The 144,179-nt window shown below is 35.8% G+C and overlaps 4 protein-coding genes across 4 annotated transcripts; 1 reads left to right on the forward strand and 3 right to left on the reverse strand.

Annotated features, from left to right (window-relative positions):
- Positions 1-6,612: 6,612 nt before the first annotated feature.
- LOC109018398 (ABC transporter G family member 28-like) lies at positions 6,613-24,852 on the reverse strand. Its single transcript, XM_019000551.2, has 14 exons — positions 24,455-24,852; positions 24,253-24,329; positions 22,148-22,423; positions 20,513-20,576; positions 20,284-20,430; positions 20,057-20,091; positions 19,040-19,113; positions 12,814-13,739; positions 11,689-11,985; positions 10,504-10,995; positions 10,052-10,200; positions 7,667-7,956; positions 7,369-7,502; positions 6,613-7,261 (listed from the first exon to the last, which is right to left on the reverse strand). Exons 1-14 carry the CDS (start codon positions 24,706-24,708, stop codon positions 7,105-7,107), a joined length of 3,372 nt encoding a protein of 1,123 aa, XP_018856096.1. The 5' UTR covers positions 24,709-24,852; the 3' UTR covers positions 6,613-7,104.
- Positions 24,853-47,148: 22,296 nt separating this feature from the next.
- LOC108987029 (transcription factor PCF1-like) lies at positions 47,149-47,915 on the reverse strand. Its single transcript, XM_018959869.2, has one exon. The coding sequence runs from the start codon at positions 47,900-47,902 to the stop codon at positions 47,306-47,308; it is 597 nt and encodes a 198-aa protein (XP_018815414.1). The 5' UTR covers positions 47,903-47,915; the 3' UTR covers positions 47,149-47,305.
- An 8,296-nt stretch (positions 47,916-56,211) lies between these two features.
- LOC108987030 (ruBisCO large subunit-binding protein subunit alpha) lies at positions 56,212-60,675 on the forward strand. The gene is made up of 8 exons (XM_018959870.2): positions 56,212-56,474; positions 56,847-57,027; positions 57,437-57,558; positions 57,695-57,902; positions 58,017-58,162; positions 58,281-58,587; positions 59,016-59,467; positions 60,059-60,675. The coding sequence occupies exons 1-8, from the start codon at positions 56,421-56,423 to the stop codon at positions 60,344-60,346; spliced, it is 1,758 nt and encodes a 585-aa protein (XP_018815415.1). The 5' UTR covers positions 56,212-56,420; the 3' UTR covers positions 60,347-60,675.
- Positions 60,676-81,606: 20,931 nt separating this feature from the next.
- LOC108987027 lies at positions 81,607-82,209 on the reverse strand. The gene has a single exon (XM_018959868.2). It carries the CDS (start codon positions 82,207-82,209, stop codon positions 81,607-81,609), a length of 603 nt encoding a protein of 200 aa, XP_018815413.2.
- Between the last annotated feature and the right edge of the window lie 61,970 nt (positions 82,210-144,179).

Below are 144,179 nucleotides of genomic sequence, written 5' to 3' on the forward strand. Positions count from 1 at the left end.
GTTACAGCTCGAGCGCCACGTCGAGCGCACTTTGAGCGAACCTCTCTGTATGGGTTCTGCTTGAACGCACATCGAGCGAACCTCGATGTAATAATACATCGATACAATAATGCATTATGATACAATAATACATGTCCCTATATCTTTGCGTTGATTTAAATTTTTAATATAGCCTAGTTTATTTTTAAACTAATTTTTTGGTTCTAATTTATTTTTTCAGCTTCATTGATTGTGATATGGATCCTAGACATAGTGGAGATGATCGTCCACAAGGGGATGTGGTGGATCCCAATGCTACAACTCCTACACCGGTGGATACTTTCACCCCTAGAGCCACATCTAGGGCAGCTTCTAGAGTAGCTACATTTAGAGCGGCTACATCTTGTGCGAGTAGTCGACTCCCACTCCCAGTTGATGTAGAGGATGAGGATATGTTCAACGAAGAGGAGGTGCCCATTGAGCAAGATCAACCACCACGGCCTTCTAAAAAGAGGTCGTGGATATGGAAGCATTTCACCAAAATTCTTGGCGATATTGCGAACCCTGTAGCAAGATGCCATTACTGTGGATCACTTTGTGGATGCCATTTGAAGAAGCAAGGTACCAGTGTGTTAATAGCACATCTAAATGGTTGCCAATGATATAAGATAGCGAAGGGATTGCAAGCCAATGATCAAACCAACCTCAGTTACCAAACTTCTATAGCCACTGATGGTACACAGACTAAGAAATTGGTCATCCCTTAATACAATGAGAAGATGTTGAGGGACATGTTTGCAGAGATGATAATTACTGATGAGATGCTCTTTACCACAGTCGAGAAAAGAGGCTTTCGAAAGTTTCTAAATTTTGTTGAGCCACGATTTTCCATTCCATCACGGTATACGGTGATGCGAGATTGTATGAAGAGGCATGCGAAAGACAAGGCGGAGATGAGGAAGATGTTTATTACCACTGACCAGAAAGTGTCATTTACGACTGACACATGGACTTCAATATAGAACGTCTGTTACATGTGTATCACAGCACACTACATTGACAGTGAGTGGATTTTGCATAAAAAATTATTGGTTTTAAAGATATTGTGGATCATAAAGGTGCATCCATTGGGGCGAAGATGAATGATTGTTTAAAGGAGTGGGAAATTCGAAAAGTGTTGTGTATTACAGTTGACAATGCCAGTGCCAATGAAATAACAATTGATTGGTTTAAGCGGAACACTACGGTGAGAGATGATGTCATTTGGGCCCACGAGTTTATTCACGTTCGATGTTGTGCTCATATCATCAATATCATAATTGTTGAGGGGTTAAAAGAGGTTGATAATTCCATAACCCGAGTCCGCAACATTGTACGATATGTGAGGGGTTCCCCTCAAAGGCTTGCCAAGTTTAAGGCAATAGCAGAAGATCTTAAGATTGAATGTTCTAGTATATTGTGCTTGGACATTCCGACTCGATAGAACTCTACATACATGATATTGGATGTGGCACAGAAGTACCAAAAATCATTCGAGTGGATGAAGGTCGAGGATAGGGGCTTGAGGTATGCTTTGTTGGAGCCAGCAGGACATGGGCTCGGAGCGCCGGACGCTCATGATTGGACCAGTGTGAGCTACTTTGTTGAATTTTTAAGAATTTTTTATGACATAACCATGCGGCTATCTGGATCTAAATATACGACTGCGAACTCATTCTTCAGCGAGCTCTCGAAACTTTACTTTCAGTTGGAAAATAGTTGTACTGATTCTGGTGGATTGTTATCTGCTAAAGCTACGAGGGTGAAGATCAAATATGATAAATATTGGGAGAATATTGAGAAGATAAATAGATTGCTATTTGTGGCTGTGATCCTTGACCCCCCGAGTTAAGTTGGTCGTTCTAGAATTTTGGGTAAATTTCGTCCTCGGGCAGTGAAGGCTGCAGAGTTTATTAGATTGCTAAAAAGTAATGTTGATGACTTGTATAATCACTAAGTAATAGTTGTCAGCCTTCATTCGCAGCTGGTAGCTCCTCACATTCGAGGCCGACGGGATTGACAGTTTCTTCAGGTGATACTAACCCATCTGTAGGGGTTAGAGGCAATCGTATTATACAACAGTATCATCAACTCATGTCAACAATGAATATTATGCATTGTACATATGAGGTTGAACGATATTTTATGGAAGCTGTCGAGACACCTAGTGATGTATTTCAGTTATTAACTTGGTGGAAAGTTAATTCCACCAAATATCCAGTCCTTTCTCGTGTAGCCCAAGATGTGCTAGCCATTCCTGTCACTACAATTGCCTCAGAGTCGGCATTTAGCAATGGAGGTTGCGTGTTGGATGCTTATCGGAGTTCATTGTCACTGTCAACCGTGGAGGCCCTCGTTTGCACACAGAATTGGATAAGTGAAACGCTCATTAGACTAGATACCGTTGGCGTTGATGCCGAGAGTTATAAGCTTGAATAGGATAAGTTTATATGCTTTTAAATGACGATTTAATTATTTTTAATGTTTCTAACTTCTACTTTTTATAATTTTATAGATCTAATTATGAACCCTAACATAATTGCCGATGATTGAGAGTCTGGAACGGATGCCTCTTGAGAGTCTTGGTAAGAATCAAATTATACTTTTACTGTGTTCAATTTCTTATTATCAATTTTTTTTCATTTATTGATTGCAACTTTCTATCTTCATTTCAGGCATGACCAATGGAACAAAAATCATTTGAGTGAAATCCATATTTAATTTTTATGTAGTTATATTTCAAGGCTAAGTCAATGTTGTTATTACGTTATAAATGTGACTGTTATAACTTATGGCTACATCATACATGTTATTTACTTTTTAAACTATTGTATTTAAGGTTTTTTTTTTCAGTATTTTTTTTTTACAGATTTGGACTTGGGCTTTGGTGATCATATTTATGTAGTTATATTTATATTGTTATATCCAGATCAAAGACGTTGGATAAGTACTCTTTAATTAGCTCTAAGTACTACCTTTGACATTAACAAGTAATTTATTATATATTCCCCACTATATAATTTTGTTGTCCAAATACATTTCGATCTATTAGAAATGTAGAGAAATAAACGGTCCGACTCCAAACGGAGATCGGAGCTTCTATTCGGAGGTCGGAGTTTCAACTTCCGTTCAGTGTTCCGCTTGGAAGTCGGAGTTCTGAAGCTCCGACCTCCGATCGGAGTCGGAGCGACAATTTGGCTCTGACTCTTGTCAGAGTCGGAGGTCGGAAATGACAACTTCGACTCTGTCGAATTTGGAGCTCACCCCTACCTATGGTTATGGTCAGACTTTACCTCCGTCGATCTCTTGATGGGAAATGCTGATGTGGAAGTAAATTACCTTGTCAACACCAATAAGAAGGCGACACGTCAGCATGAACAATAAAAAATTGAAAACCAATTTTAACAATTAAGAAAAAAAGTCAAAAAGTCAAAAAAAAAAAACACTTAGTAAACAAATTTAAAAAACCAGAACCACATAAAAACTAATATATATATATATAATAAACTTATAAACTTAAAAAAATAAGAAAATAAAAAATAAAAACACATAAAAATTTAGAAAACACCAAAAAAATTTTTTTTTTATTTTTATTTTTTATAAACAAACGGATTTATAAGCTAAACTTCAAACACGTAAAATTATAAATAAAGATTATGAAAATTGTTAAAAATATTTAACATACGTGAAAAAGATAATGAAAGTGTAATAAAAAAGATTAAAAAATAAATTTTATAACTGAAAAATATAATAACATAATTGATAAATAAAACAGGAAATCTTAAAAACAAAATATAAACTTAAATAACACTTCAAAAAAGTAGATGGGTCGGCGCACGGCCTCCCACAAATTCGTCTGGGTTGGTTGGCCGGCAAATACCCCTAGTCAAGACGTGGTTGCAGATTCGCTTGGAGTACTGGCTACTGCCATCCCATATAAATATATTTATTTTATTTTATCTTAATTTAGTTTTTTTATTTATTCAGTATTTTTAATTTTCTTTGATTCGTTAAATTTTGTACTATTTCTTATCATTTTTAAAAATATATTAATTTAGTTTTTTTAATATTTTAATTTTAATCATTTTATTGTTGCTGACGTATTATTTTCTAATTACTAATTAGTGCTGACGTTGCAGTCAAGGCTCCATCAGCATTTCTCATTGAGTAACACTATACTAACTGAAAATTTATTTCGAATGTGTCCAAAAAGCATTTTTTTTTAATTTTTTTTATATATTTTTTTAATCATCATAAAAAAAATTTTAAAAGATAAAAGTTTATAATATTATTAAAAAATTAAAAAATACTTCTTTAATCATTAAATAAAAATAAAAAATAAAAGATTTCGAAACACACTTTAAGACCCAAATTTGGTAGGTTTAACATTTCTATTTCTCATTAGAAGGGACCAATTTGAAACTTTACCATAACCATAGGTACAATTTAGAAACTTTTTAAATCACAAGTGCTTGAATAGTAATTTTCCTTCATAAATAATTAACATTACTATGTTTAGGAATTTAGGGTTTATATTTTATAGTTCTTCAACAAAATTCGGTGTAATTGAGGTTAATGTAGAACTTTTATGATGCCGAGGTGACGCGTAAGCATTGAAGGATATATAATTATACAAATAAATATCGATAGACTTACTACCTCCTATCACTCTTTTATTATTTTATAATGTATTTAAATTTTTTTTTTATTATTTTCTTTCAAGTATTTGTTTAATATCCTTAATAATTAAGAAAAAATTAAAAAATATATACAACTTCACAAATAGTTACTTCATTAACCATTAAGTAAAAAAAAATTAAAAAAATAAAAGTAGTAGTAAATGAGTGCTAAGAAGTAGTAAGACTTCATTGAGTAACGTCACTGCAGAAATATAATGATAGGCTTACTACTCTCCTACCATTCTTTTACTACTCTATAGTGTATTTGAGATTTTTATTTTTTTATTATTTTCTTTTAATTATTTTTTTAACATCCTTAATCATTAAAAAAATTAAAAAATATAAAACTTCACTAATAATCACTTCCTTAACCATTAAGTAAAATAAATAAAATAAAATAAAATGAGTAGTAGGAAGTAGCAAGCCTATCATTATCCTTAATTGTTTTATAACATCCTTGATTTTTCTTTAATTTATTGCATAATACATGGTTCTTTCTTCCATTTTTCAGGATGTGCTAAAGTTGTCATTGATCTTGCTTGCATTCATTCTCTTCAGTATTTGCTTAGAATTATGATAAGAGTTCTTATTTACTTTGGTATGGTTTATCTGTCTCCACTTCAATTGGCGATATTTAGTCAAATAATTCTTATGCAAGTCTTGTATCATTTACGTTAATGTTAAAGATTTGTGGTTGACTTTAGTACTTACCCAACTTCTTTGAATTTAAGGGTATCATTAACATTAACATTGAGTGGTTAGTTGCTTAAAAGTTGTGTTCAAACCTCTTAAGTAACTTCGAGTTTCCATTCAAAGGTTCATGCATTTGGGCATGCTTGGGTAATGATATGAGATAAAAATTCTGTGAATGGTAATGAACTTATTTGTGAATAATAATAAAATAGTTTGAATTAAGATGTTTTATTAGATTTTAGAAAATGACAGAGAAAAAGTTGAAAAAAATATTATAAAGTTAAAAAATTATTTGAATCTAAACTTTTAATATTATTTTTGTTTTGCAATTTGAAATATTTGTATTATTTTTTGTGTTTTATTTGGAAGTTTGGAAAAATTATAATGATTGATGAAAAAGTTGAAGACTTAAAATTGAAAAATGTTTTGTATTTGAGTTATGTTTGTGAAAGAAATTATAAGAGATTTTGAGATAAGATGAGATGAAATGGGTATGGATTGAAACTTTTATGTCACTATCCATGAAGGTGCTAGTAATAAAACCAGGACATCCCTTCTTAAGCAAGTGATTAGTCTGATCTATGCCCATTTTTAAGGCACCTTATAATTGAAGACTACTCTCAAGATACACTCAATTTAGAAAATTTGACCAAAAACAGAACAATAAAGAATAAATTGCTACCTTCAAGCAACAATAAACCTACATGGGTGGGCATATTTCAACCATCGAGGAATTGAAAGTAATATAGAGAGCAAGTTGGGTAGGGAAAACATGCTTGTTTGGAAGGTCCCTTTCATGGTTGGGAGAGGTTTTTCATCTGGACAAGACAAGAATTATGATTACAAGGAATAATCTTCCATCAAGAATTTACGTTTTGTGCAATTTATTTTACGCAAAAAGGACATGTGTGTATATATATATATATACACATACATACTCATTTGTTTTTACTGGATGTCAATCTGCCATACAAACTATGTTAGAAAAGAAAGAAGGGTGGGGGGGAGAAGAAGATAGTAGGAGTATTGAGTAATTTTCCTTGGAGCATATTGTTTAGGAGCATAGATCCATCAAAACTGGATTGGGCAACTAATAATAATTATTCTCATCAGCTACTATTTACTGCACACACCCCACACCTTACGACAAAATATAGAAAAAGTTGTCAGGTATGGATTGTGTGCAGTGAATAATGATTGATGCATAACAAAACCCTTATACTAATAAACAAAAGAGAAATACTGTTCCTCATTCTTGGATCGTCATATCAAATCAAATCGGATGATACGATACATTTTGAGTGGCTTTAAATGTCAATACTAGTTAGATGGACAACCAACCACTTAAATTTGCAACATCACCAGACACAATATGGGATGAAAAAATTTAGGATGAATAATAGTATTGCTATAGACAAAATAGATCTGCACTTCTGGAGCATATAAAATATCCAGCAAGTCTCGGTGTGAAATTTGAGTGCTTGGCACTAACATTTGCTCCCTTCTTTCCTCTGCAGTCTGCACCACTGCAGCAATCCCAAATCCTAACTCTCAACAATGATTGAGAGTGTTTCATGATAAAGATACTGTTCTCTGAGAACAAAAGTTTTAAGGAAAGTCTCTTCTGTCTTCTTCTAAGAATCCTCGAGATCTATATGGGACTAACTTCCAAGGAAAGACTAGTCTTGGTACAGTAATCTAAGACTGGCCGAATTTACTTCTTTTGGAAGGTTACCATACAAAAGAATGCAACAGCCCGACTTAGTGCTCCGGTAAGGACAAGGAAGACCAAACATCGATACCAATGATTAAGATCATAGCCACTACTCATGAGTGAACCGCAGCGTGTTATTAGCCACACTCCAGAATATCTGAAAGCATTAAGGAAAATTGGAAGGACAAGTAGCACAAAAATATGAGATGTATGCAATATTATTAATATTACAACATATCGGAGAGAGGGATTGTCAGGCCCAACCTTTTAGCATTTGCAATTACAAAAGCTTCCAGAGCCCACTTAGTGTAGCACAAGTTAGCTAGAAAGTCCACAATTTTGTTAGTGCTAGTGTAGGTTGCTATGAGTGTTAAAACAACAGGAAGAAGCACTGACCACTGCATATAAGATCAAAAAGTGGCTTGTTATATACTTAAAAAGAGAACAATAAGTGCATGTATTTATATATACTGATCCCAATGCCTGTCTCTAAACAGTCATGCCGTTTGTTAAACTTAGGAAGCTAATCAAACATGTAATAAAAGAAATAGTAAACGCTCACCAGTTGTGCTGGACTAGGTTCCAGAAATATTGCGAAAGCATAAGCTATACCGTTTACGCAGTAAACCAGACATACTAAAACAATGTAATTGTCCGTGACAGATGATCGAGGATTGTTGAAGAAATAGAACATAGAGAGATAAACCAGAGGCTTGATGATGGTATTCAAATGGTCAATTGTATCCTTTGCAAGAAAGTAAGCTAGGCTACTTATGCCAGAAGAACTCTCTCTCCGGTAATGCAACTTATCCAATGCAAACGTTCTCAAAGCGGCAATCTTGCAAAGAAGAGCTGCAAAAAAAAAAAAAAAAGATCAGGTATGGATGCCTTACAAGAAATAAGACATGTTTAATAGAAAACATAATCAAGATAAAAAAGAAAATACCAGGAGTACTAGGATGATGTTATCAGGGAAATCCACCTAACAATTTGGGTTGGGGGTGGGGGAGTTGTCTCAGAAGTATCCCAAAAGATGCTGAAATTTTGTCCCTTTTTCCATTTTTTATTGTATCTTTGACCATCAATGACATTCTTCCTGGGTATCCAAATCTATTAACACACTTGGAGAATCACCTAGATTCATTGGACTTTGACTATGAAGGCCCTGATCAACTAACATGTGAAACCTATGGATGAAACCAAAATAAGGCCAAATGGACTGAAAGTTTAATACAGTATAGGAATATAAAAGTAGCAGAAATTCTTTCCCATATCACTCTTCCTTATTAGTTGGAGAAAACTCGTCCACGGTTAAATTTTTATATTTGAACTCTCCAATTTCTTGGATTACATGTTGCAATTGTTAGTGATGATAAAATCAATCTTGCAATTTTTCCTTTGGAATATGGCGTCTTGAAGTATGTATAATTTAATGTTAATGGCATTCCTATTCCAGCCAGTTCAGATGAACCATCTCTCATAAGGCCCTCTTTGGATACTTAGAACATCTCAGTATATTTGTGAATAGTAGTGAAATGGTTTCAGTTAAGATGTTTTATTGAGTTTTGAGAAAGGAAAAAACAATTGAATAAAAATATTATAAATTTAAAAATAGTTGAATATAATTTTTTAATATTATTTTTGTTTTGAAATTTGAAAAAGTTGTATTGCTTTTTGTGTTTTGTTTGGGAGTTTAGGAAAGTTGTAATGATTAGGTAATGATTAGATGAAAAAGTTGAAGATTTGAAATTGAAAATTGTTTTGTGTTTGAGTGATGTTTGAGAAGGAAATATTTCAGAATATCTTAGAATACTTGAGAATAGTTGTCTTGCCAAACAGACGCTCCTTTGTAAGATCTCCCATTAGTGACATAGTGCGTAACCATCTCCGATACAAAAGCTGATGTAGGCAGAAGCTCTGATACCAAAATTATTGTAGGACAAAGGGCTTTGATAAACTAACTAATGTATGGATGTCTGAACAGCAACTTGTTTTAGGGTTTAGGACAATCTGGGGTTAGGATTTTGGTGGGAAAAAATTGACAAGGGTTTCAATCAGGGTAGGGAAGAGTAATGATTTGCACAAGCCTCAAATATGCAAACCCTATGCAGGCCTTTTGTAAAAAAGTGGACCCCAACATGAAAAAGTGTAAAAAAAATACTATTTTCTGGTGGGCCTAGCTTGTTACACAAGGCCTACGAGAGGCTTACATACCTAGCGCTTGTACCTAGATTACTCGAGGAGGGAAAAAGATTTTGTTTGAAGACAAGCAAATGGAAAACTCGAGTTATAGGTTATGTGTTTTGCACTATGAATATGAACCCCACGAATGACATTTCAATATTTAGTGATTATTTGTGATGTATTTGATGGAGTTTTAGTTTGGGCTTCTTTAGGGTTAGATTTTAGTGGGATGATGATATATGCAAAATAGGTTTGATACACTGGAATACAATAGATAATTGCTCAAAATTAAGAAGAAGAAAAAGGAAGCAAACAAAGGGACCATACCTAGGGAGTTTTTGACATCACACCTCATGGAAGGATTGCGTTTCACAAGCCTCAAAAACATGATTTCTATTAATTGAAACCGTTAAGTCAATAACTTTAAAAAACCTAACCCTAAAAAGTGTTGGACTCGAAATACTGCATGTAACAACACATGCTCTAAAAGACTTGGACTCCTTGAACTTCAATTCCTAAGGCCCAAACTATATAACTGGTGAAATCCACAGATGGAATCCCAAACTAAGACCTATTGATCAAAAGTTCAACCCATGGGTGAAAGAAACTAAATTACAGAAACTCCCTGGACTCCAAAATTAGGTTATACTAAATTAAAATAATGTCTGTTTTTTGCTTCCAGCATCAGAGTGAATCCACAACTTGAAGAAAGCAACTTGAAAGGAACATTGCATAGTTGAGAATTGGAAAGATTTTAACTTACAAACTGCTATGACGGTGTATGTATAGCCGAGTGTTCCAAATGTTTTGTCACTCACTTTGGCAAGTGTGCCTAAGCAGATTCCTGCCAGCAATAAAATTAAAAAGTCTACAGCTTGTGTCCTTGCATCTCGTAGCCGTTGCTTACCAAGCCTGCAAAAGAGCCAGTCATCTGAAGATCAACTTTGAATTATTAGACAGATAGAACAGTCTTCACAAAATTGAGCAGCCCAACAAACCTCTTTTTTTCTCCACGAAACATAGACTAATTGATATCCCACATCAAAAAATCTCAACCACACAAACATATTAAGTCCTAAAGTTCTTAACATCTATGCAGAGAAAAGAAGTACTGTACAGTAGATAAAAAATTTATAGGGTTGCTAACTCAAGAAAAATAGGATGTTTATGTGTAGCTAAGAGCCTAAACCACAAAAGAATAGAGTTGGGATTTACCTTCCAAGGAAGTATCTGTATTGCTGGAATACACCAGGGGCATTCCTGTCCGATAAGTCATACGATTTTAAGAAATTATGTTGTATTTTGTCCTTTCGCAGCTCAACGTTACACTTCACATCCTGCCAAAATTCTCCAGCAAAAGACTGTGCATCTGATCCAGTATCTAATGCGTTTGCTCCATGATTAGAATTTTCACCACTTGCGGCTGCCATTCCATCAACACTCTGTAGCATATCCATGGGAACTGGGTACCCATTATTGAGCATCCATCTAACAGGAAGTTGCTTGTAATTTACACCTGTGCTTGTACTCGGTTTTACAATTCCCTCCAGAATGTCAATGTAGTAGTCTGGAGGATTAACACGCTCAGGGACAGTAATCCCAAGACTGGAAAAGTATTCTTCAACTTTCTTAACTGATCCATGATACACTGTAAGACCACCTTTAGCTAGAAGTATCAAATCATCAAACATCCTGAACAAGGTGTAGCTGAAGCACACAAAAGAGAAAGCATTACTTTCAGATACAAGCTAATGTGCTTAATTTCCCTGATAAATTGCTGGAAGGATCCACTAATAAAGTATTAATTAGTATTCAGGTCATTTAAAGCCACAACTTCTGATATACAAAAAGGCCTTCAACATCATTATAGTCCATGTTTAGGTGATGCTCTATCAAAACAATTAATTTGAAACAAATAGAAACATATATTTAGACTGGTTGAAATAACACTGAACAAGAAACAGAAAGCAGTAGATAGATAAAGGATATTCCAATGAACACACACGTACATGCATATATATATATGCATGTAGAGATACACACACATATAATGTGCAAAGAAACTGTAGTATCTATTATCTCATGTCCTCTAACCTAACCACTGATTAGCTAATTTGCTGAGAGAAGTTAAGTCACATTTTAAGTTGTTATAGAAGTTTTTAGTATACACATAAATAGGCCCACCTTTCTTTTTTGAATAAAAGAATGACTGGTCTATAATAAAATATTAGGTTGTCGATAGCTCGACTTTCTCAGAAAAAACAAAAGAAGAAGCAATCTAAACTCAAGTCATTCTAATAGGAAATATTCCCAACGGAGGAAAACACACTCGAGAAAGAACGTCAGAAGTACAGACCATAAAATTTTACATCATACCCTTGTACTCAGGAGTAAAGTTACCTTGGTTGGTGGACAACCATGCAAATATTTACTCCTTCAAGAGCCTCACGTCTAAGTGCTCTAAGTAGTAATTGAGAAGAAGAACTGTCTAAACCAGATGTGGGTTCATCTAAAATTAAAAGCGAAGGTTCCATGACCATTTCCAGCCCAACATTTACTCTTTTCCTTTGGCCACCAGAGATTCCTCGCTTCTCCACTGTCCCAACAAGAGAATCCCTCACAGTCTGCAACCCCAAGGCCTCAATGACTCTTTCAACAACCAGAACCTTTTCTACTTTGGGGAGATTGGCGGAGAGTCTACAATGATGAAAAATAAATAAAAAGGATTATAAAAGCAGAGAGCAACCACAGCCTGAACTACAAGAATGCTTCTTATGTATCTGTCTACATTGGAATAAGCCATGCTAGATTTTGCTAAAACAACACCTCATGGTTGATTTTCATATGCGCAGGATGTTGAGCCCATCAATTATGAAGTAGGTTAAGCAGATATGAAAAGATTATGCAGACAAAAATTTGTCACAGTTACACAGGTACAATTTAAGAGGGCATCAAGGAAAGAACAGAAAAGTAACAGATGCAGGGAAAATATATCTTATCCTACCAAGGAAAAATTGATCCATATATAAAAAATAAAATTCAAAACAGCTCTCAGAATTTCTAAAAGCTTGCTAATGAACTCATATATTTTACAATTGTATTGACTAATCCAAAATCCATGTTGAGAAAAACAATATAATTGTCTTTAGAAGTGGAATTACTAATCAGAAATCCACGTTGTGGGTTAACTTGTTACTCTTCCAGTCCTCTAAACCATATTTGGACTTTAAACATTTAACAAGTTTTAAGTTTACAGATTTGAACTAAAACTAGGATAAGGTTTCAGGAAATAGATTTGATTGGTGGATGTGAGACAAAACGCATGCTATCGAAGTTCCGACTCTGAGGCATTGCATCGAATGAGATAATAAAAAACACAGTATCCAATATCTGCTTAAACCTAATAAAAGCATGGTGGTCAAAAAGCTTATACAATATCATATTTGTAGCAGCACCTGCTCTTCAAGAAATGCAAAAACTAAAACTACACAGGTTGCCAGCACCATGGAACTAAATGTGGTGTACCTGCAGCTTGCACTAAACCAAAGATTTTCCTCTACCGTTAAGTTCCCATGCACAATATCATCTTGTGGCACAAAACCAATGATTTTCTTGTATGAGTGTATTGATTCCATCTTTCCATTTATGAGAATCATACCACTCATGGTGCAACCAGTTGCCTTCCCAGCCAAAGCAGAAAGAAATGTTGTTTTTCCAGCCCCGGAAGGACCCATGACGGCTGAAACTCGGCCAGGTAATATTTTCCCAGTCACACACCTCAATAGATGTTTGTTTTTACCTTTCAAAGTGAGGGTCAGCTCCTTAAAAGCAACCTCGATTGTAGGTCTCTTCCTAATTTCAACATCAGTAGCCATCGAAATAATCCCAGAGAAGGTCAAGTTCTTATTCTGCTCTTGTAAAGCCTTTTCCTTCTCAATCTGACCATATGCATATCTGAACATTTGGCTCTGAGTATGTAACTGCTTACCCTTTGGTGCATGCTTTTTGATATTTTTATCTCCTATCTCCAGATTGAAGCCTTCATGGCTATCAGGATCTTGTTCAATTGAATTTAGCATCTTTGTGAGGTTGCTGTTTTCCTTTTTCTTTCCCTTCGATCCTCCATGTGATTCCTGAGCTGCACCTGGACCACTCATCGTCATAGGCGACAAGGCAGCATCCATTCCAGGTTTAGCATGTCCCAGACCTTTTACCATCTCTGACTGCATGAGAGATTTTCTGCGAGAAAATGTTCGGGATAGTTGTGTTTGGAATCCAATTGCATGCTTCTTAGCAATATCTTTTGCAGACTTCCATTTTTCACGTGCTTGTGCTGTTTCTCTTACGCTTTGAACTGCTTTTTCCCGAGATTTTGCTTGTCTTTTCTCTCGAGTTGCAAGAACTTGGTCGGAGCAGTTATATATAATGATAAGCAGGAAACTTAACCCAGCCTGCAGTGACAAGTGAAGTGTCAGTTCAGATGGTAAGAGTGTGAACTAATGCACTATGGCACACCGAGCAGAGATTAACCAACATCATTACTTCAATCATGAAATATATTTGATGGTTTCAAAAAGATATATACTATATAAATCACCAACAGAGTTTCTCTAATTAAACTGTCAAAATAAATGGTTATAGACAGCGTGCTACTGAACCAAATGCATCAGAGGACTGCTAGGGCACAAGCACTCAATTCCAGTAGAACTCAAATTGGTTTCATCAACAACCCTTAAGTGAACATGATAACAACTAGATACTTCTATTTTTTTCTCTACACGTGTTTTATTCCTTTGTTAAGACCAGGGGATCTGATATCTCCTTTATTATTATTATTATTTGTTGTGGCTATGGAGGCTTTGAGAGGCACACGAGTGGATGGGGGGCATTTATCCAACCTTTTAGCGGGGTTAAGGACTAATGAAGATCTAGTAGTATCGCATCTTTTGTTCGCAAATGACACCTTGGTAGTTTGTGAGGCTAATGCATGTCAAACATATCCGCAATCTTCATTGTCTCTTCTTATGTTTTGAAGTGGTGTTAGATTAAGGATCAATTTAGAGAAATCAGAGATTATTTCCAGTTCAAAAGCTTGGCTAGCATAAAGGATCGTGTAGGGTGGCATCATTACCATTAAAAATTTGGGTCTCCTTTTGGCTGTGTTAGAGGACATGGTTGTAATTAGTGTACTTGTGAGGGTATAATTGTCAATTGTATGTAGTATATATCATGTTGAACATCAATGAATAATAGCAAGTATTCTCTCTATGTTCGACTAAATGGTATCAGTGCGTTAATTAGTGTTTGTTTCGATCGATACAAGCTGATTCCGACCGATATAGAGCCGAAATTTGGGTACTTACACCTGGTTTCTATTTTTCCAAATTGTGTTTCTTAGTTTTTCATCCATATTTCATATTATGTATGGATTTTCTGTCTCCAAGTTGAAGTGTGATATTTTTCTATGTCCATGGCAACTAAATTTGAGTCACTGTCTCTTGTGCCAAACTTTAATATACCTATGACTTTGGTGAAGTTGAATGGAAAGAACTATATGTTGTGGTCAAAATCTGTTGAAATGTTTCTTAAAGGCAAGGGTCTTCGTATCCACTTGGTTAATCCAATGCTTGACTCAACTAGTTCTACATTTGCTCAATGGAAACAAGAAGATGCTCAAATCTTTTCCTTGATGTTGACCAGTATTGAGCCTAATATTTGCACTAGTTTGATGCATTTTGACACCACTCAAGAGGTGTGGACGCATCTCAAACAGATGTATTTGGGTGCTAGGAACATAACCCGTACTTATGAGTTGTGTAAGCAATTCTTTGGATTGGAACAGAGTACTTTGGGCCTGGAAGAGTATTATTCTCAAGTGATGAACATATGTGAAGAACTCAAAATGTATCAACCTATCACTTCTGATGTTTCAAATATGCAACAACAACGTGAAGAGTTCAATGTTGTTCGGTTTTTTGTTGGCTTAAAACTTGGGTATGAGTTGGTGCGTTCTCAAATTTTGGCAAGTCCACAACTTCCCTCATCTTCTGATCAGATTATGAGTCGGTGTGACCTTTTATCCCACTGTATGTATCTTTCAAGATCTCAGGACGGGGAAGAAGATTGGTACAGGGCATGAAGATGGTAGTTTGTATTACCTTGATGTCAAACAGTCACCCACTCGAGCCCTCACATCCTCATCATCATCTGCTTTTGAATGGCATTGCCTCCTTGGACACCCCTCTCTCTTTTGAAATGTCAAGTTAGGAATCTTGGAAATGTGTCTTCCTTTCCTTGTGAAGCATATCAACTTAGCAAACACCATCGTGTCTTTTGTACCTCAAGTTGATAATCGAGCGTCTAGTCTTTTTGAATCGGTTCACTCTTATATGGGGACCAATCAACATTGTATCAAACAAGTTTCAGTATTTTGTTACATTTGTTGATGACTACTCTTGTATGAAATGGATGTTTCTGATGAAGGCACGATTTGAACTTTTTTCTATATTCAAAGTCTTTCAGAAGGAAATTAAAACTCAATTTAGACAAAAAGTTCAAATTTTGCGTTCTGAAAATGCTAAAGAATATCAATCTAGTGCCTTTGCTACTTAAGTAATAAAGGCATTGTTCATCAAACTTCATGTTCTTATACACCCCAACAGAATGGGGTGGCTGAAATAAAAAATGTCATCTGTTAGATGTAACCCGAGCACTTTTACTGCACATGCATGTTCTTAAATGTTTTTGGATTGATGGTGTTCTTACTGTGTGTCACCTTATTAATCGCATGTCTTCATCAGTCATTGATGGTTCCTGTCCTTTCTCCATCTTGTTCCCTTCCTCTCCATCATTTTCTCTCCCTCTAAAAATCTTTGGGTGTGTTGGCTATGTTCATAACCTTGGCCCAGGCTTTGATAAGCTTGATCCACATGCTACCAAGTGTTTCTTTGTTGGTTATTCCTGGACTCAAAAAGGATATCACTACTATAGTCCTATTCTTAGACGTTACTTCACGAGTGCTGATGTCACCTTCTTTGAGTTCATATCCTATTTCTCAGACACATCTTCTATTGTTGAGTGTAATCATCTACCATAACCTACTCTTACCCTTTCTCCTACACATTCACCCACTTTTACCCAACCCTCCTCAGTGCCTTCCCTTGTTCCTTTACAAGTATACTCGCGTCGCTTGCGGCCCCTAGCTCCTATGCCTCCACCAACCTTGTCTCCATCTTCAAATCCTAAGTAACTCTCCACCTATTGCTCTCCGAAAAGGTGCTCGTTCTTATGTTACTTAACATCCCATTAGCCAATATGTCTCTTGTCATGCCTTATCTCCATCATTTTCATGTTTTTCTTCTCAATGTTCAAAACTTTCTATTCCTAAGACAGTTCAGGATGTTTTATCTGATCCGGGATGGAGGATAGCTATGAAAAATGAAATAAATGCTTTTCACCATGATGGGACATGGGATCTTGTTCCCCTACCACCTGGTAAACAATTTGTTGGTTGTAGATGGGTATATACATTAAATTCCATCCTGATGGTTTTGTGGAATGTTTGAAAGCCCGCTTGGTTGCTAGGGGTTACATTCAAACTTATGGCATTGATTACGATGAGACTATCTCGTTGGTTGCCAAAATTTCTTCTGTTTGGGTATTGATCTCTCTTGCTGCTAATTTGGATTGACCCTCATTTCAGTTGGATGTTAAAAATCCATTCCTAAATGGTGACTAAATGAGGACGTTTATATGGAAAAACCACCTGGGTTTGTTGCTCAGGGGGAGTGTCGAGGTACTGTGTGCAAGTTAAAAAAAACAATTATATGGTTTGAAACAATCTCCTCAAGCATGGTTTGGGAGGTTCTCTAATACTGTATTAGCATTTGGTCTTCATAGATACAAACAGACCATTCGGTATTTCACCTACATAGTGATGCAGGTCATATCTTGTTGGTTGTATATGTGGATGACATTGTAATTACTAGGAGTTACTAGCTGGAATTGCTAGGCTGAAACAATTTTTACATGATCAATTTTAGACAAAAGACTTGTGCAAGCTTAGATACTTTATTGGAATTGAAGTCGGTAGATCTAAAAAGTGTATTAACCTAACTTAGAGAAAATATGTACTTGACATTCTGCGAGAAACTGGTATGTTGGGTGTACGACCTATTGACACTACTATGAACCCAAATCAGAAACTTTTGAAAGAGGAAGGGGAGTTGTTTGGAGATCCAGATAGGTATCAAAGACTTGTTAGGGAATTGAATTATCTTGTTGTCACTAGACCTGATATCTCTTATGCAGTGAGTGTAGTGAGTCAATTTCTACAACTGCACAGGGTCTCACATTGGGATGTTGTAATCTATATTTTTTGTTATCTTAAGCAAGCTCCTGACCTTGGATTGTTGTATAGACCAAATGGACATCTTATAGTTGCTAATTGGGCAGGATCTCCTTCAAATAGAAAATCTACCATTGGATATTGTACCTTTGTGGGAGGTAACTTGGTTACATGGAAGAGTAAGAAGCAAACAATAGTAGCTCGATCTAGTGCAAAAGTTGAATACAGAGCAATGGCTCACACTACTAGTGAGCTGACATGGTTGCAACACTTTCTTCAAGAGATTGGGTTTCTAGCTCTTGTCCCTCTTCAGTTATTTTGTGATAATCAAGTTGCAGTGCATATTGCTTCTAATCTTGTGTTCCATGAGAGGACTAAACACATTGAAATTGATTGTTACTTCGTTCGAGCTAAGATACTAAGTGGTGACAGTTCTACACCCTTTATGAAGTTTGTTGATCAACTTGCAGATATGTTTACTAAGTCATTGTGTTATAGTCGGTTAAAACTTATTTGTTCCAAGCTAGGTTTATATTATATATATGCCCTAACTTGAGGGGGAGTGTTAGAGGACATGGTCGTAATTAGTGTAACTTGTAAGGGTATAATTGTCAATTGCATGTAGTATATATATCGTTGAACATCAATGAATAATAGCAAGTATTCTCTCTATGTTCGACTACAAGTTGCACACTATAAATCCAATTTTATATGGAGCACTAGCATTGTAGCAAAAATGAAAAAATGCTAGATGGTTGGACGAGGCTTTATCTGTCAAATGAAGGAAGATTGGCATTAATTAAAAGTACTACTTTACCCAACTGGAGCACTTAAAATTTTATCATAGCTTCCTATTCCTATTCATGTGGTTAAGAGGATAGAGAAACTACAAGATTTGTTTTGGGGAGAGATAAATGATGAATTTTTAAGTTTCACTTTGTTAATTGGTTGAAAACTTGTTCTCTGCAGCAGTCACGGGGTTTGGGGGTAAGAAGTTTGATTCAGTTTAATGGATCAGGATGTTGTTCTATAGAGGTAGTGGGTTGGGGAGTTGGCATTTCGAAACACAATAGAAGGTGTGGGACTTTTTTCGGTTCTTTCAGAGATCAAGACCATGCTGGTACGTCCATCTGCTTTGTACATGGACATGAGTGATATTTAATATTTATCAATATATATACTAATATTTCTAAATTTATAGATTTTTGTTCTTTTATCCATTAAAGGGAGCACCTCTCCAGTACTTTTGATGAAATGAATTTACTTATATAAAAAAAATTGGAGCACACATGCAGGTAACCCATGTTAGGAACGTACCATTCGAAGATCAGAAACTGTAAATTCAACAAACCACAGAAAAAGCATGAAGAAACTAACAGAAACAATAAAGTAAAGACCACTCACAAAAAGCATGACACCATATGCAGTAATATTCTGATTTTCTGATTTTGGCTCACAAGTTGCCATCCTGAAACATTCTGCATATTAAAGATTATATTTATATGCTTTCTCAACGTCCAGGGTGGAAAAGGTCAATTATACTTCAAACCCAGAAAAAAAAGATGCATTATCAACAGATGTTGATGATAACATGCATATTTTCTGACATCTTATTAGCACACAAAATAGATACAAACTATTCTATGAAAACATATATTTTATCTCACTCATGCATTCTATTGTCAATACCAAGAACCTTGGCATGCCCACGTCATATTCATCAGCATTTTTTATTCTTTGCAATATAAAGATTAAATTGGCCTGGTTTGCTTTCACAAATCATGTCATGTCATCTTATCTCATCTTATCTCATCTTATCTAATCATTATAACTTTCTCAAACTCCCACACAAAATACAATAAACAATTCAACTTTTTCAAATACCAAAACAAAAATAATACTAAAAGATTATATTCTAACAATATTTTATTCAACTTTCAACTTTCAACTTTCATCTCATTTTATCTCATCTCATCTGTGTAACCAAACGAGTAAATAAGGGAGCCCCGTCACGATTAACCTGAAGATTCACTACCTACTAGTCAGAAGACTGTCATGTTTACAAACATCCTAGTCAATATTTCCCCGGTAGCTTTCCACTCTTCCCTCATTAGCAATCACTAGAGCTACTGGAACAAAAAAATAAAAGAATAATTCCGAAAAATCTGTAATCAGAAGAGTGTCAATACACCAAGAAAAGGATCCCACGTTGCCACTACTTTAAGGTTATATGTCGTACCATTTTTTTTTTTTTTTTGAGCCAAAACACCCATCTATGACCTTTTCACTTTGCTTTTCTCTGGTTTATTTGCCCATCTATTAACCAAAAAAAACAAACAATAGGACTTACAGCTGTGGAATATATTCATTAGGTGTATCCAGTGACTCTATTTGGGATATATTTGATTAAAAGGCACTTACGTTGTTGAGATGTTGAGCCGGTCCTGCAGTAATGTCTGCAAAAAATGCAGTTAAAGAGGTGAGCAACAGGTGACAGTTAAATATTATCAAGAGGAGGGACAAAAAAAGAAAAGAAAAACAAAACACCAAGTTATTGACTGCAAAAGTGAGACTGCAGCCACTGTAAATAAATAAATTTTAAACTTGCAGATCTGAGGATGAAAAAGTTCTGGGATAGTTATGAATACCCTTTACTGCAAGGAATTTTCTGCACAGTGGATGGACAATACGATCCTTCTGAACAGAATAGCTCACTACTACTCAAGATATCAGCCCAAACATCAGCTCCCCCACAAGTATGGTTTTGCTTCCCAGGAGGCAGCTGATATCGGTATCTGCAGAATATTTCTTCCACTAAATATTAATTTAAGCTAACACAGTACTAGAAATGAACAAAGTGAAAGAGTACAAACTTACGGCTCACAAACACCAGTAGTTTTGTTGAGTTTTGCAAGTGGGCAGTAAGCACCCAATGGGCAAGCTTCAACAATGAAGAAAAGAAATACAGAAATAAAAGTCAGTACATTCATCTAGGTACGTACAGCATATACAAGAAGATTTGGAATCATAAAACTAGCATTATGCATATTACAAATGTTCTAGTTGTTAAAACACCGTTAACAATTCCAACTTTAAATTTGCAGATCAGAACACTCTTTTAGTTCAGTGATACATCTCATTATGAGCTCCCGATGCAATTATATTCTTAAATTTTTCATGGCCCCTGATCTTTTGATTAAGCCTAATGAAGAGGATGATCACTGGGACCAAAAGATGGATGATCTAGCTGCCGAGATCATTGAGACATGAGTTGAAATTTTAGAAAAGTTACTGGAATCTAGGTTCTTGACGATTAGCTTGAGAAAGAAAAAAAATATCACTTATCTAGCAGCTTGACAATAAACTTGCAACAATCTATCTCTCATTCCCTACAAATGTTTCCTATATCCTTGCCAACTAATTAAGTGAAAAAGAATCAACCCCTCTATCTTTAAAGGTCCCAGGCAGAGAAGCTCTCCCCTTACTCCTCCATCTCCCTCTCAAAATCAACAGTACCCCTCACCTACCTCCAGCCTAAAACGAGCTTCAAGGAACAACCACCTCCGCTCTTCTCCAGGAGTCTGTCCCCCTTATTGCTTGCAATTAGTAAATAAAATCAAGCTCATACATAATTTTGGTTTCAAACATACCGTAGAGATCATAGATTTATCACTTTCAAAGTTGTCAGAATAAAAAAGGGATAGTATTCTCCACTTTGAAGGCACTTGCAAAGAAATGCTATCAATAACCATAATTTCTTATGTCATGGAGGATGAAACTTGAGATATATTGATGTTAATGAATGATAAACCAGTTGTGTCCAACTTTTGGAAGTCAAGTTTACTCTAATCCTTGCAGTGAATTTGAAAATTAAGTAGAGCCCTTGTGGAGGATGGAAATGAAGGGAGGAAAAGTTGAAAACCTGGAAAGTTTAGGACTTCATGTGGAATTTGACCAGTGTGGTATATGTACAGGCTTAAGAACCAAATTCTCCAAATTAGCAACAATCATTATAAACATCAAGAACTAAGTAATTAAACTCGAGACAAGAATTTCTTCTCTTACCAAAACTGTTCTATATGATCTTAAAGTGTTCTTTGTGAGCAATAATACAATAAAGAGGAAAGATGAAAATCAAATTTCTATTCACAAACTCTAGTGAATATATAATTTTTGAATTTTCGTTTCATGATTTGAATGAAATGGTGATGTGTAATTGAAATTGCAAAAGTTAACATTCTGAATATGAGTTTGACAGTAAAGCACTAAGGAAAGGGCATGATATCAAAACCATTTGAAATGAATGGGATTCTACAAATATTTAAGAAACTAGAATAGGTTGCAACACTGACTGAAAGATGTGGAAAGAAAAACAAAGAAAGATATCAAAGGAGATTTAACACATAACTTAAAATTGTTTTTTAGATACGATAACATCATTATGGCAAATACTGCATAAGCTAGTTTTTTCAGTGACACATGCAATCATTTGATGAGTTTGCATAAACTTACGTATCATGCAAGTAATACCATTGGGGCAGAAGAAACCCTCACAGCAAGCTGCACAATCAGTAGTTCTAGCAGGAATGTTCTTTGTATTCTTCAGGTCAACTTTCTGTGAACCAGCACTACAAGCCCACCCAGGCTCACATCCAGAAACCCACGAGGACAAATTACAGTTCTTGTTAGGTTTCAAGTAATTGGTTTTCTTCGATGATATGCTCGTGAAGAAACTACTGAAGTAGAACCTTACTTCTGCTGCTGTGCACAATCGCTGTGCGAGATCTCCTATTGATCCCTCAAAATAACATCATAAAAACATGTCAGACTTGAGATATCAAAACTGAGAGAAGCACCATATTTGAAATGTAAATGTAAAACAAAAACAAGCAAACAAAGCTTTGCTGGCTAACTGAATGAGAATTATCATGTTCTTTAGACCATATTGGTGCTATACCAAGCTTATCATTTTTTTATATATTTAAAAATATAAAGGAAGCAGTTAGTAGTACATTACTAAGCTTATACATGACATATTTTCAATCAAAATGCTTGGGGTAAAGCACTATTGTTACCTCACCAACAATCATTGCATTTGAAATAACCTATTGAACTATCAATTGACTTGATCGGCACCAAATGGAAAGAATTGTTGGAGTTTTCTATAACAGCGAGAGAATATGCTAGATATACAGACCATGCATGTATACTAAACTATGAGCTATGTACCATGATTTTGTATTAATGCTGTGAGCTACAGTGGCTTTATGTATTGCCATAAGTGTCTTGACATTATTTACATAATGAATAAGTATATGCTCTAGTTCCTTTCTTGTAATATAATATAATGTCAGTCAGCTGAATAATAAAGATATATCCCTTTTGGGTTTGAAGGTTGTGAACGTATGCTTTAGTTCAAGCAATATTATATCTTATGTGGTATTAACGTGGTATTGTTCAATATCTTTACTGGACTCAGTTTCCTCATGTAGGTGAGTTCTATCATCACCTTGTTAATCAATTATTATCATCTATATGTCTCCTTTTCTCTATCTATATTCAATAGGAAATTTTTTGTTTATTTATTCATATTGATAATTTTTAAAATATTAGTTATGCTCCTAACACCTTCCCACATAGTACTGCATTTTATTCAGTGATACTATATATAGTGATGCAATTCAGTGAGCATGTTTTGATCAGGATTAATCAGCAAGAGAGAGCTTTCATTTCAAAGGAATTTAACTTTTGTGGGTCCCATTGAGATGGGTTTAACTTTTTTAGGTTGAGATGTGTTTAACTTTTTAGGTTGAAATGTATGAAGTGGGTTGAGATAGGTTTAACTTTTTTATAGGAAATTGAAAAAGTAGTGAGTCTCATCAATGATAGGTTTGAGATGAGTTGAATTGGGTTCATCTTCCAAACACAGCCTTAAGTATTATGTACCTTTGAAACACATTCAGATTGGTTAATAGACTAGGGTGGGTTTGGATACACAAAACATCTAATCTCATCTCATTCCATTTCATCATTACAACTTTCCCAAATTCTCTTACAAAAATATAATAAACAATTCAACTTTTTCAAATTCCAAAATAAAAATAATACTAAAAAATTATATTCTAACAATATTTTATTCAACTTTCAACAAAATATCTCATCTCATTTTATCTCATTTGAATTGTCTATCCAAACCCACCAATCTGACACTCGTAAAGTTTAGTGCAAAGGCAAAGGTTATGAAATGATCAAATTATTTAGTTGGAATCCTGGAATATTTTATATATGTGAGTTTAATTTGCTCTGTGCAACTCTTCATTGGCTTCATTCATAATTTTGCTGCCTCTAAATTGTGTTCACCAACCGCTACCAAATTTGCAATTTACACTTTCGTAAAACTGAATAAAGCCTATTTCACCTAACAACGAATGTGCAAATTTTATAAAATAAATGCCTTCATGAAGTTCCAAAGGGTTCTCTTTCTTTCCAGGTTAAACATGTAAACTGCTGTATGTGTTGACAAAACATTAGAACTAATAGGAAATAAAGAATTCCTACAGAAAAAGCTACAATGGTTTGTTGATAGCACGAGTCGTACGTGTTCAAGGCTATGTTACCTTTAGTCTTTCTAGCACAAGCGGATATGAATCCCGTATTTTTTGAGAAATTGAATGCCCCATTCCAATCAGCATCCCTGTAAAAACAGAAATAAAAGCGACGTAAAATGACAATCTCTGCAAGGAAAAAAAAATGATGATAAAAATAACGAAAGGGTCTAAGTAGACAGATTGAGAAAGGATGACATGGAAAGTAACTAACACGTCCGTTATGCAAAAACCGAAGTTTTTGGTGATGTCTTCCTTGAAGATGGACGTGAAATTGGAGATGCGTTTGAAGAAAAGCTGCGTGAATAGTTGTTGCGCAGCTGGATTGTCGTACCCTCCGTTGTCATCGTCCTCGTCCTCGTCCTGGTCACAAGCAACGCGCCGCGAGAAGCTGATCAAGACGAGCACAACGAGGAACACCGGCAAAGAGAGATTCCGGGGCGCATTAACCTTCTTCCTCCTGCTCATGTCGAAATCGATATTCCCAAATTGATAGAGAATTCCCAAGAAAAAAAAATGTCGGAGTAGGAAAATGGACAACGAAGTGGGACTTGCGGATTGGGCGTAAATGGAGGATTAGTTTACGGCGAAGAAATGGGAAGAAGAGTTGCAGTCAAGGTGACAGAGACAAAAGGACGATTTTAAGTGACGGTCGGACCGTTGGATGTGAGTTAGTTTTGGAAATGTGCGGTAGCGGGAAATGAAATGTAAGATGTTACTCGGTAGTTCTTCTAGGCCATGGGCCTTTGCCACATAGATTCTGTTCAGTTGATGAAGTTGCAGACTGCTTTATTTTCTATTTTTTATTTATTATTTTTAATTTCAGTACACTTGTTATTTGATGAAAAATATTAATTGTATTTAAGAAAAATTTAAAATAAAAAAATTTAATTTCTCCACGTGTCAACTATTAATACACTGAAAATTATAAAATTTAAATTTAAAATAAAAACTGATAAATAAATAAAATTATACGTAATATTCAAATAATGTATTACAAAACAAAGTTTTTAACAAGACCACGCAAGGCCATTTACAAGAGGAAACTGACAATCATAAAAGCTAAAATCCAAACTTAGCTTTGTCCGAAATTTGAAGGTTAAAATCCCAACGTTTTATAATAAAAAAACGAAGCATGTCTTAGAAAGAAAATAAATATATATTACCTAGAGAGGAACAAAATATATAAAAAATAATAATTGATTTTGTTCATTCCATTATAGGAAAGAAAAAACATTTTAGGATTGAGAAAAATACACAAAATCCCAATAACAAATGTGCAGCTACAATACGTATAATTATGAAGTCCAGCTACCAACGTACTGACATTATCGTTTAGGATATCTAAAGACGGCTGAGGAACTTTGTCCTTTAAAGATATTCAGGGAGCCCTAATATGTGCATCAAAGCATACACTAATGTGTGCAATAATCTCCAGCACCATCGCACTAACCCAACCAGGTCGTGCCTCCCCTGTAGTGCCAATTGGGATTGGTTTAGGTCGTTGGTGCAAGATCTGGTGTAGGCACACCCTCTCGACAGGCACCCGCCTTGGCCTTTTCAATGTTGTGTCTATGTAAAGTCATATCAAACGAGCTAATTTGATTGACCAAACATTTCTTGGCTTGGGGTGTCACTCCCAACTACTGTAGCAACTTACTAATGATGACCACATATCAAAGATTATTGGTGGAGATAACATTTGACTTATAACGAATCCTAAAAAAGATTCATAATTGCAAGTCAATCGGGTCCCCCATGTAGAGAGGAGAACGTGAAAGTTATATATTTCAAACCTTTCACCTCACTTTCCTTTTCTGCAAATGTATTTCTTTCTATGTTTTTTTTTTTCTCCGCAAGTAATAAACTTCATTAGCATAGAGACTAGGTTATAAAGACTTAGAGGTAAAAGCAAGAGATAATTATACAAAAGGATCCTTCCCCCACTGTGAAAATCTAGTAGGCATTGTGGAATTTTTATTAACAGGATGCTTCTATATAGATTTTTAGAAGCTTCTCATTGTGCAATGGAATGTGTGCATCGATTATAAGATAGATGTATTTTGATTATTGTCCAGCTTTCAAATTCATTCAGAAGGTATCTTCTGTCCCTTGCTATTCCTTCCACTGTCCATTTAGATGCATTTTAAGGTTGTTCTATAGTTCTAATGGTGAATAGGGAATCCCCTTCAATGATGATGGTCCTAATGTGCTACTCAAGGGCTTCTTGAACTTCTATGAATGTTGTCATGGCTTCTCCTTGGTTTGGATTGACTGCTACTGAATTTTGTTGTAACAAATATTGTGGAACCATCATGTGCTCGACATATTGTAGTTGTACTGCTACCAGTCGTTCCTATAGCCATATCAAAAGATATTGACACATAATTTGGTGGAGGAGGAGACCAAATGGGATTGTTGGTTTATGAATTTTCATTCCCTAGCTGTGCAATTGTCTTTGCAAGTGCTAAGGGTTCTAGAAATGAACTTATCAATGGTCATGTTAAAAACCTCATGAATGATTTGATTTCTCAAGAACCAAAGACTGTCCAAAGCTAGAACTGTAAATATTTGAAATTGATGCACTTTTGTAACTGCTAGCCTGAGTTTATTATTGGGATTGAGGATTACTAAGATCCAATCACTAATATCTTGAACAACTAGTATGGAGATATCAAGAGGTCAAGGAGACTGTTTCCACAAGATCCTAGAGAATGGACATTTAAGGAAAATGTGAGAGGTGGTTTCTTCCTCCATTTGACATATAGGGCATAGGGACTGATCTTCATTGGAGAAATGCAGGGTTTTAACTTAGTTCTGATTGGCAAGATGTTGTTCAGTACTTTCCAAAGGAGAAGTTCGTTAATATTTCATTTTCAAAGACCAAAGTTTTTTTCCAAGTTTGAAAGGAGTTATTGGAATTTGACTAGAGTGAGATTGCAGCATAGGTTGATTTTTTAGAAAAAATTCCAAATGAATGATAAATCCAATTGAACGTGTCTAACATTTTGAAATTGATATTGCGCCAATGAAATTTTCTCAATTTCATACACTACCTTGTAAGAACTGGGTTTGTAGTAGAAGGGAATTCTATCTCCTTGGTTCTTCCAAAGTTAACTCAAAAATACTTAAGTTAGTGTCTTGAAAGGTGGTGGAAGAAAGAGGAGTTGGAGGAAAGGTTACCAAAGTGGGAATCCATGGATCTACTCAAACCTTTGTGTAGGTGCAATTATTGATCTGGATACAAGAAATAGAAGCCAAAAATTCTCTTTGCTTTAGTAGCCCTTTCCAGAATCTGGAGTCTGATTGTTTGGCAGTAACAATCAACCAAGTGGAGTTTTTCAAATATTTTGATGAAAGAACTATTTTCTAGTTACTATTTCCCTCACTAAGCATATGCCAACCTAATTTATTGATTAGAGCTTTATTGAAGTGGGAAGTTAACCTAAGTCCTAAACCTCCAATCAATTTTGGCTTGCATATTGAACTTTAAGATTTGGGGTGAAGTGGGATTTTTTAGGGTAAAAAATCTCACCAGAATTTCATACAGGCTTGGTCAATTCTTCTTGAGATGTTTCTTGGGATCCAAATGCTGGACATGGTGTAAGAGAGTATGGAACATGCTTTGATTAAGGTTGTCTTCCTGCTTCAGATAGGAGTTAAGATTTCCAACCAGCTAACCTACCTTGTATTTTTTCCAACACCTCATTAAAGTGGGACCTATTGGAAGCTTCCAAATTGAGGGAAAGTCCAATATATTTGATCTTGGAAGAGGATATTTTAAAATTTAGCACTTCCCTAACTGAACCAATGGTATAAGGGGTGGAATTTCCACTGAATTGGATGATTTTCTAGGATGAATTTTTTTCGCACTGGTTTTAATTCCCTTTAGATTACTTCTGTGCTCCTCTATACTAATCAATGTAGACACATCTCATTTTCTAAAATGAACAGAAAAGGTGAGATAAGATCTCCTTGCCTAAGGCCCCTAGAGGGGTGGAATAAACCATGTGGCTTCCCATTTATGACCATTAAGTTTGAAATAGAGGATATGCACTTCTTAATCCAATTTATCCAGATTTGTTGGAAGCCTAAACAAGATAGCACAGTAAGTAAGCATTTCCATTCAATAAAGTCAAATGCTTTCTCCATATCTATCTTTATAGTCATAAGCCATTTTCTCCCTCTTTTTTTTTTTTTTTTCAAATGGTGAAGGACTACTTGTGCTAGAATGGTATTTTCTTGGATAGTGTTTTTAAGACGAAATGCAGTCTGATGGGGTAAAATGATTTTTTGACGTACAACTTTAAACCTACTGGCTAGTATCTTGGCAATGATTTTATAGCACACATTTGAAAGACGTATAGGCCTAAACTGATGAATTGTATTGGGGACTCATTTTTCGAAAAAGACTATATGAGTGTGGTTTAATTCTTGAGTAATGTTACATACACTCATGGAATGCGCAAATGCCGTGCAGTCGCTTTGAAAAAGAGTGGGGTCCACTATTAAAAAATTAATTTCTTTTCATGTGGATCCCATATTTATTCATTTTTTTCAAAACGACTGTACGACGCTTGCACACTCACTACTGCAAGTATCATTTCTCTTAATTCTTTCAAAATGTGCCCATTGATGAAAAAGTTCTTTATGGCAGCAATGACATCAATTTTGACAATCTCCCAATAGTGTTGAAATAAGTTTAGGCCTAATAGTTGGATGAGGGGATTTGCTTAATAGTTGAAATAATTTCTTCTTTAGTTGGGATAGTGCATAAAACATCATTGTCAAGGTTAGAGATCTTGTTGGAAAAAATATTTTTCCAACTCTTTAGGGATTGGGGGATTGGAAGTGATTTAGGATCATATTTTGAATGTATTGGGTTATTAACCCACTAATTTTTGTTATTCTTTAGACAGTCTATGTTATTTCTTCTACTCCTTACAATGGAGGACATGAGAAAGAATTTGATGTTCAAGTTTGTGGTGGTTAGCCAATTGATCCTCGATTTTTGGCGCCACAAGATTTCTTATCTTCTAAACTGCTTCTGTCTTTTATGAGAGTTTGAATATGACCAAACCTATTTTGTTCCAACCTACAAAATTTACATCATAAAAACACAAACTTCCTCCATGTTCAAAACTTCAAGTATTTTGTTCTCAAGAACAACCTTTGATGTTCATAATTGAACTCTTTTCAAAACAACTCCAAGAATTCCAAAATTTCTATAACATAATCTTAATATGTTCATAAAATTTTTTTAAGAACTATCATACTTTGAATAATTAATTCAAAACCACAAAAGGTCACAAAATCATACTTAACACAATTGGTTTGTACCCATTCACCAAAACTGAGTGCTACGTGGTTTAGTTTTGATCAAAACAATAGTACCAAAACTTCCTATCAAGTAAATCATCAATGACCAACATCATGTGTATAATAATCAAGTCCTAGAATAGATATAAGCATCAAACTTAAGATCATATGGCAAAAATTGCATAAAAACCATATATATCCATCCGAGAACCTCAAATACAAGACCTATTCGAACTTTTGCATGCATAAAAATTTATATCTTTTAGACCAACATCATAAATCTTCAAAATAATATTCTAAAATATATATCAAATTCCTAAGAGCATCATATGTGAATATCAAAGCCATTGAAGCACGCTTTCACAACAAAAGACATAAGCTTATTCAAAACAAAATTTTTTTTCATACTCCCAGTTTTCAACCTTTTAGATCTATGTAAAACTATCATAAAAAACCTATAACATGAAAAAAAATCTTTATCAAACTTTTATATTAGCATGCTCAATAAATCCTAAAAAGATCAGACCAAGATCTTTTCAAGAACACCATAAAAAAAAAATCAAAAAATCACACAATGTTCTGACTATCGCCCAAAGTGACCCCTTCATGTTTAAACAAATTTTAACCCATCAAAAGATCATTAAAATTACACAAAATATACCAATAGGAATAAGTCTCAAATAGGAAAAAACATATGTGAAGGAAACATCGTGAGAAAACACTTACAACAACTTTGAAAAATTCAAGCAAGGAAAGCCAAAAAAACTGTTCGAGAGTTCCTTTGGTTTTCTCTCTAAGAAAATGCTTCAAAAATTATCAAAGGCTAGTGAAATGGACAAGGAAGAGGCTTATACTTCTAGAGGGGTAAAAGGAAATGTGTGAGTGACACTTTGGGTGATGTGGTATCAACCAAAACCGTGGGTAATACCATGAGCTACAACCCATGGTTTTCAACCAAGGAAGCTTCCATGTAAAGATTGGTGGTGAGGAGGCATTTAGCCTTCTCTTCAACCACTATTTGGGTTGACTTGGGCTGTAAAAGGACACTCATGGTAGGGGAAAACGTCCTCAACAAGCCTTGTATTGGTGGTACAATTTCATGGGCCTTAATGGGCCTTAATTGAATGGGCCTTCATATGGGGTTTCATGAGATTTGATTAGGGTTTGGGTTTCTAATAAGCCAAAATCTAATTTTTATTGGTCCAATAAAATTATCAAGGTATAAAAGAATAAATAAGGGTATAATGACATTCATTATAGTGGTTAATAGCATGTGAAAGTGATTTAATCAAACAATTAAATACTAAGCTACAACCAGTCACAATTAAGATTTTGAAGCAAACATTTAGGGTTTGGGGAAACCATTTTGGGTTTCGATTTTCACCAAGGTTTTGGGGTTTCAATCGAACTCAAAGTATTCGGGGTTTAAGTAGAGTTGAAACCCTCTTTGGTTTAACATAAATTGGATTGTTTGATGGAATAGTGTTTGGCTTAGGTGGCATGATCACAAAACTTGATTTTCCTTCACACTTCTATCTCATGGTTCCTCTTGGTGCTAAGTGTCTAATACTACTCACTAAGTGTGGCTAAGATCTTATCAAGTATCCAAATAAAAATTCTCTAACCTAATTTGGACCTTTGATAGTGTGATCTTGAAAACACTGGACTAAATGCCATATGTGACGCCCCCAAATTCCGCTTGGGATCTGACGGACATTTAAAGCGTCGATACATGCAACACAAGGTTACCAGCCCCCGTTCATGACATATAAGATGCAATATTCCTAACATGCATCTAGCATTATGCAATATTCACAGCGGATAATTTTTTTCTTTAGCAATACTATGCACCAAACCGAAATATCCCAAATACTTACAACATACTTCATACATAATGACGTACTAAACAACTGAGATCACAACACTAGTCCAAAATGGTTGTGATCAAAAGAGTATTGGAGATTGAACACCACAAATACAAGTAGTAACCTGAGGTAACTACTGTACTACTATCTACGTCACACCATCGCTTAGTCGATCATTTCCAGTTGGTCGATTCTCGATTCTCGATTCTCGATTCTCCTTCAAATCCTGTAACAAAATCTACCATTCAGGGGGAATGGTAGTTGGGACTATCACAATGAGATTTGATTACAAATCTCAGCAAGTTAACAGGAAACTTCCACACAGGTTAATGATGCATGCATGGCAGTAAAAACATGAATGCATAATCAAATCATAAGTAATCATAGCATAACTTGACATACAACATAACATAACTGGCATAACTTAAACTGAAACTGAAGCTTAGCATGAACGTGACTTGAAACATAATATGAACTTGAAACATAGCATGAACGTGAACTTGGAACATAACATGGACTTAAAACATAGCATGAACGTGAATATGCATAATTTGAACATGAACTTGAACCTGAGCATAACATAACATAAATGTGAATTTGGAATATAACGTGAACATGAACATAACATAACATGAACTTGAAACATATTCTTGTCTCATGGGATTACCATGATTGTGTGAACGTAAACTTGAACATAACATAACGTGAAACATGACTTGAACTTGGAATCTTATTCAATAGACTTAATCATTAACGTGACCATATGGGTGCTACACAGGTCCCCTTGAGCCATGTGTCCCTGCCGATTACCGCATCACATCATAAGTTTCTATACCAGCTGTGAGTGCATTAATATGTACTCCACAGTTGTTGTAGCTCCACGTATTCTACATGTCACAATTGCTGTGTCTCACGTAGTGTATGCTTCACAGTTGTTGTGGCCCTATAACTTATTTATTTGTGCTACACTTGCTGTAGACACACGTAACATAATGTGTGGCTCCATCGGCGTTAGTGTCTGGCGCGCTCCGGTGACCAGCTAATTAAGCCTCATTCGCAACATGTTGACTGTACTTCGCCAACCCAGGGAATTTCACACCTATTTAGACACTCCAGCGTGAACAAAGGAGTTTCACTAGGATATTACCCCATCCTAGCGCTTAGGGTCGTGATTGACATGAATAACCTAACTGGCATACATGACATTTCATAACGTAACGTAACATGAACGTGACATAAAAGACAGAAGTCCTAACGTAGCATACCGTGACATGAATGTAAGATGACAGACATGACATACTTCAAGACATAAATGTAACAGAGTACATTTCATAACATGACATACATGTAACATGCAACATTTAGTAACATGACATACTATATAATAGACAACATTTCTTAACATGGTGTAACATGTGACAATGAATATTACGTGACATGAAATACATGTAACAGATGTCATACTTAACATGACATACTTGCAATGTATAGCAATACGTGACATAATATCTTGTGTAACAAATGAATAATTCATGATAGAATAAATTCGGTGTAACAGATAAATATGTAATGACTTGGCATGGCACATATGATAACATGTATACATACACTTTAGTTCCCTTACTTATCACTCATACACATTAAACTGATAGTAAGTTAAAAGCTAACTTACCTCGATCTTCGCGCTTCGAGACAAAAATCAAGTGAGATCACGAGAAACTGAAAGTAGTGATTTTTAAAAATTAGAACTTAGGGTACGTTTGGGTGTTGAAAAGTGTTGAGAAGTGTTGAAAATGTTTGTGAATAGTTATGAGTAGAGATTGGAGTGAGTTTGCGGGTCCCATTGAGAGTATTTTGAGTTATTTGGATGTGTGAAGTATGTTGAGTTGTTGACTTTTGAGTAGGTAGTTGAAAAATGTGTGGGTCCCATAAATATTATAGTGATTTTATTTTTAGTAATAAATATTATAATGATTTTATTATAGTGATTTTTTAATATTAATAAATATTGTAGTGATTTTATTTTACTTTTATATATAATAATGATAAATAGTATAATGATTTTATTTTTAATTTATATATAATTGTGATAAATATTATAATGATTTTATTTATATATATATAATAGTTATAAATATTATAGTAATGTTATTTTTTATTTATATATTATAGTGATTTTATTTTTAATTTATATATAATAGTGATAAATATTATAGTAGTTTATTTTTTATTTATATATAATAGTGATTTTATTTTTTATTTATATATTATAGTGATTTTATTTTTTATTTATATATTATAATGATTTTATTTTTTATTTATATATAATAGTGATAAATATTTCTTATTTATATATTATAGTGATTTTTTATTATTTATATATTATAATAATTTTTTTATTTATATTTAATAGTGATAAATATTATAGTGATTTTATTTTTTATTTATATATTATAGAGATTTTATTTTTTATTTATATATTATAGCGATTTTATTTTTTATTTATATATAATAGTGATAAATATTTTTTATTTATATATTATAGTGATTTTTATTTATTTATATATTATAATGATTTTTTTTATATTTAATAGTGATAAATATTATAGTGATTTTATTTTTTATTTATATATTATAGTGATTTTATTTTTTATTTATATATAATAGTGATAAATATTTTTTATTTATATATTATAGTGATTTTTTATTATTTTTATATTATAATGATTTGTTTATTTATATTTAATAGTGATAAATATTATAGTGATTTTATTTTTTATTTATATATTATAGTGATTTTATTTTTTATTTATATATTATAGCGATTTTATTTTTTATTTATATATAATAGTTATAAATATTTTTTATTTATATATTATAGGATTTTATTTTTTATTTATATATAATAGTGATAAATATTTTTTATTTATATATTATTGTGATTTTATTTTTTATTTATATATTATAGTGATTTTATTTTTTATTTATATATATATAGTGATAAATATTTTTTATTTATATATTATAGTGAGTTTTTATTATTTATATATTATAATGATTTTTTTATTTATATTTAATAGTGATAATATTATAGTGATTTTATTTTTTATTTATATATTATAGTGATTTTATTTTTTATTTATATATTATAGTGATTTTATTTTTTATTTATATATTATAGTGATTTTATTTTTTATTTATATATTATAGTGATTTTATTGTTTATTTATATATTATAGTGATTTTTTTTATTTATATATTATAATAATTTTTTTTATATTTAATAGTGATAAATATTATAGTAGTTTTATTTTTTATGTATATGTAATAGTGATAAGTATTATAGAATATTAGTGAATAGTTATGAGTAGAGATTGAAGTGGGTTTGTGGATCCCATTGAGAATATTTTAAGTTGTTTGGCATGTGAAGTATTTTCAAAAGTACGAAAGTGTTGAGGTATCTCTGTTACCCAAACACAGCCTTAATCACTAACAATTAGGAATATAGAGAAATATCAACTTAGAGTAAAATTACCATTTTACCCTCTACATGTGGAAAAATGACCATTTTACCCCTAACTTAAGGATTTTGCATCCTAACTCCAAAAATCACCAAAATTTACATACCTTATGTAAATTTTGTCCTAAACTCAAATATCAATTCAGAAAAAATTTAAAACTAAACACAACCATTAAAACGCTATAGGGCCGAAACTTACAAAGGCTATTTCCTTTGATTTTGTTGTAATTCTTTCAAATTTCAAAACTCATGATTAAACCAAAATTTTTCTTCTACTATACTCATAACATATTCCTAAGAATAATCATGTTTTGAATAATGAACAAAATTCATCAAAATCACTAAAACCATACTTGAACTTTTTGGTTTCTATTCTAAGTTCAAAACAGATTTTTGTTTCTAACTTGTTTTGATCAACCTCTTGATCCATGACTTGTAAAGAAGTGATCTTCAAACCAAAACGTCACATGGTTTACAAAGGTGTCCTAAAAGAGATCCAAGCTTCAAACTCAAGATCACATGGTTAAACATCACCCAAAACATAAATTTAGCCAAGAACATCATCACTTTGGCCTAACCAAATATCTCAATGTATAAAATTTAATGTCTTCGAAACTAACATCAAATATATTCAAAATAACATTCTAACATGTATATAATATGCTTAGGATCTTCCAATAAAAATATCAAAGCCATTGGAATAAGATCAAACCATAAAAGATTTAAACTTTCTCAAAACAGAAATTTCGGACCAAGATCTATTCATTAGCTTGGTCAAAAACTTCAAAATATAGCACTCTCTAGTTTATCGCCCAGAATGACCTTTCTGGGGTCTAAATAACTTTTAACCAATCAAATGATCTCCAAATGGAACGAATAAGATATCCACATAAACTAGACTCCAAAATAAAAAACTTTCATGAATAAAATGTTGCGAGGAAACACTTAAAAATGCTTTGAAACAGGCATTCAAAAGAGGTAAGAAAAACTGTCCGAGAGTGTCTTTTGTGTTGTATGAAGGAAAAGTTTAAAGGAGAGTTGCTTTTCGTGGGAAGTGGACTGAAGAGCGTCTTACACAAGTTATGGGAAGTGATATGACTGAAGGAAAGGTTGAGTGTTGGCCTTTTCTTCTCATAAAAATCAGTCCAAGATCTTTTCTCAAGGTAGAGTGTAAGAGTGAAAGAGTGAGGTGGCCTTTTACCTTTGTATTTCAAGAACCTTCTAGGCCCTTCTTGTACAGATCTGGCCAGCCAAGTGGGGGTACAAAACTTAGCCATGAAGCAATGCTAATGGTGACCAATTTCGTGGGCCTTAATGGGCCTAAACCGAATGGGCCTAAATTTTGGGGTTTAAAGAGGGTTTGGGTTGCTATCAAGCCTAAATCCAATATCACTTGGCCCAATCAATTTTTCATGGTTAACAAGGTTGGATAATGATGTTCTATCACAAATTTGAAGGATTAATAGCATGTGGAAGTGATTTAATCAAGTAATTAAACACAATGCTATAAATCGGATTAGAAAGGGTTTGAAGGCCAACTTTAGGGTTTGGGAAGCCGTTTAGGGTTCCGATTTCAATGATGTTTTTGGGCTTTCCATAGGATTCCCACCGATTAGGGTCTTACTAGGATTGAATCCCTCTTTGATCTGGCACAATTTGGTTGAGCAGATGAAACAAAGTTTTGCTTAAGTGGCATGATCTCACACCTTGATTCCTTCAAATCCAACAAACATTCATCATGGTGCCAAGTGTCTAATATTATTCACTAAGTGTGGCTAAGATCTTGCCAAGGGTCCAAATAAAACTTCTCTAATCTAATTTGGACATTTCACATTGTGATTTTGAAACACTGCAATTGGTGCGCTTACCGAGGTTACTATTCACTCCGAAAAAGTGAATTATAAACTTAGCACTAAAAATTCCTAAATATTCATATTAACCTACAGTGAAATTTTTTTAACGAAATTCAACCTCGAAGTACCCCTAAAAATAATTTCACAATTCCCAACAGACGTTTCGTTCAGAATTATGAAAATAGGCGATTGCGTCATAAAATCCTAAATAATCCACTGAGTCTAATGGCATAGAACATTATGCATTCTGACACTTCTAACCACCTCAAATAAATAAAACTCATATTTTTAGCACCATAGTGAGTGATAACACTGACTATGTTGACAGACTAAAACCTATGCGATTGGTCGATTCGTAAAAACTTATGGGGTTTTCACGAGATTCCTAAAGTCAATAGAAATTCCACCAATGAATTTCTAGCGGGCTGTTACACCATATGGTGCTTACACTGGAATAAGTATTCACTCCAAAAATGGTAAAAATAACTTTGCACCATAAAATCATAAATATTTATATGAAACTAGTAGCGTATTTCGTTTCGCAAAATTCAACTCCGAAGTGTCTTGAACAATTTAAAACGCGTTTTTGAACGGCTATTGTCTAGAAAATGAAAATCATTTTATTGCGCCATAAAATCTTAAATATTCATCTAAGACTAATGGCGTAGACCGTTTATCATTCTGACACTCCTAAGCACCTCAAATAAATAAAATTGTATTTCTAAAACCTAAGTGGGCCAGAAACTAACTATGCTGATAGATTCAATCATATGCGATTGCTTGATTCGTGAGATCTTTCCAAATTTTTCACTGAATTTCTAGAAGGTTGTTACAATTATGCCCAACCATTCACCATTCACCATTCACCTCCCCTATACTACTAATTAGGAAGGCAGATGAGAATTGACGAATGTATATCGACTACTAAGCATTAAACAACTAGATTGTCAAAGACAAGTTCCTTATTCCAGTCATTGACGAGTTGCTTAATAAATTACATGGTGCAACCATTTTTCCTAAGATGGATCTCAGGTTGGGCTACCACTAAATAGGTTAAGAGAAGAGGATATCCCAAAAACAGCTTTTATGATTCATCATGGCCACTATGAGTTTGTAGTGATTCCTTTTTGGTTTAACCAATGCCCCAGCCATATTCCAAGGGTTAATGAATGAAGTGTTCCAGTCATACCTAAGAAGATTTGTCATTGTCTTTTTTTTTTTTTTTTAAATTAAATTTTGGTTTATAGTAAAACCAAAGAAGACCATTTACTGCATTTAGTCATAGTATTTAGGTGTGTAAATTTAAACCGAAAAATGGGACCGGACCGAACCGAACCAAACCCTTTGGTCCGGCTTTGAACCGGTCCGGTTCGTAACCGGTTCCTATTTTATGAAAACCGGTTGGATCCGGTCCGGTTTTGGTTCCGTAGTTTCCGGGACTGGACCGAACCGAACCGGACTGGTTGGAAAAAAAATATAAAATATAATTTTATATATTATACAAAATATTTATATATATAATATATAATTATATATTAAGTTTTTATATATAATATATAATTATATATATCATATATGAAATAATTTCATATTATAATTTATAAATTATAACATAAAATGTTAATCTTAAATATGAACATTTGTAATTTATTTGATCATATGTTATTAATATAATTATATATAAGATAATATTGTTATAATTTATAAAATTAAAGTTTAATCTTAAAGATGAAAATTTAATTGATCATATGCTTTAAACATAATATATATATTAAATTATTAATAACATTTTATTATAAGAAGTAACACTTTATTATATGTTTTTTACATTTAAAAAAATTTGAAAAATCGGAACGGACCGGATCGGAAACCGGTAAAACTGGGAGTACCAGTTTAAGAGGGTAATCAGGGCGTAATTGGTTTTGAAAAATACAAAATCGGTACATACCGGTTCGGTCCTAGATTTTGTCCAAAGCCGGACCGGGCCAGACCGGTTACACCCCTAATGGTATTAGAGGCCTTAGCAGAACATACCTTGTTTTCTAAGAGGAGTAAGTGTCGGTTTGGGTGCAACGAGATAAAATATTTGGGGCACTTGGTCTCAACTGAAGGGGTTAAAGGCTGACCCCTCTAAAATACAATCTATGATGAATTGGCTCTTCCCTAAATCTCTCAAAATTTTTAGAGGATTTTTGAGGTTTATGGGCTACTATAGAAAATTTATTCAACACTATGGATTGATAGTTGCACCACTCATTGCCTTACTAAAGAAAAATTCATTCCAGTGGACTGCAACAGCTTGTAAGGCCTTTGAAGAATAACATATGACCATGACTAGGCCCCTAGTATTGGCCCAACCTAGTTTCTCCAAGCCCTTCCTCATAGAATGTGACACCTTGAGAGTAGGCATATGGGTTGTCTAGATGCAAGAGGGCAGGCCACTGGCCTATCTTAGCCATGTTCTCAAGGGGAAAACCTTATATCTATCTACCTATGAGAATGAACTTGTAGCCCTAGTCTATGTAAAGCCAAACCAACAGAGATTGAAATTCATATCAGAATAGAAAATAGGAACTCCATCTCAGTAAAAGTGGGTCAGCAAGTTGTTAGAATATGATTTTTCTATAGAATACAAGAAGGGAAAGGAGAACAAGTGTAACGCCCGTCCTTGTGGTGAGACTTTTTCTAAAATATTTTTATAAAAAGGACGACGGGAATTACCGTCCTATTTAAAACTTTTCACTTGCATCCCCAGGGTGCGAGACTCTACGTTTATAAATAAAATGTGCTTTGATCATAAAAGAGAGTTACAGCGGAAAACATAAATCTTATAATAAAAATGCCTCGTACGTTTAAAACTCGTGCCTAGACTTCCGTGCTCTTCCCCATGGGCCGTGTCCGTCCTGATCGTGCAGTTCCTGTGAGGGGGAGGGACATGCATAAAAACTAAAATGAGTCGAAGACTCGTAAGCATTACTTCATACGGTTAAAATATAACGACATAGGTTTTCATTCATGCATTCATCATTCGTACATACTATTACGTGCGTGCCTACGTGTCTTGTGTGCGTTCGTTTGAAAACGTCACTGGACGGGGCTTTTCTTTTAAAAGGCTTTCCTCTATTTAAAATGTTTCCCCCGTCAGTGCCTTCATTTCTTCAAGAGCCCGTGCTCTTGTGCATACATGTGCATTCGTGCGTGCGTGCGTACATCCATTCTTTCTTATCGCTTTCATAGGCCAGCACACACAATTACGCCCCGTGTGTTTGGGGTTAGCGGTCTTCCTTTGGACCCGGATTCCGCCCGTGGCTACGGGTTGGGAACCCCTTTTCATAGGGGGCAGCACTGGGTGCACTTCCAACGCTACTTACCCGGCATTGCAATCTGCCCATTCATCGGTACCCTTTCATTCATGTCATGTGGCCGTTACGTGTCTTCATACATTCATGCTTTCATTTCTTTCTTTTCATTCATTCGTTCATGTCAGCTCGAAGGAGCTGACAGCTTTCATTCAGTTCGTTCTTTCATTTAACAGTCCTTTCTTTTAGTGGGAAAACATTTCTTTTCGTGAGAAAATATCGTTTGGGGCGTAAGCCCGAAAATGGTCTTTCCGTTTTCTTTTTCAATTTCATTTCAGTTCTATCCTCTCTTTAACAAAGAACATACATGGGCTTAAGCGTCAGCTTCCGTGGCATCCTATAAGTGTCACCTTGAACGTCGTCAATCATGGCATCCGCGAGTATCACCTCGTGGTGCACATGAGAGCATCGGTTCGTAGGATTCACAAAAGCATCTGCTTTCATGCCTTTCATGCATCTTCATCAGTTTATGGGTTTTTCTTAGAAAATACATACAATAGATACAGCGTATAGTCATCCATTCACATGCGTACAATTAATACTTTGGGGTGCGTAAAAAGGGGCTGCCAATGAGGGGCCGTACATACTTATGCTTTTGAACATTTAGCATTTTCTTTCTTAAAACGTTTTTAGTCTTTTCGTGAGCATTTTAAAGGAAAAGCGTTTCTTGTATCTTTGATAACTCTAGAAGAGTATGAACGTAACACTTACCTGGACTCCATGCTACTTGCATTTCATTCAGTCCATTCACGTGCTTGTCAGATGGCAACCTACATGCATACACATAACCTTAGCATCATTCTCTATCTAATGCATAAGTAACTTAAACTATAAATAGAACTATGCTATACTTAGAACACTCTCCTTCTATCCCGTGCACTTACGTGCCCTTCACTATGTTAAACCCTTCGAGGACCACTTATAGTCACCACAACTTTCAACTCAAAGTCTTGTCTCAAGTGCTCATCCACTAAAGTGAACCCCTTATTCACCTTAGGATTAAGACACTAGGACATTCGTCTTACTCTTCTTACAACCACATTCGACGCATGATTCCGACCGATGAAATCACACATCTCAATCCTAACGATGCATCCGTCACTATCTTCATGCATCTTGGCCCACACTAAATCCTCATTCCCATCCATAAAGACACATGGCTCTAAGCCAACTCTGAGGCTTAAGCACCGTGCAACTATGCTCATGACAGATTATCCATTACATATGGTGAATCCGTTCGGCACGTGTCTCTCACCATGTTACACAGGTACCTTACCCCTTTATCACCTAAGATCAACGTATATAACACGTTGATCACCTGCTCGTAGGGACAAGGGCCATACTCCGATACCAATCTTCTCTTAACCCGGCTAGCATGACTCTTCACGCTACCCGTCCCTTTTGACAGTTCATCCCAACACTTAACCCGACAAGACTCCATTCATAACTACGTTTCATGTCACGTTATATAGCCCGAGATTGCTCCAGTGCTACACCGTGACCTTGTCGTGTTACCTAACATTCTACTACATCACTCCTGACTCATCACGAGTACGGTTCCTCTCGTACTCCCGTCACATCGCGACATCTCGTCACGTTCCCATTACGCCATTTCTACACTTTAACACTTCACCCATCATAAGTATGACTTCCAATAACCACGTCACTTCGTGACGTTGCCCAGTCATGCTCCCGCTGCGTACTCTTACACTTATTCCACTACTTCACCCATCACAAGCACGACTGTCAATAGTCATGTCACTTCGTGACATTCCCCAGTCATGCTTCCGCTGCGCACTCTTATACTTGTTCCGCTACTTTGCGCATACTCCTGGCCATAAGTCCATCACAATGACACCTGTCACTTCAGACTACAGGCTACGCCATAACTACTTCGGGACACTGTTTCACAGTTCCCCAACACTATCCATCACGTTCCACACCCATCAATCACATAGCCATCCTTATCTCTACGACATGTCACACGGAGTGTCGCTGCTACGTGGAGTACACTCCTTCATACACACCACGTTACCATTATGGCATACCTACCACATGGTACATCACTCCATCACAGGGGGTACGTTCCACTCGTACTCCCTTTACATACGCTCTATCACCACTATGGCCTACACGCCATATGGTGCATCCCCAGTCATATGAAGTGCATTCCACATGCACTCCATCTATACACACCATATCACCACTATGGCATGGCCGCTATATGGTACATCATTATATCACATGGAGTACACTCCTCGTATACTCCCTTCATACACAGTACAACACGTCACCATTACGGCGTCCTTGCCATATGGTGAATCACCTATCATATGGAGTACATTTCACATGTACTCCATCCATACACACCATATCACCACTATGGCATACCTGCCATATGGTGCATCCCCCGATCACATGGAGTACACTCCTCGTGTACTCCCTTCATACACACTACGGCACATCACCACTATGGCATACACGCCATATGATGTATCTCACCATCTCATGGAGTACATTCCAGATGTACTCTCCACATACATACCACATCACCAATATGGCATACACGCCATACGGTGCATCGTCCACCACATAGAATACATTCTACATGTACTCCTCTTACGCGCACTACGCCACTGAGTACGCTCCACTTGTACTCATCCCGTTCCACAATACGCCAGGAGGGTATATTTTACATATACTCTCCTTGTCTCGCATTACGCCACACATAAAGTACACACAGCATGTACTATTCCCATCCCATATGCCACATCACCATTATGGCATATCCGCCACATGGTGCATTACTCCACCACATAGAGTACACTCCACGTGTACTCCTCATATATACTATACCCCACACAGAGTACACCCATCGTGTACTCCCTTCATACACATCACGACATGTCACCATTATGGCGTACCCGCCATATGGTGCATCCCACCATCACATGGAGTACATTCCATTTGTACTCCCTACATATACAACACGCCACATGCACACAGAGTACACTCAGTGTGCACTGTATCCATTCCACATACACCATGCCACCATTACAGCACATATTCCCAATCACACTACACAGCACACTTCCCAATTACGCCCAACACATCACAGTACACTACACGGCACAATGCACCTCCATCCAATACAGATATGCCCAACACTTCACTACACAGAATGCCCAACACTTCATCACAATGCCTCAACTCCACAAATACTAACAGCACAGTCCACAACCTAGTCAACTAATCAATATCTAACATAATTATGAGGGATAGAGGGTTATACCATCGACGGGATAACCCGTGCATTGCTTGCTGATCGTCGTAGCCGATGATGTCGGAAGAGTCGTACATGGTAGCTAACTCACGTACGGTGACTGTTTAGGTGTTTAGATAGCTAGGTGTGGTCTTGGAAAGGCTCGTGATAGCCTTGTGATGATGGTAAAGAGCATAACATGGCGGATCTAGCCATGTACAGTGGCGGTCAATCACACGCAGTGACTGTCCATCACGTGCAGTGATTACCCATCACATAAAGTGATGGTTTAGACCTAGGGCTTGGCTAAAGGAGGTGTGGTGAATCTCGTGGTGGCGTCGAGGTGGCGCCACGGTGGCTCACGGTGGCAGATCTGGCCATTCCATGGAGGAGAAACCGTGGGAGAGTGAGAGAGAGTGTGCTCTCGTGGGTGGCAGATCGGGGCCAATGGAGGTCGGGTTGGCTTGGTGGCGGCCTGAGGAGGCTGGACATGGCGGTCATCAGCCATGGGTGGCGGTGCACGGTGGTGCACGGCGTGCAACCCGTGCGTGCGTGAGTGAGGAGTCGTGAGGTGGAGGAGGGGGTTTCTGGCCATGGGTCAAATGGAGGAGCTCGGGGAAAGGGAGAGGAGGTCCATGGTGGCCATGGGTGGTCGTGGGTGGCCGCGTACGGCGGCGCACGGTGGGAAATGGGCTAGAGACCCATTTCGGGTACTTGCCGTGGAAGGAGGGGGAGGACTGCTTCATAGGGGTTGGCTTCGGTGGAGGATGATGGCCGGTGGGAGAGGAGCTCGTCGTGGGAGCGGTGGAGCCATTGGGCGGCGCACGGCGGCGCTACGCGCACTAAGCCCATACGGGCTGTGCAGTCCCGAAATGGAGAAAGGGAGAGCGTGAGGGGGAGAGGTCGGCATGGATGGACTCGCCGGAGGGAGAGCAAGCCGTTGGTGCCGGCGGTGTGGCCTGGCGACGCACGGCGGCGCCGGGCTGAGGCCTTAAGCCGTTCGGCGTGAGGTGGTCTACGCACAGCGTACACCGAAGGAGAGAGGGAGGAGAGAGAGGGTTACGGGGAAATGAGAGGGAAAAGAGAGGGGTCTGGGTATTTAACCCAGTCCTTTCGTCTGGGGGTCTATACGACGATCTAACGACGAATAATTAAAACACTGATTTGAAGATGCGTAAAACATTAACTTAATTAAAAGCACTTAGAGGAATTAGGGTAGATATTATTTTAAACTAACTTTAGTTTATAAAATAGTATTCTTCATCATTAATAAAATGATGAAGTCTCACTTAACATATTTAAAAGGGTTAAACCATTTATTTAATAAAAGTTCTCAACATAATTTAAATCCCATAATATCTTAAATAATTGAAATCATTTTAATAATAATATTAAAATGATTTCCGGCAATTATAATATTTTTGGAGCTCTTCAATAATATTATGATTGTCGTATTTAAGATCAAATCTTAATTCAACAATGATGGAAATACTCCTTATAAATATTTCTAGCATATTTAAAACACCTGGCGTGCCCTAGAAGTCACACGATATCTTTCGAGACACGCTATCATGGTTCGACACGCACAACGTGACTCGCAGTCGGTAGTGAGAAAGGCAGATGATCACATAATCTCTACCGTTAGGGTTTGCTTACGTCATCAAGACGAAACATACGTCAGAAAGAGAAAAGCGTACGTAAGAAGAAGGAGCTGGGTGTTACAACAAGGCAGCTAGTACTCTATCTAGGCAGCCTGATGTAATTGAGGAAGTTTCTTTGACAAGTATTACAATTTTGGACCCCATGTGGCTACAAAACCTTAAGGTTTTCTACAAGACTGATATGGACCTCTCTGAACTTTATCAGAAGTTACAACAAGCTCAATTTCCTAACAAGAGGTTTACCCTAGTGAATGGTATGCTTTTAAAAATGGGAGGAATTTATTTGTAAAAAAATTTCTCATTTAAGACATAAGTTCTACACTATATCCATGACAACCCTTATGGGGGTATGTTAGCTACCAAAAATTACTTCATAGGACCAGGAATGAAAAAGGGCCTAAAGCTCTACATTAGAGAGTGCTCCACTTGCCAAAAATGCAAGTCAAAGAACCTGCACCTTGTTGGCCTACTCCACCCCTACCCATTCCCACTAAAAGTTGGACAGATATCTCAATGGACTTCATTAAGGCCCAACCCTTATCCAATGGATTTTCTGTGATCCTAGTGGTGGAGAACCGCTTTATGAAATATGCCAATTTCCTCCCCCTCTCCCATCCTTACATTACAGCTACAGTGGCTCAACTCTTCATCTCCCAGGTCTATAAACTCTATGAAATGCCCTCAACTATAGTTACAGACCGAGATGCCACCTTCACGAGCTCCTTTTGGAAGACGGTTTTTAGGCTACGTGATGCTAACTATCTTACAACTCTGCTTACCACCCCTAGTTCGATGGACAGACAAAAGTTGTGAACCGTTGTGTTATAATTTCTAAGGTGTTTTGTTCACCACCATCCCAAGGAATGGGTAACTTGGTTAGCATGGGGGGAGTGGTGGTACAACACCAATCTCCACTCTTCCACCCATCTCACTCCCTTTGAGGCCTTATACGGGGTTCCCCACCTACCCTCTTATAGTATGTCTCAAGGACCACACAGAATGTAGAAGTGGATTCCACTTGAAGTCACATGATGAGATTCTAGCCCTACTAAAGAACTTACTAGTAGCACAAGCCTTTATGAAAAGAAAATATTGTAAGCACCGCACCATGCGTGAGTTTGAGGTGGGAGATATGATACACCTTAAGCTATAGAAATACAAGTAGAGAGTGTTGCTTGACGCTAAAGTTCCAAACTTTCTTCTCGCTACTTCAGTCCCTTCATGGTTTTGCAACGGATCGGTGAAGTAGCTTACAACTGGAGCTGTCGTCGGGGTCCATGGTTCATCCGATGTTCCACGTGTCTTGCCTCAAGAAACACTTGGGGCCCTCAATTGTACCTTCACCAAGGTTGCCTCCTCTTGATCCACATGGGGCTTTTCGCATCAAACCAGAATAGATCTTGTAGCGACAAATGACCAAGTGCCAAAACTAGCCCTTGATCGAACTTCTAGTCAAATGGAGGGGTGCCCCAGAAGCAAATTGAAGGGGACACATATGTTAAGCATCTTAGGGTTCAAACAATTCACGACAACACTAGGCTGAAGTCGAAAGGGGGATAAAGCTTAATCTCCTATTTGTTTGTTTGTGGGCTGTGTGTCGGTGGGCTTATTCTTAGTTGCAGGTTTTATTCATATATTGTGGGCTTTATATTTAGTTGTGGGCTTTATCTTTAGTTTAAATAATTGTGGTTATAGTTGTAATGGGTTGGGCCCATTATCGTGTTCAAGGCCACGACAATCATTTGCTTTGTTTTTTCTATTTTTCTTTTAGTTATTTGTTCCGATGGAATGTTTTGAGATTTACATAGATGAGAAATAGAAGGCTTCGTGCCAATAATGGAGGTGCTGATTTCCTTGAAAAATCAAAATAGCAATTTCTTTTTTTCTACATTTACTCAATTTTGTTTATGTGATTGTTTGGATTCCTTTCATTATTGTCCAATTTTGTTTTTTGGATTTTTTCCTTTTCTTTGACGTAATATATCACTCCATTAATTGAATGAAATGACCTATTTTGGAATTGACTAAAACTAATTAGGTCCCAAGTTGCCCAAAAAGAAATCACTTTATAAAGTTTACTTTCACAACCTTTGCATTTGATCTGATTTGACTAATCTCTGAGGAGAAATGAAATTTCTTTTTCTTCCATCCATGCAACATTCCATTAATTTAGTTCCATTTTACAATCACCCTTATAGCTAATTGCTTCTAAAGCATTATACATTTTCAGAACTTTTTCTGTGGATCTTTCTCTTTAGCTCCCTCTTCGATATCTGTCACTGATTGCAGCATGGCGATCTCATTGGCAGAAAATTCCATATCAAAGTTTGAAACCAAACCAAATTCAAATGGCAACAGCACCGGCTTAGGTCTTCGAAATGCACACTTGTTGACCACATGATCTCTATTTTCATGCACAGTTTCGGCCACGCAAGGGAATTTGGAAGAAGTCGAAGATGGGCAAGATGAAATATTGGAAACCGCATCAATAGTAGTGTTGGCACTAGGACCAAAAGTAGCAGCACTGGAAGCCACACCTCCATTAATGGTACTGCCAATGGTAGCGATAATGGATGGTTGGGCCTGGCGCAAGAGCCATTCTATGGTCTCGCCGTCGGTTTTGTAACCAAGCTCGCGAGTAAGTTGAAAGACACGAGCAGCACATATTGGTGGCAGCCGGATGCGGCGGTCCCTACCATTAACCTTGGTGTGACGGTCTTTTGATGGGGCCTTACATGGAAGGAGCTTGGCTTTTGAGGCACTTGTTGCTATTGGTTGGGAATTGGGAGTGGGTTGATTGTTTGATGAGCTAGAGAGTTTCATCTCCAGATCATTTATTTTCTCCAACTCCATATGTTCTCAATAAAATTACATATGCTTTAGGGGTTTATATAATGTTGAGAAAGAGAGAGAGGTTTGAATGTGCTTTCTTTCTGCATAATTAGTCTTGATTGAAACTGATACTTTCTATTGGTGAAATGATCTGTGTAATATTGTTTTCTAGTTCTTCTTGCAATTTTCTATTAAATGTTCTTAAATGTTTGATTTTTAGGAATGCTAGCTAATGGTAATGTGAACCGTTGGATTGGGAGTTAATTAATATAGGCTTGAATCCAATGGCTAGTAAATTCATGATGTGCTAAATAGGAAGGCCAGTGATATCTGCTTTGGTTACTATAAATAGAAATGCATTAGTTGTGTTGATGAGTCTCTTTCTTCTTTGCAATTAAGTCTTCAGATTTACTCATTTATGACCTTACTTCATCAAAGCCTGGGCATGCATCATCCTTTGCTGTAATTATTAAAGTTTGTAATCACCATTAATGTAAAGTTATCCTCTCATGCATAATTAATAGGGATAAATGACCAATAATCTCTGTGCATTACCTCCGTTATAAATTCAGTTCATCATATTTAATGGAAGACACTTTTTACTATCTAAAGTCGTCATATGTTGAAGTTTTCTTCTTACTTAAGAAAATCAAAATACAAATAAAAAATAAATTATAATAATTTTAAATTAAAAAATACAAAAAATAAAACCTTGGATGTGGGTGGCGAATAAGGGCCATCACTCGGTGGCCATTTTTTAGCCACCAATAGTCTTTGGACCAAGCAGGTTTGGTTGTCACGGCCATACGGATTATACATCTTAAGTATACTAGCTTAAAAATGCACACGCTTGATTCCCATGGAGGCAAAGTGCTCGCCTCCAAGGTTAGCAATGCAGTGAGCGAAAGTACCCTCTATCAGGTGAGCAACATGGAGTTCACCAAGGGAAGCAAAGTGCCCTCCAGTTAGGTGTGCACCACAGTTGAAAAATGCTTGTATCCCTAGTGGGAACCACGGGAAACAAAGTACTTGCCATTAAGGAGTGTACCATGGAAACAAAAGTGCTCGAACCCCAGATGAGCACCAAGGGAGTTAAAGTCATCATCCTAGATGAGAACCACAGGTGGCAAAGTGCTCACCACCTCGATGAGCAACATGGAAAGTGAAAGTACTCACTATCAAGTTGAGCACCAAGGGAGGCGAAGTATTCGTACCCTAGACGAACACTACGAGAGGGAAAGTGCTTGCCCCCCAGGCGAGCACCAAGAAAGTTAAAGTGCTCATCGAGGTAAAATGGAAAGTGCTTGTACTCCAAGCAAGCAATGTTGAAATGGAAAGTGCTCAGACACTAGGCAAGCACCACAGGAGTGAAAATGATAGCCACCTTAGTGAGCAACATGGAAATGGAAAGTGTTCGTACCCAAGCAAGCACCATGGGATCAAAGTACTCATGCACCAAGCAAGCAATGAGAAAAGGAAAAGTGCTCGTACGCCAGCTACCATCCTGGGAGGTAAAGTACTTGTAACCCAACCAAACAATATGAGAGGCAAAGTGCTTGTGCCCAGGCAAGTACTCTGAGCGGCAAAGTGCTCACTTTCGAAGGCGAGCAACAAGGAAGTTAAAGTGCTCCCCACCACCTCGACAAGCAACTTGAAAAGTGAAAGTTCTCACCACCTAGGAGAGCACCACAGGAGGCAAAAAGGCTCATCACCTAGGCTGAGCACCTTGAGAGCAAAAGTGCTTGCCACCCAAAGGAGCACCATGAGTCGATCTAGACCCACGCCGATGTTGTGGTCCATCTTTAGGCAGGTGTTGACCCTCAATAGTGTCGTGAGTCTATCCATTAGTCGATATTGACACAAGGCACTGTCGTTGCCATGGGTCTCTGCACCGTTGGTTGCCCCCGTTGCTCCCTGCCCGCCTACTCGTTAATAATAGCCATAACCACCTCTCACCCTCGATGCCTCAACCATTTCCTCATGACGCAATATTACTACTCTCATATATTTTTTTATTGTGCTAGCTGTGGCCCTGTGGGTCACTAGTTCACATGTTTGGGTGATGCTTATAGGGAGTAAAAAGGAAGAGGAAAATAAGCAGTAACATTTTTTATATTGGAGGAAGACAATAAAAAGAACGAATAAGAAAACCTCTTTTGTGGCAAACTCTCGATATGAACAACAACAACGAGAGAAAAAGAAGAAACTTTGCAAGTAAAAAGGCCCCCCTAGAGCTGAAATATAGCATAAGAGATTAAGTATGCTAATAATAGGATCAATTATGTAAAATAAGCATGAAAAGTAGACTTGCATTTGAGTATGCTCGTCGATTTTGCAAGCTTAGTGTTAGTAGCAAGTGCACTTTTCCATGCCTAGTCAGATATTTGAACAAATTTTCAAATTCAAGGTTAGGGAGCGTCATATATAAATTGACGATAATGTCCAATGAATACATTTTTTTCTATATGGTCAAATAACTCTATAAAATTTGAAAAGATTGGCAATTTCATTAGCATGCCTACAAGAAAGATGCAAAACTCGCTCTTTTATCATAAATATGGAAATACGATTAAAGAATCTATTTTTTTCTAGGTCTCATTTATTTGTCACCAATGTGAAATCAGGATTTTACATACTCTAATATTTTTTATGAGCAAAATCATAATATCCTTTTCACTAGGGAATTTGTATCTTTTTATATGTTTAAATTTAAAATATTAATTATGCTTTGCTTTTTAAATAGAAGGTCCTCGTACAATTTTGAACTCCAAGTACTTTTAACTTTGATCATTTTTTAATACACTATTAACGCTCTCGTAAATATGTCACGTCATCACGAACAATAGTGTCACACATGTAAAGAAAGTTTAAAAACACATTTTAAAAAAAATTAAAAAGAATTATAGTCACATGGGGTCTCCACCGAGGCGATGAATGACAATGCTTGAGCCTAGACATACTTGGGTGGCCAGCCATCCAGGCAATGTCCAAGTCTTGCTTTAGGTACCAACCTAGGACCTTGGAGATGGTGTGTCATATATATATATATATATATATATATATATATATATATATATATATAATAACGGGATATAGGGTTTCAAACCCAGATTTTCTATTTGGAGAACCGGACCGTATATTATAAAGCTCTCGGGGCATAGATTTTCCATGTGAAGATGATGTGCCATATTTAACAAACTATTAACAGAAGGATCCTAATGATTAAAATTAAAAATATATGGAGTTTAAAGTTCAAACTTAATATAGGGACTAATTTATCCACAATAGGCTAATTACAGATATTATTTTAAGAGAAAATCTATTTATATATCTTATTTTTTATACACCCAACACACCGTTAATGTGAAAAATTTTCTCATCAACTATGCTATGAAATAATTTGTGTTTTGGTTTTTTTAAAGTTATAATGAGTCTCATTATAAGTGGTGTGTTAACATACCAATTTATGTGTAGCAAAATTCTTATTTTAATATGTAACCATATTTCATATCATAACTTACCTTTTACCTTATACAAGTATCATATCAATTTTTGTGAACAAGATTTATATTAAAAATAAATGATACACTTGATTCATTCTCTTAATATTATTGGAAAAAATATGTGATTTGTTTTAAAAAATCAATTTGCTGAATACATAGCCAAATTAAACCATAGATCTCTTAAAATTGTTGTTCGATATAGTTGAGAGTTAAAGAGGGATAGCCTACAATGATAATATATTATAATATCTATGAATAATAATGAGTTAAGATATTTGAATTTGTTTTGTATTAGAATGTAGGTCTCATTGAGAAATCTTAGGATGAATGAAATAAGTTGATATACTTTTAACTTTTTATAAGGATTTAAAAAAGTGATGGATCTCATCAACTATTGGTATGTTTTATAACGAATGAATAATATTTTATTGTTATGTTTTCTTAATAGAAATCAATTATTTATTAGAAAATCAATTATTTTATTGTTATGTTTTCTTAATAATAATCAAATATTTATCAAGAAATGGAGAAATGGAGAAAGTGAGTTACTAAAGTTCTCTGTTGTGTCTGCAGTGAGTTGAGATAGTGAGAAGTGTTGAAAAAAATTGTGAATAATAATAATAAAGTAATGAAAAAGTAATAATATAATATTAAATAATAGTAAAAAGTAAAGAATAGTAATAATAAGTAGATAAAAAATAATAATAAAATAATAAATAATAGTAGAATATTCTGAGAATACTTGAGATGAGATATTTTGCATGCATTTAGAATGATTTGTGTGAGAATTTAAAAAAAATTGTAATAATGAGATGAAATACTTTCTGAATCCAAACATGCCAGTCATTAACTGTACCAAGTTATATAGTCTCAGACCATTCTAGCATCCAAACGAAACTATTAAGGCTCTGTTTGAATAAATTGTAATTATCAGATAAGATGAAATAAAATTATTTATGTATCCAAATGAAATAAAATTATTTATTGAAACACAACTGGCTAGAAGATCTGGCAACTTTCTCTCTAAACCCAAACCGCAACTTTCTCTCTAAACTCAGCTCATTCAGACCGGCTAGAGGGGGTGGGAGCTTCGGCTCCTTCCCCCCTCACTCTTTCCCTCTACTTCTTTGATTTTCTTTTGTATTTTATTTTTTTCTTTTTCGTTTTTCAGGCCAAATAAAAGGAGAATCGCCGTTGGTGGTCTTTGGGGTCCCTATAGCCAATACGCGCCCCACCAGCAGGTTGCCCAGCCTCCGATCTACACGTCCACCGAACACGGCCCCAACCGAAGTGGAGCGTAGCCTGCAAGCGCGGGACGAAAATTCCGAAGCTCGTCGGCGCGTGGCCCTCACGCGCCACCAAGGAGCTCTCTGCCGTTGCAACGCGCGGCAGCTCCCGAACTGGCGACTCTGGATCTCCCAAAACCGACCGTCGGTTTTCCCTTCCGAGGCATTTTTTGTGCACTATTTTTTCCTTTTTACAGTGTTTTCTCTATGTAATTTATTTATGCATTGTCTTTATTTTTAAGAAAACAAAAAAACCCAAAAATATTTGTCCCTTCGGACTTAGGTCCAAAGGGTGTTGTCCCCCCTCCGCTTAGTCGGTGATGTTGGGGTTTGGTTTCTCCATACTCAATCTAGTTAGGTATGGAGTTTTATGTTTGGTTACTGTGAATTCTGTTGGGAACAGAGTTGTGCTATCTCTTAGATTTTGGTCTTTAGAAATAAGCCGTCTGGACTAGACCATGTCAGTCATATTAGTGTATTGAGATTCTACGAACGTTTGTAATTGACTTGTTATTTGAAGTCAAAAATGTATGTCCTTTTAAATGAATGGAATGAGATCCTTTTTATAAAAAAAAAAAAAAGTTGAGTGCTGTAATATTTATTAAGAATTTATTATTATTTTAAAAACTGAAATGTATTTTGAGATTATTAGACAGTAAAAAGCATTGTAAAACTCCTATTCTAATTTCAAACTCTGGTAAATAGCGAGAGATTTGGAGAGAGATATACATAGCATGTGATGTCACTACATTAAATGTTGTCGCGATGTGAACCTTAACATTAAATAGAGTAACGTTTGCATGGCATGTGATCAGGATATAATCAGGACTGAATGAGATAAGATGAGAATTTTATAAATAATAATAAGATAATTTATTAATAGTAATTAAAATATTTGAATTAAGATATTTTATTAAATTTTAAAAATAAGAAAGAAAATATCGAATATAAATATTATAAAGTTAAAATTATATTATTGTAAAATTAAAATTGTTGAATAATATTATAAAATTATATTATTAGAATATAATTTATTATTATTATTTTTACTTTGAAATTTGAAAAATAGTATTATTTTTTATATTTTGTTTGAGAGTTTATAAAAGTTATAATGATTATATAATGTTTAGATAAAAATGTTAAAAATTTAAAATTATTTATATTTAAATGATGTTTAAAAAAAATTATGAAAACTCTTAAAATAAGATAAATTAGATTCTTTCCCAAACAACCCTATAGTCTCTCAAAATTATGAAAGTGTTGAAAAATGGTCTCTGATCTTTTCAATCACTATCCTCTTACGTTGTATTATATTATTGTAAAAGATAAGTTAGTGATGATAGATATTTTTTCAATAATTTTAGGCCACCGTATTGAAGGACGGAGAGGAGATAATGATTTTAACACTTTTTTCAATTAATAATGATGCACCTATAATTGTTTTCTAACTATTTTATATAAATATAAGTGAAATGCTTTATTAAAAAACCTTTAATTGTATCTAATTATTCTTAATATAAAATAAAGGAGTTAAATAATCTCAAATTTATTATTTTTTCTAAATTATTTTTTCTAAAAAAATGTTGACACTTGATTCATGAAATAACCAGTCCGGTTCGATCCTATTTTACACATTTTTATAACCGAACCGGTATATATCGATTTTGAAAATTTAAGAATTGATACCAGATTGATTCATTTTTTTTTTCTAAGCAAGGAAATTTCATTAGAAAAAAGAAAGATGATACATGAGGAGGATGTGAGGTTCCCCAACAAACATCCAAGAATAATAACCACATCACAAAAAGAGATGAAAAAAACAAAGAAAATATAACGAATTTTGGGACCAATTTCTTGGTCCTCACCCATGCCCTACAAAGAGGGCGCCATCTTAAAAGATGGTTTTTAAATAAGCCATCGTTGGATGCGGTATAAGTTTTAGGTGCACTGCAGTTATTGTCTTAAGATATTTTTTTGAGAGATCCATAGTCCATTTTTAAGATCATTGGTTAGAGAAAGAGATAACATAGTAGAAAGACCGGCATTATATGACCATATCTACGACGAAGCATCTGTCTTCCCTCGCCTCTGTCGTGGCACGTGGATGCTACGCGCTGATGGTTGGGAGATAAGGTGGGGCAAATATGAAAGATCGTGAGGTGAGAAATCTACTAGAACGGTACATGTAGCCATCAGAGTCGTTGGGGCGTGGAGGCGGGTGAAGACTACGCATAGAAGTAAGCCGCTCGTGAGGGTCAAGCATTGAGAGTTTTGGTGTGGTTCCATGTCGTCCAGTAGATCGGTGGTAGTAGGATTGCGTGGTGGGCACATGTTGACTGATGGTGGTAGGAGCGTAGTAGATCTGACGAAAACTGAATCGGTGGAGGGGACGAGAAAAAAAAAACACTACCATAGATGCATATTCACACAGTAACAGTAGAAAGGAAATGGAGATTGAGAGTATGGTGAAAAGCATATTCACACAACTCTCACCTTCCTCTTCTGCGGAAACTCTCGGAATGATTTGGAGTTTCTAGCAAGAAGGAATAGCTTCTCTTTCTAGAGAAAATGATGTTCTAATTCATGATCCCGGATTGATTCATTACCAAAACCAGAACTTTTGATTTTTTCAATTTTGGTCTAGTCCGGTCCGATTTTTCCGTTTTACGGATTATCAATATTAGTAATAATATGATGTTTAAATATATTAAAATATTAGTTTATTTATATTATAATATAATTACATTATTTTATAATAATTAACCCATACTAGTATAATATTGAATTTAACTATAATCTATATAAGTTTTAAACTTTTTATATGAGTATGTATGATCAAATGTATAAAAATGTATTTATAAAAAGAATATATATTATAATTTATTATGCCAAAAATGTATTTATCTTTAATATATATATATATATATCAAAAGTTTATATTAATAACTTAATATTGATGTTTATGTTTAAGATTAAAATTTATGTTATATTAATTTTAAATTAGAAGATTAAAATTTGTATCTTATAACAAATGTTATATTAAAAATTATAAAATTAATTTTATGTTATAATATTAAAAGATTTAAATAATAAAATTAAAATTTTATGTTATATTAATTAACAATTTAATATATAATATAAAAAATTATAAATATATATACCTATTCGGTTTAAAACGATTTTTAAAATATAAAAATCGTTGGCCCAGTCTAAGATCAATTTTGATTCTTAAAAAGGGGTATCGTATTGATTATAAATTAGACTGAACCCACGACTCGATAAAATTTAACCGATTTTTCAGTTTTTTTTTTCACACTTTACAAATCTATTTTAAAATATATTATTTTATTATTTTATTTTATTTTACTTTTAAATATATATAAAATTATTTTTATTATGTAGTTAAAAAAATAAAATGATATATTTTTAAGTGGATATAAAATAATATATTTTTAAGTAGATGTACAAAATATGAGGATTATATCTATAATTTTTCATCTGCAGTGCTCGCACGCGGACTCCATAGTCCATAGCTCGCGTTTTGGGCCTTCGAACCGAACCGAACTCGACGGTTCTGGAATTGGACGAAGCTTCTGGAATATCCTCTCTTCCAATAAAACTAAACCCTAAAGACCCAACACTCTCTCGCTGCCTCCTTATCCACACGACCACTCTCTCACTGACCCACAACCCAAAAACCCTTAGCGTCGCTCTTGAGAAATGGCGTCGACTAACGCTATCTCTACAGCATCCATCTTCTGCTCCCCCAAACAGGTGCTTGTTTATCTTTCTGATTGGGCTCTTTTGGTTATTCCTTTGCCTTCGTAGAAAAATTTCTGGGAAAAATAATATGCTTGCGCGGGGGGTGTGTATTGTGGGTTTGGTTATCTGGGCTTAAGGACCTGAAGAGGTTTAATGTTTATCATTTAGTTTTGAGTTTGCTGGTTAAAAATATAATTGCTTTTCGTTGTTGTTCTTGATGGAAATGAGAGCAATTGAGGATTTTATCTTCTAGGCACTCTGTTTTTGTTGTGTTCTAGGCGTGGTCTTGTATACGTTGCAATCTTTTCTAGTTACAATTTGGGAATTATTATGTTGGTTTTTATATTTAAATATATGCAATAATCTGTGGATGCAATGTGACAGGGGTTGAGAAGAAGGGGTTCTCAGCAGCAGAGTAACAGGCTGAATCTTAGACAATCGAGCGGCAGGCTCCTTGTGAGGGCTGCTGCAAAGGAAATTGCATTCGACCAGCATTCAAGATCTGCACTGCAGTCCGGAATTGATAAGCTTGCGGATGCTGTTGGGCTTACTCTTGGTCCAAGAGGTAACTTCTTGTTCTGGCTGTTTCCATCGTTAAATGGAGTGGTGCTGGTGACTTAACTGATATGGGAGCTCTTGGTAACCGGTTGGTGGAGGCGCTTGGTAACCATTATTCATAGAAAAAACTTTACTGACATGGGAGCTAATCCATCAAGATTTCATAGTTATTGTTTTATTGAGAAAAATACTTCTGTAGTCCCTGCAATTTTGCCCAATTGAAATGCGCCTTATCTATAAATTATTTTTAGATGTAAATTAACTTCAATTTTCTTGGGAGGTTTTGTATATTTGTCCTTTCCATTGTAATATATATATATTTTTTTAAAGAGTTTTGTCGTTTGTAGCAATTGCTCAATGCAGTCTGGGTTAACATCAATTTTGTATTTGATGTGTCTCTTTTTGGTATTTTGAAGGGAGAAATGTTGTGTTGGATGAATTTGGAAGTCCTAAAGTAGTAAACGATGGAGTCACAATTGCTCGAGCTATTGAGCTCCCCGATGCCATGGAAAATGCTGGTGCAGCACTCATTAGGGAGGTTGGATCTTCATCTTTACCGTATTATATGCTATAATGTTTCTTTCTTCAATTTCTGTTTTTACTATAAATGTATTCTACAGTTGACTAAGAGATGTTTTGATAATGTATTTACTTGTTTGTGTTGTGGTACATAGGTTGCAAGTAAAACCAATGATTCGGCTGGTGATGGTACAACCACTGCGTCAGTTCTTGCACGGGAAATCATTAAATTAGGTCTTTTGAGTGTCACTTCTGGTGCAAATCCAGTCTCTATAAAGCGGGGGATCGATAAAACTGTACTGGGCTTGGTAGAAGAGTTGGAGAAGAAGGCTAGGGCTGTCGAAGGTCGTGACGATATCGAAGGTATTGTGTTTGTTTTATTATTATTTGAAATATTTGTTTATTTGGTGACAAAATTTTTACTTCTTTAATTTCTTTTTTTAAATTTTGGATTTTCCTTTTGGGTTTTCTTTCCAGCTGTTGCAACCATATCTGCGGGGAATGATGATCTTATTGGGGCTATGATTGCGGATGCGATTGACAAGGTTGGGCCAGATGGCGTTTTGTCCATCGAGTCGTCATCTTCATTTGAAACAACTGTTGAAGTCGAAGAAGGAATGGAAGTGAGTCTATGTATTTTTTTATTCTAGACCGTGAGTTGATTTATTGTGTGCGTGGCGCATAAGCATGCTTGTAGTTGTTTGAGGCTCATCTGCCGTTTTGGTTCCTTTTGGTGCACAGATTGACAGAGGTTATATCTCCCCACAATTTGTCACAAACCCTGAAAAGTTGATTGCTGAATTTGAGAATGCAAGAGTCTTGGTGACAGATCAGAAGATTTCTGCAATAAAGGACATAATTCCCTTGTTAGAGAAGACCACTCAGTTGAGAGCCCCGTTGCTTATAATTGCAGAGGATGTCACTGGGGAGGCCTTGGCTACACTTGTTGTAAATAAGTTGCGGGGCATTCTCAATGTGGCAGCAATTAAGGCTCCTGGTTTTGGTGAGAGGAGAAAAGCCCTCCTTCAAGATATTGCTATTCTAACAGGTAGTTACATCTCATTAGAATGAAAGAGTTTGGTTCTATATATTTTCCCTGTCATATAATAATGTATAGTGTATAGTGTACTTATAAAAGCTTTAACAATTGTTAGTGGTTGGCAAATGAAATGTGGATATAACACTGTCAGATTCAGGTATTTTTGGTTTGTCTATGCTCTGTTGCTGTCCCTTTGGTTGCGAATATACATTTTGAGTATGAAATTAAGGCCAATTTCTTCTCTTGGAATTTTGTTATCCTAGTAGGTTTTTATTTTTATTTTTTATTTTTATTTTTATAAGTTAGTAGGTTTTGATATTGAAAGGCTTTATTGTGTTTGTAGTCTTTTACAACAACATAACAGGGGTAAGGTGCACCATATTATAGGTACAATGTCACTTCGTGGTGCTAATTTATGTTCTTGATCCATATTTCAGGAGCTGAGTTCCAAGCCAGTGATCTGGGGCTGCTTATTGAGAACACCTCAGTTGAGCAGCTTGGCTTGGCTAGAAAGGTGACCATCACCAAGGACTCCACCACCATTATTGCAGATGCTGCATCAAAGGATGAGTTACAAGCCAGGATAGCACAATTGAAGAAGGAATTATCTGAGACAGATTCAGTGTATGACTCAGAGAAACTAGCTGAGAGAATTGCCAAATTGTCTGGTGGGGTAGCTGTAATAAAGGTGGGTGCTGCAACGGAGACAGAACTTGAGGACCGTAAACTCCGTATTGAAGATGCCAAGAATGCCACTTTCGCTGCCATAGAGGAAGGGATTGTGCCAGGTGGTGGTGCTGCACTGGTTCATCTCTCAACTCATGTTCCAGCAATTAAGGAGAAGCTTGACGATGCAGATGAGCGGCTTGGTGCTGATATTGTGCAGAAGGTAAGAAGTCTATTATATAACATGATAAACTACTGATGGAAGTTTTGGTTGAGTAGCAAACTGGTTGAGGGCTGCTGCTAATTTAAATTTGGTACTAGTTTTGGTGTAGAAAATATGGTTTTTTTTTTTTTTTTCTAAACTGGGTTTGAATGTCCCACTCGCCAGTTTATTATGGCTGCAGCTTTTAAGAATGTGAGAAGCTAAACCAAGTTTTAGAATGGTTGGGTTGCTTCTCAGAAGCCCCAAGCTGCATAAATAAACAGACTGAAAGGTAGCTCATACTTCTTAAAAGCTTGAAGCACCCTCTGGAAAGCCACAGAAACCCTCCACCAGAAAAATCTGGCATGCTTCAAGAAGTGGCTTTGGGTTGGATTTCTGCTACGGTATAGAGAGCTGCAGTTATCCTCGAGGGGTGGGTGTTTGTGCTGTATCAAAAGAATCTGGCGTGCCACTAAATTATAGCAATGTCCTTGGTGCTGTTGGTCTATTAGATGAATAATTTATGTGAAATGGATTTGTTTATTCCTTGCTGTGTAAGATTAAATTTCTTGGCGGGGTTCTTACCTTTTGATTGATGTGTTTAAAATGTAGGCACTGGTAGCACCAGCATCACTGATTGCTGGAAATGCTGGAATGGAAGGTGAGGTAGTTGTGGAGAAGATAAAGGACAGCGAATGGGAAGTTGGTTACAACGCAATGACAGACAAGTATGAGAACTTGGTGGAGTCTGGCGTTATCGACCCAGCAAAGGTGACACGATGTGCATTGCAGAACGCTGCTTCAGTTGCAGGGATGGTCCTGACCACCCAGGCCATTGTGGTTGAAAAGGCTAAACCTAAGGCACCCATGGCTGCTCCCCCACAAGGACTTACAGTGTGATCTTCTCTCAAGAATTCATCAAAATACAAGTGTTTTTAGGATTTTAGGTTTGAAAGAGCAGCTGTCCTATTGCGGTGAATTAAGAGGTATGTCATTTCCAAGTAGTAGTAATTTGCCTTTTTTATTGTACGGATTTGGAATATTGTAATTTTGTAGTCTGGTGTGTAATACCAATGGGTCCGGATGGATGGCAGTATTGACATGAAGGAACGAAATGACTTGAATGACCTTGAAACATCATGTATCAGCTCTCCTATCCGACTTGGGGGAGCTTGAGCTTTGAGAGTAATGTTACTTGAAACATCATGCATGACAATCGCTTAACACAATTTGTAATGTACTTTCTAGCAAGAACGCTACTGAACCTTCAACAATCGTATGCACAGAATTCACTCAAGAAGATTTCACGCTACAAGACAATTATTCTCAAATGCAAGATTATATTTGTGAATCTTGGTAGGGAATTTTCGAGGAATTCCCAACCTTAAAGTTGTATTAAACTTCAATGATCAACCAATGCCTCTTACACAGGAGCTGTGCTGCTACTTTTATAGAAGATGACCCAAAACGACCAAGACTGAAATGTAAAACGCACATACATCTCTTAAAAGCAATACTCATCGTTTCACTTAAAGCCAAAATATAACTCTACAAGCCAAAATATAACTCTACAAATCAAACGACACTATAACTTAATATTCTAATGCGTGCCATATCACTTAAATCCTCTTTTTTATTTTAGAAGTAGTTACAATCGTTATTCTCATTATTCCCCTAATTTTTTTTTCCTTATGCTTCCTTTCAACTCTCCTCACCCCGCATAGCCTTTACCCTTCTTGTGCATCATAATCTTCCCTCCTCTTCAAGGACCAGCACCCAAGCACCTGTGACAATCTCCACCTCTTTAAGACCTTGCTCCTAAGGCACTTGTGACCAGCACAAGATAGTGCCAACCAAATGAGGATAGATAGACCTCAATTTGTATAACAACTCCCAAGAGTTATCATCCATATTAGCACCCACCCATTTAATCAAGACCTCAATAGCAGCATGGTCCCCTACCTTTTTCATCCCCCTCAAGAATTTTTTCAGGCTTGGGTTGAACAACACCTTCATCATCAACTGGAGGCAATGTAAGAAAAGGAGAAATCTGGTCCCCTAGTTTCTTCTTAAGACAAGAAACATAGAAAACTTGATGGATTTTTTATGTAGAAGGCAACCTCAACTTATAAGCAACTGTCCCAATTTTCTGAATCACTTGAAAGAGACCATAATATCGAGGGGCAAGTTTCATGTTATGTCTCATGGCTACTGATTTTTGTCTATAAGGTTGAAGTTTAAGAAAAACCCAATCACCCTCCACAAAAAATCTTTCTGATCTCCTTTTGTTAGCATACATCTTCATTCTACTTTGAGCTTTCCTTAAGTTTTCTTTCAATAATGACAACATTTGTTCACGATTCCTCAAGTACTGATCTATTGCTTCATTAGTAGTGGTGCCTGCTACATAAGACGACAATCTTAGTGGTGGCATTCCATACAAAGCTTGAAATGGAGAGATGCCTGTAGAGGCATGCACAATTGTATTGTAATGCCACTCAGCCATAGGAAGTCAAATACTCCAACTCTTTGGTTTAGAACCACTGTAAGCTCTTAAGTAGGCTTCAATAGCCTTATTCAAAGCCCCAGCTTGACCATCAGATTGAGGATGGTAAGCTGAGCTCATAGTTTAGGTCATGCCCTGCACCTTGAAGAGTTCTTGCCAAAACAAACTGGTGAACACAACATCACGATCTGACACAATTGTTCTAGGTAAACCATGAAGCTTGAAAACCCCCGAGAACAAAAATTCTGTCACCTTAGCTGCAGTATAAGGGTGAGACAAAGGAAAAAAATGACCAAACTTGGTCAATTTGTCCTCCACTGTAAAAATAACAGTCCTTCCATTAGAACTTGGAAGACCCTTAATGAAATCCATGGCAATATCGAGCTAAGGGTTCTGAGGAATGGGCAATGGTTGAAGTAACCCTGTTGGAAGAACATTTTCTGACTTGTTGACTTGATAGACTTGACACTCCTTAACCAATTTCCTGATGTCTTTCCTCATACTAGGCCAAAAAAAAAATCCATTTTAGCTATTTGTAAAGTTTTATGGTAGCCAACATGTCCTGCCTCTGGACTGTAGTGAATATATTGCAATACTTTCTTCTGAAATGATGAATCAGGAACAATCACCATTCTGCCCTTCCTGAGTAGAAGTCCTTGCTACAAGGAAAATTCTCTTGGAACATGTTCCCCCTTCTTCAGAGCATCAATTAATTGAGTAATGTGAGAGGATTCTGAGTAACTTAGTGTCAGTTCAGTAATCCAAATAGGAGTAGGAAATGAAACGAGTGCCAAAACAACAGAATCTTCTTCCATCTTCCTTGAAAGTGCATCAGCCACCTTGTTATCCCTGCCTCTCTTGTACTCAACTTTAAAGTCATATCCCATGAGCTTTGAGATCCACTTGTGCTGTGCTTTTATGGCTATCTTCTGTTCCAACAAATGCTTAAGAGCTTGCTGGTCAATTTTAATCTTAAATGGCTAACTAATCAAGTAAGGCCTCCATTTCCCAACTGCACTCACAAGTGCTAAAATTTATTTTTCATATGTTGACAAAAGTAGAGCCTTACCCTTGAGTGCTTTACTAAAATAGGCTATAGGTTGGCTGTTCTGCATCAACATAGCCCCCAAACCTACTCTAGAAGCATTACATTCGATGGAAAATTCTTGAGAAAACTTTAGCAGCTTCAAAATTGGAGGATGAGCTACAACATGCTTGAGGTGCAAAAAGCCTTCTTAGCTTCTACAATCCATTCAAAGGAATTCGTTTTCAATAACATGGTCAATGGGGCAGCTATTGAATCATAATTTTTGATAAACTTCCTATAATAAGTAGTTAAGCCTAAAAAACCTCCTAAGGCCTTAACTATTTTAGAAAAAGGCCACTCCATCATAGCTGAGATTTTGGAAGGGTCTGCTTTTACACCTTCCCCAGATATAATATGGCCCAAGTAGTCAACTTCCATGACACCAAATTTGCACTTAGACTTTTTAGCAAACAAAGTATGTTGCCATAAAGCAAATAACACTATTTTTAAATGTTCCAGATGTTGAGCTAGATCTTGGCTGTAAACCAAGATATCATCGAAAAAGACTAAGAAAATTTTCGAAGGAAATATTTAAAGACATGATTCATTAAACCTAAAAAAGTGGCTGGTGCATTAGTAAGCCTAAAAGGCATTACTAAGAACTCATAATGGCCTTCATGAGTTCTAAATGCTGTCTTAGGGATATCTTCTTCCCTCACTCTTATTTGATGATAACCTGATCGTAAATCAAGTTTAGAAATATACCTTACTTCATATAATTCATCCAAGAGCTCATATATCATAGGAATTGGAAATTTATCATTGACAGTTTCTTGATTGAGAGCTCTATAGTCCATGCACGTTCTTCATGTGCCATCAGCTTTCTTCACCAAGAGAACAGGTGAAGAAAATGAACTTTGGCTTGGTTTAATCACCCCATTCAGTAATAAGTCTTTAACAATTTTTTTCTATTTCTATTTTTTGGTAATGGGGGTACCTATAAGGCCTCACAAAAACTGGAGCAGTCCCCTCTTTCAACATCATTCGAGGGTCAAAATCTGGAGGTGGAGGCAACCCCATTGGTTCCTCAAATACAGATTTGAACTGGTGCAACATCTTTTCAACTTTTGGTAAAGGCTTTTTTTCTCAACATCATTCTGAACTGCTACAAGCTGTAGAAGCCAACCTTGTTGTCCAATGAAGGAAGACTTCATCATGTGAACTCCAGCTTCTACATGAATCTTTTCAGACAAGCCTTGTAGAAACAATTTCTTACCAGCAACCTCAAACTGCATTGACATATTTGTAAAATCCCACTGAATATGACCCAATGTTTTAAGCCATTGAACCCCCAAGACAATGTCACACACTCCAAGAGTCAGAACATGGAAAGGGACTAAACTCAGTTCCTTGCACCTTAATCACTTCCTCACATCTGCCTTGGCTGATTATGCTAGTACCATCTGCTACTTTCACCTGAAGACCTCCATCTTCAACCACTTTCAACTTTGTTGCTTCTACTACCAAAGGATCCAAGAAATTATGAGTACTTCTTGAATCCACAAGGATTTCAACAGAAAATGAGCCTATTTTACCCAAGAGTTTCAACAGAAAATGCAACCAGAAATGGCATGAATAGAAACTTCAAGTTCCTTAATTTCCTTCTTAACCACTTCATTAGATTCTTGCAGTGACTGAGCCTCAACTTCATCCCCACTGTCAACTACCTCTTGCATGTCACTACTTTCTCCATGTACGAAATAAACCCTCGGATTCTTGCATACATGATTGGGATTCCACTTTTCCTCACAGTGGAAACATAGACTTTTTTTCCTTTTTTCATCCAGCTGAAATGAATTCACCTTTTTAAGAGGAAACACATTCTTTTGACCCTTATTAGCTAGATCAACCAGTCCCATGCTATTAACTGGCCACTTCTCAACAAAATGGTCATTTTGTCTCCAAGATTTTCTTGAGGATAACACATGCTTCTCTTGCAGCTTTGCCAAGCCAAAGGCAACCCCTAAGGTTTAGTGGATTAAACATTTTCACAGATATTTGAATGTCATCTTTTAGTCTACTAATAAAGCAACTCATCTTATGTTTATCAGACAAACCTTTTAGCCTATTGGACAAGGCCTCAAATTGTGATGCATACAAACTAATAGAAGTAGTTTGTTTTAATTTGGTTAAAGCCTCCATTGGATCATCAAATGCTGAAGGTCCAAACCTTCATTGCATTGCTACCACTAAGGTCTCCCATGAGTTAAACTGTCCAGAGTCAAAGGCATTTTGGTACCACACCAATGCCTCACCTTCCATATGGTGCAAGGCTACCATTAGTTTTTGATGGAAAGGTACTTGAAAACAATCAAAGTACTGATTGGCCTTAAAGATCCAATCCGCAGGATCACTACCACTAAAATGTGGAAAATCCAACCTAAAATTCCTCTGAAAAACTCCCCGCTTCATAATTCCTAGGCTAATTACATACTTCTCTATCTCTACGAGATATAACATTGACAAAATCAAACAAAGATCTCAACATATTTGAAATTTGTTCTAACATTTCTGTTATTCCCGAAATGGTTTGTTGATGTTGTTTCAGATGCTTTTGCATCATTTCTTGTTGCCTTTGAGATCCTTCAATCTGACCTTTCAATGCTGCATGCGTGCCATCCGCCATTAGAATTGCCGTTGCAAGGATCGACTACTACTAATACCACTTGTAATGTACTTGCTAGCAAGAACACTACTGAACCTTCAATAATCGAATGCACATAATTCACTCAAGAAGAATTCACGCCACAAGACAGAATTATTCTCAAACGCAAGATTTCATTCGTGAGTGTTGACAAGGAATTTTCGAGGACTTCTCAACCTCCAAGTTGTATTAAACTTCAATGATCAATCAATGCCTTTTACACAGAAGCTGCGCTGCTTTTATACACGTAGAGCATGAAGATGACCCAAAACGACCAAGACTGAAATGTAAAACGCACATTACAGCTCCTAAAAGCAATACTCACCGTTTCACTTAAAGCCAAAACACAACTCTACAAACAAAATTACTCAATAACCTAATATTACAATGCACACCGTATCACTTAAAATGCCAAACCCCCATTTTTATTCTAAAAGTAGTTATAGCCGTTACTCTCATTATTCCCTTCAGTTAAAACCGTTACTTCTTCTTCCTCCTACTTCCCTTCAACCCTTCTCACCTAGTATAGCCTTCACCCTTCTTAAGCATCATAACCTTCCCTCCTCTTCAAGGACCAGCTCCCAACCACCCGTGACACAATTGACATGGAAAACATGAATTAGTCCAAACCATCGACCGAACAATTCTACTTCATATTTTCTGTCTAAATTGAATCACCAAATTTGAAAAAAAGAATTAACAGTATTTGATGTCCATGCATGAATGAATTGCGTGATACTGACAATATTTAGCTCTTTCTAAGCATGCACTATTGGGTCTTCTCTCCTTAAAATAGACTACTCAATTCAAACACAAAATTTGAGATCTCAACCCTATTTCGGGTTACTTTCTTTGTTGTATAACAATAATAGCCCAGCTAACTATCATTCTAATATACGTAAAATTTTATGATAGATTTTGATTTTTTTTTCTTCTTGTTGATCATTCCTTTCCTATTTAAGTGATAAGTGGAGGATATCTTACTCCTCTTATCACATTGAGGACAAAGTACTTGTTTGGATTCAAGAACAAAGTCTTGAGAAGTATAAGATGGAAAAGACAAGAACAGATATGACGGGATTCATGATTTTTTTTTTTGAAAACCAATCTTTTTATATAAGAAAAAACTTCATTTATGGCAAACGAATACCGCGATAAAAAACAAGGACTGAAGGATTACATCTCAACCAAACCCATAAAATCTTATTTCCCACAAACTAATTATTTATGGTTAAGGTATTGTAGGCCTATTTTGTCGAGTTTTATTACCCCTTGCTAAGGGTGGGCGAAAATTCTGGTTCTGATTCCGCCCAACACTTGCTCCGATTTCGACTCTGCCGAAGCTGAAAATTTTTGAGATCAAAATTGAAGTCAGAATTACTCCGAAAAATTGATCGGAGTCGAAGTCGGAGCCAATATTAGCTCTGAATTCCGACTCCAATCGTATTTTTCAAAACAAATATTTTCTCCTCTATTTGTTCACTTCTCCCAATGAAAAGTCTATATTTTTATCTAATTCTTTTTTACGAGGTTACTTATTTTTATCTAAACAATTGGTCTTTCCTTCTGAACCAACTTTATCAACTTTACTTTTGAGTTTTCACGTCCTTCCATTGCTTTGGGTTCAAATCACCATCATTTTTACTTTTTTTTTTCTTTTTTTAGAGATTTTTGTTTCTAAAGGCGAGATTGTGAGTGTACACTATACATGTCTAGTTTTAAGGTACCAATCGCTCGTTATTTTTCATCGACAACTTAACTTTTCCTATGAGACGTTGCCATGAACTTCAAACAAGTAGAGGGATTCCCTATGAATGATTGAGGTAGGGTAGTATCGTGTTGGCCTCACCTGATAGTCGGGATGTAGAATCAACTGGCATATCCGATGGTGATGTCTCCTAGTTAGTTGGTTGGGTAGACATTCCCTAGCGCAAAATGTTATCTTTGTGTGAGAGTTGACCTGTGCTGGAGTATAGGCGAGTTGGCCAGCACCATGTTGGTCAGGTAGAAGGGATTTTCCCGATGTCGAGCGATGAGCAACTCATCTCCTGTTTGTCTATCAGACAACGAAGTGTCTGTGTGACGAATATCTATGTGATGAACATCTATGTGTTGGCAATCGTACCAAGAAAAACCAATATACTTTTATGGATTTGACTTACTAGAGCGACAAGTGATTCCTCACCTAGATAGTATTCATGCTTAAGTACAATGTGTACGAAGGTAACTCCTCAGAAGGCGATTCCTTGCCATGCTTATATAAATATGTGTTTTACTAAGAGAGTGATTATTTGCCATGTTTTAAGGACCCATGTATCTATATCCCAGAGGGTGATTCCACGCCAAAGCATACATATATATGCCCTTTTGCTATTTACATGAACTGTTCATTGCATCTTCACGAGCATTATCTCTCATTATCAATTTTTGTCATGGCTGCCTAATCTACCTATGGTTTCACTCTTGGAACCATAGACTTTGATGTAGAGTTAGAACCAGAAGTGATGCCTAAGGAGGAAGAGCTGGTCCTGCCCAAACCCTGAAGATGGAGGCCTATCTTTGTCATACGAGTCATACATTATTTTGAGTTGTACTTAGCTTTTTGGAAAGGTGTGACCAACTATATTTGGTATGCCACCTATTAGGCGATGAACACGCCATTTTGGATTTTATGTAACTTTATGTTAATGTTTATGTGTAATGACAGTAATGACTTATGGAATGTGTTTTAAACTCTAGTATTGCAAGGTCTAGTTACAAACTAAACCTTTATTTGGATGAGGCAAGCCCAACGCGATCAAATCCTAGGTGTTGACCACTTGGTTGGCATCCTTGGTGCCATAGAACTTCGCCAAGACCTTTACATGAGGGACAGGACACCACATTCATCATCACAAAACAAAGGGAGACGTAATATAATTTTTAATCACCTGCAACCAGTGATCCGAGAAACCAAATGCTCTTAGCACATTCATCAAAAGTTCCAATCCATTCGGTCATAAGCCTTAGCCATGTCCACTTAAAACTATTGCATTGCTACTCTTACCTTCTTATTAATAATATGGACCATTTCCTAAGTCAAATAAATATTTTATGCAATATTTCTACCCTATAGAAAGGCCCCTTGTTCTTCGGAGGTCAAGCGAGGTAGAAGAGAGTCTAGTCTATTCACCATGATTTTTTAGAAGATCTTGTACACAACTGAGTAAATACTTAAACGTATAGACTTTAAGAAATTAGAGGGCTCCTTCTCTTTTAGAATCGTTACTATAAAATATGCTGAGCATAAATTAGACAGAGGGACACCCTTGAAGAATTCAAATGCAACTTCAAGTAGGTATTCTCAAATGATTTCCCAGCATTCTAAAGAGAAACTAAAACTAAAACCATCATGACCTGGCTTTCTATCTCTTGAAATACTGGATAGTGTTTCTTTAACTTTGTCAATCGAAGGAGATTTATATAGAACCTCATTCTCTTGCACAAAAATAGGGAGAAAGAATTGAATTACAATAAAAAATTTATATAAACCCATTTGAAGACAACATATCATTAAAATAGGACACAACAACTTTCTACTAACCCATTTGAGTATTTCTCACCTAAACCAACCTCGAGCTCTAACACCTCGTCCCCCAACTTTTGTACTTTTTGTTCCACCCTTTTGAACACTTCTTTATTCCATATTTTCATAACTCCTTTCAACCTCTTTAGCTTAACTGCTATCTTTGTGAGGACACTGTCATAAGCTTCTTGCTTCCAACTATTGTCTGGTATAGATTTAAATTCACTACTCACCACTAACATTCTTTGAAACTCGAAAGGAAGAGGGTTGCACAAGTTTCTCCTCCAAGTTAGAGAGATTAAAATTGGACAGTGGTTAGAGAAAGTTCTTGCTAAATAAGACATCAAGGGGGCATCATTAAAATTAGGACTTATCAAAACCCTGTCCAATTCATCCATATCCTTCTTCTCCCCTCCTGCCCATCACACCATGTATATTTAGGTATTCATTATTTAGCTCCACCATATTACAATCATTAATAGAATCATTAAAACCATCCATATCAACTCTTGGTTTACGTATTCCACCTAGGTTCTTAGATTTGTCAGAGTATATTAAAATCCCCTTACACTATATAGTTAATATTGGAAGGAAAATGATTTACGCACAACATTTTTCACAACACTTTACACAACAATGTTTTAAATGAGGGATATTTTTGTAAAACACCTTATAAAAATAACATCATTTCACAAAAATACTCTCATCTTAAAATATTGTTGTGAAATGTGTTGTGTGTGTATCATTACTCATTGAAAACCTACACTACCTTCAAATCATGCCACAATTCTCTTCTTTCCAAGTAGGTGCATTTGGCGTAAATGGCTGAAAGCATAAAAATCTCATGTTCATTCTCAAATGCTCTCAAGATCAACTAAAATTGAGGTCGTCATCCCACATCAATCATATCTTGCCATCTTTCCCTTCATTGGTGTTAACCAAATTAAACTTCAATTTCTATTCTATATTTTTGGTCCTTTTGAAAGGACTAAAAGGTTCAAGTAAAGCCACTACTTTAGGGTTATGCTTCCTAACCAACTTTCTTAGTTTACCCACTAATGCCAAATTACCAACACCCCTAATATTCCATATAATGATGTTTAGAATCATTATGATATATGGGGGAGGGGGTTAATAGAGCCAAGCTAGTTTTCTTCTTGTTTTTCTTTTTTAATTCCTTCCTGAACTCACTTAGAGGTATGTCAAAATTAGATTCATATCATCGGAGGAAATATGAGGGATTGAAACAAGCCTTCTTCATCCTTTAAGTCTTGCAAAGAAGAGATGTGTTACAGACATTAAGGCCCTCATCTTTCTCATTCTTGCAACTTCTGGCCTCTCCTATATTTGCAATCTCCCTTTCCTATTTTTGGTTTGATTGGAGCTCTTAGGGGAAATTGGCCCATTCTTTTCTACTACCTCTATTCCTTCAATTGTCTCCCCTTCCTCTGGTTCCAACACCAAACCTTATCTTTTCCACTATCAATTTCAATGCCCCCTCGTCATTCTTGGCCACTTGAAAAATGTCCCCCCTATCTAGCATATCGGGATCCTTCTCAAGTCCCTCATGCTGTGAACCCTCCTCACACTATAGGTTCTCATTAGTTGGCTCTAGTCCCTTCAATACACTCTTGCTGCATTGCATCGATATTACTTGGTTCTTCAACCACATTATCAGTTTGGTTTATTGTAGGCTTGGCCGTTTTTGTATTATCCTTCATATCAATCTTAACATATCTCTTCTTGTATCAAAAGCTCCTATCCAAATTTTATCAATAGGAGGCTTAATAACTTCTACTTCCACACACATCCTAGCACAACTTTTCCTAGAAACATTCATGGTTGCATTGTCTATCTTTCCATTTCTATAGACTCTCTAACCCAAACCTTTGCAAAATCTGACTCAGAATTCAACTTCACCATAATATGTTTTGGATAAAAATTACCCTCAAAAGGTATTGCATGCAAATAAACCCCATCTCTTGCTAATATGCAATTTGACCTGATCTAGTGAAGGTCGTCCCCTTAGAATTTTAAGAACCAGGGTCTAGCGTACCACCTCTTTTTCTGTCTGTGCCATTTCTCGCTTTGAGAAGAAAAAACCAAGAATCCTGTGACGCTCCCAGATTTTGCTTGGGATCATACAGACTTTGAAGTGTCGGGATATGGAACACAAAGTTATCTGCCCTAGTTCATTACAATTAAGGATGCAATGCACTTAATATGCATATAGCAATATGCAATATTCACAACGGATAATTTTTTTTTCTTTGAGCAATACATAAAGTACTAGAATGTGAATCCCAAACTTAACTACTTATTCATAACTATTCACATTTACTGAATTCACATAAACCATTCAGAGACTAGTTTAAACCATGTATAAATAAAAGTATGGTCCTTACAACTTGGGCTCTCTCCAACCTCAAAAGAGAAGTACTTTGAGAAGTACTTTCCAAATTTCTACGATCTCCTCCAAGATTCCCCTGATATCCTTCTCTAGCAATATAGTAATATTCGCTTAGCAGCCTATCGGTCAGAAGCGATCGTCTATTGTAAAATTAGTACTACTTGGTTCTGGACATGTCAACCTTACCCTGGTCTAGTTTGGTTCAATCGATCCTTGTCACAGCGCCTACCATTCTGGGGGGAATGGTAGTTGGAACTACTACATTGACATTTGATTATAAATCTCATCAAGTTAACAAACAATTTAAACTAACAGTTCAATAATGCATTCATGATAGTAAAAGTATGAATGCAAAACATGATCATAAATAAGCATGATATGACTTGACAAATAACAAGACATGTATTGACATGACTTGAATTGACATGAAAATAACTAAACTGACATGAAATGAACATGACATAAAGTTGAACGTGAAATTGGATATGAATTGAACTTGAACTGAATGTGAACTAAACTGAGACTGAACTAAACATTAAGGCTGCATTTGGATGTTGAATTGATTTGAGATTAAAGTTTAAAGTTGAATAAAGTATTGTTAGAATACTATTTTTTAATATTATTATTATTTTGGAATTTGAAAAAGTTAAATTATTTATTATATTTTGTTTTAGAATTTGAAAAACTTGTAATGATTAGATAAGATAAGTTGAGATGGGTTTGGGATCCCAACTAGCCTTTAACATGAACATAAACTTGGAATCTTGTTCAATAATTAAGCATGATTAATAAAACTGACCATATGGGTTCTACATGGTTCCCTTGATCCATGTATCCCTGCCGATTACCGCATTACAATACAGGTATTTGCACTAGCTGTGAGTGCGTTAACATACGTATCAATCCACGAGTATTTGCACCTATTATGAAAAATGTAATGTACATATCCTATGACAGGTATCTGTACCAGCACGAGTACATATAACATGAAATTGAAAGTGTGGGAGGCACCATCAGCATTAGTGTCTAACTTTGCTCCAATAACTAGTTAATTATGCCCCATTTGAAACCTATTGATCCTTACCTTGTCAATCAAGGGAATTTCACGCTAGTTTAAACACTCCAGCTTGAACAAAAAAGTTCTATTAAGATATTACCCCATCCTAATACTTAGGGCCATGATAAATATAAACAGACTAGACTGACGTGGAATACTGTTTTCAAGACACACTGCACATGAGATATGACGTGACATGAAATGAAAGAATAGATGAACTGACGTAACGTAATGTGACATATACGTGAGATGGATGACATGACATAACGTGAAATAGACCAACATTTTGTGACATGTCATAACATGTAAAAGAGAAATGACTTGTGAGTCTATGACATGGCATATAGTGTAACAGACAATTTCATGATTTGGCACAAAGTGTAACAGATAAACATTATATGATAGAATAAAATATGTAACAAATAAATATGTCGTGACATGGCATAACATGACATATATGATAATATAAATACATAAACAATAGTTCCCTTACTAACATACATACACAGTAATCTGACCGTAAGTTAGATGTTAACTTACAATAATCGTTTGCGTGACGAATTAAAAAGTGCGAAATACGTGAAACTGTACATAGGATTTCTAGATGTCAAAAACTCTTCACTAACAGTTTAGAATCATAAAAATACTTAGAATAAAATTATCATTTTGCCATTCTACATATGTGCAAATAACTATTTTACCCTTAACTTAAGGATTTTACATCTTAACTCCAAAACTCACCAAAATTTACATTTACATTTCTCATGTAAATTTGTCCTAAATCCAAATATCTCATTAGAAAAAAATTTAAACACAACATAACCATAACAAATGCATCAAGGCCAAAACACATATAGGCCATTTTTCTTATTTTTGTTGCAATTCTGTCAAACTTACCAAAATATTGCAACATAGCAAATTATATCCTATGTCCAAATAGCATACTAAAACAACCAACAAAATCCACTTCATAGAATCACTAATCTTTCTAATACAAAGTTCCAAGTTTTTTAACTATAAACACAACCCTTGATTCTCAAGGTTTGGTCTCTTTTTAAAACATTTCTAAGAACTCCAAAAGTTCAAAACATTCTTCTTTCTTCCAATATGTTTATAACACACTCCTAAGAACTATCATGCTTTAAAACATCAAGAAAAAACCACAAATAGTACAAAAATCCATTTTGAAGTACTCGACCTCAAAACTTTCACCAAAACCGATTTCCTCAAAGTTTGGTTTCGATCAAATCACTTGATCTAAACAATTTCATGAAAACAATCATAAGACAACAACATCATATGATTTAAAATCATGTCCTAGAGTAGATCCAAGCATTAAAATCAAGATCACAGGGCCAAAATTAAACCAAAACATAAATATATCCATAAACCTCAAATCTATGACCTATCTGAACCTCTTCATGTATAAAAACTCATATCTTCAAAACCAAGACCAAAACTCCTTAAACTAACATCCTAACATGTAGAACAAAGTCCTAGGATCATCATATAAAAATATAAAAGCCATTGGATCATGTTTTCTCATCAAAAGATTCAAACATACATAAAACAGAAACTGTTTTACTCCTTCAAGTTTTCAACGTTTTAGATCTAAACAAACTTTCATTAAAAGATTATAACATGCAACGAGTCTTCGGCAAATGTTTGTATTAGCATGTTAACTACACTCCATAAAAATATTAGACCAAGATCTTTCTAGTAGCATGGTCACAAACACCAAAATATCAAGCATTGTCCACTTTACCGCATAGAATGACCTTTCCATGCTTAACACAACTTTTAACTCATCCAATGACCATGAAAATCAAGATAAAAGATATCAACAAAAACTAGACTCAAAGAGGAACAAATTTCATGAAGAAGACTGTAACAGCCCGCTAGAAATTCAATGGTGAAATTTTTTTAAGTTTTAGGAACCTCGTAAAAACTCCATAAGTTTTCATGTATTAACCAATCGCGTAGATTTTAGTCTGTCAGCATAGTTAATGTTGCCACTCACTATGGTGTCAGAAGCACAATTTTATTTATTTGAGATAGTTAGAAGTGTCAGAATGTGATATGGTCTGAACCATTAGACTTAGTTGGTTATTTAGGTTTTTATGGCACAATAATCCCATTTTTAATTTTCGGATGAAACGCTTGTTAGTGAGGGTGGGGATTTAGTATGTATATAATCACTTGATTAAATCACTTCCACATGCTATTAATTTCTCAAATTCATGTTATGACATCATTATACAACCCTTTAAACCTTGGAAATTTGATTGGGCAAAACACAATTAGATTTGGGCTTGATAGCATTTCAAACCCTAACCAAACCCTCTCTAAACCCCAAATTAAACCTATTCGCTTAAGGCCCATTAAGACCTACGAATTTTGGCCACTTGGAAAAACTTCTTGAGTAGGTTTTTTGCCACATATGGTAGACCAGCCTCTGCCTAAACATGCCCCAAAGTCATGCATGATGTGAAGGCCAAAGGCCACCTCACCACCACCCTTATCTTCATGGATATTTCTTTGGCTGAAAACCATTCACTATTCTTGCCTCTTTGTGACATAGCCACCATATCTCAAGGTGTCATACAAGGCCATACCTCCCTTTTAAGAAGTACTTGAGGTGTACAAGTCACAACTTCTCTCACTTCACCCATTTTCACTCACATTCTTGCAAAGAAACCCTTAGAAGCTCTCTAGGGCAGATTTCAGTAGCTTTTTGCATGTTATTTTTGGAACCTTTGTAAGTTTTGTCTCACAATGATTCCTTCATGAAATTTGTCCTTCTTTGAGTCTAGTTTCCATGGGTATTTTTGTAAGTTTCATGGTCGTTTGATCAGTCAAAAGTTGTTTTAACTGTGGAAAAGTCAATCTGGGTGACAATCTAGATAGTGTGTTGTGTTTTAAAGTTTTATGGAGTATTGTTAACATGTATATATGAATTTTTGTTGGAGATCAGTTACATCATTAAAGCTTTCATGAAAAATTTTCTCAGATCTAGAAACTTAGAAACTGGAAGAGAAAAAACAGTTTATGTTTTAAGAAAGTTTGAGTCTTTTTTGGTTTAATCTTACTCCAATGACTTTGATATTTTTATTTGATGACTTTAAGCCTTTTATCTACATTGTTAGGATGTTAGTTTGAAGCTTTTTGACGTTGGGTTCAAAGATGTTAATTTTTATGCAAGAGATTATATGGTTGGGTCAAAAGTTTGATGTTTTTAGTTAGATCCATGTTTTGAGTTATTTTATCCATGTGATTTTAAGTTTTATGCTTGGATCTACTTTAGGACACATTTTTAAACCATGTGATATTTTGGTTTGAAGATCTCATCATATAATGCCTTAGATAAAGTGTTTGATCAAAGCTAGTTGGGAAAGAAATTCTGTTTTTCGGTAAGGGTAGGAGCCAGATGCTTCATGTGTTATTTTGTGAGATGTGGTGACTTTTATGTGTTGATTAAAAGCATGTTAGTTCTTAAGTATGTGTTATGAAAATGTGAGAATAAAGTTTTAGATTTTTGGAGTTCTCTGAAATGTTTTGAAACAGGTCAAATCTTAAGATTCAAGAGTTGTATTTTAGTTAAAATGTTTGAATCTTTTTACTAAAGAGTTTTGTGATTATGTAATCTATAATTTTGTTGGATGTTTTAAGCATGTTTTAAATTTAGGATATAAGGATCTTTGTTGCAATATTTCAGTTTGATCATTTGTATTGGAGTTGGATAAAATTGCAACAAAAATCAAAGAGAAATAACCTTTGAAAGTTTTGGCCCTAGCATATTTCTCATAGTTGTGTTTGATTTTAAGTCTTTCTATGTTGATAATTGAGCTTATCAAAAAATTTACATTCCCATGGGGAATGTAAATTTTGGAGTTAGCATGTAAAATCCTTAAGTCAAGGGTAAAATGGTCATCTTTTCTCATGTAGGGGGTAAAATGATAATTTAACTCTAAGTTAACATTTCTTCATGTTTCTATTTTTTAGTGTTTAAGTTTCCAGCATCTGTGATAAAATAAATCCAACTGCTTCAAAAAGTCTCGCAAAGTGAGCCAAAAACTCAACTCGAGAGTCTTTCTAGTTGGCTCTCTAAGAAAAGAGTTGGAAAGTGATGAAATGAAGTGGGAAGGGACTTGGACGCCTTTTACACTTTTGGAGGGTGATGGGGGGCTATGAAAGACACTTGGATTGATGGTTGTGTCTGGCAAAACCCTGGACAATAGTGAATGATTTTCAGCCAAGAGAAGGGTGGTGGTGAGGTGGCCTTGGCCTTCACATCAAGTACAACTTGGGGCTGTTTTGGGCAGTGTTTGGTCAGCCATGGCAGGGGAAACTTCCTCCATAGGCCTTGCCAAGGTGGCTCAGTTTTGTGGTCCGTAATCTAGTGCGCTCTCATTTAGGGTTTCAATTGGGTTTGGTTGGGGTTTGGGATGCTATTAAGTCCAAATCTATTTTTTCTTGGCCCAATAAAATTTCCAAGGTTTAAAAGGATAAATAATGATGTCATAACATAAATTTCATTGGTTAATAGCATGTGTAATTGATTTAATCAAGTGATTAAACACTAAGCTAAAATAGGGTTCAATTAGGGTTTGGAGGCAAACTTTGGGGTTTGGGAAAACCATTTAGGGTTTTAGTTTCAACCAAAATTTTGGAGTTTCAATTGGATTCTAGGTAGTTGGGATCTCTCTAGGGTTAAAATCCTCTTTGATTTGGCACAAATTGAATGGTTGGATGCAATAGGGCTTTGCTTAGGTTGCATGATCACAAATCTTGATTTCCTTCATATTTTCCATCTCATGGTTCCTCTTAGTGTCAAGTGTCCATCCCTATTCATCAAGTGTGGCTAAGATCTTGCCAAGTGTCCAAATAAAAATTTCCTAACCTAATTTGGACATTCCACACTGTGATTTTGAAAACACTACTCTTAGGTGCTACTATCGAAGTTACTATTTACTCCAAAAAAGTAAAAAGTAGACTTTATATTGTATAACCCTAAATAAAAATACAAACCTAGTAACCTTAGAGTACAAATCGTTTATTAAAACGCATTTTTGAACAAATGTTTCTCTTGGAAATCAAAAGTTGTATTATTGCGCCATAAAATCTTAAATATTAAAAAAAAAAAAAAAACTAATGGCGCAGACCTTATCTCATTTTGACACTTTTAGGTATCGCAAATAAATAAAATCTCACTTCTGGCACCATAGTGAGTGGCAACACTGACTATATTGATAGACTAAAACCTACGCGATTGAGTCGATTCGTGAAATTTTTTGAGTTTCACAAGGTTTCAAAAGCCTTGAGAAATTCATCCCTTGAATTTTTGGCGGGCCGTTACATCATTCCCTCCTAAAAAAAAGATTTTGTCCTCAAAATCGACGGAAGTGCTAGAATAGCCATACTAAACAAAGGAGAAGATGCTGCTCACCAAGCCTATTGTCCATCACTAGACGTATTGTCGCTGGTTAGTGAGGGTGGGGGTGAGTCGATGTCTGTCGGCATAATGTGTTGCAACAAGTAGTAGAATGCATCATCATTAGAATCATACGCCATGTTACCAAAATGTCTGGGGCCAAAGTGATGCTTGACATAGGTGACCTTGACACTGCGAGCTCAGGATTGGCAGTTGCGGCTCGTTCTTCTGCTGCTCGACTAGATTTAGCTCTGTCTCGTGCCATCCTTGCTTTGAAGCTATCCCGATCCATCCACATGGTTGGACACAAATGCGGGTAACGTTCTTCATGAGGCAAGGCCGCCTTCCTCTCATAGCCTATACCATTCTTATCTATATCCATCACATGGGTGCACAAAATAACATGTATCCTATAAAAGGAGAATATAACACTCACAAAGGTTACTGCCTAAACTGAACAAGTTCTAGGCTAACTTTCTAGGACTTTGAATCCCTACCTAAGCGAAAGTGCTACTTTCCTTGTTACTCAAAAAAGTTATTCACCACATATATTTTCACCACTGAGATTCTTCCATTCCTTAACTCTATCTCTTTCTATTCAAAAATTTGTATTTTAATCCTTCTGTGAATGTAGATTGAGTCATACTGATATACTCTCTGAATCTAAGACTTCAGTGGTTAATCTCCCAAAACTCTTAGAAAAAAAAATATAAGCAATACACTTCATGTGTCCTTGTAATTTAGTTGGAAACTTTTTTTAATCTATACACAATTGAATTCAGTTTCTCTATTTCTTCATGGAATTCTAGCTGCCTAGGACTAGCTTACTCGTTTATAATCAAAATGAATTGTTCCTCCTCCTAGGTGGTACCTTTTTTAAAAAAAAAAAAAATTACATCCATAAATATGGAAGTCCCCAATAATTTGTCCATAATAAGCCTCTAAGAATCCCCCGCCCAATATCAGAAGCTATAAAATACTTACACCGGTTATAAGCACCTTCTTTAGCAAGATAGTTCGCAACCATATTAGCTTCTCTATAGATATGATGAATGGAACAATTTAATTCAGAAAACAACCTCTTTATATCATCCCAATAATCCCACAAATACCGTAAGTTACAATTGCCATCCTAACCCACCTCACAATAACTTTAGAATCTGACTCCACCTCTATGTCTCGAATACCCAATTGTTGAGCCAATTTTAACCCATCCATTAAAGCTCTTCCTTCAGCCACATTGTTGGAAACTGGCCCATAATGATTTGCAAAACCCGCAATTAAACGACCTCCACGATCTCTAATCACACTCCTCCACCCCCAAAACTAGGATTTCCGAGCGAGCCACCATCAACATTAAGTTTACACGTACCTCTACACAGTGTCTTCCAAGCCACAACTCTCATATTTTTATTAACAACCTGAGCAATGGGGCAATCTAAATCATGTAAAATTTTAAGATCATTTTGCCGCCATCTATCAAACTTCTTGTGCACAGAAAAAATATCTATTAACATCAGCTTAATCATCGCACCACTCCTCTCCAATCAGTTTTTTTCCTTCCATTCTATCATCACAACGTGCTCTCTATAATGCCCAAGTGATAGTGATAGGCAAAATACCACGGCAACACCCTGCTTGAGAAGAAGAAGAGGCCCGAAGCCACCAGACATTCATGACTACATGCCATCTTCGGACTCGAGGCAAAAGAACCCCCACAATAGCTGCAAAAAAATTCCACACCGTAACAGCCAAATCACCACTACAAAGAATATGATCAATAGATTCTTGCTGTGGTAAAACACAACAATGACACTTAGAGACTAGAGATATTCCGAGCTTAATGAGGTTATCATCAACTGGTAGCACCTGGTTTTGAGCATGCCAACAAAGAAAAGACATTTTCTTGGGGACAGATTTATGCCAAAGCCATTTTCTCCACAAAGAAACCGGTCCTTGAGCTCTAATGAGATGACAAGCAGATTTAGTAGTGAAATTTCCATCCGAACTAGGCTGCCAAATACGCACATCAGTACCCCTAGCAATCTGAATCGATGAAGCAATAATCTTTTCAACCATTTCTTCCGACACCAACGTACGCAATTTGACCACATCCCACCCTGTATTAGTTAGGATTTCAGCCACCAATAAATTTTCATCTCCACTAACCTCTTCCGAATTCACAATGGCTGCATCCCCTAGCCAATTGTCAAACCAAAAATTACATTCACCACTTCTAAACAAGATTCTTGAATTATTAATCACAGTCGGCATCATTGACATAATACCCTTCCAAAACCTGGAACCTGTAGAATTAGAAAGGAGCAATGGATGCTTCTCACCCATATATTTAGCCAGAAAAATTTTTGCCCAACACGATTTACCATCTAGTAACTTCCAAGCAAATTTCATGAATAATGACATTTGTACATCGGCAAGATTCCGAATGCCCAATCCCCCTTCCTCAACCGGTAAGCAAATATTTTTCCAAGACATCCACTTCCTTTTCTTTTTATCCTCATTCGAGCTCCTAAGGAAATTAGAGTAAATACTCTTGAGAGCTTTGAACATACCCTTAGGTAAATTCATAACAGATAAAACATGAATTGACATGCTAAATAAAACATGTTTGAGAAGCGTAATTTTACCTCTAAAAGATAAAATATGGCTCTTCCAACCAGCCAATTTCTTCTGATTCTTCAATGACAAAGGGTCTAATAATTTGATAGTAAGCCGCCCCACATGCAACGGAACACCAAGATAATTACACGGCCATTTACCCTCCATAAACCCCGTTACCCTCAATACCTCTAATTTTCGAGCAAGTGAAAATTTTGAAGAGAAAAAAAATAGAGGATTTATCCTTACTAACCAATTGCCCCGACATAGATTGATAAGCATGTAAGGTCTTCATAATCTGCACTAAAGATCTTTTACCTCCATTTGCAAAATCAAAACATCGTTAGCATAAAGCAAATGAGAAATCAAAGTACCTCCATTAGCATAAAAAGGCTTGACTTTCTCCTTTTGAAGATCATCATTAATCATCCGAGAATCCCAAACGCTTCATCACTTCCATAAAAAACCTTCAATTCACCATATCATACGCCTTTGCCATATCAATTTTAATCATGGTGTTACTGCCTCTCACTTTCTTGTTCATTCTATGAATCATTTCTTGGGCAATATAAATGTTATAAAAAATGCTTCGCCCCTTTAGAAATGCCGACTCTTCCTCATAAATTAATTTATTCATGATAGGCTCCAACCGATTCACCAAAACCTTTGAAAGGATTTTATAAACAACATAACATAAACTTATTGGCCTGAAGTGCGAGAAATTCCTTGGATCTTCCACTTTCGGAATCAAGACAATATTGGTAGAACTAAAAAACATAGTTAACGGCTTTCCCTAAAAAAATTCAATAGCCAACTTCAATAAGTCATCTTTGATAATATCTCAAGCATGGTGAAAAAAACTTGCAGAAAAACCATCAGGCCCCGGACTACTATCTTGCAGAATGGACCATAAGGCCTCCTTAATTTCAAGCATGTGAAGGACTCTACAAAGCAACCGATTATCAGTATCAGAAATAATAGAGGTTAAAAGATTCAAACCAGTTTCCGCAAAGGACACAGCCAACGTCGAAAGCCGCTTCTGGAAGAAGTCCACTGCCCCCTCAAGAACCGCTTCACTTGATTCCATAATGGTACCATCTTCAAGAGTCATTTTTTCCACTGCTTTAAACTTCTTTTTACAACTCAGGGAAGCATGAAAGAAAGCCATGTTCTTATCCCCTTCACTCATCCATTTAATTCTTGATTTTTGACATCTCATTATCTCCTCTCTATGCAAATACTGAATATGCTTTTGCTTACATCTCAAAAGCTCTGCCTCCACATCCAAAGAATAATTTTGCTGAATCAACATCTCAAGTTCCAGGAGCTCCTCTTCAATTTCTTTAAGATCCACTTCCACTCTTCCGAAGACCTCCCTATTCCACTTCTTCCATAGTTCTTCAATATCACCATCGCACACCCTTGAATTTCTTGGTTCCAGCATTCCCGCACCACATCCAGAAAATCAACATGATGGCACCACATTCTTTGCAACCGAAAAATCTTCGAACCAACACGCCTTTCCTGCAACAACAATGTAACCATTGGGCAATGATCAGACGATGTCCGAGGGAGATACTCCATACGGCCATATGGAAAATTCACTAAGAACTCTGTATTCACTAGCACTCTATCAAGTCTAGCCCAAATTCTCCCACCCCCTAATCTTCCAATGCACCAGGAAAACTGATTACCAGAATAGGATATATCAACCAAACCATAAGCTTGAATACAATTATTAAAATCTGCACACCCTCTGGATGAGTGACCAATGCCACCAATTTTCTCTCCTGCAGACCGAATAATATTAAAGTCCCCTCCAAGGATCCACGGCAAACCACCAGCATCCATATTCATTAGATAATTCCAAAGTAGACGCCTCTGTTCTTGAAAGCAATTGGCATAGATAAAAGAAGCAAACACACGAGAACTACCATGAGAAAACCACCCAGATACAGCTTGATCTATCACCGAATGTAGCTGAAAATCAATGCCATCGGCCTAGAACAACCAAACCTTACCACCCACTTCCATATTATTTCCATAATTAGGAAGATGTAACCACCGAGCCCAACGAACACACTTATTTACTGAAAGAAATGGTTCTAACACTGCAACAACCGAAGGGCGATATTTATTAAGAACACGCTGCAACCTTGCCTTCGACGAACAAATCCCTCTAATATTCTAGACCAAAATATTCATAAATTAATAACGTTTATTGGAGCGTATTGTCCATTCAAGAACAACAATTGGCTTTTTCATTTTTCCTCCTTGAAATTTCTTTTTCGGGACTTCAATCTCACTATCCAAATCATAACATTTAGCTGCCAATTCTTCGATCTCTTCTTCATTTTCATTATCCCTCAATGAATGAGCCAGCAGCAGATGATCCTGTAACGCTCTGGTCCCGCAAGGATTGAAGAGTTATTCCCTATAACTTACAACTCACAATTCATCAATATATTTATAAACTCCAAAATATAACATCATCAGAATACTATAAAGTCTCTTAATAAAATCTGTCACTTCTCAGAAATCTTCTATGAGTAATCTACTATGCTTAAATAATCATCTTACCGATGCTCCATAATCCTGATCCTTAGCTGGTCTATTAAAAAATCATCTAAAAAATAATTGGAGATAAGGGGTGAGTTATCAACAACTCAGTAAGCAGAGGACATATACTAGTGTGTAAACATGAGCATTTTCACAGAGTTCAGAATGTAGAAACAAAACATTTCAGCATCAATATGCAAATCTAAAAAAATATATATTATCAGAAAATCAGAGCGACTTTTCAAATATTTCATATTCAGAAACAAGACTCTTTTGGCACAACATGACTGAACATCTTCGTCTTATCATATCATATCAGAGCATCATATCAGAACAGAGATCATGTTTAACCCCCGTGGTAGGGTTGTGCATCCTGCAGAAAGCCAAGCAGAACATAAATCACCGTGTTACCAAAGCGATTGCACTCAGAATAGAAAACCACTATTATATCTCGTGGCGGGCCAAAGGTCACTATTATCTCCCGTGACAGGGCCAGAGGTCACTATTATATCCCGTGACAGGGCCAGAGGTTACTATTATATTCCATGACAGAGCCACATATCAGAGCAAAACATAATCAGAATCACCATATCAGAGTCAGAATCAGAGTCAGAACAGAATCAGAAAGTCATGCCAAAGGTTTTTCAGATGCCACATAATATCAAAACAGAGTACTGATATTCAGATCATTTCACATTTTTCAAAACAGATTCAGAACATCTTCACGTCACATGCGAAATTTATCAAATTTTCATATTCACTTATTTGTCTCAGTTCAATAACAGAATGTCAAAAATAAGCTCATGTCTACACCAGTCATGATAGAAAATACTTTCTTCTTAAACAGAATCACATGAGTAATGCAAAACAAATATCTGAGGTTGTTTTCAGATTTCTTTTCATAACAAAACATGCACATTTTCCAAAAAGGACCTTAGTTCATTTTATTTTATGCAAAGTCTAGCATAGGAACCCTGCTTACCTGGACTTCTTAGTTTTTTCAGAATTTTCCTCAAAGATATTGAACAATAATTAATCGTCACCTATAAAATAATCACGTAAATTCCATAAATTTTCGATCAAACATGTATCTCAAAATTTAAACCTGAAATGCTAAAATAACCTATTTTCTTAAACTTCTAAAATTATCCTAACCCTTAAAAATATTATCACTTTCTAATTTCGTCAATAGCCACTAAAACGAATTCATACCGAAGAGAGTAATCGAATAAATATTATGATAAAAGAATATCGGTGTTTTTAAAATACTAAAGTACCCATAACGTATTATAGATTACAAGAATACTATCTATAGCTACTTAAAAATACCATAAAATAAGGCCAACATGAGTTCCATTGAAAACTAAATAGTTCAAATTAACAATATAATCATCCTTCTTTTTTTTATCCTTATGTATAATAAAAAAAACAAGCCCAATCATTAAACCAAGCCCATTAAAACATAAACCCCTTAAACTAAAACCACGTAACCACATCAGAAAACATCATACAAAGGGGCAAAACTGTAATAAAACTCAAAATTATTCTTCTTCCTACGTACAGGCTGAAATACTTTCCTATTTCGAACCTTACCGAGAGGGAAGGCATACGTGCAGCAGCTCCTTGCTCACCAGAGGGGACCTCGCGATAGCAGATTGGGGCGGTACTAGGTGGTCGGCGACGTGAAATAATACTGAGAAAGAGAGAGCGAGAGAGAGAGGGAGAGATGAGTGAGAGTGAACGGAGAGGATAATTGAGTTCGGGGGTAGCTTACCGAGAGGAGAGCGATGAACTTGGATGGAGTGCAGCGCCCAACGATACACTAAGTGCGGTGGCGATGATGTGGAAGAGGTTGGCGGCGGCGTCGCTCGGCTGGTTTGCGTTGAATAGCTGGAAGCAGAAAAGAAAAATTGCTTTGTTTTCGGGGACTAAAACAGAGGTTTCTTTGGTGTTTGTTTGACTATGGAGGAGGCAGGGTGGCTGGGCAGTGGGAGTTGTACTACGGTGGTGGTGCAGGGACGGCGCTAAGGGGGGTCATAACACAGAGGCAACGGCAGGGCTACGCAGGGTTCACGGTTTGCCAACGAGCTAGGCGGTGGGGCTATCACACGAAGACCTGACTTACGGTTTCTGCAGGGGTGCACCCTCCACGGCTGGGTTGTGGAAAGGAGGAGGTGTGCTCGGTTTGTGCTTGATTGGGTGGACGCTGGTGGTAGCAACTGAGGCCGTGAAGGAGGTGGTGGCGCACGGTGAGGTTTGAGCCTTGGTGAAGGTCGTTTACTGGGCGTCGGTTTTACTTGCATGGAGATGGAGGTTGGCGTCGAAATAGGAGGGCTGGGTGGTTCATGCTGCTGGTTGTAGCGAGAATGGGTAGTTTTCCAAGTCTAAAATAAAAACGTATATCTATATGAGTGATAAGAAAGCCTTAAAGTTTGAAAAGAGAAAAACGTGCATGTGGTAGTGCCGTGCATGGGAAAACAAAATAAATAAATAAAATAATAATAATTAAAGTCTAACAATAAAATTATTCATTAAAGTAAAGTGTAATTTAAATGCAAACACTAATTAATATCAAGAAAGCACATAAAAGTAAATTTCACAACTAAAAAAAATTATAAAATAAATCCCATGAGAAAATTCCATAACTTTTAAAACAAGAGAAAAAATATTTAAATTAATTAAAATAATCCTTCACAAAAAAATAACTACGCTAAAAAAAATGCGGGGTATTACATATCCGAACATCCATTACCTACAATAACCTTCCTGTTATCACTTCGACATAATTCACATTCAAGAGTTTCATCAATTAGTTTTAATAAAATTCTGGGTGACCCACACTCTCCTAACAGCTCATCAGCAACGTCATTATCATCCTTCATCTTCATTTCCTCAAACCAAGACAAATCGGGAGCCAGTGCTACTCCACCAGCCTGAACATCTTCAGCATATTTTTCCTTCTTACTATCCGTAATCAACTGACCCAATGGAACATCCACAAGATTATCATGTAGAATAAATTGATTCTTTGAAAGTGACACACCATTTGGATTAACATACAAAACCTCCATCTGATGTTCATATTTGGCGTTATTTTTTTTTTGAATACGTTTCAAAATATCCTTCGTTCTCACATTCGATTTTTCTTTCTCTACCTCTACGGTAGGCTGAACATTCTCTTCTGCTTTTTTCTCACCCACCGTTTTCCAAACCTTTTTCTTAGCTCATGTTTTTTCCTGTTCCACTACCACCTTTTGTTTCCCCTTCCTGATATTCTTATCCTTAGCTTTACACTAGTTTTCCACATGGCCTTGTTTTCGACACCAAATGCAATATGTCGGAACATGCTAAAAAATAACTTCCTGATAGTGACTGCTCTGGATCCCAGGTGGGCCAATCCAGAAATGGGATTTGAGTGCCACCGAAACATCCATCTCCACACATATTCTCTCCGCCTCAGGTCTCGTAACGCACAACATTGCATTGTCACATTCAAGAACCGGCCGAATCCATCCCCAAAACTTTTTAGCATAGAATACTGAAAATAGTTCAGTGGAAGCCCAGGTAACGTGATCCATACAGGAACCATTGGAGATTCTTCATCTTCATTAAATCCTAGGGTCCAGTGGAAAATTTTGTAAGGGACTCCATCAACATCCGAATTTCCTCTGGCTATAACAGACACAAAATCCTCCTCATTTATCAGTCTACCCAGAATATTACGTGGATTCCGTAATTGCCCAACCACTGGCATGGACTGTAAACCCCATCTAAGTTTGATAAATCCTCTAATAAGATCAAGAGATGGCCGACGATGAAACTTTATAACAATCGCAAAACAAAATGGTTCCGCCGATTTTGAGATTTTTGCCTGAGAAAACGTAAAGAACATCTCCCTCTCAACAAATCTAGGTTCATGAACCGGGATACTCAACGCTGGTAAAGGTTGTGGTCTATCAACCACTATATCAGCATAACCTCTACGTAAAATACCTCCTCCCACAATCTTCACAGGTTCTCAAGTGCCTCCATATTCCTTCCCAACCATAACAAACGGTTGAGCTGCCGCCTTAGACGACTACTCCCCTGGATTCACCATGCAAGAACCCTAAGCCAACGCAAAACCAACGGCAACCCTAATTCTCACGTAGAGAGAAGAAGGGTAAAAAAGTCATCTCCATTTAGGTATGTAGGGAGACATACTCTAGCCGATACACCTAGGTGGTACCTCGATAATCGCTCATGCATTAATCTAATCTCAAGGCTTTCTCTCTTATGGTTGGCATAGCTCTTATATCCATCAAGAGTTGTTTCTAATTCTAACTCTAATAAAAAAGATCTGTTCCTACTGCTCACGTAAATCCTCAGGACCAAGATTTAACTCTCCCCATATTTAACTCCAATATAATGGTGATCTATGTTTCCACAAAAATAGTACTTCACCAGAGACCATTTAATGGTGGCCAGGTAAAACTTCTATCATAAGTGAATCCTACTAAGGCCAATGCTTCTCCCAATCACTTCACTGTTCTGGACACAATTCAATTGCATCCTCTAAGTTTGGACAGTTCGCTTCGTCTACTAAAGGATATTCTATGTTTACATCAATATGAATGGTAATACTCCTAATAAGAATTGTTACTCTTACCACCTGGGTAACAATTTGGCTGTTGAATTGAACTCTCGTGCGATGTCATAGTTAGGGGTGTAACCGGTCCAGTTTTGGACAAAACCTAGGACCAAATCGGTATGTACCGGTTTTGTATTTTTCAAAACCGATTACGTTCCGATTACTCTCATAAACCGATACCTCCAGTTTTACCGGTTTTCGGTCCGGTCCGGTCCGATTTTTCAGTTTTTTAAAAATGTAAAAAAAATATAATAAAGTATTACTTCTTATGATAAAATGTTATTAATAATTTAATATATATATATATTATGTTTAAAGCATATGATCAATTAAATTTTCATCTTTATATTAAACTTTTATTTTATAAATTATAATAACATTATCTTATATATAATTATATTAATAACATATAATCAAACAAATTACAAATGCTCATATTTAATATTAACATTTTATATTATAATTTATAAATTATAATATGAAATTATTTCATATGTGATATATAATTATATATTATATATAAAACTTATATATATAAATATTTTGTACAATATATAAAATTATATTTTATATTTTTTTTCCAACCAGTCCGGTTCGGTTCGGTCCGGTCCCGGAAACTACGAAACCGAAACTAGACCGGATCAGGCCGGTTGTCATAAAATAGGAACTGGTTACAGACCGGACCGGTTCAAAATCAGACCAACCGGTCCGGTTAGGTTCGGTCTGGGCCAGTTTTCCGATTTACAGGTTTAAATTTACACCCCTAGTTGCAGTCACTAAAATAGTGACACGCTCGAAACAAATCATGTATAAGCTACAACCCTCAACGACTTGACATTACCCCATAATAACAATAATAAAATAATACCATCAATTGCAATCCAATCAACCTTAACTAAACTTAACAATACATAGGTCTTAGAAAAATACCAGAAATGGCATTTGCTCCATATGTTCTTGGGGTGTCATCATCTGCCTTTCCAGGAGTGACTATATACACTCGAGTTTGGAATCTCTGTTGGGAACAATCCCATTTCTCCGAGCTCTCTTGGAACAACTTTTTATCAAGTAGTCAGGTTGGCCACACCCGAAACAGAGTCCTAAAGTAAGTTTGCACTTGACTCCATGGTTTTTACTGCACATTCCGCAAAATGGGTGTGTGGTCGATGCCTTGAGGGCCGTAGCTTTACTGTTCAGAGGGTTAAACTTTCTGAGCGAGGTTTTGGGATCCCTTGAACTACTATAATGAGTGTAATGACTACTAGAGTAGATTTAAGTCAAAAGATTGGTATAGCAGTCTTTTAGAGCGAGCTTCTGGGATCTCCTATAAACCATTCCTACTATTTTGTGATAGCTTGATTGAATTTGGTTTTATGAACAACAATAAGGATGAACTTCTTTTAGGGAGCTACCTTGGTGTCTTTTATTAAAGTTGTCTTAATGAGGTTATTTTGTTATTTGAAACTTGTTTAAGTAGAGAACACCTACAATCCAAACCCAACATAAATAAGAAACTCAATCTTGATTCAACTAATAGTTTTGAGTCTATCAAATATTTCCAAACAAAAGATGACCTTGATGAAAGGTCTTCTTCTCTCTATCGTCTCCTGTAGGCGATAAAGGTGAAGTAGCGAGTCTGCTACTATTTTCTTAGAAAATAGGGAGGAGCTGTATTCTGATCACTGAGGTGATTGGAGTGGAGGGAATGGAAGGTTTAGAAGAGCGATGGGATCGTTTGAAGCTGAACGACGAAGAGAAGAATCCAATAGTGCTTGAAGCAGATGAACTTGATGAATTAAAAATGAAAGGAAAGAGAAGTCTGGTGGGGAAGATCTGTGCTGAGAGAGTGATTGGGAAGGAGTTAGTGCGGTTGATGATGGAGAAAATATGGCGAGTGAGTAAGCAGATGGAATTTAGTGACATTGGTGGGAACTGTTACGTGATTATGTTTGCGAATCAAGGAGATAGAGACAGAGTTCTAGACGGGTGCCCTTGGTTGTATGATAACTACCTCTTTGTGCTGAAGATGTTCGACGGTATGACCCAATCACACCTATTGGATTTTTCTTATGAAAGATTTTGGATCCAACTATATAATCTCCCTCTTGGAGGTATGAACCGTAGAATGGGTGAGAAGATTGGTGGATCTATTGGAAGGGTTATCGAGGTGGAGGCTAATGAAGGAGATGCAGCTTGGGGAAAATATCTCAAAGTGAGAGTGGAATGTGATTTATGTAAGGCACTAGCAAGAGGCAGAACTGTGAGTTTTGAGGGCCAAAGCATGTGGATCCCAATCAAATATGAAAAAATGCCCAGGATCTGTTTTCATTGTGGATGTATATTGCATAGGAAGCAAGGATGTAGGAGTGGGGATAATGAAGAGTTGTATGGCAAGGGGGAATCCACTCAGTTTGGTTCATGGATGAGAGCTCCAGTAGGCAATCGAAGGAACATGGGGAAAAAAGGGGAAATGAACAAACAAAAACAACAAAATGAGGGTGGATCTCAGGTTCAAATTTAGGATAACTTTGGGTTGGAAGAGCAGGGGAATACTAATGCTGATGAGGTGGTGGAGGTTCCCATTACGGATCATAGGGTGGGGATGGAAAGGATGAGGGGAGTAAAAGAGTCAGTGGAAAGGGAACTGGATGGTGGGGATGTGGGCTTTATTATAACCACTAATGTTGTGTAGGATTTGGGAGAAAAAATAAAGGAAGGCTTTGGCAGTCAGTATGAACTAGAAAAGCAAAAGAAAGGTAGTTGGAAAAGAAGGGCTCAAGGGCAAAAAACCACTGGTAAGTCTCCTACTTCTGCTACTTTTATGAAGAGGAATGTGGATAGTGTGGTAGTGGAGGGAAGTTTGCATGGAGGAATGGGGAAGAAGGCTAGGGTGGAGCTGGTGGAAGGGGATAGGTTGATGGAGGATTTATTGGCGGAGGATTTATGGAGTACTTTTAACATGTGTATATGATTATTAGTTGAGGAGGTTTTGCATGATTAAAGGTTTTGATAAAATAGTTTCTTAGATCTAGAAACTTAGAAACTGGAAGAGGAAAAACAGTTTCTATTTTAAGAAAGTTTGGATCTTTTGTGATTTAAACCTATTCCAATGACTTTGATAATTTTATTGGAGGCTCCTAAGCCTCTTATATACATGTTAGAATATTATTTTGAAGATATTTTATGTTATATTCAAAGTAATGAATTTTTATGCAAGTAGATATTTGGATAGGTCAAAGAATTGATGTCCTTAGCTAAATCCATGTTTTGGTTGATTTTTAACCATGTTATCTTGAGTTTAAAACTTAGATCTATTTTAGGACACCTTTTAAAACCATGTAATGTTTTGGTTTGAAGTCACATATTTATAAGTCATGGATCAAAGGTTGATCAAAACTAGTTTATGTTTTTGAACTTAGAAAAGAACCGAAAATTTCAAGTATTGTTTTAAGTGATTTTGATGATTTTTTTTTCATGATTCAACACATGATTATTCTTAGGAATATGTTACGAGTATATTAGAAGAAAATTTTTGGTTTATTCATGATTTTTGAAATTTGAAAGAATTGGAACAAAAATCAAGGGAAATAGCCTAAGTAAGTTTTGGCCCCTATAGAATTTTTGTGGTTGTGTTTAGTTATAAATTTTTCTGAATTTATATTTTAGTTTAGGATAAAATTTACATACCTCATGTAAATTTTGGTATTTTTGGAGTTAGGTTGCAAAATCCTTAAGTTAGGGGTAAAATGGTCATTTTTTCACATGTAGAGGGTAAAATGGTAATTTTACTCTAAGTTAATATTTTTATATATTTCTAATTGTTAGTGATTAAGTTCTAATTTTTAAAAATTACTACTTTCAGTTGCTCGTGATCTTACTTAAGTTTTACTTAGAAATGCGAAGATCGAGGTAAGTTAGCTTTTAACTTACTATCAGTTTAATATGTATGTGTGATGAGCAAATAAACTACAGTGTATGTATGTATATTATCATATGTGTCATGCTAGGTCATTAAATATTCATCTGTTACACAGAATTTATTTTTTCACAAATTGTTCATCTGTTACATAAGATATTCTGTTGCGTATTGCTATACATTGCAAGTATGTTATGTTAAGTATGCCATCTATTACATGTATGTCATGTCCTGTAATATTCATTATTGCAAGTATTCCATGTTACGAAATGCTGTCTATTACATGTTATGTCATGTTACAAAATGTTTCTATCTCAAGTAGGTTATGTCTTCCGAGTTACATTCAAGTCATGTTGTGTTAGGTCAGGGCTTCTATCCTTTCGTATTCCAGTCACGTTTTGCCTCGAATACAGTTTATATATTTTGAGAACAATTATATCAAGTTATTCATGTCAATCACGACCCTAAATGCTAGGATGAGATAAGATCCAAATGAAACTTTTTTATTCACACTGGAGTGTCTAAATAGGTGTGAAATTCCCTAAGTTGACGAAATACTGTCATAGACTTATTTTTATAAGAAAATATTTAAGGAATTTAAAGTATATTCTAAAGTATACTATTGTGCCTATTATTTTAGTTAATATCCCTCTTTGTCTATTTAGTCGGATTTTAATAAAATTATTATGTTATACTTTAAATAGAAAATCAAGGAGTATTTTATGAGTTTTAAATAATATTAATATATATTAACCTTATGATAATTGAATATGTATTAAATTATTTCGGTGGTATGATTCTAAGTAATTAGCATATTACAACATGTTGTTTTAGAAATGTTAGTGATGATTACTGCCTCGTGAACTACGACGTGAGATTGTGGAAGCAGCGGTAAGAGGTAAGTAGGATGACCATAATTATGTGTGCTGTAATTATTCTAATTGTGCATAAAAAATGTGATGTTTACCTATGCTACGCTACGAGCCAAGTCAAACTAGCAATCCTTGACCAACTAGCAATGCTCAATTCAGATGGCAGATTACAAGCAATTTTGATAACTTATAAAGATCATATCTCATCAGCTCTCCAAGCTGAGAGTACTGCTCTCTTACGAGCTATGGAATTGTGCATTGAACTTGGTTTTAATCAAGTCTATTTTGAAGGGGATGCTGAGACTGTTGTTGATACAGTGAACTCCAAAAGGGAAGAGAACTCATGGTTGGGTCAAATGACAGAGGATATGCAACGAATGATGAAGCACAACCAAGCATGCCGCCTTAATTTTGTTTACAGGTTAGCAAACAAAGCTGCCCACACGACAACAAAACTTGTTATTAGGAATGTTAGTGAAACCATCTGGTTAGAGGATGGTCCTATGGAGGTTTTAAACTCAGTCTAGGGGACACATTCATGTATGATGTAATCGATTCCTGATCAATGAAATCTCTTTCTTCAAAAAAAGAAATGCACACGAAAACTCTAGAAAGAGAAACGAAAGAGACACAACCCTCTTCGGTGTCTCCCATACAATCCAGAGTAGCCATCAACCATCAGCAGCCGCAACCACCGTTCAAGAATCCCACCGTCGCTGCCAAACGTCTTCTGGTAACCCTTCCCTACTTCTCTGCCTTTGGCTCTCTCTCAACCTTTTCCCTCCATCTCTCTGAAAAAACATCTCTTTCAGTCTCCGTTTATAAAAAATTGTCAGCTTTCCTCGGGTTCTTGATTTGGTATTGCTAGTTTGTTGTGGAATATCAATCTTGGTAGTACATATTCACCATTTTGATCATTGATTTCATATTGGGCATTCTTTGTATTTGATGAAATGTCTTGTTGGACACAGGTTTTAATTTTCCATTAATTCCATCGGTTTTAGACCTTCTGTGTGTATTTTGGTCATTTTATTTTACTCAAATCTCTACTTTGGAACTGCATCTCTCTCATATAAAATACGTGTACTCTGGCATGCCCATTTATGTTCTTTACTTTGGTGCTCTAAAGTTGATGATTGTGTTTATGCAAGTACCATGCAACTTGAATTTTTTTTTTTTTCGATTTATTTGCATACTTCTGTAGGGATAATTTGTGACGCCCCCAAATTCCGCTTGGGATTGAACGGACATTTGAAGTGTCGAGACATGCAACACAAGGTTACCTGCCCCAGTTCATGACATATAAGATGCAATATTCCTAACATGCATCTAGCATTATGCAATACTATGCACCAAACTAAAATATCTCAAATACTTAAAACATACTCCATACTTAACGACATACTAAACAACTAAGATCACAATAATAGTCCATAAGGTTGTGATCAAAAGAGTGCTGGAGATTGAACTCCACCAATACAAATAGTAATCTGAGGTAACTATTGTAATACCATCTACGTCGCACCGTCGCTTAGTCAGCAGTTTCCAGTTGGTCGATTCCCGGTTCTCCTTCAGATCCTATAACAAAATCTATTCGGGGGAAATGGTAGTTGGGACTACCATAGTGAGATTTGATTACAAATCTCAGCAAGTTAACAGAAAACTTCCACACAGGTTAATGATGCATGCATGGCAGTAAAAGCATCAAAGCATAATCAAATCATAAGTAATCATAGCATAACTTGACATACAACATAACATAACTGGCATAACTTAAACTGAAACTGAAGCTTAGCATGAACGTGACTTGAAACATAGCATGAACGTGAATTTGAAATATAACATGGACTTAAAACATAAGATGAACGTGAACATGCATAATTTGAACATGAACTTGAGCATGACATAACATAAATGTGAACTTGGAACATAACGTAAATGTGAACATAACATAACATGAACTTAAAACATATTCTTGTCTCATGGGATTACCATGATTGCGTGAACGTAAACTTGAACGTAACATAACGTGAACTTGAAACATGACTTGAACGTGAAATACATGAACTTGAAATCTTATTCAATAGACTTAATCATTAAAGTGACCATATGAGTGCTACACAGGTCCCCTTGAGCCGTGTGTCCCTGCTGATTACCGCATCACATCACAGGTTTCTATACCAGCTGTGAGTGCGTTAATACGTACTCCACAGTTGTTGTGGCCCCACGTATTCTACGTGTCACAATTGCTGTGTCTCACGTAGTGTATGCTCCACAGTTGTTGTGGCCCCATACTTCATGCTCCACAGTTGTTGTGGCCCCATGACTTATTTGTTTGTGCCACACTTGCTGTGGACACACGTAACGTAATGTGTGGCACCATCGGCGTTAGTGCCTGGCGCGCTCCGGTGACCAGCTAATTAGGCCCCATTCGCAACCTGTTGACTGTACTTTGTCAACCCAGGGAATTTCACACCTATTTAGACACTCCAGCGTGAACAAAGGAGTTCCACTAGGATATTACCCCATCCTAGCGCTTAGGGTCGTGATTGACATGAATAACTTAACTGGCATACATGACATTTCGTAACGTGACGTAACATGATCGTGACATAAAAGACAAAAGTCCTGACGTAGCATAACATGACATGAACATAAGATGACAGACATGACATAGTTCAAGACATAAATGTAACAGAATACATTTCATAACATGGCATACATGTAACATGCAACATTTCGTAACATGGCATACCATATAACAGACAACATTTCATAACATGGTGTAACATGTGACAGTGAATCTTACATGACATGAAATACATGTAACAGATGGCATACTTAACTTAACATGACATGCTTGCAATGTATAGGAATACGTGACAGAATATCTTTTGTAACAGATGAATAATTTATGACAGAATAAATTCTGTGTAACAGATAAATATGTAATGACTTGGCATGGCACATATGATAACATGCATACATACAATTTAGTTCCCTTACTTATCACTCATACATATTAAATTGATAGTAAGTTAAAAGCTAACTTACCTCCATCGTCGCGTTCTACTAGAATAAAGCGCGAAACACGAGGAACTGTAAAAGGTTATTCTAAAAGTTAGAAATTAATTACTAACAATTAGAAATGTGAAAAGAGACAACTTAGAGTAAAATTACCATTTTACCCTCTACATGTGGACAAATGACCATTTTACCCCCTAACTTAAGGATTTGATATCCTAATTCCAAAAAATTACCAAAATTTACATTCCTCATGTAAATTTTGTCCCAAACTCAAATCTCAACTCAGAAAAATTTAAAACCAATCACAACTATGAAAAACTCACTATGGCCGAAACCTACATAGGCCATTTGTCTTATTTTGGTTGCAATTCTTTCAAGTTCTAAAACTCATGAATAAACCAAAATCTTGTAACAAAGATCTTCCTATCCTAAGTTTAAAAACACCCTTAAAACTATCCATTAAGAAAAAGCTAATTATCAATACCAAACTTTTTGTAAAAAGACCCAAACTTTTTAACAAAAAGTAAACCTTAAATCACAAGTTTTGACCTTAATAAAAACATCTCCAAGAATTCCAAAAAATCAAATCTTACTTCTAACATATTCATAACATCATCCTAAGATCAAACATGCTTTAAAACATCAAACAAAACTCACCAAAAAACACAAAACAACACTTGGAGTTTTTGGTTTTAAACTTAGTCCAAAACAGAAACTGATTTTCCCAACTAACTATGATCAATCTCTTGATCCATGGCTTAAAGACATGTGATCTTCAAACTAACACATCACATGGTTTAAAAATGTGTCCTAAAGAAGATCCAACCATCAAACTTAAAATCACATGGCTAAAATTTAATAAAACATGGATCTAACTCAAAAACATCAAAGTTTAGGCCTAACCGAAATCCTCTTGCATAGAAAATCATATCTTTAAAAATAATACTAAATATCTTCGAAATAACATCCTAACATGTATATAAGAGGCTTAGGATCATCATATAAAAATATCAAAGCCTTTGGAATAAGATTAAACCACGAAATATTCAAACTTTCACCAAACAGAAACTGTTTTTCCACTTCCAGTTTTCAAGTTTCTAACTCTAAGAAAATCTATCATCAAAAGCTTTATTCATGCAACAAAACCTCAATGAAAATTCATAAACACATGTTAACAACACTCCATAAAATTTTCGGACCAAGATAAGTCCATTAGCTTGGTCAAAACTTCCAAAACATAACGTACTCTCCAGTTTCACGCCCAGAATGACCTTTCCATGGTTAAAAATACTTTTGACCGATCAAATGAGAATGGAATGAGACTAATAATATGTCCACGGAAACTAGACTCAAATACGAACAACTTATGTGAAGGAATCATCGTGTGAAAATACTTACAAAGGGTCGTAAATGGCCACGCAAAAAGTCCCAGAAATCTGCCCGAGAGAGCTCTTTTGGGTTTCTCTCTAAGAATGGGAGAAAGAAGTGATAAAATGGAGAGAAGTATGTCTTGCACGACTTTAGACTTCTTGAGGGAGAAGTTATGGGCTTGAATGACCCTTGATTGGAGGTGGATATGTGACATAAAGTGGAGAATAGAGAGGGGCAGAGACTGCTTGCAGCAGCTGTGAAAAATGGAGGTTGATGGAGTGGATTTCTCCTTCACATCAAGGCACTATTGGGTGCAGCCAATGGCAGTGGATGGTCTGCCATGTGGGGGAGGAAACTTCTCCAAGAAGCTTTGCCAAGGTGGCCAATTTCGTGGGCCTTGGTGGGCCCCACCAAGTGGGCTTCAATTTGGGGTTTAAAGGGGGTTTGGTTAGGGTTTGAGATGCTATCAAGCCCAAAATCAATTTTTCTTGGCCCAATCAAATTCCCAAGGTTTAAAAGGTTGAATAATGATGTCATAACAAGGATTTGATTAATTAATAGCATGTGGAAGTGATTTAATCAAGTGATTAAACACAATGCTAGAAATCGGATTAAAAAGGGTTTGGAGGCCAACTTTAGGGTTTGGGAAAACCATTTAGGGTTTTGGTTTCAACCAAGCTTTTGGGGTTTCAATTGGATTCCAATCATTTAGGGTTTTGCTAGGGTTGAAACCCTCTTTGGTCTGGCACAATTTGGTTGAACAGATGAAACACAACTTTGCTTAGGTGGCATGATCTCACACCTTGATTCCTTCACAAATCTATCTAATGGTTCTTCTTTGTGTCAAGTGTCTAATACCATTCACTAAGTGTGGCTAAAATCTTGCCAAGTGTCCAAATAAAACTTCTCTAACCTAATTTGGACATTCCACACTGTGATTTTGAAAACACTGCAATGGGTGTGCTTATCGAGGTTACTATTCACTCCAAAAAAATACATAATAAACTTAGTACTAAAAAATTCTAAATATTCATATTAATTTATAGTGAAAATCGTTTAACGAAATTCAACCCCGAAGTGCCCCTAAAAATAATTTCACAATTCTCAACAGACGTTTCGTCCGGAATTATGAAAATAAGTTATTGCGCCATAAAATCCTAAATAATCCTCCGAGTCTAATGGCGTAGACCATAACGCATTCTGACACTTCTAACTACCTCAAATAATTAAACTCATATTACTAGCACCATAGTGAGTGATAACACTGACTATGTTGACAGACTAGAACCTATGCGATTGGTAGATTCGTAAAAACTTATGGGGTTTTCACGAGATTCCTAAAGTCAATAGAAATTCCACCAATGAATTTCTAGCGGGCTGTTACATAATTCATTATTGAAAATCCTAATTTTTTTGTGTGGTGTTTTACTTATTGATATGCTTGACTTTGTTACTTATTGGGGTCAAGAAGCAACAACGGGATGATTGTGCAGCTCCGAAGAAAGTAAAACAAGATACCAAAGAGGAATGGCAAGTTGTACAAGGTTGGCCTAGTCAGGAGTAGGAGGATCAGCGGGTTGAAGTGCCCCTAGTGTTCCAGAACAACTGGTTATTGTAGAAGAGCCCCCTGAGGGCCTTAGTACAGATCCCGTACTGGTGGTACGGGAGGAACCTTTAGCTAGTGGATTGGTGGAGTGCACTGGGAGTGTGGAGATTGTTTAAGAACTCAAAGGAAAAGGGGGTTGTTGGTGGTGACTCGGTTCAATGTGAAGAGGTGCAGGTTGAAGAGGTGCAGTTTGAGGAGGTGAGATGTGAGGATGGATAGGTTTTGGCGCAGGCATGTTCAAAAGATGTGCAAAAGGAGTCTCTTGGTGACCTTGCATGTGCTGAGTTGCAGATGGTTTTGAGTAAATCTTTATAGAGGACTTGGGAGGTTGCAGGTGATATCGCCATGTAGGAGGTAGTCCTGTTCGTTTGACAGTTTGCGGAGGGGCACCAAGATCTGATATCTAAAATGTTAGCACTAGAGAATACTGCCACAGTGGCTGTGGTAAATGATGCATATAGTTCGGACCAGGAAGAGAGTGAACCTTGCCATAATTTTTCCAAAGAGAAGGGTTATGGTTAGGATTCAGATTTAAATAATCCGGTGACTGCTGTGAAGAAATTAGTGAGCCAGGAATTGTGTCACTCTCGACGGGTTAGTTCTCGGCTTGCAAAACTGAATGTATGATTGAAAAGATTTTGGTGTGGAATGTGCGTGGATTACGTACATCCAAGAGAAGATTAAAATGTCTGGTTAAGAGTATAGGCCTCTGGTTCTGGCAATTTCTGAGCCATTTGCTAGTGAGATGTCTATGGAGTTCTAGGCGCGGTTTCTTGATTTTCCATCTTATTGTTCAAATGAAGTGATGGGTGGTAAGCTTTGGGTGTTTTGAAATGTTGATTTAATTTTTGAGGTGTAGAGTATATCGGACCAATTTATCCAAGGGTGTTTTATAAGGGAAGACAAGCGGATCTATATTTCATTTGTATATGCTAAATGCTCACAAGTGGAACGTAAAGAACTTTGGTAGGATATTGAGGATGCTCAGAAGGATGAGGCTCCCTGGATAGTAGTAGGGGACTTTAATGACATTCGAGATGACGGTGAGAGGATAGGTGGTAACCCAAGGTCTTGTTGAATTTAACTCATGCATTCATAATTCTGGGCTCGTGGGGATTGGCTTTAGTGGCTGTAGAATGTCATGGTGTAATGGTCATAGTGGAACGTCTAGATGCTGGGAACGCTTGGATCAGGCACTATCGAATACGCCCTTATTCCAATGGTTTCCGAAAGTTCATCTTGAGTTCCTTAATCGTAAGTCATCAGATCATTTCCCTATGTTCATCCGTTTTGACAAGGAAGTGAATTCTTATGGTCCTTCTCCGTTCTGCTTTCAAAGCATGTGGTGTACACATGAGAATTTTAATACGTGCGTGGAGGATGTTTGGAGGACAGAGGTAAGTGGTACGTGGCTAATCCGGTTGGCTGCCAAGCTTAAGAATTTAAAAATGGTTATGCGTACATGGAATAAAGAGGTTTTTGGCCAAGTGGATTATTCCATTAAAGCCTTAGAGGAACGCATGGAGTTTCTTGAATTCAAGCTTTAGGATAGTTTCCAGTCGGACTTGGAGCATGAATATTTAAGTACCAAGGCTAAATTGGAGGTGAAAATAGAGAGGAATTGAGATTAGCGCAGCAGGCAAAAAGGAAATGGCTTGAGGAAGGAGATCGCAATACTAAGTTTTTTCATGCCTTTGTCAATCAACGCAGGAGAGCATCGGCTATTTCTAAAATGACCCTTTCTAATGGGGTTAGGTTGGATTCACCAAAAATGGTTCACAATGAGGCGGTTAAATTTTTTCATGAATTCCTTACGAGAGAGGGCCCTTCTGTGTGGCCAGATTAAACGGGTCTAGTATCTTCAGTGGTGAATGATGAGGAGAATATTTCTCTTTATCAAGAATTGACTGAGGAGGAGGTCTGAAGGGCTTTATCTTCAATTCCAAAAAATAGTAGTCCTGGGTCAGACGGCTTCGGCTCAGTTTTCTATCTAGAGTGTTGGGATATAATTAAAAGGGACGTGGTTGAAGCTGCTCGAGATTTCTTTTCAGGTACGCCTCTCCAAGGTTTTATTCGGCATCTTTTATTGTTCTCAATCCTAAAGTGCAAGATCCGTAGAGTTTTGATAAGTTCAGGCCTATAAGCCTGTGTAGTGTTGCGTATAAATTTTTTCAAAAAATCCTTGTGAATCGCTTGGCTAGTTTGCTTCCTCGCATGATCTCATGGGAGCAAGGTGCTTTTGTCTCGGGATGTAGTATTTTTTAGAATATCATGCTAGCGCAAGAAATGGTTCATTCTCTTCATCGCAAGAGTAATGGAGGTAATGTAATATTAAAGATTGATATGGCAAAGGCATATGATCAAGTTGATTGGTCTTTCCTATGGTCGGTCCTGAAGGGTTTTGGCTTGTCTGAAAGGTTTTGTGGTTTGGTGGAGGCTTGTATGAAGACCCCTTTGTTCTCAATCGTGATGAATGGAACATACAAAGGTTTTTTCAAACTGACTCTAGGTCTACGTCAGGGGGATCCTCTTTCTCCATATTTGTTTATTGTCATGTAGGAAGTTCTCACTCAGTTATTGCGAAAGGATTTTGAGGAAGGAAAGATTGGCTCGTATTATTATCCTCAAGGAGCCCCTTTAGTGTCTCATCTTCTATATGCTGATGATCTTCTTATTTTTTCCAATGGGGAGAAAAGATCAATTAAAATTCTATTACTGGCTTTGGAAAAATATTCTCTTGGTCTAGACAGTTAATTAACAATGAGAAGTCGGCTCTATTTTTGTCCAAAAAGATAAATTTGTCCAAGAAGTGCGGCCTTCTTAGAATGACAGGATTTATGGAGGGTACTTTTCCAACTACTTATTTGGGGGTGCCCTTGGTGACGGGGCGTCTTACTACTAGAGCCTTGGAACCTGTATGCCGACACATCTTTTGGCAGTGCTTAATGTGCCTAAGGTTCTTCTCACTAAGATAAATTCTGTTCTCTCGACTTTCTTTTGGGGTGAGAATAATGGAAAGGCAAACAAGAAGTGGGTTTCATGGTCTGCTATTTGTAAACCGATCAAGGAAGGAGGCTTAGGGGATTTTAATGAAGTTCAGCAAGCCATGCATATGAAATTTACGTGGTGTCTCCTAACTTTAGACAATCTTTGGACCCGGTTCTTTCAAGCTAAATACGTGAAGGAAGGCCATCTTCTTTTGGCGGTTTCATGTGTAAATGGTTCACGATTTTGGAAATATATTATGCAGGTTTTTCCAGAAGTTTATGATCATTGTAGGGTGCGGGTTAAGGAAGGAAGAGTCTTTTTTTGGCATGAACGATGGCTATCAAGTGGACCTCTAAATGTTGATGGTCAGAGTATTAAAAATTCTAATTTCCAAGTTAAGGACCTCTGGGTTGGTAATGTATGGGATGAATCTGCTCTAGTAAATTTAATTGGAGAAAATAAAGCTCTTAAGATAATTCGGTCGATGGTGGCAGGTAAGGAGGGGTCGGATGTTTACATCTGGGAACCGAATCAAGATGGTCTTTTTTCCATATCTTTTGCCTGGGACATTATACAGATTCGAAGGGAAAGCTGTCCATGGACGTATTGGTTCTGGCATAAACTCATTCCTAGACATGTGGCTGTTTGTGTTTGGAAGGCATGGTTCAAGTGCCTTCCAGTGGATGCTCTTATTATAACTATGGGTATTAGTCTTGCCACACATTGTGATTGTTGTACGAATGGAAGTTCTGAAACTTTGGATCATGTTCTGTGTTCTGGAGATATCGCTACGGCAGTTTGGAGGAAGGCCTAGATGGCATTAGGTGTTCGGTGCATGACAACTTCATCATGGCGTGCACGTATTTCCTGTTGGTTCAGCTATGCTAAGCGTGCATCTCAACGGGGTGTACTTGTAGGCTTGCTTCCATGTCTGGTTACTTGGAGACTGTGGGTAAGAAGGTGTAAGGCTAGAATGGAGGCGACTTATGAATCGGAAGAGGAAGTATGGCTTGCGGTAAAATTTTGGCTTAGCCAAATTTCTGAGAATATGTCTATGAAAGAGGCTTTCTCCAAGAGATTATGAGATTCTATCCGCTATTAATGTGCCTATTAAGCAGGCTCCTGTGAGCCGACCTCTTGCAGTGGTGTGGAGAAAACCAGTGCCAAGGTGGGTGAAGTTGAACGTTGATGGGAGTAGTAGGGGAAACCCGAGATCTTGTGGAGGGGGTGGAGTGATTAGAGATCATTTGGGGAATGTCAAGGCTGCCTTCTCAAAACACCTGGGTATGGGCACTAATAATGCGACTGAATTAAGGGCCCTACTGAGAGGCATCATGGTTTGCAAAGAAGTTGGCTTCAATCATGTGGAGATAAAGTGTGATTCTGCGTTAATTGTTCACTAGTTGACTTCAGGTGCCTGTAATGTGTGGTGCCTCTGGGACTATTGGGAGTTGTTGCTTGAATGTCTGGAGGGCATGGTTTTTTCCGTTTCACATATTTTCCATGAGGGTAACAAGTTGCTGACTTCTTTGCTCGTCATGGGGAATCTGGGATCATGAGGACGTATGGATCAGGTTCTGACCTTTTAGCTTGTGCTGTGAGGGGCATGATCCGACTATATAAGATTGGTTTTCCTTCTATAAGGTAGAAATATTTTGATTTGTTTTCTTTGTGTGTGGTAGGAAGTTAGATGGTTTCTTATTGGGCTTGGTATAGGATGATTTTTATTTTAATTTGCTTTGATGCATGCGGTCTTTTTGTAAATTCTAAGTGTCCGTTTGTTACCACGATATTCCTCTTCCACAAGTGAGGATTTATTAATAAACTTGGGATGAGACTGCTATCTAGGAGGCTACCGGCTCTTCTTTAAAAAAAAAAGAATCACTTGTTTATGCTTGCACAGATGGAGGGAAATCTTGCTGAAGCACCCAAGATGGGCATGCCAAGATGCCCAATACCTTCCTTGTGTTTAATTTGAATAATTAATAAATAATCCAGTCCCAAAAGGCCCTGCATTTTAACAACCTTCTTGTACACAGCCCCGTAGATGTTATTTGGTTTTTGTCTTCCCACAACAAAATACCAAACTCAATATTTTAATATAATAGTGATAGATTTAAAGAGTTTGTTATTTGATGTTGTTGAAAAGTGATTAGCTAAATTTATAAAAGTGAATTCCATAGTCAAAATTTGGCCAAACTTTATCTAAGCCACTACTAGTGCTCTTAGGTCGTCAAAGTCATTTTTTCTAGTAAAACTACACCAGATCCTACCCAAAGGTAGTGCCCCCTTTTTCTAATTACAGCTCGTGTCAAAGTCATTTTTTCCTAAGCGTTGGCCCTTGTTTAAATTGAAGAATAAGATTGGGCGATTTTACTCTCGTTTACAATACAAATAGACCAATTTTGCATACTAGGTCACCATCTTACTCTTATATAACGTTATATTGTTCATCAACTTTTAATTTTTTCCTTTTTAAAAAAAAAATTAATTAATAAAGTTTGGGGTAACATTTTAGCTAAAAATTAATAAATAGTGCAACCAGACATAAAGTTCATCTAGTGTAGATAAAAAATGTGTACATGGGATTTATACTAAAGGTGCAAAATTAACGTATAGAAAAAGAGATAATATATATATATATATATATATAAGCAATTTAATAACTCTAGTAAGAGAAATACTTTAGCCATAAAAAAATCCCATAAAAATAAATCACAAACTAACTTGATATGATGTGGTACATTAGATTGTAAAGCTACTTTTATTATAAAGTAGATTTAACGTATCATTTGAAATCATATCAATTTGTGAATTTATTTTTGTGAGATCTCTTTGTAACTATAACACTTCTGCTTTCGTAATAGAGGGGGAGTATTATGCCATCCACATAGAAGAACAAAGGTTGTTTATAGATTTTGATCAAGCTAGTTAGTCATTGTGAAGGTGCTGAAGGTTGTATAGTTTTTTTCTCTATTGCAAGAAACCTTTAGAATTTAAGGAAGATTCTATGCTAGTCATAAGTTTTGTGTAATTTCTAGGAAAGACTGAAATTTACCTCCCTATTTGAGTGGTTTGTAGTAAAAGAAATGAATTTATTTTTCTTATCTAGGAATTATCCACAGAATAAATACATTGTTGGACAGCTTTATACATTACTCATTGGTGGATTGTGAGCCATCCATTGCTCATTGTTGGACAGTTTTATACGTTGCTAATGTTAAGTTGGTATTGAAGTTGTCTGATTTCTTAACAACTATAAATAATGTATTGGGCAGTTTGCATTTTCTTTCGATCTATTTATCTTTGTCATGTACGCATTGTGTATATTTTAACTTCTGCATAATTATATTCTCAACCTTTTTTTTTTTTTTAAGAGGACGGGACGGTACCCCAAATTTTATTGGTAGCCTTAACTTATGGCAGAGAAAAACCGTGGTTACAACCAGGGACCTGGGGGTTACAAATATTCAGAAGACCAAAACCCAGGTATAAAAAAGGCCATGAACCAACCAAAACACTATACCATATACCCAGAATCCAGAATACCACAATAATCCAACCAAGAAAAATCCAAATAAACATTAAAACATGTGAGGTAAAACAAAACAGACCTAGTTAGAGAATAAATCAGTCCTAAGTAGATTGAATAATAGGGAGACCTAGTCTTTCTATACGCAAAGAGCCCCTTAGGTGAGACGGAATATCCATAGAAGACCACAATAGGTAGTTGCTTCCCTCTGCTCCCATATTTGCCAGGAAATCTACCAAAGCATTCCCCTCTCTAAAGATATGAAATACTCGGACCGAGACCTTATTGATAATATCCATGACTTCATCCCAATAGTCCTCTAGGTACTAGTTATCACATCTCCGTTCCTTAACCCACTTGACCACCAACAAAGAATCTAACTCCACATCAAGATGCTCAACTCCCATATTTTTGACAATACGGAGACCATGTAACAGACCCATCAGTTCAGCATAATTATTAGTGCCTGTGCCAATAGCAGCCAAGAAAGCCATAATTAATTTACCTTCCGAATCTCACAACACACCTCTAGCACCTGCAAAGCCATGATTCCCTCTCGAGGCCCATCAACATTGAGCTTCAATCTACCATTTTGAGGTTGCTGCCAACAAACTAAGCAAGAAATAGGCCTTTTTTGAGCTAGACAGGAATATTAAACTCTCTCAGAAGAGCTTCATCCCGTGGAGTAAACAATTTCGTAGCCTTTAATTTTTCCCCAATTCTCTTTATCCAAACTTTCACTTGCATCCAAACCGACTCTGACAATTGAAGACTCCCTTCCATCCTAGCCCGACAACGCCTAAGCCACAAATGCCAGGTAATAATAGAGGGCAATATGCCTAGAATCTGCCCCATTTGGGAATCTCTTGACGCCCCAATTAACCAACCATCAACAATGTGTTTCCACGTCGAGCCTGGAATTCTGCCTAACCCAACCTGAGCTGCCGCATGTTGCCACACTTTACGAGCAATTACTCCAATTGCAAGAACATGATTTAAGTCCTCATACCCACCATTCAAACAACAATTACATTTAGAAATAATCGGAATGCCAACAAACTTCAATTTATCATCAACACGAGAGTTGTTAAAAGCCTTCCACATGGTGACCAAAACATTTTTAGGAACACAGGGGTGCCAAACCTACTCAAACACACGGATTTTGGGAGTTCAAACTCTAATACATCGCCATGCACTCTTGGTCGAGAATTTCCCATTCGTATTCTCCTTCCATACAAGTACATCCACACCATCCCAAGACTTACTCAAGACCTTTATGACCTCTACAGCCTTTTCATCACCAAGAAAACTAAATAATAGATCTACATCGTACCCATTCTCCACCCTACACTCCTTCACTAGTAATTTAGGATTTCCTACAATTGGAAAAGCATCTCCTAAGGGGCCATCATCCACCCAATTATCTAGCCATAATGCCACATTTTCCTCCCTAACTCTCCACTTTGAGACTTTAGGACATCCAGGATACATGAGTGGACCATCCTCCAAAACAAAAACCCTTCCCATGAGCCAAGAGTGACATATGGTGATTTTTGACATATTTGGCACGAAAAAATCTAGCCCATAGAGAGTCTTCAATAATAACCTTCCAAGCAGTTTCATAAATAAGGACTTTTTTATATCTTGAAAGCTTCTGAGTCCCAGCCCCCCTTCAACCGTCGGTAGGCAAAGCTTGTCCCAAGACCTCCAATGTTTCTTAGGATTCCCATCTTTCACACCACAAAATAAATTACTAAGACTCCTATTAATACTTTTTATTACTGAAGAGGCACATTGACAATCGAAAGCAAGTAAATAGGAAGACTCATAAGAACATGCTTCAGCAAAAGAACCCGCGCACCATTAGATAACATAGCATTTTTCCAACTTTCAATCCTGCCTTTAATTTTCCCCATAATTCCTTCAAGATGGACGACTTTTAGATGACCCAAAATAATAGACACTCCCAGATACTTAAACGGCAAAAACCCTTCTACAACCCCAAAAAACCAATCAAGGCTTGACGTCTAGCCATTCCAATATGCTTAGAGAACGTTATGGAGGATTTAGCCTTACTAACCTGTTGATCTCTCATAAGAAAGCGTATCTGAAATAGCCTGGACCGAGCCTTTACTCCAATTGGCAAAAATTTTAATATCATCAGCGTATAACAAATGATAAATGATAAGGGTAGAACGAGGATGAGAAAACATACCAATTTTCTTTAAGTGAAACTGGTTCCTTATCAATCTTGAAAGAACTTCTTCAACAATAGTAAATAGGTAAAGTGAGATGGGATCACCTTGTCTCAAACCACGACCACCTTGAAAGAAGCCTTTGGGAACCTCGTTCATAACCACAGAATACCAATGTAAAGCAATACACTTCTTGGTTAATCCACAAAGCTACAAAGAGAAATCAAAAGACGCCAGGATATGCAAGAGAAAACTCTAGTCAACACTGTCATAAGACTGTGCACAAGCTCTTGAGTTAAACTAATGTTCTCAAAAATACTACGGCCTGGGATGAACGCACCTTGCTCTGGGGAAACCATCCGAGGGAGCAACGGTGATAACCTACTCACCAAAATTTTTGAACAAACTTTGTAGAACACCGAGCATAAACTTATGGGTCTAAATTTGTCAAAGCTATTCGGAACCTCAACTTTTGGAATAAGGACCAAATAAAAGGCTGAGAAGGAATGAGGTAGGTTGGTGCTCAAGAAAAAGGATTGCACTGCCTAGAATAAGTCCTTACTAAAAATGTGCCAGCAAGATTGATAAAATCCGTAACCAAATCCGTCAGGCCCTGGGCTACTATCCACTGGAATTGAGAAAACAACATTCTTAACATTTTGGATTGATGGGAGCTGGACCAATCTCTCATTGTCCTCCTCCAAAATAACATGCAACACTAGATTAGATAAATCTGGATCTTCTTCCACTTGATTATGAGCCAAGAAATTACAAAAAACTTCCACAGTCCCGTCATGTACTTCTTTCGGAATTTTTAACCATCTACCATCATGAAGTTTCATCTCACTAACCTTAGTTTTTTTCTTAGAGTCAAAAGTCTAAAAGAATTGAGCCGAGGCTTCTCCTTTATTTAACCAAGACTGCTTTGCTTGTTGACGGAGACACATCTCTTCTCGATCCCTCCACACATCCAATTCAGCCTTGGCCACTAAATAATCTTGCTCATCTTCTTCATTATATTCATCCTGTAAGTTCTCCTCTAACCTCGTCACCTGATCTTCTAAATAGGTAATATCGTGGCATGTATTACCAAAAACCTTCCAATTCCATACTTAAGAATATTTTTCAGATTTTTGAGCTTCTTGGCCAAGCTCGACATACCATAATCATTGATCCTGTCTTCCCAGGCCTTAGCAACACAATCCATAAATGACTCATGTATCATCCACATTTGTTGGAATTTAAAGGCCGAGAAACCATACGATAGGAACTCAAGTTCCAAGCTAATCAAAACTGGGGCATGGTCTGAAGTTGTGCGAGGTAAATACTTCATATACCCCGCAGGGAACCTCGTGATAAAATCCGAGCTAATTAAACATCGATCCAACTGGGCCCAACTCCACGCCCTCCCTTCCTGACCATTACACCACAAAAATTGATTCCCCTCAAACCGTAAATTAGTCAAACCAGCTGCATCAATAAAGCCATTGAACTCTTCCATCACTGAAAAAGGACGAGGACGTCCTCCTCTTCTCTCAAAGTCATTCCTAATGATATTAAAATCACCCACAACAACCCAAGGCATGGAGGCAACTACACTTGACAACAAATAATTCCACAAGTCCCTACGTTCAATTTGCCTACACTTAGCATACACAAAAGAGATGCAAGAACATTTATTATGAGCTGTCATGGTCATCATAATAAACTAGTTCGAGGCCTCCACAATCGAGACTTGCACCCCTGGAGCCCCCAAGATCCATAATTTACCACCAAGATCTTCATTCGAAAAACAACTTGTCATATTCAGTCTTTGTTGTAATCCACTTAGTTGACTATCAGGCAAAAAAGATTCTGCCACAGCAATAATCTACGGAGTATAATTCCTAACCAACCTTCCCAACATTTTCTTGGAGGTACCAACACCCATAAGGTTCCGAAATAAAATGGGATGCATCAAACCTTGAGTTTGTCAGGCTTGCTTCTAGCCCAGATGGAGGTTCTTGCCTGCTTACCTCCACTATTAACCACTATATTCTCCAAGTCTGAGAAATGGGCTTTACCTTTCCCCAAATTCTCCAAAGCCGCCTCCACCTCAGAATTCGAGTGTATCCTCAACATAGTATCACTAGGGCTTCTGCTTCGTCTTCAACCTCCTCGACAACTACCATCTCCCCCTCTTCAACCTCCTCGTCTTCAAAATCCTCATGAACTCGAGGACTCTCCACGATAGCAACCCCATCTTGGCCCTTCTCCCTCCCCACCTTATCCCCTTGCTCACAAATCATGTGCTCTTCAATAGTAACTTCCCCTTCTTGAACATCATATATAGTCCCCTGCTTGTACTGCCTGAACAACATCACTAGAATTTTTTCCCCCAACATTTTGTGCCATCTCAGCAAGGTCCTTTGGTATAGCCTCAACATTCTGGGTCCCAATGATTTGGCCACTAGACTCTGACCATGATGAATCCCCTTATTAGGAACTACTTGTTTATCCTTTCGGGTCCACACTTTTTTGCCTTTCCTCCTTCTATCTGTGCCTTTTCCTCTGTCTTATCTTCCCATTTGCAGAGTTTTATATTATCACCTTGCTCATAGCAATGATTATATAGTAGGTTAGGAATGTTTCATAAACCACTTCCTGAAGCCTACTTGAAGCTAGGTGGGGCATCCCAATCCAAAAAGACTCCAACGGCGGCTTAGAGGCATCCATCTTGACGCAGACACGAGCATCATCCGTTCAGGTAGTGCATCTACTGCTATTGTCCATTCGAATAAACTGGCCAATTGGCAAGGTAATATTCTGCAAAAAATATTCATTGTAAAAATTAGGGGGAAACCCCGGAAGAACAATCCAAACTGACACCATGGGTGGCTCACGATCTTCATCATAATCAGGACTCCATTGAAAAACACGATATGATACTCCTTCTACCTCACAATTTTCTCTCGAAAAAGCCTTAATGAAATCTGAATTATTAGAGAATCTAACAAAAACAGAGTGAGTTTTGAGCGTACCTGAAATCACCGGTTGTACCACCAGACCCCACCGGCTCCTAATGAAAGCTCTAATGTTGTCCAGCGATGGTCTCTATCAAAGGAACTTCATGATCATCGAGAACCAAAAAGGGATGGCAGATCTATCAACCTCTTCCTTCATGAAGGCTACATACGGGACCCCTTCAAGAAATTCCAGAGGGTGCAATGGGACCTCCACCTCAGGAAGAGGCTAGGGAGTCTGCGCCACCATGTCATCGAACGTCCGCTACCGCCCTAGAGGATCCGAGGCTTTAATGGCCCTGAAGGCTGCTATCTTGTTTGCAACCAAAAAAGTAGAGTGGATAGTCAAAAGAGAGAGAGGGAGAAAGGGGGAGGTCTCGGGCTAGGCATGGAGGAGTTGAGGGAGAGGCAGTGGTGGTCGTGGTGAGCCTGAGAGGGGAGTGGCAGAGGGGTGGGCAGGAGGCAGGCGAGTTTGGGTGGAGGCCCGTGAGAGAAAGCTAACGGGACCGAGTACTGTTTCTAGGGTTTCATGACTCGCAGCTTTCAAAACTTTTCAAAACCAAGAAAAAACATTTATCATTACAAAGTAGGTGCCTAAAATCAGCTTCTGTGTTAGCAATTTAGTGTAGACTGCTTTTGACTCATGAAAAATTCTTGCTCATTGCCAATGATCCTAAGTAGAAAAGAGACTATATTCTACTAGATACAACCCTACATTATTGTGTGTGTAAGAGATTAGATAAATGCAATTTGTTCAATTTGTTTCCATTGTATGCAAATTTTCTTCTATGAATAAATTGTTAGATTGCTAATTAGCTTCTTTTCAGCATGCACATGGTTTGCAACTTTTGTAATATCTGCTATTCTGCAACACAAAGGATTTTACTGAATTCACTATTCAACCAATCTTTTGGCCCTCATCTACTATTAAGAGTTGCGAGAAGAATTATGCCTACCCTTCATATATTGCCACTAGATTGTTCAGGTCTGTCATTGATTCTTGTTAGTATTAGCCTAAGAATTTTGGTCCCAAGATTTCATTTACATTCACTGCGTTCCCCATTACAAGCATTTCATACAACCATTTATGTGTTCTTATCTACTCTTTCAGTGGGATTCATTGCAATTGCTATCAGAGCCACCTCACGTCTAAGGTCATGTTGCGATGGTTCTAATCGTGCGGCACAGGGGGTGATGCCAGCATAGCAGTGTTCGTCCGGGGCTAGGAAAGACCTAGCACACAGCTAGCATGTGTGAGCGCCAGGACTACTGAGTACGTCGGCTGCAGAGTCTGGTGGTTGTTACAATCCCACATCGACTGAGTATAGGATTGGTTGGTGGTTTATAAGTGCCTAGGCACTCTTCCCTTGTAAGTCGATTTTCAAGGGTGAGTTCTACCTAGAGCCAACGATCTTACCATGGAGTTGAGTAATGAAAAACTTTATGAATGTTTTCTGAATTATCACCATGCCCTCTGTGATGATTTCTATAGAGATCCTGGCCAAATGGTGCTTACAGTGAAGTCTTCCAAAGGTAAAGACCTAAAAAGTTTAGTCAATTTTTCCTTCACTGTTCACTATATGAAGCTCAATATTTAATATGCTTATGGGAGACACATCTATCCGTTGGAGCAACAAGAAGTGTGACACATAGGAGTTGTTTTAGAAGATGAAGTTATGTTGTTAGGGACAACGATATTTGACGGTGGATATGTTGTTCTTGATATGAAGAGTGAATAATCCAGATAAAAAAAACTCGAAGGGATGGAAAAAATTATAGAAACTTCAAAAGGGCTAGGGAATGAAGACTCCTGAGGGGGTAGATTTGGTCGTAACTCCTGATGATGCTGATTCTAGCCATCTCAGATGGATGGATGACAAAAAGGGCGTGATGGATGAAAAACCCATATGTGATTCGGGAGATTCTATGGAAGTTGTACCTAAAGAAGAAAACCCACACATCCACTAGAACGACGCCCTCAAATCTGGCATAGCCAAAGCCCAATCCTTTTCACGTTTCAAAAACCACTTTAGCGACACCTTCCTTGGGTCCGAGATGTGGGCCAAGCTCATCGCCGACTTGCAACAGCCTGAAAATCTGAGGGGTAAGAATTTTTTTACTCATCTTTTGCTTGATGTATTGCTGTTAAGGGGTGTGTCAAAGCCTTTTGATAGAGGAAGGGAGACCTTTGATGTATCTCTTGCTTCTACTTGTTCAAAGACTCGAAGTGGGTGTAGAACTGTGTTGGAGAAAATGGCCCAGTTACTGTTGGTTTTCCCAATTTGCATTTCTGTAAACGTCATTGTTGGTCATTTTTCTCGGCTTGCCAGCGATGTGTTAAAGATTGATATCAGTTGCAATACAGATGGTGTTAGTGATGTGGTGGCACATACTCATGTTCTTCAGGAAGGTCTAGTTATTGGGAGGGTCGCCGATGTAATTGTTGTTGTTAATAATGTTGCAGAGGTTACTTTGAGTCTTGTAAAGGCAGACAAGAAAGAACAAAGATGTAACTGATACTATTAAGAAGGTTGTCGTTGCTTATGACTACAAAATTTTTGAAGGTGTTCGCCATCAATTGAAGTAGTTTGTGATAGATGGTAACCAGGTTGTACCGAGTCATTTTGATACTTATGTTGCATCCATCTACATCCCTTTGAGTGTTCCGTTGTCAGTGGTATGTGTTTTGGATAGTGATTCTCTTCTTTTTCAGTGGTTTCCATGGATGCATTTTGAGTGTAGAAGAGTATTTGATTGTTCAGTTGATGTGAGAGAGTTGTTTGAGAAAATGCCTCATAAAGATGCAGAGTCTCGAAACGCTATGTTTTTAGTGTTTGATGAATGACCACTTCAGGGTGTTTTTGAACCCTTTGATAAGGGAAGAGATTATTTGGCTGAAGTGGAATATGATATTGTTGTCATTATATCAGGGTTGTTTAGGAATATATTAGTGGTTGTTGCATGCTTGCTAACCATTAGCTTGGAAACTATAATGTCATCAAGGAGTGAATTGACAAGAATATGGGATCCGGGTGATGCACATGTTGCATCTGGTGGTGGTCGTGTGCAAATAGTTGTTGTGAGAATGGTTGGGAAGCAGTAAATGTTCCAGAGGAACCCATCCTGTGGCCCCTTGATAGAGGATGGAAAAATGGAATGGTGGGGAATCATTTGGTGTGGTTATATTCCATAGTCATACAACTTGAGTTTACTTATCTACCTTCTCCATTCTTGCCAATGTTTTAGAGGTTTCTTGATATTCAACACGATATAACAAGACTCTTTCATCGGCCTACCAACCCATTTGAGTTCATTGTAGCTATCCAAGCTAACCTATGGGCTAGAAAACAACTTCAGGAAATTCACCTTGAAGAAGAAAATAACATAAAGAATATGAGAGCTAAAACTGTGCACTCCCAGCTGTTGAAAAAGCTGATTTTGCTTACTTCAACATCTATTATAATTGATAGAACTATGAAATTGTTGCCCGCCCAAGTTGATACTACAGCTGGAGGTTGGCATTGTATTGCTTTAACAGATGAAGGACAGGTGAACAAGCTATAGTCCAGCTAGACTAGATGCACAACGCGTACGAGTAGCTTTTGAAAGAGGCTAAGTAGAGCCTGGAGAAGATTTACAAGTCAACAAATTAGTAAATCTTCAGAAGCTTTCGATACAAGTGAACAAGATTCGTTCCCTTCCCTCTTCTGTTTGTGAGATGAAGTCTATGCTCTATCTCGATGCTCACTTCAATAAGCTCCATGGCGTTCCAACTGTAGTTGGAAGATTGACTAATCCTGAAAGTCTCAATCTTAGTAGTAATTTTACCATTTTTGTTATTATTCTCATTTTTGCCATTACTTTCTAAATTTTGGATAATTTTACCTTGGCTGCCATGTATGATATCATGGTGGCTACTTTTAGAGTGTTGAACACCCTTATCACTAGGCGAGAAGACTTTTGAAGCTATGAAAAAAAAATTTGGGCAACTCAATTGCACCTTGTGGGCAAGGTGCCTTGAAGGGGGAGTGTTTGTCACAGTCCAGCTTACAAGACTAAGTCCAGCTTACACTGACAGTAGGGTTTGGTCATAAGAAGTTGCATCAGTGCTCTCAACCTTGAGGACAAGGTTTTTTTAAGTGGGAGAGATTGTTATGACCTCTTCTAGAGAAGGGTTTGGAAAAGGCATGAAATGGAGGAAAACTCTAAACGCAGCATTTTGGAAGTATTTTCAGTTACTGCCGTCTAAGTATGGAGTCTGTCGTTTATGCTTGTCATTATTTCTAATTCTTGTTGTCGAGTCATTGTAATATTCCCTTCAAGTAAGCAGTCGGTTATTTCTACTTTACACGTGTTGCAAGTTTATTTGATCAATTAGTTTTCCCTGCATGGATATGAAGGGAAGCAGAGCACTAAGGAGGTATTGATGAATATTCTGGAAGATTTTACTTAGTGAATGATGTAATGGAGGTTGGGTCCCTCAAAGAACTCGTAGCAAAATACCAGTGGCTCTATTGAGCTTTTTATCAAACATCCCTTGTGTGTTCTCATGTACTCATTCACCTAGTAGTCATTTACATTCACTTCATTCCTCATTACAAGCATTTCATACAACCATTATGTGTTCTTATCTACTCTTTCAGTGGGATTCATTACACCAAACTTCGCTTCATATAACAAATGAGAAAACAACATCAACAAGATAAGAGTTTAGAGCACATAAATTTAAGGGGAGAGATAAGCAAATAGGGAGAGAAATACGTGTGTGAGGAAGATGAAATACCTGGTCGAACTGGGAGAGGAAGAGAACACACAAGATCAGAGAGAGAGAGGAGAGGGTGGTCCGATGGCGTTGATGTTGACGAGACTTTCAGCTATTGCGGGGTGTGAGTCTGAAGTTGTGATGTTTACCCAAGTTATATGATTTTTCACTAGGGTGGATCAAAGAAGCAGAGACGTGAAGACTGAAAAAATTTAGAGGGAAAGAAACCGACAGTAGTTTTGTGAGAAAATATCCAGGAAGGAGAGAGTGTGTTCCAAAAGAAACAATAAGTTTTTTTTTTTTTTTTTTGAAAACCAAATGGTTTGTTGCTCATTAATGACTTCCAGCATTTCACTAATAATAGTGGAATGTATACAAGCTGGATAATCTTCCAGTACATATAAGTCTTCCTCTAGGGACAAAGCATTTCTAGCTAAGATGTGGGCAGTTCTATTTCCTTCCCTCTTGACATAAGAAGCTGACCATGAATGCAAGGAATTAAGGATCTTTTTGGTGTCTACAATCAGAACTCCTCCTTGGCTCAGATTAGAGGTAGCTTTGTTCAGAATGTTGATGACTTGTAGTGCATCTCCCTCCATGATAACATCTTGTATTCCCATGTCTCGATCGAAATTGGCTGCTAACATTAGTGCATAAGCCTCTGCAATGAAGGGATTTGCCAATAGATCTTTGTGTGCTTGAAGAGTGCCAGTAACTTGACCCATTTGATCCCTTATGACAGCACCTATCCCAACTTTATTTGCTCCTTAATCAATGGCTTCATCCCAGTTCAGTTTGTAGATTCCCACAAGAGGTTTTACCCACCTGTAGCACTACTCTCGGGTAGCAGGCCTTGTCAATTTGTTCTGAACTTGACATTGCTTTAAGCAAGTTATCTCCTCAGTAGCCTTAGGGCAGGTTTGGGGGGTGGGATGAGATACAAAATTATTATCTCATCTCATCTCATCTTATCATTACACCTTTTTCAAATCCTCATACAAAATATAATAAAAAATTCAACTTTTTCAAATCCCAATTCAACTTTTTCAAATTCCAATACAATAATAATACTAAAACATAATATTTTAAACACTAAAAAAAAAAATACAAAATTCTCATCTCATCCCCCAAACCTGCCCTAGTAATAATTGAGTCAGGGGAAGAAAGGACCTTGCCGTGGAAGAAAGGAACTTAATTCCATGAAGCTAGAGAGTTTGATAAAGATGCTGAACTACTGTAGCTCTGAAAGTTTGAGATGCCTACTCCAACCAATGTGAGTACTGTGGTGGGCTTAAGCTCCAGGTTTTGTTGGACCTATTCAGGCCCATTTAAGGAGTGGCTCATGGCCCTATTCAAGGTTTTCTCGTTCTATTCTTTTCCCCCCTTAAATCTAGATTTATTTTTGTGAGCTTTTTCATGATGTTCTTTGTTGTCTCATAGCTTATCTTGGGTAGAATAGTTTCCTTTCAATCTGAAGCTCTCTCTAAGTTTTTCTCAGCTCCATAGGGTCGGTTGTTCCATAAGGCGAGTCAGGTGGTTGCCTAAACCCCGCAGTGAAAGAAGGCCCAAAAAATGCTAAAAGTTAATTATTAAAAAAATAAAAAAAAATGATCTAAACTAAACAATGTTAACCTTGAAAATTGAAAAAAAAAATCAATTCTTAACACCATGGTAAAAAAACAATAGACGTTAACAGGCTTTATCTAGACTCTGCAACTTCACTTAGAAAAGTCGAAAGTCACAATAAAATCTCAAAAATGACGTTTCAATCTATTTGTTAAAAACAATTCGGAACATTTCAAGAACTCTCCTTTTATATACTTGAAATTTACAAATTTTATTTCATCTCTCTTGTACTCTAATAGACTCCAGTCTACAATTTCTAATCTCTAACTCTCTTGCATCCATCTTGCTCGTATTTGATACTGGTAGCCTCTCCCATCATTGCATCACACTTACAAATGTCGAGCGGCATCTCTGTTATGCTATGGTTAACGAAGGTAAAGGTAAAGCTGAAACATTTTGTGTTATATATACAGTAAAATTTTGTAGCAATAAAACAACCACGTGACTTATCTTCTAGTCTCTAGAACATCCTTTGTTTTCTTTTTTTTTTTTTTTTGTTATTCTTCTTCAAGATTTCAATCGACCATGGTGACCAGAGGTTTCACAGTTGAATTCACATAGTCCCATGGGCCACGTATTCCTTGACTTTTTTGACAAATTTTGTTTTTTTTTTCAACTTCTATAATGTATAATTTATTTCTTGACTTTGAATATTAATATTAATACTAATATATTTTATTTTATCATACAGATTAACAATTTTATACAAAAGTGGTGCTCATCTGTTATATAAAAGTGAAGCTCATTTGCTAAACCAGGTTCTATTCTTTTATGTTAATATTTATTTTATTCTAGAATATTCATAAGCATGAATATTCATAAGCATAGTAAGAATATTCTAGCCATATTATCAATTGAGAATAAAATATTGGAAGAACTTGAATATAAAAATTTAATTATAAATTTTGCATCTAAAAAAAAAGAAGAATAATTTTTAAATAAAAATATACATTGATACAAGAAAAATGTCACATTTTAACTTCTCGCCTTAGGCCTCAAAATCTATTGAGCCGGCCATGCAGCTCCAAGTAAGTTTTTATTCCAACAAATATATTTTGATGCATTATCCATTAGATCATTTTTTTTAGAGTTTTGCTACACAACCTCCACCACACTCCACACTCCACACTTTTTTAAATTTTTTAAATTTTTTTTAAATTTTTTTTTGAGTTTATTCTTTTTAAATTATTTTAAATTTTTTATTCATTATTCATATAATAAATATTTAATAAAAGAAAAAAATAATAAAAATTAAAAATAATGTGGAGTGTAGAGGTTGTGTGAATAGTATGAAGTTGAGTAGATTTTTTATTTTTTTTATGAGTAAGGCTAGATATAAGCCTTAAATTAATGAACAAACTCCACGTAAGTTTTTTGTTAAAAAGTGGATCCTACTGCAAAATAATGATTTTTTTATATATTTTTTTAAGGTGAGGTTTATTTTTTTTATAAAAATTTGTCCGGGAGCTTATACCATTTCTCTTTTTTTATTAGAAGATGAGAAATGAAAGGCATAAAAAACTAGGCACCTTACCGGCCAAGCTTAGTCAAAAAGCATAATTAATTAATTAAAGCGTACTTAATCACAAGGTAACATGGAGATTGTACAATCACACATGTTGAGGCCTCCCCTTCCCATTTTATTAGCTGACAAATATTATTATTATTATTATTTACAATATATAATAGTGGAGTTATTAAAAATGTCAATTTATTAATGTCGGTGTCATAATTCAGGCGTAAACTTTCTTAATTTTTTCTTTCCCAAATAATACAACTGTTATTCAATTTAGATTCGAAAATGATGACGTGGCAGTTATTCAAACTTGCAATGATTTTAAGGGTAGTGCTACAGCCCCCGCTGGGGGCTCCCGCTAGGAGCTCCCGCTGTGGCTGTAGTATTATTTAATATATATTTTATTTAAATAATTTTTATATAGATTTTTTAATATTTTAAAATATTTTTAAAAAAATAAAATAAAATAAAAAATATTATTAAGAAAATATTTTTTTAATCTAAAAGTAAAAAATATATATTAAAAAATACTTTCTTAATCACCAAGTAAAATAAAAAATTATTAAAAAATATTTTTTTATAATTTTTTATTTTACTTCATGATTAAGAAAATATTTTTTAATAATATTATGATTTTTAAAAAAATATTTAAAATAGTCATATTACAGCCCCCGTTGAGGGCTCCCGTTGAGCTTAACATGTACTTTTTTATGTGTAATTTTTTAATTTATTTTTTATATAGATTTTTTTTACACTTATAAATATTTTAAAAAAATAAAATAAATTTAAAATATCATTAAAAAACACTTCCTTAATCAGAAAGTAAAAAAAAAATCATTAGAAAACACTTCCTTAATCAGAAAGTAAAAAAAAAAAATCATTAAAAAACACTTCCTTAATTAGAAAGTAAAAAAAAAATCATTAAAAAACTTCCTTAATCAGAAAGTAAAAAAAAAATCATTAAAAAACACTTCATTAATCAGAAAGTAAAAAAAAAACACTTCTTTAATCAGAAAATAAAATACAAATCATTAAATATTAATTTTTATTCTACTTCTTAATTAAGAAAATATTTTTAAATAATATTATAATTTTTATTTTATTTTTTAAAATATTTAAAATTATTAAAAATATCTATAAGAAAATAAATTTAAAAAAAATATATAAAAAAATACTACAGCCCCAGCGGGAGCTCCCAGCGGGCATGTAGCATTTTCCTGATTTTAAACATATTTTTGGGTTGATTTTACACATTTGTTAAATTCTATCCCTTTCTGACACAGTTTCTCCCCAAGTTCTAACAGCTCCTCTTCGGAACAGCCCGACTGTTCTTATGGGTTTAACAGCCCCTATTTAGAATGAGACACGTAGGGGATTTTATAAAATGCAAAGCAGATTATTTTTCATCTGATTACACCCATACGAGAAGAGGAGCCATGCATTCACTTGTGCCTCGTTGCCTCTAACGAAAGCAGAGCACTTTCTCATATTGGCAAAACCAGACCGCTACGGCACCTTGAGACACCAGAGCCGTCACCGCCACCAAGCTCAGACGCCGCATCACTTCCGGCAACATGAGCAATCTCATCCAGACACAGAGTCTTTGTTTCAATGAAAATAACATTCTTTGCCCAAACTAGAAATATTTACGTATTCCTCTACTCAGACTAGACATATTACTATCTGAAGAAAATAATATTAAATCAACGAAGAGTAAGGTTCAGTTTGGATATTGAAGTGAGTTAAGTTGAATTGAGTTGAGATGATAAAATATTGTTAGAATATTATTTTTTAATATTATTATTATTTTGAGATTTGAAAAAATTAAATTATTTATTATATTTTGTGTTGAAATTTGAAAAAATTGTAATGATGAGTTGAGATGGGTTGATCATCCAAACGAAGCCTAAGAAGATCTTTTGGAACCACTTATGACTCGTTTATTTTTAGAGATGAGATTAAAGTTAAAAAGTTGAATAAAATATTGTTAAAATATATTTTTTAATATTATTTTTATTTTAAAATTTAAAAAAATTGAATTATTTATTTTATTTTATATTAAAAATTGAAAAAATTATAATAATTAAATAAGATAAGACGAGATAAGATGAGATATTTCCTAAAAACAAACGAGGTATTAACCAAATCCAAGGAAATAAAAACAGACATAGAGTCATTGTTTCAGAGAAATACAAAAATGTCCAATTCAAAGTTAAATCATACATTCTCAATTAGATGGGAGAGGCCTAACAGAGAGGAGCATGAAGAAGCCAAACTTGAGAGAGAGGACTCACAGATCAGAGGAAGACGTTGGAACCTGGTGAATGAAAGTCTGCTTCAATCCATGACGAAGAAGGAGGAACCTGGGAGCCGGTCTGTCTGCAGGTTTTTAGGAATCGTTGGATTGATTTTCGAAGGGGTGAGGAAGCAAGAGAAACCCTAGATCCTGAAGAAATTGAAGGATCGGAGATTAGAGAGGGGAGAAAACCAAGCAAAGGCTGGAGGTTGGAGTATCGAGTTTTGTTAGAGATGGCTGCAGTGAGACTAGCCTCATCGAGCGGAGGCTGGAGGCGTAGTGGTGGATGTGTGAGGCTTCGGAGAGGAGGCTTCGGTGGACTATAGAGGAAGGAAGGGATTTCACGTGCTGTTCATTTTCATTTTATCAAGTATGGACATGTATATAGTATATGAAATGGACAAGCTACGAGTGAGTTTTTAATTGGATGGTTGTTATTTTAGATGGAACAGATGGACCGTTTATAAGATATTCTCTAAAACTAATCCTCTCATTTTATATGCATAAAAAAAAAATGCAAGGCAACAACCGTTTTATAAGGAAAATATTATACACAGTTTTAGAGTTCGTAAATATCCTTAATTTTTTTTTAAAAAAAATGAGATTTATCATTAAAAGATTACTTTTTCATGTATCGCATATTTACTTAATTTTTAAAAAGAAGTGTGCGAGACTTGCCTATCTTATAACTATATAAGTCATTTCCAAGTTTATAGATAGTTGTCTACTTCAAACAACAATTTAAAGTTTTGCTCAACTACAAATGCCAATCTGATTTCATTGTCCCCAATAAATAATAAAAGCAACATAGGCTTGAGCCTTGGACTTCAAGGAAAAACATTAAGACCCCATTTGGATGTTTGAGATGGTCTTAACTCATCTCATCTTATTTTAATATTCAAACACTATTAAAATACAAACACTTTTTAATTTTAAATTTATAACTTTTTAAACATTTTCATCTAATTATTACAGTTTTTCTAAACTTCCAAACAAAATATAAAAAATAGTTAAAAATTTTAAATGTCAAAACAAAAATAATATTAAAAATAATATTCTAACAATAATTTAAAACCAAGTAGTTTCAACTATACCTAAAGGTTTCTGACATTGATAAAAAAAATCTTGGGCAATTTATAAGACCAAGTAGTTTCAACTTCATATCCATGTTCTTTGTCCTTTGTTCCTAGCTCTCTGTTTTTCGCACATTTGTGCTCTGCTTGTTGGTTAATATTTATTGTCTGTTTTTAAGGGATTACATATGTAAGACTTGGGTTCTCTGTTAGATGTTTTATTGAAATTTGCTTCTCATAAGTTTATTTGTATATTTGTTGTTGCATTACCTTAAAAAAAGTTACGAGTTATACTAGATACAATCATGATTAATGGCTTTAATATATTCTAAATATCCATTATGTTTTTATAAGCAGACAATTCTGATTAATCTTAACGGCGAATAGACCTTTAGTAAGAAATTTTTCGCAAATGTAATTCAGATAATAAAAAAAAAAACTAAATCCAATAGCTTAGAATTTAAATGAGAAGTTTCAAAACAAAGAAAAATTCTAGACATGATAAGCCTTACATCTTGCACACCACTTAAAAACATATAATTTTATGTTTTTACCTTCATATTTCATATTGAATTGAAATATGAAATATAAGGATAAAAAAGTAAAATTACATATTTTTAAGTGGTGTGTACCGTATAGGAATGTGAGACTTCTATGTAGCACAACTCCAAACCAAATAATGTTCAATTTATATAATGCTCACTTTAGAATCACGACGCCACTTCTTGGAGGTGAAAAATCCAATGGTTACAAAACAGGAATAAGAGAGAGGAGAAATACTAGAGAAATATTTTGACCGATGATTGTCTTTTATTTTCTTGTTAAGAGGGTTGATACAGAACTACAAGTCATTTTGCATGCTTCTAGGGGTGAACGGATCGTTTAGAGGTCAACAGCTATTAAATTGCTAGCTGTTTATAACTCTAGAGGTATCAATATGTGACACGACCCATGAACTCAATAAAAACACAATACAAAATTAGCAAGCTTGAATTTGATGTTAACAAGTTTTGGTCAAAACGGATTGACACGTTAAGACACGATTTATAAACAGGTCAACATGTTTAACACAAAATTAATATATTTTGACCCGTTTTGAATTTATTTCAAAATTAAAATTTTATTATTATTAAATTTTAATATTGGTATTTCTTGATATGCTTATGTTTTTATTATTCTTATTGTTGGGATTGTAGTTTTAGACCTATGCTCATATTTGTTATTATATGGTTTGTAATATTGATATAATATTGGTTTTATTATATGTTAAAATTTGAAAAATATTAATATATATTTTTTAAGATATTGTGGTTATTAATAAATATAGATTTTAACTTTTATATGAAATTATGATAATTAGGTCAAATGAGTTATGCGTTTGAGTTCGACCCATTTACATAAATAAACGTGCTTAAATGAATCGTGTCGTGTTAACATATTTTTAATTAATTATTAAACGAGTCAAAATGGGAGACATGACACGACCGGTTATCTAAATGGGTTGGGTTAGGATTTGGAAGTTTGACACATTTAGCTAAACGGGTTGGTTTCAAATTGACCTATATAGTCGAATGTTCATAACTTAATATGACACGAACACGATCTAAAAACACGATTTACCACCCATACATAACTCTTTAATTTTCATAATCTTTACTGTATATTATATTAATAAAATGTGCATCTAAATTGTTTGAAATTGCTAATGAAAATATTAGCTCACAATAATTTTTATTTACTTTATTTATAAATAAAGCTCAAAGATAAAGAAAGTGAATTTAAGGTCATTCATTTGTGCGGATTATTGACTAATCTATTATAAAGGTTGTGCATAATAATATTAAATACAATCTTAATTGTGCAATTTTTCGTGCATCCCTTTTAAAAAATTGAAATCCACCATAAAAAAATTGATTTTTTTATTTTATTGAGTCTTAAATTTCCTCTAAATTTTGTAAAGAGAGTATGCAAAATTTGTATACTCTAAAATTATATAAATCATTTTCCACATAGCTTATAAAAAAGAAAATGTTATTTATACTTGCAATGTTTGCTCACATAATAATATATACTGACGTGCCAGCTCGTTAACTAGTATGACAAGAATGAATTAAGTGGAGGACAAAAAGGTAGAATTAAGACTTTGAATGTAAGTTTGTGAATTAGATTCTCCATCGTATCTTATTCTTGCCTTTGTGTTTGTTCATCCTATTTCTTAACGTATCTCCTAAGCCACATTAAAAAAGTCTCATAGTTTCTTTTTACTTCATCTCCATTATAAGAATCGTCCTTTTATTTATAGATTCTATAGCCAAGGGCTCGTATTAATGGTTGAATTAAAGTGCTCGTAAAAGCAATTAATTGTTTGGACTTTAGAGATGAGTTAATTCATTTCATTCATACTAGTGGGCCTTTATTTTCATGTATCTATCTCTTTATGGTTAAAACCTTCTAAATCGAATAAAAATTTGATTAATATTAGAGATGATATAAGTATAATCTTTTTTACAATTTTATTTTAACTCGAGGGTGTTGTTTTAAATATCTTTTTAAATTTAGTTTACAAAAATATTCATTTAAAATAGAATTATAAAAAAGCAATGTCCATAGTTTCTTTTGCATATATAATTGGGTAATATACCCTTACACACTTTACTACTGCTTTACTACCTAATTTTTTTTCCTTTTGCTATTTGAATTTGGATTAAAAATTCATAAATATGACCTTCTTGTATAATTTAAAAAATAAATAAATTCAATCAACCAATGTAATCATGTAAATTAATTCAAAATAAATTCAATTTTATAAAAATTAACTTAAAGGGTAAAAGAAGATCAATTTTTATATTGATTTTTTAAATTAAGTTACATGATAACGTTAGTTGATTGAATTTATTTCCAGCTAAATTATACAATAATGTCATGTTATGAGATTTTTAATCAAGATTTAAAAAGTAAAAGAGAGCAGAAACAACTCGATAGTAAAACAATAATAAATTAGGTATAAGGGTATTATTACCCTATATAACTTGGTTGGGTCCTCAAGTCCTGCCATATTATAATTTTGCAAATATAAAGATTTGGATTTTTTATATTTTTTTTGGTTTTGAGTAATGTGAATAATGTTTTCTACACACAAGTTTAAAAAAAAAAAAAAACTCTATATTTTAAGATATAAATTAGGAAAGAGATATTTTAAATACGTAAATTTTATACTTTTGTATTATTATAATTTCAAGTTTTTAGAATTATGTGTCTCCTTTGAAGCCAAACTCACAACTCAGATGCCAAAAATTATCAAGAAACTTGCAGAGAACATGTAAGCAAAATAAAGCAATGTAAAGAATACAAAGAAATTACGTGGTTCGATCTTAGTGATCTACATCTATGGTAGGAACAGTCTAAAAAATTTATTGAGGATCAAAACCACAACATCTAGAGCTTACAAAGATTTCCCTCAGTTTACACAATTCTTGAAGAAGAAAATGAAAAACTCTCTGTCTCGATCACTCCTCTCTATTTCTCTTGTGATTTCTCTCTCAGTTTTTTTTTTTTTCACTTTAGAATACAACCCTTTCTCATATTTACAGCTTTCTCATGTGACTAATGCATGGAAGAAATAGAAGCCTTCTCTGCCACCTCACCATAATATGATGCGAGTCCTTTTGCTGTAGGCTGCCAGCTTTTCCATGTGCTTCATTATAAATGGTTGACACTTCTTCACAACACAAATAATATTAAATACGGATAAAATTCACACACCATACCTACTTGCTCTAATCTACGAGTTAGAGAGATCCATGCTGTAGACAAACCTTTATTGATTTTAAAAAGGGTGCTAAAAAAGAAGCATGCAGTGATGTTTGACTTTTTGTGAAGTTCTTGTAAGCATTTATAACCAAATGAGCAAGTGGTCGTTAAAGGACGAAATTAGACGTGTAAATTAAGTGTATTAGATTTGTTAAAACGTTAATTTGCGATTAAAATTATGGGCAGAAATATATGATACGATCCCTGAATTCAACACGATACAATACAAAATTAGTATATTTGAATTTAATATAAATGGATAGTTAAAATGGTTGACTCTTTAAGATACGATCAATAAATAGGTTAATAACAGATTAGCCTGCTTAACTTAAAATTAACCTACAATAGCCTGTTTAAATTTTATTTTAAAATTACAATTTTATTATTGTTGGATTGAAATATTATTATTTCTCAATATGCTTATATTTATATTGTTGAGATTGTAATTCTAGATCTACACTCATATTTATTGTTGTTGGATTGGTAATATTGGTTTCATTATAGGTTAAAATTTGAGAAATATTAGTATTTTCTATTAGTAGGTAGTTTTTTTTTAGGTATTGTACCTATTAATAAATATAGATTTCAACTATTATTTGAAATTAAGTTATTAGGTCAAATGATTATGGGGTTAGTTCAACTCATTTACATAAAACAGATTGAAATGATTCGTGTCGTATTGATTAATTTTTAATTAATTATTAAACAGGTCAAAACATGTGACATAACACAACCAATTTTTTAAACCGGTCGTGATAGCGTTTGAAAATCCGATCCTTCAGCTTGACAGGTATGGTTTGAGTTGACCCATATAATCGAATGTTCATGACTTGATACGACAAAAACATGATTTGCGAACAGGAATTGCCACCCCTAATCAAAATCATCTTTCTTATCTTTCCGATATGGCTAAGAGCAATACTATACACCATACTCTTATCTTATTTTCATTCCACTATGTCAAATGTGACACTTTTATTATCTTAAAATGATACTTATTTTTAAGGAAAATACAAGGGACACAAAGAGATCCCATAAACTGACATGGCACTGTGCCACGTCAGTTTCATTTTTATCTATTTATTTCCTTTCATTTTCCCGCACCCTAGTCCCTCTCCCCCCTTTCCCTTCCCAGAGGCCCCCGATAGACACATAGAGTCATTTCCCCTGTCGCCAACTCTCGTTGCCACAACTGTCGCCAACAACCCTTTGCTATAGGGAGTTCAAATAGGGGACTTGAGTTTTGCTCACCACATGGGTTGACTCTCCAACCTGGGGGTTGTAGCCTGTCGACAGCCCTCCGCCATGAGGGGTTCGACTATAAAGATTAATAGACGATGTCACCTCATCATAGTAAGTTAAAAGTGAGATGTGAGTATGGTGTATAAAATTTTCATTTGGCTAATACTTGTAGTCATCATCTATATAAGAAGTCAAGGTCACCTTCATGTTTCTTTTTTCTTTTTACTTATGCAAAAAGAAAAAAATAAAAAAGTTACACCGCATGTGTGTATATTGAGTTAATATTGAAATAGATGCGTGCTAGGACTTTAATAATGTGCGCTCCCAAGTGTAGGATTGTCACGAAATAATAACTCGATGAGTCCGAGATCGAATCCACAAGGAAGGGTATAGAATTGCAATCCAAAGCAAGAAAATAAAATAGAACAAAAAAACTTAATAGAAAAGATTATCAATGGTTGATTGAGTTGCTGAAAAAAAAAAAGGACAAAACTATAGAGAAGAAACATAAATATCTTAAAACACTACGGCTTCGAGATTCACACGCAACGCATCTAATGATAGTTTCAACAATCTATTTTATAACTTAATTAAACTTCATATGAAGGATAATCTTAGTATGATGATTTAGAAATTAAAGCACATATTACTTTTCAAAGCTAGTTTCGTGAATTCGATTGATTTTAAGTAAAACAGATCTAGAAAACATATGCGCAGGGAATTCTATGCATTCAACGTGCTTGGAGTCTATGATAAATCAAAGAATTATACAGAATAAATCACTTTTCTAGAATGGTAAATCAATCCGAAAACATCAAAACTTAAACATAAAAACCATAAACAAGTTGTTAAGAACATATCAAAAGATGGTTGGGTTTTATCCTACACCTTAGCAAGGTGTTTAGCAATCCATAAGTAAAATAAAATAAAGCAATAAACTAGGGTTTTTCCTGGCCTCCCTCCTCTCAATTTTGTGGTAATGATATGCTTATATAGGGTAAAAAATAAACCCTAACTATTTCATGATTCCTGCCTAAAAAATGGCCTAACTTTTAAGACTTATATTGGCAGCCTCGTATACACTTCAGGAGTCAGAATTTAGAAATTTTTATTAGATACAAAGTTGTAGTCCCTTTAAGATAGCTTTCCAACCCATAAAGAATTGCATGAATCGGATATGTGAGTAGAATGTTATGATCGAAACACTAAAATATGTCTAGACTGTCTCCTAGCACATTTCAAACTTGGACATTTTGTGAATTCCTTCTGTGATTTCTTTCTCTTTTTCTTGATTCAAATTACTCTCAAACCTACAAAAAATATATTTATGCATTAAGACTCATTTTAAGCACAAATTTAAGAAAAGAACATTATTCTAAAACAACATATAATATGCATGAATTAACCTAAACTATATGTGATAAAGCTATCTACTAATGAGATAAATGTGCAAAACTAAGCTATTATCACACCCCCTAACCAGCTTATTGCTAGTCTCTAGCAATCCAAGCGACTCAACCTAAAAGCATAAAATGAAAAATTCAAACTTGAAATTTTCATTACTTTAGCACAAATAATTTAACCAGAGATAAAAACACTAACAATCACAAAAGATATCCACGTGCCATCAATACTCATTGTGGAAATGGGGTTTGGCCAACACAAATGTGCTTTGAGTTTAAGAATAGAATACGACCAGAATCTCTATCCAAAATTATGTTTTGACTCAATCCTCACTGGTGTTAACACTCAAAAGCATAAAGTCACTCTGAAGATTGTGCACACTCTCAAATATATATGTGAGCAGATTAATGTGTAACAAGAACAATTATCTCACATATAAATCAAAGGACCAAACGCAAATAGAAGAAAATAGATAGTCTTATGAAATGATGCCAAATACATTACGAATTTTACGCTACCCCATCTTTATTTTGTCATGTCAATTTCCAAACTATACCCTCCTCAAGATCAATTAGGACGTAACGTAGGGTGAAGTGGGAATATTAGAAACAAAGGGTAAGGGGTAATAATGAAAAGTGTTTCCAAGAACTAGCAAAGAATAACTTTGAATGTATCATCTAACTTTCGACTTCATTTTTCGACGTTTCAATGAAACACTTTCAGCCCTTCTCTTCCGCTCCTTTTTTTTTTAGAGCTTTGTTCTTTCAAGACTCCAGCAACATATTCACTAGCTTTTTCTTTACTTCTCTTTTTTTTTTTTCTTTTTCTCTTTCAAATGCTCATCATGAATTTTTCCGGACTTGGGTATGTATACTTTTTTTCTCTAAAGACATTGCACCTACTCCTCAAACTTTCATTTCAATGTGTCTTTTTCAAAATCTTTTGTATGCCTTTTCCAAAGAAACAAATTTGTAGCATTCATTCTTAAAACATGCGGGAAAAGGGTTTAAGAGAGAAAAGCTAAAATAAAAGGCTCCAAGGGGTTACTAGCGATATTATACATGACAAAGAATTAAAGGCTCTAAGTAAATAAAGATGGCCTAAACTCATCTCTTGAGGACTGGAATAGTTATTCAATATCCATGGCTTCAAGATTTTCAAGTGTAGCATAAAATTTGATGTACTCTTAGTGTTCAACCAATTTGAAGAATAATGAGACTAAACAACAAAATATTATGCGCTTCCAAATGAAAGTATGGGATAATTTAAAATAACCTTATCAAATGAATGGATTGGCTCAAAATCTCACAAGGGTTACATGTCTCCACATGATATCTTCAAGATTTTCAAAATCATATCTATCTTTCAACCAAAATTATACTCGTGTGGCTAGATTGAAAATGGAACATGAATGAGCATGAAAAACAATAGAATTCTTAAGTAGAAGTAGCATAATATGAACTTCAATTTCAATATTCAAGCTAAAGCAACAAAAATAAAGAATAGAGATAAAAAAAAAATTGAAAAACAAAAATAGAAAAATGAATTGAAAGCAAAAACAACATGCAAAAAAGCAAATCATCTCAAGACTCTCCCCCAACCTAAAACTTTCATTATCCTCAATGTAATCAAAGTAAAACAACAAAGAAGAGAGATAAAGAAGAGTACCTTGAGGTGATGACCACAAACTAGAACTTTTACACCTGCAGAAAGGGTTAAAAGCAAAACAAAAAGGAAAAACAAAAAATAAAGACAATCTAAACTAAGACACCTGCACTAAAACTAAGCACGTGGCTAGTCGTGATAAATAGGCTCCTTTAAATTAACGGACTCTTCCTCATGTGAAAAATTCTAAAGAAATGGCTTAAGACGTTGTCCGTTCACTTTAAAATTATTTCCATTCTTGGGGTTCTCAATTTCTACAACACCATGAAGCAAAACCGTTTTAACAATGAAATGTCCAGTCCACCTAGATCTTAATTTTCTGGAAATAAATGCAATATAGAATTATACAAGAGAACTTTCTCCGATGGTTCAAAAGATTTTCTCAAAATGTGTTTGTCATGAAATACCTTCATTCCCTCTTTGTAAATCTTGGAATTGTAATAAACATCCCGTAGAATTTCTTCCAACTCATTCAATTGCAATTTTCTTAAAGGGCTAGCCTTGTCTAAATCAAAATGCAACATTTTAATATCCCAATAAAATTTATATTCCAACTCTACAGTAGATAGTAAGCTTTTCCATAAACAAGTCTATAAAGAGACATACCAATAGGGGAACTTAAAAGCAGTACGGTAAGCCCAAAGAGCATCGATTAGTCTCAAAGACTAATTTTTGCAATTTGGATTCATTGTTTTTTCTAAAATTTGTTTTATTTTCCTATTTGAAAGCTCAAGTTGACCACCTTTTTTTTTTTTTTTAAAGAAGAGACGAAGGTCACCTATCCATGAGTGACTCCTTCTCAATTTTATTAAAAGCCCTCACTTATGGCGGAAGAAAACCGTGGTAACAAGCAGGACATTTGGGATTTACAAATAATGAAAGAAAACATCCTAAATCTAAAAAACAACGACCATAAAAAAAACACTACCATAAACAAACTAAACATGCCTAAGTAAAATGCCCACAAACCCACTTAAAATCTAACATGGGGCAAACCCGCCTTATCCAACCGAAGCATGCCTTTTAACTTACGAGGCAACGAAATAAAATCATAAAAAATGTTATTAAAACCTTCCTCGCCCCGTCTAGCAAGGAAATCTACTACATTATTCCCCTCGTGAAACTGATGACTAATGGAGAAATTCATGTTTCTTAATAACATCAAAAGTTCATCCCAATAATCCCAAAAATACCAAGCCGTGCACTGGCGACTATTCAGCCAAGAGACAATCAAACTGGAGTCGCTCTCAATAATAATTTGAGTAAAACCCAATTCTTTACATAAAGCTAGTCCAGAAATTAGAGCTCTCAATTCAGCCTCATTATTCGTACCATGACCAAAAGAAGAAGAGAAAGCAACTTTGAAAATACCTCTCTCATCTCGAATGACTCCTCCTCCACCACAGCTGCTCGGGTTGCCACGACAACACCCACCTATATTAAATTTAATCCACCCAGCATTCGGTTTCCTCCAATAAACCAGTTTCAGAATAGGCTTTGCCTGATCAATGTAATGAACATCAAGCACACGAAGAATAGCTTCATCCCTGGCCAAGATAGTCCAATGTTTCACCATCAGAGATGAAATCTTCCGAATTCAAACTTTCAGTGCCAAACAGACTTCTGATGCTGATTCAAAAGAATTTTCCATTCTGGCCTTACAGCGCCACATCCAAAGCCTCCAGGTAATAACATACGGTATGATGCCTATAAGAATCCCTCTATGAGACGACTTCTTCACAACTGAGAACCACTGCATAACCGTCGTCCACCAAGGCATACCATCCACGTGATTAATACCCAGCGTTATGGCTGCCCACCTCCAAACTGCAGAAGCAATACTACCATTACAGAGCACATGATTTAAACTTTCTGTGTGACCTTTAGAAGAACAGTTACATCGAGAAGCGAACGGAATTCCTAGTGTTTGCACACGAGAATCCAACGCCAGACCATTAAATCTAGCTTTCCACATGCACACAAAAATCTTCTTCGGGAGGAGGTGATGCCAAATCCAATCCATGCCCAGATATTCAGTTCCTTTTACACGGATTAGGTCCCAAGCTGAAGCCGACGTAAACTCTCCCTTAACTTCAGGTTTCCAAATGGTGATATCACAACCCACCTTACCAGCCACAATATCATTCATAATTTCCTCTGATTTCTCTAAACCAACTAGTTCTAACAAATAATTCTCATCCCATGAACCATCAACCCAAACATCTTTAATTCTGATCTCAAAATGCCCGAAGTTCCTACTGGCACATAGAGGCCCACTTGCTAGCCATCGATCAAAACCAAAAGGAGGACCTGCCCTCCCTCACTTTCACTATAACCTTCTCTATCACCTTAGGAAACACATTCATAATAGACTTACAGAAACGAGAAGCATTCCTTCTAGTCTTAGCCATGAAAATGTGTCCATGTTTCACGTATTTAGCACGGAAAAACTTAGTCCAAAGATTATCAACAGTTAACAATCTCCAAGCGAACTTCATGTGTAGGGACCGCTGAACTTCATCAAAATTTCTCATGCCAAGTCCCCCTTCCTTGTATGGCTTGCATATCCTATCCAAAGAAACTCATTTCATCCTTGGTCTCCCATTCAACTCTCCCTAAAAAAATGTAGAGAGTAACGAATTGAGCTTTTTAAAAACTCTCAAAGGCACATTTAAGACTGCAAGCATGTGAGTTGTAATACATGCTAAAACATGTTTCATGAGCGTAAGCCTACCTCCTTGCAACAGTAAATTTAATTTCCATCCAGCTATTTTTGTCCTAATCTTCTCAATGAGGGGTTCCAAGTCTCTAGATGTAAGACATCTTGACACCAAAGGGACACCCAAGTAGGTGACCGGGAAATTGCCTTCCACGAAACCCGTAGATCTCATGAGATTACGACGCCGGGACTAAGTAATAGAATTTGAAAAAAAGAAAGTTGATTTTTCCTTATTGATTAACTGCACTGACCACTTTTCATAAACTTCTAATGTGTTCATTAACTTAAGAACCGAACGTTTTTCGCCATTCACAAAAACTAGAAGATCATCAGCATAAAGTAAATGTGAGACAATAGGTGCACCCACTGGATGCGAAAAACATCCAATACGACCCTCTTCAAAATTTTTACATAGTAATCTTGAAAGCACTTCCTCCATAATAATAAAAAGATAACGCAAGCTCATAACGCTTTGGACAGTCCAACATGCCCAAAGACCTGATTATTCCAAGCTCATAATGCAAGTTTCGTTTTCTTCAATTTTTTTGCCAGTCGAATTAGACCCACAGAAGTAGTAGGATACTTCCAAACTTCTTCAACACATCTCTTAAAATCTCCATGCGAGACCCACATATTTTGGAATCGAAAAGGACGAGGGCCGTAGCTAACCACTTGTTTTTTAAAACTAATGAGCATTGGACAATGATCCGAAGTTTTCCGTTTAAGATATTCAAAGAAAACTTGAGAAAATCTGTTAGCAAAATGGATATTAATCAACACTCTATCAAGACGAGCCCAGTTTCGAGAAAGCCCCTCATGGCCATTACACCACGAAAGGCGACGACCAACCACCTGGAGGTCCAATAAACCACAGTGATCAATACAATTATTAAAATCCTCCATTGACGCAATTGGTCTAGGATGACCACCAACTCTTTCACTATCTTCCCGGATAATATTGAAATCCTCTACCACAAGCCAAGAAATCTCATTGTCGTCTATCACGTCTAAACTTTGCCATAATTCACGACGCTCTATGCTATTGCACTTTGCGTAAATAAATGAAATTACAAGCTTCTCTTCACCAAACTGAAACCTCCCAGAAATTACTTGATTAGTCATAGATAAAGCCTCCCACTCACAATCGTCACTCCAGAAAATCTAAATTTTACCGCCAACTTCCGCATTACTACAAAAATTCGGTAACCCCAACGTACAAGCCAACCTTGTCATTTTATCAACTTCAGCAAAAGGTTCCAAGATCCCTACAATATGCACACCATACTTCTTTACTAAACTTTTTAAGCGTTTACGGGAACAACCTAACCCTCTTAAGTTCTAAACTAAAATTTTATCAATCATAAATTGAGCTTAGAAGATCGGGATAAAACCTGTAGGGATTGTCTCACAATGTGTTTCTTTGATTTAGTAGTACAACTCGGCTGATCATGCTCAGGGTCGGAATTGTATGTCTTTCATCAAGCCAGTGCGCCAGGAACATCTTCATCTTCTGGGTCTGATATTGAGCCAATCGGTTCCTCCCGCACATCACCATCATTTTCAACTACTAATTGAGTCCGGCATTCCATCTCTAATATTTCGGAGACCAGCACTGTGTGGCCCTCATCAAAGAAATCTCTGCTCGGAACGTCTTCCATCACCAACAACTGCACCGTAGGACTATCAACTTCAACCTGGACAGCACGACACCCTTCTGTTTCTCCATGCATAGGAACCAATTCATGTATTTTCACTATATCTGCATGTTCCTCTTCCACCCTTGGTTCTTTCGTAACATGCTCTGTTTGCCCAAGGACAATTGCCATGCACATAGGATCTGGCTGCTGTATCATCGGCATTTCTTGTGTCTTTGCAACCCCAACCGTAACCAAAGCTAGATTTTGTTCAATCACTAGTAAATCTTCCTGCACCGCACCGTCCCCCACTTGCTCTATCTCCTCCTCCTTCTCACTTATTTTTCCTTTATCACTCGATTTTGCTTTCCACACTTGCTGATTCTTAAACAAATCATGGTGACTTGTCTCTCCTCCTGCCTTACGCCGATTCTCCCCCATACGACAAACCACATTCGTGTGCCCCTGTCTACAACACTTGGTGCAGTAAAAACCAAGTTTTTCATATCGAACTTCCTGCCATATAATCTTGTTTGCCGACACTACAATCGGAAATCCTTTGATTGGTTCCTCCTTTAGATCCACTTCAACACACATTTGTGCACCCGTAGCCCTTGTTTTATTCAATGTCGCATTGTCGGTTCCTAGGAAGCAGCCAAATCTAGTTGCAAGGATTTGAAGACAGTCCCTTCTATATAAGTGCAATGGTAATCTTGGCAGGACAATCCATTGGGGAGCCAAAGAGGACTCTTTTCTAAGATCAAAATCTCTGGACCATTTGAATAACCGAAAAGAGTTCCCCTCCAAAGTTCTTCCTTCATGTGCCCAACCATGAACAAGATCGCGTTCATTTTTCATGTGAATCTAAACATGGTAGTTGTTCATGAAACTGATCTGAGGAATCTCTGAAAGGCCCCATTTTTTCACCACATGCAGACGTATGTTATCGATGGACGGTCTAACTGGCGTGAATTTCATCACCAAAGCAAACTTAGAATCTTCCGCAGCCTTTATCATCTCTGGTTCTGAAAAAATAAAACCCAGCTCCCCATCAATGTCTACTGGAAATCGCATAGGTAACTTGAATGATGTATTTTCTGCATGTTTTGAGACCGCCTGTGCATAAGAGTTATTCCGAGAAGGCAAGGCCATTAGAGGGGCAGTGCATGCCATCTACAAACAACCCTAGGAGCGTAAACGTCTCGAACAGGAAACCCGAGATCCTCGGACTTTCCAAAAACAGAGCAAACAAATAATCGCCCAGACCTTCTCACTCTAGCCTTCTCTCTCTAAAACATTTGTAATGCATTGGATAAGTTGGCCACTTGTTTGTGGTGATATGGGGTTGCAACTTTATGATTAATGTCATATTTTATTTTTTCATCAAAGTATCAAAAGGTCTATTACAAAAGTGTGATCCTACATCACTAATAATGGCTCGAGGTATTCCAAACCTTGAAAATATATTTTTCTTCAAAAATTTAAAAACAACTTTGTGATCATTAGTTCGGCAAGGAATAGCCTCTACCCACTTGAAAATATAATCTACAACTACTAGAATGTACAAATATCCAAAAGAGGATGGAAAATGACACAAAAAATCAATGTCCCAATAATAAAAAATTTCAATGACCAAAATTGGGTTAAGAGACATCATATTTCTACGAGTCATTCCACCTAACTTTTGACAAGGCTCACAAGATTTTCAAAATCATGAAAATCTTTAAACATGCTAGGCCAATAGAAACCACATTGCAGAATTTTTATGAAGAAAAATTCCTTGAAGAAAAATGGCCTCCATAGGTTTCATTATGACAAAAGAAGATGACACTATTTATTTCATTATCAGGGGCACATCTCCTAATGATTTGATTGGAACAATACTCGACTATGAAACGTTTCTTGTCTTGGGCATTTCAATGAGATGGTGTTTTACTTGTGACAATAAAATTAACGATATCAGAGTATTAAGGCAAACTAGCAATGAAAAACAATTGCTCATCAAGAAATGAATCCTTGATAGGCAACGTCTCCATAGAATTGTCAAAAGTAAGGCGTGATAGATGATTTGACACCACATTTTCTACTCTTTTTTTTTTTTTTTTTATCTTTGATGGTAATGTTAAATTCTTGGAGTAGAAGGATCTACCTAATCAATCATGGCTTAGCATCTTTCTTCGAAAGAACATACTTTAAGGCTACATGGTCAGTAAAAATAACTACAGGAGAGCCAAGAATGTATGTACGAAATTTATATAGAGCAAACATCACAACAAGTAATTCTTTTTCAATTGTAAAAGAATTCATTTGAAAACCATTTAAAGTCTTACTTGCATAATAGATCACATATGATTTTTTATCCTTACGTTGCCCTCGAATAACTCCTATTGCATAATCACTTGCATCACACATGATTTCAAAAGGCAAAATCCAATGGTGGCTGCATGATTGGTCCAGTGGTAAGCATGCATTTTAGCTTATCAAAAGCTTCTTAGCAACCTTGGGTCCATTCAAAGGGAGTGTCATTTGTTAGAAAGTTGCACATAGGTCTAGATATGGAACTAAAGTCTTTTATGAACCTTCTATAAAATCCAACATGCTCTAAAAATGATCTAACATCTTTAATAGTCTTAGGTGTGGGCAAATTAGAAATTAGATTAATTTTTGCTTTGTCAACCTCAATGTCCCTGGAAGATACAATATGGCCTAACACAATCCCTTTCGAGACCATGAAATGACACTTCTCCCAATTGAACAACAAATTCTTTTCTTCACACCTAATCAACACTGCTTCCAAGTTAGAAAGACATCCATCAAAAGAGTCACCAAATACAATAAAATCATCCATGAAAACCTCAAAATAGTGCTCTATCATATCACTAAAAATATTCAACATGCATCTTTGGAAAGTGGTAGGTGCATTATATAAATCAAAGGGCATCCTCTTGAATGCAAAGGTACCAAAAGGGCAAGTGAAAGTGATTTTCTCTTGATCTTCTGGTACAATTTCAATTTGATAATACCCTGAGTACCCATCCAAAAAATATAATATTCATGACCAGCTACCCACTCTAAAATTTGATCCAAAAAAGGAAAAGGGAAGTGTAATTTCTTAGTGACAGCATTCAACCTCTTATAGTCAATACATATGCTCCAACCCGTGACATCACGAGTTGGAATCAACTCATTATTCTCAATCTTGACTACATTTATTCCAAATTTCTTAGGCACAACTTGTGTAGGACTTACCCATTTACTATCGGTAATGGGGTATATGATACCCACATCTAATAATTTTAGCACTTCAGTCCTAACTACCTCTTTCATTGTATGGTTTAACCTACGTTGCATTTCTCTAGATGGTTTGACATCGTCCTCTAAATAGATTTTGTGAGTGCAAACTAGAGGACTGATACCCTTGATGTCAGTCATGCTCCACCCTATAGCACTCTTGTGCTTTTTCAACACATTCAATAATTTACTTTCTTGCATATGGTCAAGTTTAGAAGATATTACCACAGGGAAAGTCTCATTGGGTCTTAGATAAGCATACTTGAGCTCCATAGGCAATGGCTTCAACTCCAATTTCAATACTTGTTCACATGAAGGTATCAAGTGATTCTTGCATAGATGCAACTCCTCAAATTTTAGTTTTCCACTTGCTCATCTCCAAATCCTATGAAGCATTTAAGAGAGAATAGATATATGAAGTGTCTGAAATTTTCACCATAATCAAAATCATAAGAATTGAGTATATAAGCCTCTAATAGATCTAAACAACAAGTTTTTCTGAATTGTCCTTCAACAAGTGTTTCAATGAAATTAATTTCATGAACATCATATTCATCCATTGGCTGCTTACAAGTATTGAAAATATTAAACTCGAAAGTCATATTGCCAAAAGATAGTTTTAAAAGCTCATTCCTACAATTGATCAAAGCATTAGAAGTGGCAAGGAAGGGGCACCCTAAAATCACATGTATTTGGCAATTGCTATTGAGAGTGGAGTCTGTCCAAAACAACAAAATCAACAGGATAATAAGATTTGTCCACTTGGACCAACACATTTTCAACAACACCTCTAGGAATTTTCATAGATCGATCAGCAAGTTGTAAAGTTATGGAAGTGGGTTTCAATTCACCAAAACCTAAGTGTTCATATATAGAATATAGCAAAAGATTCACACTAGATCCAAGATCAAGCAAAGCTAGCTCTATTTTAGAATTATCAATCATGAATGAAATAGTAGGAGATCCTGGATCTTTGTATTTAAGATGTGCTTTGTTTTTAATGACTACTCTTAGGTTCATCACTACTCTTTGATTTTGAAAACTTTCCTAGTTCTTTTGGTGAGACGGTCTTGTCAATGACCTTCCCACTTCGAAGAGTAGTGATAGACTTAACATGCTCAAAATTTTCACCATTGGCACTAAATTCACCTACACTAAATTGACCTTGTAGATTTGGCTGTGCTTGAGCAGAAAATTTTCATTTTTCTTGATTGCTCAAAAAAGTGGTCAACTTAGTAAGTGTCTTCCTAATGTAGTTGATGGCTTGGGAATTTTGATTATTGATGGTTATTTGTGTTTGCATAAATTCTTGCAAACCTGTGGAAACTTGGTGCAATGCATCCTCATGATTTTTCTTTGGTGGTGGAGTATTGTAAGGCATAAAATTATGAGGACCTTGAGTTGGAGATGTAGCCACCTTATCACCCCTCCAATTAAATTTTGGATGATTCTTCCATCTAGGATTATAAGTCTCTGAATAAGGGGAGGAATATGACTTTTTGACCATGTTTATTGCATTTGCTTGATCATTCAACACCTCTTTAAAAGCTGGAAGTGTAGGAAATTCATTTATTAGGTGTCCCATGGTCTCACAAATACTACAAACCTCATTAACTTTAGGCACACAAGTGACTTCATTAGCTTTCTTAAATTCCATGGCTTCAAGTTTCCTAGTCAAACTTGCTACCCTAGCTCTATGGTCATCATCCTCCTTAAGTTGGTATCTACCACTTCCAGAGGGGTTGGTGGAAAGTTTGGACGTATTCGAAATATCAATGATATTCCAAGATAGGGCATTCTCAGCTAAGAGATCAAAGTATTCAAAAGCCTCTTCGAGGTCTTTGTTTAAAAACTCTCAATTGCACATCATCTCTACAAATTGGTGCATTTTGGGACTTAACTATCATAGAAAAAACTGATTATACGCCAAGTTTTATAACCATGATGTGGACAAGAATTAAGCAAATCTTTAAATCTTTCCCAACATTGGTGAAATGTCTCTCTCTTGTTGTGAAAAATTCATCATTTGTATCTTAAGACTGTTAGTCCTATGAATTGAAAAAAAGAAAATTTAGAAACTCCATTTACATCTCTTACCCAAGTACCAATTAACCTAGGTCTCAAATTGTTAAGCCAAGTCTTTGCCTTCTCTTTAAGAAATAAAGGAAAAAACTTAAGCCTAATGGTCTCATCACTGCAAGTCTGGTCATGGAAGGTAACACATACCTCCTCAAATTCCTTAATGTGTAGATAAGGATTTTTAGATTCTAAACCATGGAATCTAGGAAGTAATGGAATCATACCGAGCTTAAAATTAAAATTATGTGCACTAGGAGGAAAGACAATGTATGATGGGACACTACTCCTAGTGGGCTACAAATAATCTCTAAGAGTCATAATGGGAGGAAGATATTCATATTTGGAATATTGGTATTGTTCTCCTCGTCATGGTTCCACCCATTATGGACACTCTCATGGATCGACATACTATCAAGTGTGTGTGAAAATGATTGGATGAATTAAAAAAAATGTATAACAAATTACGATGTTCAATCCTAATCAAATGATTATTTCTATCACGAAACCAAGAGCTCATGTACTAAATCTAAAACAAACAAGAGAAATAAATGTAAACAAAAGAAAAAAAATCTAAGATAAAGAAAGAAAATGTTTGGTGAGATATTACCGAAATTGTGAAGAAATTCACAACTCAACAAACCTCCAAACAAAAGTGGGTTACTTCAACCACGTCGCCTTCCCAGGCAATAATGCCAAAAACTTGATATGACTTTAATATGCTCCCAAGTGTAGGATTGTCGCGAAGTAATAACTCGGTGAGTCTGAAATCGAATCCATAGGGAAGGGTGTAGAATTGCAATCCAAAGCAAGAAAATAAAATAGAATAAGAAAATTTAATAGGAAAGATTATCAAGGGTTGATTGAGTTGTTGAGAAACAAGGTCAAAACTATGGATAAAAAATATCAATATCTTAAAACACTAAAGCTTCGCGATTCACACAACACATATAATGATAGTTTCAATAATCTATTTTATAACTCAACTAAACTTCATACGAAGGATGATCTTAGTTGGATGATTTAGCAATTAAATCACATGTTACTTTTCAAAGATAGTTTCATGAATTGGATTGATTTTAGGCAAAATAGATCTAAAGAATTTATGCGTAGGGAATTCTAAGCATTCAATGTGCCCAAAGTCTACAATAAATAAAAAAATTATATAGAATAAATCTCTTTCCTATAATAGTAAATCAATCTGAAAACATCAAAACTTAGACATAAAAGTCATAAACAAATTGTTAAAAAAATATTAAAAGATGGTTGGGCTTTACCCTACACCTTAGTAAGATGTTTAGCAATCCATAAGTAAAAGAAAATAAAACAATAAACTAGGATTTTTTCTGGACTTCCTCCTCTCAATTTCATGCTAATGATATACTTATATATGGTAGATAAGAAACCCTAATGTTTTGATGATTCCCACCTAAAAAATGCCTAATTTTTAGAACTTATATTGACAGTCTCGTACCCGCTTCAGGAGTCAGAATTTAGAAATCTTTACTAGACAAAAAGTTGTAGCCCCTTTAAGATAGATTTTCAACTCATTAAGAATCACATCAATCGGATATGTGAGTAGAAAGTTATGATCGAAACACTTAAGTATGTCCAGGTTATCTCCTAGCGCATTTCGAACTTGGACTTCTTGTGGATTCCTTCTATGATTTCTTTATGTTTTTCTTGATCCAAATTACTCTCAAACCCTACAAAAAATATACTTTGCATTAAAACTCATTTTAAGCTTAAATTTAAGAAAAGAAACATTGTTCTAAAACAACCTATAATATGCATGATTTAACCTGAACTAACTATGGTAAAGCTATCTACTAATGAAATAAATGTGCAAAACTAAGCTATTATCAATGCAGTGCGCCTTTCAATAAAAACGTGACACATCAATATTTTTATCATAAGTAAAATAGATTCACACATACATTCAAAAAACAAATTTATAAAAAATAAATTTAAAAAATTGGTTGCATAACTACCAGTCCAACTAAATTTTGGCGATCTCAATCGCCACCCCTAAGCGGCAGTCAGATTGATGGTCACTACTCCGACTATCTCTTAGGGTGGCGGCTAGAATAGTGACTAAAGATTGTCTTAAAAATAATTAGGGTTAAAGATTTTAGAATTTATATTGTGTTTTAGTTTAGGCCTAAATGTACATTTTTTTTTTGGTAGGTGTGTGATGTAAGAATGATAAGTAAGAGTAATACTACTCAATATCTTCTCATCATCTCATAATGTGGTATTATATGATTTGAAATTGTTTGTTATGTTTCTCTTATAGACCTATTATTTAATGTCATATCAAAAGGTTTGAGTTGACGATAATAAAAAAAATAATAAATAGATTTTCTTTTTCTTTTTAGGAAAAACATAATTTCCTTAATTAGAAAAGTAGACTTTCAGCCATAATAATAATAGGCTGTATACAGGGTAAAATATTTTCAATCTCGACAGCGCGCGTCTCAACTGCCTGATTAATAATGCCTCTTTTAATAGCCTATGAGCCCAATTTTCGGAATCTTTCTATTAAATGCCCAAGTTTGCATCCACTTCATCTCCATATTTTGCAAGTATGTAATACAAGAAGATAAGTGTTATAATTATAAAGAAATTTTATAAAAATAATCTCACAAATTAATATAATTTTATGTAATAAGTTAGATCTATTTTATAATAAAAATAATTTTATAATTTAACGTGTCACGTCAAATTACGTCAATTTGTAAATTTACTTTTATAAAATTACCATATGCCCAAAATATTTATCTTAATGGAATCACATCACCTTCATTAACGAGTAATGATGTAGGCTTTATTTTTATAATATTTTTAATTAAATAATATTTTAAAATAAATTATAAAATTACTATAGGAGTGTCATTATTTTAGAAAAATGCTTTTAAATTAAGATAAGATTATAAAAGAGTTGGAAGAAATATGTTGTATTTTTTTCATAGAGTAATACTACATGCAATCGTGGAGTATACAAGTGCCGTGCAATCGCTTTGAAAAAGAGTGAGGTCTATTATTAAAAAATTATTATTTTTTTATATGGGTCCTATATTTATTCATTTTTTCAAAGTGATTGCATAGCATTTGCGTAATCACGACTGTAACTATCATTTCTTTTTTTCATAATCTTTTCTAGACATAGATCCCTACAAAATTGATATGCTTCCACAACTCTCACTGATTCTGCCACCGTGAGATCTATACAATAACTAATCTTAGGCTCCATTTGGATACAGAGTATCTAAGATGATCTAAGTTTATTTATGAATAGTAGTGAATTAAGATATTTGAGTAGATTTTGTGAGTCCCATTAAGATGTGTTTGGATATATGAAGTATGCTGAAATATATTTAACTTTTTTATGAGAAGTTGAAAAAGTAGTAGATCCGATCAATTGTTAGTTTATTGTTGTATTGATGAAATAATAATAATAAAAGTTCTATTAATGAACATGCTGAGTTAAGATGAAAAAAATGAGGTTATTTAAGATGAAGTAAATTGTGTGTTTGGATGGAGAGTATATCTATCTGTACGAAATTATCTCAGTTGATATGAGATCACATTACACCCAAATGGATCCTTAGTAATTCATCATGGATGCTAAAATATATTGAGTGCAGTCAGTCTCTTACCACCACACCAGTTCCTATATACTCAGATGAGCTTCCCTTGCATTTTCATATAGCGTCATCATTAGGGGTGAAAAACAAAATTGGTGAACCGGTAAACCAAACCGGGTTGGGTTTGGTCCAATCCAGTACCGGTTTCATTTTTCTCAAAAACGATCTAGTTCTTGTTTTCTTTTTTTTTTGTAACACTGGACCGAACTGGACCCGATCAGTTCATATATATATTTTAATTTTTTATATTATATAAAATATTTTTTATATGATTTTTTAAATTATATATAATTTTATATATAACTATATATAAAATAATTTTGTATTATATGATAAATTACTAATTAATATAATATTAAATTTTAATATCCTATATAAATAACTATATATTATAACTATAGTCTATTGCATTAATAGTTATATTAATACTATATCAATATATATTTTAATATATCACTATATATAGTCTATAATACAATTATAATATATATTAAAATATACTACAATATATTATCACTATATTATTATGTATTATATTATATATTATATAATATATCGAAAAAATTAGACCAGGATTGGTAAAATAAGAAGTACTGGTTTAGGAGTATAACCAGTGTGGTGTCGGTTCTTCAAATCTCAAAATCGATATATACCGATTCAGTTATAAAATATGTCCAAAATCAGACCAAACCGAACCGGTTACACTCATAGCCACCGGATGTATAAATCTCCTTACGGATTCGTCTTGTAACACCTAAACCATAAACATCAAGTGGATTTGAATTTCTTATCCTTTTTATTCGAGCTTTTGATATTAGAGTGTAAGACAGAGAAACACATAAAATGAGCCATACAAATTTTATTACTATTTCAGTGAATTTTGCACGCAATATTTAATACTAAATAAAAACTGCAAAATTCACTTTATGTATTTCTCTTTCCCACCTTAAATCAG

Source organism: Juglans regia, chromosome 5 (genome assembly GCF_001411555.2).
Source record: "Juglans regia cultivar Chandler chromosome 5, Walnut 2.0, whole genome shotgun sequence".
NCBI classification, from domain to species: Eukaryota; Viridiplantae; Streptophyta; class Magnoliopsida; order Fagales; family Juglandaceae; genus Juglans; species Juglans regia.

Excerpts from the sequence above, each read along its gene's own strand:
- LOC109018398 (XM_019000551.2), bottom strand. The coding sequence starts at position 24,708 with ATGAGCAGGAGGAAGAAGGTTAATGCGCCCCGGAATCTCTCTTTGCCG. Across the intron at positions 22,424-24,252 it reads TTGTGCTAGAAAGACTAAAG|GAGATCTCGCACAGCGATTG; the intron begins GTAACATAGCCT and ends AGGGATCAATAG. Across the intron at positions 10,996-11,688 it reads ATGGTTGTCCACCAACCAAG|CTACACCTTGTTCAGGATGT; the intron begins GTAACTTTACTC and ends TGTGTGCTTCAG.
- LOC108987029 (XM_018959869.2), bottom strand. The coding sequence starts at position 47,902 with ATGAAACTCTCTAGCTCATCAAACAATCAACCCACTCCCAATTCCCAA.
- LOC108987030 (XM_018959870.2), top strand. The coding sequence starts at position 56,421 with ATGGCGTCGACTAACGCTATCTCTACAGCATCCATCTTCTGCTCCCCC. Across the intron at positions 57,028-57,436 it reads GCTTACTCTTGGTCCAAGAG|GGAGAAATGTTGTGTTGGAT; the intron begins GTAACTTCTTGT and ends GGTATTTTGAAG. Across the intron at positions 59,468-60,058 it reads GTGCTGATATTGTGCAGAAG|GCACTGGTAGCACCAGCATC; the intron begins GTAAGAAGTCTA and ends TTTAAAATGTAG.
- LOC108987027 (XM_018959868.2), bottom strand. The coding sequence starts at position 82,209 with ATGCTGGAACCAAGAAATTCAAGGGTGTGCGATGGTGATATTGAAGAA.